This window comes from Odontesthes bonariensis, chromosome 15 (assembly GCF_027942865.1).
Source record: "Odontesthes bonariensis isolate fOdoBon6 chromosome 15, fOdoBon6.hap1, whole genome shotgun sequence".
NCBI lineage: Eukaryota > Metazoa > Chordata > Actinopteri > Atheriniformes > Atherinopsidae > Odontesthes > Odontesthes bonariensis.
The window spans coordinates 16,661,873-16,782,516 of NC_134520.1; the positions used below are offsets into that span (position 1 = coordinate 16,661,873).

Below are 120,644 nucleotides of genomic sequence, written 5' to 3' on the forward strand. Positions count from 1 at the left end.
TGTTTCACCTGAACAGAGGTGGAGTGAGACGACTGGCAGATAATCTCCTCTACGCTCTGGGGCATCAGAAGGGGCCAGGACCGGGTCCTGTGCTGCTGCCGAGAAAGAAGAGGAGCAAGAGAAGAGCTCCCGCCTCGCCACCCAAGGTCCCAGCAAAGGATTCAGCCACAGCAGCCACAGCAGCACCTCCAGCATCTCGAACACAGGATTCAGCAGCTCCACCATTGCCTTCACCAGTCTCAGTCTTAGTTCTGCTGGACCTGAGTGCTGCCTTTGACACAGTTGACCATGCGATCTTATTACAGAGGTTAGAAGACTGGGTGGGAATCTCTGGTCGTGCTTTAAACTGGTTGAAGTCCTATCTCGAGGACAGGAAGTATTTTGTTGAAATCGGTAACTGTGTCTCAGACCAAATGGCTATAACCTGTGGGGTTTCCCAGGGGTCAATCCTGGGACACCTATTGTTCAATATGTACATGCTTCCATTAGGCCAGCTAATATGTAGCTATAATGTGTCCTACCACAACTATGCAGATGACACTCAGATCTACGTGTCACTGACGGCAGGAGAACACGGGCCTGTAGATACATTGTGTCACTGCATGGAACAGATCAGTGTGTGGATGCAAAACAATTTTCTCCAGCTAAACTCATGATATGATACTCAGAAAGTGTTATCAGTCACCTTGAGATTCTCTCTCTAAAACCTAATAATCAAGTTAGAAATCTCGGGGTAATATTGGACTCAGACCTGAACTTTAACAGCCACATTAAATCAGTAACATCAGCAGCTTTTTACCATCTAAAAAACATTGCCAGAATCAAAGGAATAGTGTCTAAACCAGACTTAGAAAGACTAATCCATGCGTTTGTCTCCAGCAGGTTAGACTGCTGTAACGGCCTGCTCAGTGGGCTCTCTAAACGGGCTGTAAGACAGCTGCAGTACATCCAGAATGCTGCTGCTCGAGTCCTGACTAGAACCAGGAAATACGACCATATTAGTCCAGTGCTCAGGTCTCTGCACTGGCTTCCTGTCGCTCAGAGAATAGACTTTAAAACAGCTCTGCTTGTGTACAAGTCTCTTCATGGTCTAGCGCCAAAGTACATCTCTGACACGTTAGAGCCATATGAACCAACTCGGGCTCTGAGAACCTCAGGGAGGGGTCTCCTGCTGGTGCCCACAGTCAGGACTAAACAAGGTGAAGCTGCGTTTCAGTTTTATGCTCCAAAAATCTGGAACAGTCTTCCAGAAGATGTGACAGGCCTCAACTCTGACAATGTTTAAATCCAGGCTGAAAACAGTTCTATTTAGCTGTGCACATGTCACCTGAAAGTATTTTATCTGCACTCTTCACTTTTAAATTAATTAATCAATGATTATTTTTGATGTTTTTTTGGAATGATTTTATTGCCTTCTTGTGATTTTATGTAGCTGTAAAGCACTTTGAATTGCCTTGTGTACGAATTGTGCTCTACAAATAAAATTGCCTTGCCTATTCAGTATAGAACAGTTTGAACCCATCCACCACCAAGAGGACCTACAGAACTGATGTACACCTGTTTGTGATCTCACTAATGAGCAGCTGACCTGATAAATACATTCACTCGCTCTCATGGGTCCCATCATTGCATTTTTCAACTTAACAACTCATTAAATAAAGGTGATGGAAGGATGTCATTTTGAATGGCATTTAGATTATTTAGGCAGCTAAAAACAAAAATGTTGTTTTTCCTTATATGGGTAAACAATAGAATAGCTTGATTTTTCAATACTGATTGCTGCATTCAGCTGTGCTATGATGTAAGAATAAGACTAAATGACAACATAGCACATGAGCCCAGATTTGCTAAATCAGGTAAGTGGTCACAAATCCCAATGCTGCTCACATCAGAAAATCTTGGTACCTTGATAAATAAACTCCCCCATGTGTGTCAAATCTGCTATTGTCTTTTTATGGTTCAGACAGCTTATATAAATAAGGAAGGCTCATTAAAGTCTGACACATAAATAAAATGCATGAATAGACCAAAATAGACACTGAAGCAGTTAATATCTAAAGAGCTGATGTCACAGTATACTCATGTAATTTTTATAGCTGCATAGTGTCCTTTACATGTCTTGCAAAGGTCATGATGTATGAAGTACCCCAAGGGGAGGAATACAGGTCAGCACATCCTCAGATGGATGAAAAATTAGACAGGCAGCATATCCAGTTGTGTCTTTTAGTTTTCCCTTCAGAGGCTCCATATATTACTATGTGGGAGGTAATCCCTGCACTCAGTATCTAAATTCGGTTTGTGGCAGTAAACTCGAGTGAGTGTGAAAGGTGGGAATGTACATCTGTGCATAGAGAAGGAGGCAGAATAATTATGCTGTACTAAAGTTGCCCCACAGCAAATATTTTGATTGCCAAATGAGAAAACGAATGAGCAAACAATGTGTCACCCAGGTGTGAAATGTCCTGCTTACACCTGGACACATGCAGCATGTGTCTGTGCTCTTAACTGCTCTCGGAACAGATGTGAATCCTTAATACCGGAAAATGCTGTGTGCTACGTAGTCACCGGTAAATAGTTTCACACTGCTCATGAAATGTGGCTACACATTATGAATGTCAATCTTTTTTTTCTCTCTCGTACTGAATTTTGCAGTACGTGTGATTTTGTGGGACTTTGCAAGACCACAATCTAGAGGAAATCCTTCTTTCCTGGCTCCAATCTATCTGTGTCTAATAGAAGGAATTTTGTGATGACCAGCAACAACGACAACACCTATTCAATTCATTTTACTGGTTCCAGGTTCACACTTGATTAGTCTGATGGTTTAAATTTGCTTTGTGACTTTTGGATGTGATTCATCCAATCCCCAGTTGCTAAGTAAGCGTTAACATGTAAGAGGAATCCCCAGAGAGCCTGGTTTAAAATCTGATAGTAGCTTTAAAAGCATGAATGTGTTTGTGTGACATCTTTATCGGAAAGAATCATTGTTCACAATATCAAAAAGGTTTGGGGGAAAAAAAATGAAATATTTTATTATCTTCAGCTGCCGTTTACGATCATGACAAATAATAAATCCGCTGTTCGTTATTATTCTAAGGCAAATTAATACTTCACATGAGAAGTAAATTCATGGTTGTGTTCAAAATAGATTTCAAGTTATCAGTCAATACATCACAGTGCAGATAAACTGCCTTTACACAACAGTCATGCCTTTTTATTTTTTTCAGCACGGCGACTAATATTCAGGTGTAACTACCCTAAAAATACCCTCACATGAAACCTTTCAGTTTCATTTAGTTCCACAGTTTACACTTTGCCTTTAGTCAGCCCTTGCATTTTTGCCTTCGTATGCTGTCCAAAATGCTGTCTGGTGCAGACGACAATCATATTTTACAGCATTCAGGAATGCTTATCTGCCTCTCTTCTCAGGACACTGGATTTTGTAGCCAACCCTGTAGGCCTGCAGGTACACACGTGCCTGGTTCATCCTGGAAAAAAACACAACCACAAGGCAGAAAAAGCTATGACATGCTGCATTCTAATTGCACTGTCATGTAACATAAAATTTATTTTGAAAAGCCTTTAAGAATGCTTTTTCTAACTTGCCTAAGTTCTAAGGCAAGATCTTAGAAGTAGGCTCACAGAAAAGTCAAACAATCATTTTATTGACTATTAAGTAAAGGGAAATGCAAAAGGAAAGCAAGTAACCTGTATTTAGTGCAAAGCTGAACGCCCAATGGTCCACAGCGATCGACATAACTCTCCCTGAATGCCTTCCTCACCGCTCGAGCCATACTGACCACCGTGGTGACCACAGGGCACGTTCTAGGACACACATGAACACAAAGATCCACTGCAGAGAGGTGCATACGTTTAATACTTTAATTCAATGAGAATCACTTTTGGGCACCACAGTTTTTCCAGAACAGGTATATAAAGGAATTTAGGAAAGGTTTTTTTTTTTTTTTTAATACAGTGACTGATTAATGGCAAAGAGACTTAACTGCAAATTGGAGTCCGGTCATGAGAAAAGGAATGACAGCAGCTCACGGGGAAGCTATTGTTTCTTAGTTAGATTCTGCTGTTGGTGTTTCATCTACTTACAGTCTCTCGCAGCGCAGCCCTGTAGTGCCCTCTGGACAGGTACAGGTGTTATGAGGGCTGCATGTGGCTCCATGTTGACAGGGTGGGACACAGGGTATGGTCACCGCTGCAGTCACAGCAAACAGCAGGAGTTTTAATGCAAAGCGATGATAAAGGTCTTGTATCCATGTGTATGCACTTATCATTCGACACTCTTGAACCAACCTGTTTCGCAGAGACTTCCCGTAAATCCTTTGGTGCAGCGACACCTGTTGAGGCCCACGCAAACGCCACCGTTCTTACACGGCTTCTGGCACTCAACAGGCTCTGATGGAGACAGGGGAGGATAAAGGGAACGTGGTCTGCAGTAATTCAATTCAACACAACCGATATCTACACCTATTAATGAGAGTCAGTGACCCGTAGACTGGGCTGTGTTTGCTCTGTGGGCCTGAGCGACTTTAAGCACGAAGCACGATATTTTGGGTTTCCTTCAGGTCTGAACTTAAAGAGTGGTTGCCCCTCCTCCATAAAATACACATTTTTATGAAAGAGTACTCATTGCACATTAAGCTTTTGTGTCACACATCTATCACACAGGCTGTAAATCCAGCACCTTTTGTTTTAGTTTTTGGGTAAATTAGCTTGTATGGGGAACAATTGCTTCCAGCTTAGCAATAAAGAATATGTAATCTCACCTATCTGGCATCGAGCGCCTTGCCATCCACCAACACATAGGCATTTGTTAACATCCACGCATCGTCCCCCGCTTTGACAGGAAGGAGTACACAGGGCTGAAAAACACAGAAAGTCACATCATATCCAGACGGAGCTTGATCCACTTTGGTAACATTTCCAGCTCACAGGTTTTAGACCAACCTGTCGCTGAGTTGTTTTTTTCCTTCATGGTCTAAATAATATCTGGCCAAAAGGCTGCAAGCAGGTATGGAATGGAAATGAAAAACCTAGCCCCAAGAAGTATCTGCATGCCTGGGGTAAGAACTGACAAATGTGATATTCTGTTACTCACGCGAGAGGCACTGAGGACCTGTGTAGTCAGAGGGACACTGGCAGGTATTAGGGCCCACGCAGCGACCGCCGTTGGCACAAGGCAACTCACACACAGCTCAAAGAGAAACAGAGACAGAAACACAAAGAAATGTCAAAAATACAGGTCAAGAAAAATGTATAATCTGATATAAAACTTACGTTCAAGCTTACAGTTTTTTTCAAATTAAGGAATAGGAATGATTTAGTGACCACAAGTCTAGCAATCTGCTTTATTTACTAAAAACCTGTCCTAACTGTGTTTATAGACGTCCCCTCCAATTAGAGTAGGGGTGGCCAACCCGCGGCTCCCGAGCCGCATGCGGCTCTTTGTCTGGTTTCATGCCGCTCTTACGTTCATATCAAAATTTGTGTTTGTGTTTTTTTTAATGTTTAATGTCAGACAATATTTTCACGGACCGGCCTTTCAGGTGTGGCAGATAAATACTACAAAATAAAATGATACCAAATTGACCAACACAGACACTGTGGTATTTAGTAAATATAATAAAAAACTTGAACCCACTGTATACTTGTATGTAACTTTATTAGCAGCGTCCTCCTGAGATAACATCCTCTCTGCCTCCTAACGCTCTCTGGTGGGTATGGTAACGCTTAAACATGCCTTCAAAATGCAGCTTTCTTTTTCTTAGTGGTCACAGCCTCTTCTTCTGTCTCCTCACTGGGAAGAAGCTTTCCAAACACTGTATGAAGTGTAAATATGTAATTTCACAGGGTATATTTGGGCTGTTATATTTGGGCTGTTATATTTGGTTATTGTTTGTTGATTGATTTGGATTGCTGTGATTTTGTTTCATACTTTGAGGACGTTATAATAAGTTGTGCTACTTCTTGAATAAAAACCAGTAAAACGCATTTTGATCTCAGGGAATGTTTTTGTTTGTACAGCACGTCGGACAATCAGCAAACCCCTAACCCACAGCCTCTCAGCGACTACTTTGTTTTTTTATATTAGTCGCTACAATCATGTTGGTGTGTGACATTTACAAAAAATTGGCTGAGCAGAGGTGTGTGTGAGAGAGGAAGGGATGGGGTGATGTTCATGTGTACCCATGTGTATCATGTGGCTCTTTGTGGTAACACAGTAAAAAATCCGGCTCTTAGTCTCTGACTGGTTGGGCACCCCTGAATTAGAGCAACTGTTTCATAAACCTTTAGATAAATATACCTGTGTGGCAGCCTTCTCCCTTCCAGCCAGCAGAACACAAACACTTATTCCAACGCATACAGGTACCTCCGTGAGCACAGGGTGGAGAGCACATGGCTGAAACACAACCAGCACAGACTTAATACAGCCAATTTCTCACAGAACTTTCAGATGATACATTTAGCTATTACACTAACCCACAAAACACATGTCAATCATCCAAAAGAAGAGAGAAAAAACAACAACAACTGGAAAAAACAGGTTTTGTCCAATCACCCCGAGAAAAGTATTCAACTCATGAAATAGCAGTGATGTTCTTGCTTTGTTAAAACTTTTTGAATGTCAGACAGGACAACATTGTTTCAAGTGTGGAACATTAAACCTCAGCTGATGTGACCTTGATATCTTCCAACTGAAACTTTCAATTTTATGAAATCATTACTATTCAACCGGGGATTTTATAACTACATTTGAGATGTAGTCTCTTTTGTCATGCACAAAAAGTTAGATGGAAATGAATAAAACATCAAACCAAATGCAAGCCACTGGCGAGAATTCAGTAATCTTAAAAACATGAGGAAAGGAACTAGTCCTACTCCCCACTGTGTAACATTCATGTCGATTTATTATCACAAATATTAAATTATACACTGCCTGGCCACATATAAATAACAAAAATGTTCCCTCCTGGGTTTAATCAAGCAAGTAGGTAAGAGCCTCCAACTGGAATTAGACTGCAGTAATTAATACGTTTCAACTGGCAACAAGTTACTTTACTGTAATTAATGCAGTAAGCGGACACATCCTGTGTTTGTAGAAAAGATGGTGCTCTTGTTTAGCAGGGTCAAACTGATGGTCTGCATGATCTGGATTTGGTTCAGTTGGCCAGGTCTAGGTTCACCTACGACATGTGCCCAATTTCCTCGGCTGACCGCACAAATACACTGAATGACCAGGTTCTTCCATCAAGAGATCTTTTACTTCCCTAAAGGCACAGGCATATTGCAAGATGAAGTCATCAGGCTCAAAATGTAAAAGAAGGACTTAAGGGAGCAAGAGAAATGATTTCCACAGATGGTTTGGCCACCTCAGAGTCCAGATTGTAATCCCATTCAGGATCTTTGGAATGTGAAAAAGATTTTATGCAGTGGTCTCTTCCACTATTAAAACAAGATGAAAATAAATGTTGCAACACAGCATAAGCTTATCTAAACAATGCCACAGCACATGTGTGCTGTGATGAAAGCAAAAGTTGGTCCAACAAAATATTAACAGTGTGACTTATTTGGTGAGGCAATGTTTTAATTGATTAAAACTGTGTCAGTCAGTCCAGCAGCTGACATTTATTTCAACTGAGACAAAAAGAGGTACTTAACATGAACAACATTTTTTTTAAGTTTACAGTTTAAAAAATGAATTGAAATGTCCACACAGCACAAATGTGGGTTAGTTTTAACATAACTTAATGTAATGAATTGATGAAGTTTTTCTGGACACGGATATGACGTAATATAATCGATTCAGGGGAGAAAAATCGATTCTTAAAATCATCCCATAAAAAAATATGTACATGAATCGATTTTTTCGCCCACCCCTAATTATTTCTGCAGCTCATAATGATATAAGTAGTGCACCATCCACGGTAGAGGTTTGTACCTGAGCAGCCCACACCTGGGTACCCTGGAGGACAGTCACAGCTGTTTGGCGCCACACACACTCCGTAGTTCTGACACGGGGGGTCACACACAGCTAAAGAAGTAGAGAAGGTAATTAAAATCAGTTTGTAAGCATTTGTGGAAACTGAAAGTGGGAAGCTTCTCTTAGTAAAAATGTTGCTAGAAAGATTTTTTCTGATCACTGTATGAGATGCAGGATGTCTGACTCACGCCGGCACTTGGTGGGGTCATCTTTTCGAACTTCGTACCCCTCCCTGCAGGTGCAGTTAAACCCACCAGGATGGTTGAGACAGAGCTGCTCGCAGCCTCCGTTAGTGAAGTCTCCGCACTCGTTCACATCTCATGAAAAATGACAAATGGGCAGACGTTTCAAAACGATCCATATGGGAGTCTTTCAATTTTTTGGGGGACTCTTAGTGACAAGACAGACTTGTGTGGGCGCAAATACATATCTTGGAACCAGCTGCATCATTCAGAGTTGACAAGCAATCACATTTCTAAACCTCCTATTTTCCAAGCTGATGTAACTTCTTTTATAAACACTTTTGAAATGGCAAGTGCAAAATGGATAAAAAATAGATAAATGGATAAATGGATAAAAAGTTCTGTCTATGAAAGAGTGAAGAGCGACAGTCAAGTCTCACCCACGCAGCTCCTTGTGTCATCATCCAGCTTCCACCCTGCTCGACAGCTACACTGGACTTGGCCCTCTGCCCTCACGGTACATGCATGGTCACAACCGCCATTTCTGAGCTTACAGGATGTGATATCTGTTGAAGAAAAGAAGAATTTATCTTACGTTTTAAAATTCACAGATTATGACACTTTTGATTTAGGACAGATATTTCCTATTCTCTCACAGAGAAATAAATGCTGCTCCTATCAGCATCATACTACATACAAACTACTAAACAGTCAGACAAACACCACAGTATGAAATAAGCCCTAAAAGAGAGTTAACACAACTCATCCAGTTTTCTAAGTGGAAGGGACCAAGAAACTCTGGGGGGATGCGTTTCTTAAGAAACTTGATAGCAGAACGGATGAAGCTTGTCCTGTCTCTGTTCATTTATATTGATTTAAAGTCATTTTTTGTCTTATTCTGTCTCATCTGACAGAAGACTCAATACTCTTTGGGTTTGGCCGGTTGATTTGAAGAAATGAGACATGTAAAACAAGACATTTACAGTTTAAGTCGTGATTATCATTTTTGTTTGCAATCTTCATAGAAGGGAACTGAGACGTCAAAATGCAGGACCGATGATTATTGACCACATAAGAAGGAATGTTAAACAAATAAAGAAAAAATCAAAACATAAGTCTCAATTTCAATAATCATGTTAAAAGAATAAGTCTCTGAGAAGAAAATAAACTGCAATAAATCCAAATTATTTTTCTGTTTTCTGCTCTAAAATGATGATTTCTTGGTGACAGTCTGATGATAATATGCGTTTTTCATACAGAGAGTAATCTAATGTCAACCGTGTGTTTGGTAACATACTGCTGCAGGTGAGGTTGTCTGTCCCTAACAAGAGGGGAGGTGGGCAGTGGCAAGTGTATCCTCCTGGAGAGTTAGTGCAAGCGTGAGAGCAGCCGCCGTTCTGGAGTTTGCATTCATCAACATCTATGTGCAGAGAAACAAACCAAAACACACAGAAAAACAGAGAGAAAATTAGTCAGATTCCCTTTCGGGCTCATGTATTTCTCTTGTGAATGTCACGCAGTCCAAGCTAAGTCTGGCTTTCTCGTCTCACTAATCCTTTGAAATGTGCCCGCACGACACCCACTCATGTCCGGGTGGAAAACACTCACACGCAGTCACACACACAGACAGACACACGCACGCAAAATAACACGGAGAAATAACATATTCAAGGCGGCTTTTGGCCTGGTGTGCATGCTGGTAAACGGCTGACACTTAGCCAGTTTAAATGACTGAAAATGGGTATGCAAAGTGCAGTAATAAATGAGTGAGCGTCGGTGAGAGACTGACCCACGCAGGTGTGGCCATCAATGTGCAGCTGGAAGCCCGGTCTGCAGGAGCACTGGAAAGAGCCCAGAGTGTTGACGCAAATGTGCTCACAGGTCCCATTTAGAGTCAAACACTCATCCACATCTGTGGGATCAGAGACATTGAGATAACTCTTTTGCCACAAAACTCCATGTAAGAGCTTTTTAGACTTAGTGAAATACTAGTTGCGATTCAATTTAGCATAAATTTCAACAAACTTGGGGCAGCTGAGTGCAGCTTGTTGGAATCAAACCTGGCAACGGTTTTTTATATTAATGCACAGTTAATGCACTGAGGGGGGGGCTTTCTTTGTTGCCCTCTATTGACTCTCCAGTCACTGTTCATTCTGCGAGCAGTTAAATTCGTCCTTGTTCTGCAAGGGTTATTTTAACAGATCACAGTGTCCCTGCTGCACAGTAAAAGTTTAAACTGCTGAGCTATAGTATTCGCTATAGTATTTAACACTTCAGCACCAAAATGCCTCACATAGTTGTTATAGACATAAAGTAGAATGAAGGCATCTACCCAGATGCCTTCATTCAAGCTTATTGTGCTTATACTTTATGGTGGGAGGATGAAAAAAATAATACATCACCGAGCTGCATTCAACAAAATATTATTTGCTGGCTCTTAACTTGCGTACAGGACTGAAGCCACTGTGTGGAATTAAGAAAATGTTCAGGTTTGGAGGTGTCACAGTGAAACCCATGCTAGTTTTCCAAAGCAAAAACTAATGCTACTGGCATAACTCGATAAAAGACGCCTTAAAGGGATAGTCTGTGTACATACATTTATCAAAGAGAATTTAGTTTGACATTATGACTAAGCTGTTTATGTACAAATAAAGAAATCCATAGGTCAGACCACTAAACTTACAAGGCTTAAAAGGGATTAGTTTTACATGGGTTTTTGCTCATTATTTGATTATTAGTCAAAGCATGACAACAGAACTCACATATAAATGTTCCAAAATTTAAAAAATATCTGCCAATCAGCAACTCGTAACTTTTAAAAATCACTCTACGGTAACATTACATTTTTGTCCCTCATCTTTTAAACTCTAAATACAGTCAGACCAGCTGTTTATACCCCCTTTCCCAATCTTTCAGCTTTGCTGTCTGCAGCTTCTAACTAACCCTCGATACACAAACTTTACTTTACTCTTCATCTTCTTGTCAAATCCACAACAAAAAGGGAAATAATTCTATGTCTCAATATGTTCACCTACTTTTATCTGAGGCAAAAACACAACATAAGCTAAGGATTTCTGTTGGTGTGAATGAAACAATGTCCCTTTCCCAAATTGTGTTTTACCTCTGCAGTTTTGTCCCCACTGGTCCAGCTGGTAACCTGAGGCACACTGGCAGCTGTACCCTCCTGGCTCATTGGTGCAGTTGTGCTCACAGTGGCCGTTGTTCACAAGGCACTCATCAATGTCTGTAAACGAGGACAACCCTGAAGTTCGGGTGTGCTCAAGCACTGCTGGCAAATGGCGAGTAATGTTTGCATGACACACGTTGCTGGAGGAAAACATAAACACGAGACCTCACCGAAACAAGAGTGCCCATCTCCATTAAAGCCCTGGTAACACTGGCAGAAATACGAGCCGATGATGTTGCCACACCGAGCGTTGGTGTCACACCCGTGTGCACCGGATGCACACTCATTCTCATCTGGAAAAGAGATGATTATCTATTTAGTTTTTTATTTTCATGTAAAGCTACATCTCAAACTCTGTTCATTTCTATTCCGTTAACATTCTGCCAACTAGGAGGATTTTAATGGAAGGCATGGCAGCAAGCATTAAAACGCACGCACACGAGGAAGCTGACCCCGTCGAAAGTTTTCCAGGGAGATACGTCAGCACTAATTGCTTACCTTCACAGTGCGTGCCGTTTCCCCGGTAACCTGCTCGGCAAACACACTTGTAGCTCCCAAGCGTGTTCTCACACACACCCTGACCAGCACACAACTCAGCACTGTTCATACATTCATCTACATCTAGAACAGGAAAAGGGAATGATACAAACATACAGAATATGAGTTTTTCTTTCGTTAACAGCAGACACAAATCGTCATTTTATTGTGCAAAAAACTTGTGCAAAGCACTGATTTTGTTTGACTGCAAGCAAAAAAGATTTTTTTTAAAAAAAAGTCATGCTCAACTCATAAAAACCCAATCTGGTTCTCATTAGTTACAAGTAGTGTGAAATTTGTCACTTTGGGAATAAATCTTAGAATGAGGACATTTTGGTCTCCAGGATTATTCATTCTCTTTTGTCACAGTCAATACTCAGTGCTATTTGCAACTTTATAAAGAAATTATAACTGCAGCAGAACAAGGATAAAAAAAACATAAATTCCAACTCCTATGTGGATGACTATCGTGACACTCTATGCTTTGCTAACAGAACAATTGTTTCCTTGACGTTAAAAAAAACAAGACAAAAAGCAAGCAGCAGCGTTAAACATGGGAAGCACATCATACCTTGACACACGGTGTAGTCTGGACACACAGGGCCTACAGAGCAGCAATGGAAAGAGGTGCAGAAGCGCCAAAACAAGTCAGAGACATCAAAAAGAAATCAAACAGATGACATAGAGAAAGAATTTTATAGGACAAGAAAAGAGATGCCTCATTACAGGACATAGAAAAGAGGTATAGAGTGACAATAACAAAAGCTAACAAGGCAGGCAAGAAGTGAAGCCGCTCATTGGAGCTCTACATTCCTGCAAAATGTTCCTGACTGTCAGCAGAAGTGAGTAGTGTGTGTAAAAAAGTGAGGATACCAGCTCAGGTCTGAACATCAGACTGATGTGCTGATGCTTTTTGAGAGACTTACCGATACAAGCGGGGGCCTCTGCTCTGAAGCCCGGCAGGCACTGGCACAGAAAGCTGCCAGGAGTGTTCACACACACGTTTCCCAGTTCGCGACGACACTGCTCCTCAAAGCTGCACTCGTCCACATCTAGGAGAGTGATCAGCAAACGGCAAACAGAAGGGTAAATGGCCACATTCATTGTTAATCAGCCAAGTTATCAATGTTGCATTGTATGTCATCAGCTTAACCTTTCTTTAACTACAAAAATGTCTTTCTGTACATTGCTGTTTCATATGTTGTCGGCTTTGCAAGTCTAGTAAACAAATATTTTATTCACAGTATTACATAGAAAACATATAGTGTTGAGAATGAGGCTTTTAACTATTCCGTTAAAAAAATAATAATAATAATTTTCTCATGTTTAATTTGATGGCAGTTACACATCTCGGAAATTTTGGGACAAAAGGTTGCAAAAGTAAGTTGTTTTAAAAACAAAGTGCTACACGAACATGCTGCTACTAATTAGGTGAATTAACAACGGGTCAGTAACATGACTAGGTATAAAAAGAGCACCTTAGAGAGGCAGAGATTCAGGAATCTACAAAAACGACTTTGAATATTCCATTTTCTACAGTACATATCATCATCAACAGATTCAGAAAATCTGGAGACGACTTTGTACACAAGAGGCACGGCTGAATATCAGTACTGGATGCCCGTGATCTTCGGGCAGTCAACACTGCATTAAAAACAGACATGATTCTGTCATTAAAACCACGGCTTGGGCTCTAGAACACTTCCAGGAATCATTGTCTGTGAACGCAGTTCACCGTGCCATCCATAAAGCTCTATCATGCAAAGAAGCTGCTATTTGTAATCATGATCTAAAAACAATGCTGTCCTCTCTGGGCCAAAATTTATTTTTGGAAATCATGGACACTGCATCCTTAAATTAAAGAGGACAGGCACTATCTGGCTTGTTATCAGCACTCAGTTCAAAAGTCTGAATCTCTAATGGTCTGGGGGTGCATTAGTGTCTTTGAAACAAACAACTTGCACATCTTGAAAGGCACCATCAGTGCTGATAGGTACATACTGATTTTAGACATGCTCCCATTCCAACATCTTTTACAGTGAAGGCCCTGCATATTTCAGCAAGACAATGCTAAAACACATACTGCATCTATGAGAAACACCATGGCTTCATAGTAGAGGAGTCCAGGTGCTTGAATGACCTGCATGCAGTCCAGATCTTTCACCAGCTGAAAGAATTTGATGCATCATGAAAAACAATGCAACAAAGACGACGCAGGACTGTTGAGCAGCTGGAATCCTATATTGGGCAAGAAAGGGACAACGATCCTCTGCCAAAGGTCCACCAACTGGTCTCCTTAGTTCTCGGATGTGTATTGACTGTTGTTAAAAGAGGAGGGGATGCAACACAGTGGTAAAGATGGCCGTGCCTCAGCTTTTTTGAGATATATTACTCCCATCAAATTCAGGATGACCTAATATTTGACATGAAACAGTAAAATGTTCTATGTTCTAAAGTATCAGTTCGTGCGGTTTGCAAATCATCGTATTCTGTTTTTTATTTACATTTTACACAACTTCCCAACAATTTTTCAATTGAGGTTGTACATTCTTTACTCTACACTCTTACATTCCAGATGCCAACATCTGCCTTACCTACACAGCTTTGTCCATTTATAGCCTTTACATATCCCACAGGGCACGAGCAAGTGAAGGAGCCGGGGGTGTTTTTGCATTCAGCCAAACCCTGACAGGCCTGCAGGCCTGTCACTGCAGCCAGAGCACACTCATCTACATCTAAAAAAGTCCATAAGGAAAATAAGGAACATTATAGCCATACTATACAAGCTCCGTGTGTAAATTCTGAAACTAGGTTTCCTGCATATTATCTGCCACACATGCAAACAAACACTCAGAGCTTCACAAACCCTGGCACCCTTCAGAGCCCATCAAGTAACCACGGAGACAGCCACATGAGTAAGAGCCAGGCGTATTAGTGCAGCTGGCATGGAGTCCACATGGCCCTGGTCCCTTTCCTTCACACTCATCGACATCTGTTACACAGAGAAAGATCTTAGACTCTAAAATGACACATAGCACAGTAGTAAAATGTTATATGCATAATAAAGAGTAGACTTTAGTACAGTCGACTGGAAGCTTGCCGCAGCCGCTTCTCCAAATAAAGTCCTAAAATCATTTACACAAAGTATATATTTTACTTTCCACCAAAAGCATGACCATGGCAAAAATTATATTTCATTTACCGTTCACCCACCGCACTCACAGCGAGAATGTCTGGACATGTTTTATGATGTGGTGTACTGTATTTCCAGTGAATTTGTGCATTTTAAATATTGCAGTGGCTGACCTTCCACATTTAAGGATTTTTCTGTTGTTTCAACAATACAAACATTATCTTTAACATAGCTTCTTGCTTCTACGTCTGACCGGGACTCACCTTTACACTCAGCTGCTCCCTCCAGAGTGAACCCTGTAGGGCAGGTACAGTTTTCGCCATCCTTCACTGTTCCGGACGGACAGCCACAGCCAGCGCCGCTCTTCTGCATCACCTGGTTTCCTGGACACCCAAAAGCGGGAGTGGAGCTTGTCGCAGCTGCGGCAGTCAATGGAGCTACTAATGTAAAAGAAAAGAAAGGGCAATGTTCAGACCAACTGAAGGGCAGTTCATAAAGGCAAGACAAGAAACAAAAAACTCACGTGTGGTAAATGTGTGGCCCTGCGTCACTTCGCTGATATTTCGGATTGCATTCTCGATCACTTGATTCTAAAAAAAAGTGCAACAAACTGAAGTTTATTTGTGCCATCAGGTGCAAATAGAGCATCTGAAAAAGTTAAATAAGGTAAACTGAGTCATTCGTACGTTAATGGCCTGGCTCTTGGTGAGCTCTGTCTCTGCATCTTTCAGAACTTCATTTTCATCTTCCTCAGGGCTGATCAGAGGTTCGGCCACCGACAAACCCAGCAACAAGGCTGACATGAGAGTCCAGAGGTGAGTCATCACTTCAATCTTCATGAAAAGGAGGAAGAGATGAGGTTACTCAGTCACCGGCAAATTAGTTCATTTAATAATGCACAAATTGCCTGAGAGCATTTGACAGGTAGCACAAGGGTGTTTGGGTTTCTATTGGAAAATACAGACACACAGCCTGAAGAGAACAAGTTTAAGCAGGAAGAGCAACACAGCAAGCACCCTGTCATTAACATCAACTACCCCCCACCCACCTGACTGTCTACACAGAACAAAAGAAACTAACTTCAACTGATGCTGCAGCAGTTGCAGCAACTGTAAGTTGAATTTGACCGGACGAGTGAAAAGTTGGGATGTTATCTTAGAGCAGTTTTGTCTTGGGCAACACCTCCAGAGACATGATCAACACAAATGTGTGACACAAACAGTGTTTTGTGGGTGCTGATGCGATGTGTGTCTGACGCGCTCAGCGACTTACCCCGGTTAGATCAACGCATGTATAGATTATTTTTGGATCACCGGAGGTAGATTTTCAGACGCAAAAACGCGATCCTGTGCCGTCCTCTCCAGATTCTCGCGCAGCTGCACGCCAGTTCCGTGTGTCAGTGTTGGGGGGCTGTACGATGCAGGCGGTGACTCCACATCCTGTCTCTGAGCTCCGCACTTCCCATTCCACAAATCCCAAACCACCACACAAGAGGAGAGGAGTAAAGGAAGGCTGGTCTGCTGGCTGCTTCTAAATGTCCCTGCTATGAACCCTCACACGCAGGTCAGAAAGCAGTCACCGAGCCTCATCCTCTGAACGTCGGAGGTCAAAGAGACAAGTACAGTTTTCAAGAAGATTACAGACCCATTCTCAACAGGAAAATAAAGTAGGCACTGACGATTTTGAGGTCAGTAATCTTAAGAAAATATAGTCTACATTACAGTAAAACAAACAAACAAAAAAGCTTAGTGGAGTACTGAGGAGCATTAAGCTAAAAAGAGGTAGTCTGAGCTCAAGGCCCACTGTTTTTGTCTTAGGGGAGGACTCCAGCTGATCATTTAATCCATTTAAGCAGAACAAAGCCTCAGGTGAAATGCACAAATACAGGTCAAACTTTAATGTCGAGAAATCTAGTGGAAAAATAACAAGGAATATCAGAATAAAGAATTTTCTTAGTTGGACTTCTCTGGTTTATATGAAGCACTTCTTTAAAAAAATGGTTTAACTCCTCACAGATTGATGCTCTTTAATCTTTGGTGTCCACATTGATCAAGAACTCACTGATACTAACCCAGGCAACCCATGCTGTGCAGTCAATTCTTTAAAAAGGTGATGTCAATGCTCCAATCGTCATTTTTAATTGCAGTGCCACATGTTATCTACTGCATGTCAGCAAAGTTTGTTGTGTCTTTATACTGGTTTTGTTTTCCATTTGTTTTCACCCCTTCTTGGTCTGTTAGTTCCTAATCTGTTATGTTGATGAGCTTGTGCCTTGCTCGATCGTACCTTAGCAGTAGTTTCTGGATCAAGGTGCAGTGTCGTCAGTCTCATCACTTTTTCTCATTATCTGGAGTCCTCATTCAGTATTTCTTAAATATTCCCCCACCCCACCAAGCACAGGAAGGATGTCATTTCTATGGAGTGTAAATAATGGAAACCTTCCAAATAATGGGTCTCATGAGTGAGTTATGATAGTTTGAATTGTTTTTTCCTTCTTTTAATGGCTTCACACTCCACAGATTAAACAGGTAATACTATGGTTCTTGGTGGGTTTTTTTCTCACCTTCAGTTTATTACGTTGATTTATTTTAGCGCACAGAAAAAAGGTCTACAGAGTTACTTAGCCTAGAATCAGCATCAACAGGATTCTTTCTTTTTTTCTGCTACAGCAATGTACAGTTTGGGAAAACGGCTTTTTTTCATTTGAACAATAAAGCATGTAAACATTTTCTAGGAGAATGAATTCGTGAACCAGTCAAAAATAAAGATGGAAATATCGATTGATAAAGATGGGGTTCAGTCATTTAAAATGTGTTTTTATTCGAACAAGTTGGCTCCCCGACTCTGAAGCTGTTCGGATGAATAATGTCTCATTGTAAAAATGTCACTGTTTCAGATAACTTCCTGTTTTATTTTTGGAATCATATGCTTTTTATTTGAATCTTTTTCTTTTCTGCTCTATTCTCTTTTTGTCCTTTCAAACCTCCTTTCAGATATAGTTTCATACTGTTTTCAGGTAATAACTTATACTCCCTTATACTTATACCCCTCTTCCCTCTATGTCCCCATCTTATTTTCTGGTTCATAATTGCTTGTGCTCTTGTGTTTTTCAAAATTTTTTTTCAAGTGTCTCCCACTTGACTTTTGCCCAACCCCTACCTGTTTTGTTTTCATCCTTTACTGCCCTCTCAGTTTTGAGCCTTGCCTAACAATAAACCTAAAATCCTTATCTACCTCTGTCCTATCCGTTGCCTCTGTAAATCAGCAACGGATCAAGTTTAGGGCATGGCTTTGAAAAAAAAGAATCCAGTTTCTGAAGTTTTATTCTTTACAAGCAAACCAGTAGTTTTCAAATGTACTTTCAAACTGTTTGAATGTATGACATTGCTACATGAGCGCTCAAGTTACAAACACTAAAAACATTTGTATGTGTATTCAATGTAGTAACAATGAATTTTGTGGCATAAGCTTGAGTCAGCTTATGCTATCTTCGCTTGCTGTGAAAAAATGCTTACACTTGCTGGATCTTGATATTTCACAAGGCAATAAAACATCACAGAACGAGGCCCACGTAAAGCAGCGACACCCAAATGCAACAAGGAGAATAACAATAAAACGACCATCTTACAACAATTACAACATATTCTACATTCAATTGAAGGCAAAGAATGAATGTACTGGTGCAGACCAGGACACCACAATTCTGTGTTACTATGTTGCTTGTAAGTTAATTATATATACAGTATATACCATGCAGTTGAAAGCACTGTATGACATGTTTGCATGTATACTTAAAACTTAATATTATAAAGACATTACCACAAAACAGACTTATTTTTCAGTTGGCAGTGGTGATGCAGAGATTTCATAAGGCATCAAACTCATCACACTGCAACTGGTTTTAAACCTCCCAGTATACAATACATTGTTTTCGTTAAGTGTGCCTTTGAAGTTCAAGAATTTGCAGATTCTCCCTCCAAGCATGACAAAGTTAAATGAATAAAGTTTAGGAGGTCAAGACATTCCAATTGGCAAAAACACAACTTTCTCTGTGTGCGACGACTGATAATGATCAACACACAGACACAGGCGTTATGAAACATAACACTACTGATGTGAAAGTCATTAGCAGAAATTCAGGTGACCGTGAGCTGTGTGTCAGCCTCATGAGCGAAGTCCATGATATCAATCTTTCCACAGTCCATCAAATTTCAATATAAAGTGTCTTACTTGAGCATCTATCTACATAGTGAGCACATAAAAATGCAAATAGTAAAATATGTGTTTTTTTATTTTTATTAAAATCAACACCTGATGCACATTTCAAGTCCTAATTGAGGGCAATGCAAGTGTCAGCCTAAGTTTCCAGCTCAGAAATATTATTATTCATTCGTTTGACAGTTGATGCCTTCAAGGAAATCTAAAATGCTCACCTTCCTTGTGCATATGAGAATTGTCGGAAGCTGCCATGTAGGATGTGTGTATGTAAAATGTCCAGGGATTTAAGAATTACTCTCCTGTTGAAAGGTTGATTTCCTTCCTCCACTCCTGCAGCCAGTCTGTCACAATTTGAAATGACTGAAACACTCAGGCCTCTGATGCATGAACAACAATGATTGTCATTTGTGTGTGCCGTCCAGCCCATTAAAGACGAAGTGCACAGAAGCCACCCACGACGGTCCTACAAGAAGAAGTCAGAATGGTGTGTCCATCTGGCTACCCTTTGCAGCGGGCGACACTACCCCATAACTCCTTTCCTGCCATCTCAGCCACTGCATGTGGACCTCTTTCTGCACCTGTCAAACAAGCACAGACACAACAGCTGATGCTAGAAATCACATATCCCCCACACACGTACGCACAAAAAAAAAACCAAAAAAAACACAGGCGTACACAACCCCAACTCCAAAAAAAGGTTGGGACGCTGGGTACATTTTCAATAAAAACAGAATGCAATAAATTGTTAATCTCATAAGCCTATATTTTTTTGCGAATACAACATAGAAAACATATCAAATGTTTAAAGTGAGATATTTTACTATTTCATCAAAAATGTAACCCATCTTGATTTTGATGGCAGCAACACCTCAAAAAGTTGCAATAGGTTATATAAATGGAATGACTATCTCTTCTTTTCGCAACAGGGTGTGAACATTTGGGAGCTGAGGAGACTAATTGCTGGGCCTTTGGTAGAGGAATGCTGTCCCATTCTTTTTCTTGCATTGGCTTCCTGCTGCTCAACAGTTATAGTGTTTTGCATTTCATGATGCGCCAAATGATTTTAATTGGTGAAGGTGTGAACTCCAGACAGGTCAGTCCAGTACCCGGAGTCCTCATTAATAGTATGCAGCAGGCAGTTGAGTATTGTCTTGCTGAAATGTGCAAGGACCGGATGGGAGCACATGTTGCTGTAAAACCTATATATAACTTTCAGCATTGATGGCATCTTTCCAGATGTGCAAGGTGTCGGTTCTGTTAACCCTAATGTACCCCCATGCACCGCCACAGTCTTTTGCTGCCATCAAATTCAAGAGGAGATGATATTTTTCATGAAACAGTCAACTGTGTCACTTCTGATGTTCTGTTGTGAATAGAATATTGGTTGTTAAGATTTGCAAATCTCAGTCACTCTCAGTTTTAATTTGCATTTTACACAGCGTCCTAACTTTTTTGTGGAATTGGGTTTGCGCATATGGCGTATGTTTCTATAATCTATGTGTCACTATTTTCAAATGAGATGGAAAATTAAAAATGATCCGATCTTACATTTGTACAATGCTGTATTTGTTAACAAAGCAGCAGTTATTGATATAATCAACCTTTTTCTAATCTAGATGAGAAATTACATTTTAGGTATTCTATCGAATATATAGGCAAGGCAAGGCAAGGCATCTTTATTTATATAGCGCATTTCATACCACAGGCAACTCAATGTGCTTTACATAAAGACAAGGCATTTAAAAGAACAGCATAAAGCAGCATAAAAACAAGCAATTTAAAGAGAAAAAAAAAATAGAATAAAAATTAAAGCAATCAAAGAAGAGGGGAAAAAGAAATATATAAACTCAACCATAAGCACACCGAAAGAGAAATGTTTTTAACCTGGATTTAAAAGTGCTTACAGTTGTGGCTGATTTCAGTTCTGCTGGTAGTTTGTTCCAGTTGTGTGCAGCATAACAGCTAAAAGCTGCTTCACCGTGTCTAGTTTGAACTCTGGGCTCCACTATCTGAGCTGAGTCAGTAGATCTCAGAGCTCTACTGGGTTTATACTCTGCTAGCATGTCATTCATGTATTCTGGACCTAAACCATTCCGTGATTTGTAGACGAGCAGTAGAACTTTAAAATCTATTCTGTATCTGACCGGGAGCCAATGTAAAGACTTGAGAACTGGGGTGATGTAATCTGATCTCTTTGTTCTGGTTAAAACTCGGGCTGCAGCGTTCTGAATGAGCTGCAGCTGTTTGAGACTCTTTTGGGGGAGTCCAGTCAGAAGACCGTTACAGTAGTCAAGTCTGCTGGAGATGAAAGCATGAATCAGCTTCTCCTGATCTGTTTGGGACATGAAACCCTTAATTCTAGATATGTTCTTAAGTTGATAAAAGGCTGATTTGGTGACTGATTTGATATGATTGTTGAAGGTCAGGTCTGATATAGCAAAATAAGCAACCAGTGTTTCAAACATCTCAATCTGCAGACCTCTAAACATCCCATTGCAAAGTCTGACGCATTTTTAGAGAGTCCCATGCCAAACTATTGCTTTGCAAAGAGTGACTGGTAGGCCGCATAGTCTTTGCCATGAATTAGCCATGAGCAGCCATGGGCATGCAAACATTAGTCTATTTAGATTCATCTCACAAAATGTCCAACCACTGTACCTTTTTTTTCTTTCTAAAGTGCAATGTACAACCTTAGGAATACAAAACAGTACCAAAAGTGAAATTTAATTTGAAGCTTCTCTGTTTTTAATCCACAAGCGGATACGTGTATACATGTATGTTAAAGTAAGTAATCCATATGGCAGTTATAGACCTTCAGGTATCATCTTTGTGGACCTACTTGACATAAACATGGATTTTGAGTTGCTGCACAGTGAGAGTTAAGCAGACGGGTGTTGCCCTCAGACTGATGGGAAGTTGGCCTCACATTAATCTTGATGGTTACATAAGCGCTCTGGGTCCTTTCCTTACGCAATGAGGTGAAGAGATGTGGGAAATTGTTTTTGCACTTTAAGCCCTGATGACTCAAAACCTTTCCCCTGTCACTGGCATTTGATCCTGCTAAGCAGATTTATTACGCAGCAGAGATCTGTAAATCATCTGTGAGATTTGGTGAATATATTATGGTCAGTGCTTAAGAGTAGTGTGGTTTGTGCTGACCTCTTGATTGAGAAAGCAGTAGAGGACTGCAACAAGAAGCCCCTGTAAAATAGATTATTTCAATTATCATCATTTATATTCATTCAGAAGTTACAAATGTCCAAATAGCTTATGTTGAGGAATGAGAATATGTTTCACTCACACAACCAGTTCACTGCTATTGGAGGTTTTTTTTTGGATTCATATCTTATTAATAAACTGTTGCAAGCCTTTTATGATTGAAAGGCAAAAGCTGTGAACGTTCCTGCTTTTCCTTTTATTGTTATACTACAATATAAAGACTAGTAGATATAGTTTTAGATGTCAAGTTGTTGAATTCCTCTGAAGGAAAGAGCCCAGACAAAAAGATAAATCCAATTTTGTGCTTGACATTAGGCAGAGGACTTCAATCAGATGTTTTTGCAATTGTTTCTCAGGGCGATGAAAACACATCTTACGCCCAGCTTCTTTTACATTACAACCAACACAGCATTGCTAAGCTATACTTTTGCAGACAAAAATTCTATGTAAAACCCTATTGTGCCAAAGTAGAACTCATCCATTTGACTTTTATCAATGCATTAACTATGTATAAAAGTTGTCTGTGTTTGTACCTGGAAGGACCCCATGCAGAGCTCGATACAGAGGCGAAGGTTCACGTTGAAGTAGTCAGGCAGAAAATTAAAGAACATGTAGTGGGTGCCAAACAAAGGGATGAGGAGGAGGGTAGACTTGGTCAGGCGTCTGTGGAACAGAGGCAAAGAAATCAGATGCAGGAGGTGAAGCTACTTGAGGGAGTCAGCTGGTTCCTGTCTAATCTGAATGCTGATGACATGCAGTGACACTGACGATCGGATGTCAGTCATGAGGACACTTGTGTGCGTGTGCTTCAGTCGGCAGATATGGGAGCACTGTAGCTCAGCTAGGTGGTGCAATTAAGTCGAGCATCTTCTAACTTACCTTGATATGTCTTTTATGAGCTTCAGAATACTCGATGTGTTAGAAAACTTTCAGTCAATTAGTGAGCCTATTACAATTACACATTCTGACAAGCCTCCGGTGAGGGAAAAAGTAGACGTGGCCAGACTGAGTAGGCTGTGGTTTAGTGGTGACTGAATGAATTATTCAATGCCATGCTGTGGTCTATTAGCAGTTTATGCACAACCTTCATCTTTTAACATCAGAAAGTCTACTCAGAGTACAAGAGTATTTGAAAAAGTGTCAATCATCACACTGTTAAAGCTTAACAGTTTTTGGTTTCAGAGACCAGACATTCCAGTCTGTATCCGGAAAAGGTGAATCTAAATTTTATGAAAGCAAGTCCGAGACCTGTGGGAGCCTTACAATTGGAAATCTTCAGTCCTCACTGTGTATAAAAATGCAGACATGATTAATAAACGAGAACCTGTATCAAAGCCGAAATCACACTGTCTGCAACTGTGTCTAGAGCTAAAGGAAGACTGTACCTGTATTGTGAGGAGTTATTGAACTGGATCAACCGAGGATTGAGCTTCTGTATCAGGATTCTGATGATATTTATGAAGAGCATGAAATTGACCTGTTGATAGAAAATTTCGGCTTTAATAGGTTCAAGTTTTAAGAGGTATGAAACTGTACAAAATGATTCTTACACCAACATGATTAATGCATGTCATGGCAACCCTGTGTGCAGCCAAGTGTTTAAATGACTTGGACTGGTGTGACACTCTATTCTAACTGCACAAAAGGAATTCTTTTTTTTCAGAGATGTCTTGAAAGTGAAAGTTAAGGTGCACAAATTGTCTACATAGTAGTCTGTAATAGCCTTGGAAAACAATCAACTGTTTATTACTTTTTTTGTTACAGCACAATGGAAGCATTTACCGCTATAGAGACAACAATCGGTCCCTTAATGATCCACCAGTAGGGTGAGTCCTCATTTATATCCCAGCATCTGCATGAGAAGAAATGTTCACTTCAATAATTCTGCAGACATTCCTTCTAGCATCACAAACAATAAGTTAAAGTGGTGTAAAATTAACCTCATAACAGATCACAAGCAGTGTGAGGACAAGTGACAATAAACTATGAAGTAGCTGGAAAGTTAGTGAAGAAAATCTACATACTCATTACTTATTATCTTAAATAGTTTCACTGTGGTTGCAATTCATTAACTGCCTACGTAATAAATAATGGTGACTGTGTAAATTGAAGAGGTAATGGAGGTTAATACAAACTCTGTGTCCTCAAAATACACCCTGGATCCAATCCAGAGGACTATGAAGAAAACAGGCACACCTGTGGAGAGGAAGAATCACAATTAATGTCAGGGAGATGTAATCAAGACACACTGACGTGGTTGAATTGTAATTAGTCAGCTACCGGTGTGGGAAACTGTTGTATTACCTTTCCAAAACTATATCTGCTCTGATTTGAGTAGCAACAACTAAACTAAAAGCAGTTGCATTATTTTTGATGCTTTATCCACTAAACTGTGTGTACTTTTGATTCAAAATATGAACAGGTGTCATCGGTTCTCTGCCTCACACGCTCTCCAACTGGCGGTGACCCCTTTTTTCTAAACCTCCATGCTGAGATCTTGAGAAATCAACTTCAATCAAGTGCATTAGTGGGGACTGCCGTAAGGGATAAACCAAGTTTGATTTGGTTTGTTTTCTGGGGATACCACAGGGGCAAGCAGGGGAGTGTTTGTCTGTTAAAAATAATAACCTGGAGACCTCTTCTTTCAGCTTCTTTATGTCTCTGAGGACTGCTGTGAAATTTCTTTGATGCAAAGAACTATAATAAGCATAAAAATACATTTGAACTGTTCAACTTGATATTTGTGATATTGTTTTGATTAAGGAGGATAAAATAAGTCAAATCTTTAAACTATGAAAGACAAACCGGCATCCATCTGGGGGCGTCATGTGACTTATACAGAGAAATCTTGGGCAAATTCAGAATTTTACTTTTATTCAATAATTAAAAACAATAATCAAGAAACGTGGTGGGTCAGTTGAACTACAGGAAATGATACTTATTGCACAAAGCAGACAGGTTTCAAAGCAGAGTTTTATTCCAAACCACATGCAGGTTTGACAGGCAGGAGCTCTGTAGCGCTGCAATCAGAAACGGTATAATCGTTTCTGGATCATTAAGATCATTAAGAATTTGGAATATTAATTTTAAAAATGTATTTACAGAGATAAAAGGCTATACATGATATACAGCCCTGTTTTGGCCCAAACTAACACAGATTAGAGTGTAAAGATCTAAAAAAAATTTGCATAAAGTAATTTCATGCAGATTTGTTTGATGATTGACCTTTACATGAAACTTCTTTCAACAGGACTTGTCTTTTTATTCAATAAAGGAGATGACCTACTCTTATCAATAACACATAAAATGGCCCTGAAGTTGCCTTACTTTGTAAATAATGCATCAGTTAAATGTAAATTTAGGATCCTGTCCAAAGATTTATTAAATGATTCTCACCCCATCCCAGCAGGCTGAAGCCCCAGAGGCATCGGCGACTGTGATAGAAAGAGGAGAGCAGCAAGGAATTTAGGTAGAGCGCCTCCACCAGGAGCCAAAAGAAATTGGCCATCACACAGTAATGACAGAAGACCACAGCGGCTTTACAGGCAAACTGCTTGGAAAAAACAGGGAGGAAAAAAAGGGACAAAGAGCAGAGCGTAAGGAAGAATGAGGCAGAAATTTGAGATCAGGAAAAAATAAATAAATCGCCCAGTAGGAAATTCTTAAAACGGCCTGTTGTTCTGAGGGGATTTATCTTACGGTGGAGAGGGTGCAGTGATTGGTGTCATCACTGGAGAACAGAGTTGCATCCTTTATGAACACCGCCACAGATTTCAGGATGAAAGTGACAAAGAGCTGGATGTGAATAAAGTTCCTGGCACATCGCAGCCTCCTGTTGAAAACAGGCAAACACACACAGTGCCTTATCACACTGCGCAACGAATACATATATGAAATCTTTCTAGTCACGCATTTATTTCATCTTGGACATACTTCTCTTTGTATTGACACAGTTTTTGATTTACATATTCACCCTTTCATTTGTCCCTCTCTATCAACCCGTATCACCCTTAAGTGCCATTAAAAACAGAACTACGCTCTGTTAATTCCTTTAGTCCTGTGATTGAAAGAGCTGGTTTTTGTAGCTTTTGTAAGGGGGGGGGGGGGGGGCACAGGACCTGCTTTACAGTCACTTATTACAGTAACAGAAATATAATGGCTGGCAGATTTATTTATTTGTTTTTCAATTTTAGGCTAACAAGGCTGCTCAGGCATCTTATTTGGTTTACAAGGATGACCAAAACCGATGAGTAGCAGCAGTTCTTAAAGGCTTTATGGAACACCTGTGAAGGCCTTGGAGAAATGTTGTTTCTTTGTAGAGCAACAATGCCCTTCTATTATTCTTTGAGCCCTCGGTGAGTTGTGTCCTTAGTTAAGTCTGAACAGAAATTGAGTCGGATACTGTTGTGCTTCCCAAAGTTTACCAAAATGTGCTCTGGATGACCGGAGCCCCCCCTTCATCGAATCAGCTCATACCTGAAGAGCAACAGGATCGACACAGCAACGGCCAACACCACCAGAGAGATGCTGTAGCCGATGGTGTATATCAGCTTCACAGTGGCAAAGTAGGACTCCTCAGTCTGAAAGCAGGGCAAAAAGAAAAATGAGGATTTTGCATGCAAGGTCATCATACCCAAATATCAAAGCTTTTCAAAATGCATGTAATGTCTTAAAATGAGACCAAATTACTTGCAAACTTGAGACTGAACTGCAATTTTTTGGCAGATTCAAATGTCTTTTACATCAAAACAAAACGTGCTCTATATAGTACTGACACTAGTGCTCCCCAAAACTACAGCACGATCAAGCACCATTCTCCCTTTGTGAAGCAAGATATTTCCAGCTATTACCCAATGCGTGACATTCCATTCCTCCTTGCAAAAGTACTTTCACATTTACGTCTGAAAGGATCTCCCATTCCTCTCCAGAGAAGCAGGTAATTAGTAGGACAATAAACTTGTGTGATAAAAGACAAATCCACCTCTTGAAACATGTTACTGTTTTCTTTTTGTCCTGGTTTATGGATTTTGTAGTGTTCTCTGTTTCTTTCTTTTAGTTTACCTCGTTTCTGTATTAGCTTGAAATTGATTTTCCCTCTGCACCTTGGTTAGCTTTACTTCCTGTTATATCTTATGTAACTTGTTGCCTTGTGCACCCTGTTTAGTTTTGCCTCTTGTGTATTACTAACAGCCTTTTTTTCTCAGGAACATTATTAATGAAATGACCTTGATCTGAGTAGTCGCCATGATAAGAGCTGTGTGAATTCTCAAGTGACAGTGGTCCATCCTTGAAGAAAGAGCATAGATAATTTTGTCCCACCGTTCCTTAAAACAACAATTTTCAAAGCAACGTTTGAATATCAGCTACCAACTGATTCTGGAAACACTTTCAATAGGTTTTGAACAGTGTTTTCAACGCTGCAGACCCACATCACAGCTGTCCTGTAGGTTACTTAAGGTCAGATTCCTGTTGAAGCACGGGCATCTTTTCCTAAGCCCTGCTTAATCTTAGGAAGGGGCTTAGGAAAAGACAATAGGAGAGGATTATTGACTATTTTCCTATACCCGTAGTTTACTTTAACGCACCTGCCTTGTGTTTGTCCTCCCTAAGTATGCTTGTAGGCACCTTGGATTCTGGTTTTCATTGATCAGATCCTTGTTGTTGACACTCATTGTGTTAATGTGGATGTGTTTGTTTCCGGCTCTTCACTTGTTTCGTTGGGATTCATGTTGCCTTCTGTTTTAATTTTCTAAGATTCATGAAAGACTCCTGAAGTCTTTATCTACCTGCCTCCTGCAGTCCGCCTGCATTTGAGTCCTCCCTCATCTAAAAAAAAACATGACATATTCAGACTGTCTGTGTGTTGATTTTGAAGTTGAGTAAGATGGGTCATCCTGCTTATCGTTTCCCTGTCCCTTTCGAGTTGCTCCCTTTTTTCCTATTGGCTGTCTGCTTGTTCCTGCTCCTCCTGTTTCTAATTTTCTGCCTGACCTCTGTGCTCTCCATCTGGAGCTCCTTTTTCTTCGGTCTGACCTCTTAAGCTGCCTCGCCTCATCGACTCTCACCTCAGGAATGTCATCTTCCACATTACAGGCAATATGGTACGGTGGGAAAGGCCTTGACCAACCTCCATTTGTACAGTTTCGGCTCACTGACCCTACAAAGAGACATGGACAGATCAAGAAGTCAGTTATACCCCAGAGAGGTTGGTTTTCATTGATAATCGAGGTTAGAAAATAACAAAATAAAATAAATCAAACAAATATAACATTATTACATGGAATGTCACACGGTAAAATATAAAATTACTGACATTATGTCCCTTTCAAGATAAACGCTAATCATCTTGGTGACCACCTGACTTCACGTTTAGGCTTCACCTGCACAACTAATGACATTCTGACACAAACCCCAGAATCACCTCTGAATGAGAAACACACAATTCAGAATATATTCAAATGAAATGCATGTAAACCAAGTTTGCATGATAAGAACCTTTTAAATAAATGATCTTAAGTTATTTGACTTGTCATGGAGTGAAATAAAAAACAAAAACATCTGGTTGCAGCATCTGGCAACAACTGACACGTAGTGTGTGTCTAGTAGCTTTTAGAAGCTTCTCTCACTTCTCAAACAGTAGTTTCAGTCACTCTTCAGTCATTTGTGATCAACCATTGTTTTGTGCTGCTTTACGTGTACATTGGAATATTTGCCATGCTGTATTATTTCTGACATGCAAAAACATTTCACTCTGAAAAGCCTGTATGATCTTCTGATTGTATCATTCATTTTATTTATGTTGAAAGAATCATGGACCAGAGGCAGATAAACAAATCCCCAGCATGATAGAATATCTGTAATGTTTAACTTTTGGTAAAATCTTCTTTCCCTTGTGGGCTTTTTTTGAAGCACTGCATTCCCTTAAAGCTCTTCTTTGATGTCCTCTGTCCATAGACTAAAAGTTGCGGCTTATTCATGTGAGTTTTTACAAACAGGTTTCTTGCCTGTCCTCCTTGACCTTTGGTCATGTAGCTCTACTTGAATCAATGTGCAGCAAATGATATGGGCTGAAACAAATTCAAACAACCCTCTGGGAATTCCCTGGTTTTTTTTTTTTTTTTTTTTTTTTTTTTTTCTGCACTGCTTCCTGGACTTCTGGAGAAAGTACTGCTGTCTTTGGAGTTACGGTCTCCTTATTTTGATAATCAAAGTTCTTAGGACAACTCTTTCTGTCTTCACTACTGTGAAAAACAAGTGGAAACACTCAGCCCCTTTTTATGCAGCAAAGCCGTCGTGTACTGGTTAATTCAGCTTTCGTGAACAGTATGTTAACACGTTCATTTCTATATTTTCTTTTTCTTTTTTTACAATACATATATTTTATTGTTGGTTGCACTGTGGTATATTTTTTACTCACTCCTCACTTGACCGGAGCCATTCTTTGGAGGTTTGTGTAGTCAGCCTGTTCCTGAGGTGGTTTTCTATAGTGCTGTTTTCTGCCACAGTCCACAGAATGACCCTTACACCATTTTTAAAAACTGCACACACTTGATTCCTCCACTCAACTTCTCTCCTCTTGCCTTCATCGGAGATGCGAGCGGAAGAGACAAGGACAAACACAAGGATAGAGGAGGCTAGTTGACATGCATTTAACAAAATGAGACATCCTTGCTGAAGGGCGTCATTTTAAACCAATGTCAATTAATAGGACGTGTGACACATCTACACTATCTAACCATTTTATGTTGCAGTTTACCACTTTATTTAATCAAATCTGTCATATGAGCAAGAATCCCATTAGTAACAACGTAGATATCTATTTTTAATTCAAATAAAAGTGTAGGATTAAAGTGCCGTGCCCTCTTCAGATGTCGTGGGTTCCAGCTCCTCCGACACGCCTCTTTCTTCTCTTCTCAAGGTCCATTAAAGGAATTGAGACATCCTTCAGAATATTTGGTTGAGAATAATTTGCAGATCATAGGCAGCAGGACAGAGGAGAGAATAGGTGAAGAGGCTGAAATGATAGAAATGAGATGAGCCTGTAGATGTTAGGTTGATCAGTTTAAAATTGACCGTAGGGGTGAGTGTGGGTGTGATTGGCTTTGTTTGTTAGAAGTGTAATGGACCTGTGGCCTGTCTATGGTGTAACCTGCCCCTGTTCCTGGGACAACTGGGACGAGCTCCAGCCCACTGTGACCCTGATCCATATAAAGCAGGTATAGAAAGAGATACAAAGAACTTTTTGTTGTTTTTCAATGAATTTGGATAATTTATTGAAATTCTTCGTCTTTTTTTTCCCTTTTAATTTAATTTGAAGGTCTTCGGATGTCAGGAATTGTCAAAAGTATATTAGCACGCTGGCATTAAGCTGCTTTCACATCGTATCAGAGTCTCCCTCGTGTAAAATGTCAACATCTAAGTTTAAACAGGAACATCGAAACAGGAAAAAAAAACAGATACTTTCTGAAAATGTGTGCCTAACATCAGCGTGATCCTTTGTTCAATATTAATCATGAATATTATGGATATAATCCACCTCTCATTTTTAAGCCTCACACTAAACAGCCTGCCATCACACAAACCTCAACGCTGTTAAGTGATGCTTTCGAGTCATCCCATTTCGTCCATTCATCCGATATGACATGAACATGGCATGTGCATTTAGCCTGAAGCATCCCTGTGCCTCAGTGTAGCCTCACAGAGCTCAATCACTGTGTTATTCCTTTTGCTCATTTTGCTAAATATCCCACTTTTCACAATCTTTACACACCTTTAAACCTGCTAATCTCTTTGTTAGAAAAGACTTAATTAAGTTGCAGTCTGCTGTGACAATCTGGCAGCCTGCCTAAATCGCAGTACACCCAAGCAACCAGATGAATGGCTGAATGGAAAATAAACAGATAAAACACGCTTAATGTATGAACTCATGAGGTTAAAAAAAATCCTTTGATTTCAGGCAGAAGAGTATTTCAGCTAAATATCCGTCTAATTTGACCACTGTATCAGATCTTATAGTCACCTGTGTTGTTTTTGAAAAGAGAGAAGACTGCAGGACAAGCTCTTTGGACAGTTTCCCCGACAACTGCTTGAGGCCAGCAACTAACTGCATCCCAGAATGGCCGACAACCTTTTTAGAAGAGGTTTAGGAAAGGAAAACAGGTTAAAAATGTCCACATTAGAGTAGTTAGTCAGAGAGAAAAATAACGTAGATCTGAAATCCACATTTGAAATATATACTCATAGAGAATCAGTGTATAAATGGTGTGAACAAGATTTCCAAAACCATTCTTCCAAATCATCATTCTCACTCTTATATTCACTGAAATAGAAAATAAATGATTAACTGTTTTGGCTTACCTTTATCTTAAATTAGATTGGCTGTATAAATCCTTTTGTAACCATGCTTCATGCTTTAATCTGCAGATGAGTCTCTGTGATAGATCACTCAGTGTGTTTTCATTCACCAGTTCGGATGCCATCAATGATCTTCCCAGGAAACAAATTATTCTCTGTGAAGCATTTATTCCAGTATAGGCTCTTTTGTACTTAATGTGACCATCTGCAGTATATTTCATACCACAGTCACAGCCACTCTTGAATTTACATGAGATGCTGCTACAGGCTGGCTGTTTTGAAAATGCAAACACACCTTCTGAGCTTCTGTTTCCCTCCTCAGCAATGTACTGAAGGCAATGGTGCTCCTCTTTCTCCAGCTGAAATATGTATTCACACTCAGGGTGCAGACGTGACGAAGCCTAGAGGTAGGACATACAGCAATAAGGGAAAATGTTTGATTAAACATTTTCAGGGGTATATAGGCAGGTGGATTATGTGGTCACTGACACCATTAAAAAAGGTATTTTATGTGTGTGAAAAAAGTGAATGTCCTCCTAAAGGGGGCAGTGACTCATTTTGCTCTCCCACTGAAACGGTACTTTTTGGCAAAACCCACCTATGGGTGGCATTAAGCACAATAATCTTTCATTACTGTGCACGGGGGGGTTTAGAATGGTCCATCAACAGAGTTTGGCCTTAAGGACACAGATAATTATCCCAGTTCCAACAACACCACCAAACGGATGGAGCTATCTGTGATTCTACAAAAAAAGTAGAAGAACTGGATTTGTATTTTGACATTCATTTCAGATTGACAGAGATGAGTTTTGTTTCTAAGAATGTTATGTGATGATGTAAAGTAGATTAGGGAGTAGAGTAGTGGGAGGACGATGGATGGAGGAAATATAGAAAAGAGTAAATGGGCGTATGATGACTCTAAAAACTATTAATGTTGTTTGTGGAGATTTGTGGTCACAATGTTATATGGTCCAATCTCCCCATTTTGCCCGGTGTTCATATCAATAAATGATGGAGCAGAGAACATACTGTGATTTTGAGCATGGAAAATAATATAACACAGGAAGCTTTAGAGAAGGGACTGTTTTGAACAATAATTGTGAACTAATGATAGTCTCAATGAGGCTTAACAATATAGATATGAACGTAGAACACCTATGCCTGGCAGACTGGATGATTTTCAGTGATGGTGAGGGGTTTCCAGAAGACAGACATCCAAAAGCAAACAATCAAAGTAGTGAGATGAGATGCAATAAAATGAATGCAGATTCTGATGATACTTTGTCAAAGAGCTAAAAATCATTTCATCACTGGGTCTTTTGTATTACTGCTAAGCACTAAGGTACAGAGTAGATTATACAAATTAAGTCTGTCGAAGGACAGAAGGTCAGAAATAAAGCAGGAGTGCTCCCTCCAGCCCGGGGATGAATCTCTGCCTCCTCAAGCAGACGAGCTTTTTGCATCTTGGGATCTTGTTCACAAGCGATTGACAGTTGGAGCGAGAGTTTTACAGACGGATTGGGGCTTTGGTTGACAGGTTTGTTACCCAGTGGAGGTGAACAGAGCCCCCAGGATCTTGCTAAGATTAATCACCTGTGTATCATTTCTAGCTGGAAAAGCTGTAACTGTTAACTATAGTGAGAACAATTATGCTAAAAAAAAGTCTTCATGAGTGCCCTGAGCCTTGTTTTAATGTTATAATGTTGCATAAGCTTGGTGGCAGCCACGAACCACTCCTAATTATAGAAAGCATTTGTATTTTTTGTTTCTTGACTGGACTACTGTGTTGCAAAATTGAATACTAATAATGAAGAAAACTGAAGCTGTCCGGCAAAAATCTTGTTTTATTGTCACCTAGAGTTAATCTGTGATGTTATGACAAGCAGACGAGCTAAAGGGTTTATGTGGCGCTTTTTAGGTTTTTATGTTATTTGCATTTACTGTTTTTATGATTGCAATGTATAGCACTTTGGACAACTGTGGTTGTTGTAAATGTAGTATATAAATGAACTTGACCTTTTATTTATCTTTACCTTGGTCGGACGACCAAACTGAAATGCACTGTTCATATAATCTGTACTTTTCATGGGTTGGAACTTGACATATCTAACCACAAAGTGTACAAAAGCCAGGAAATTATGGAACATTGGTTTAGCTGTTTATATACATTTCAATGCCGAGACGATAACCCTGTAATTCTCTGTGGAAAGAATGGTTAGCGGTGAGAGGGAAAAGGTTGAAGGTGCAACACCTCCGTGGCTTGAACTGAAAAGTCATGTATTTCATCATCTACTCTGCCAGTGAACTTAAGAGGTCTCAATCTAAAGGTCAGAGCAGGGAGCCGGGTGTTGTTGTTGGTTGTGATAGGACACATCAACAGTGTCCTGCCTGATGAAATGTCTCCCTTACTGTGTTTATATGCTCTTTTTAACATTGTCATTATATTTCACGTGTATTTCTGTGTATGCAGCATCATCCTATTTAAGAAACCACACCACACTTTCTTGTGTTAATTACAATAGGATGTCACAAGGAGTGACAGCAGTGTGTCTGTGCCCGATCCAGTCATTATTCATGTTCTAGGGACCTAAATGTCCTTAGGCAGTCACATCATGTGGATATCTCTTGGTTACAGGAACGAAAGCAAGGTCCAAAATGTTAATAATTGAATTCTAAGATTAGGTTTAGGCAAATAGCCATTGCAATGAAAGTGATAGTAAATCTTTAGGAAATAAATGTCAATGTAACGCCCTCCAAAGTCCTGAACACCTGACTGGAAATGTAATCAGACTAGTCAACATTTCATTAAGGGGAACAAAAGATAAATAATTTTTTTTTTTTTTAAAAAGCATATAAATTAAGCAGGAATACCAAAAGGATGTCTCTTAATTTCCAGAATCATTTAAAATATGGAGAATGATATATTTTTTTCCCTATACTGCGCAATTTTTAAGTGTTCCATTTACGTCACTCCTCTCTGCATCCAATTAACAACGGCAGGACAACACAACATGTCACAGGCACGGTGCTGATAAATCCATCACTGTTACTGATATTGTTCAGACTTTGTCCTTGTTTCAGTTCATCTCCGTCTTATTTCAAAGCGCCTGAAGGGAAAACAAAATTTCTTTGTGTCAAATTTCCACTGAACTTTTCATGAAACAAAGCTTCTGAAACCAAATTCCTGCAGGATCACAGAACATTCCTCTGGAGGAGCAAAATTTCCCCGAGCCACCAGCTCTCTGAACGCTATCCCATAGGAAAAGCTGCTGTGTGATATGAATATTTCTATTAAAAAGATCTAAGAGTTTCTCTGCATGGAAAACAACAACAGCTGCACCTACTCACAGCCATTAGAAAGGATTTGATGGCCTTTGAACTGAGTGAGATGTGACATTGTCGGAAAAAAAATGTCATAGGCAGGAAGAGGAAGGGTTCAATCTTACCGATGAAATTTGGGTCTTTGCTAAAGTCCCAAAACACCAGATAAGCATTAATGAACATAGTTAATCAAAAATATAGACACTTTCATCATTGCTACACATAAAAATAAGGAATATCATGAAGTTGAATAATGCAGAATAGAAAAATGTATTCAAATGAACTTACTCCTTTTGACAAACTAACACATTTTAATAAACAATGTTGTGCCTTGAAATTTATATGGATACATTATATATATATATTTTCAATTTTTACAATCACCAATCAACCTCACAATACTTTTCTTTGGATGGTAAGAGGAAGCCGGAGTACTCAGAGAGAAACCCACACACATACAACATCCAGAGCATGCAAACTCCACACAGAATGGTCCCAAATGGGATTCGAACCAGAATCTCATTTGCTGTGACCCAACGGTGATAACAACCACATCACGTTGCATGCTCACACAAATCATTGTGTTTTTTTTTTTATATAAACCAATGATTGTGTTTGTGCACCATAATAAGCCAGTTATGTTAATAATAAAGCGAAGGTGTTAAGAACACTAAACTGCACACATTCCTGCTGAGAGCGTTTTTTTTTTTCCCCCATTTTCTTTCTGAGTGGGAACAAATCTGCACCCGTCTCCTCATCAGCACCACCTCCGCCTTCGCCACTGATGAATGAAGATGCTGAAAAGCTCTGTCACTCCTCTTACTTCTTAAAGCAACACCTATGATATGACGTGAGATGTTACTGTGCAATGTCCCCGGCAGTTACCCTCTCAGTTCAGAGGCTATGAAAAAAAAAAATATATATATTTTTTATATTTTCTCCAGCGGAGACGTTGAAGACAACAGTCATGTGCTGTCGTATGCTTCCAGACAGGACAGTGGTGTAGTTTTCTTTGCTAACCTGTGATTGTGTAAACAGAATTAATTGTTTATTCTTTGAATTATGAAAAGGTTAATTAAGGTGAAGGGCATTTCACTGTTCAACAAGCGTAAATTCAATCACTGTTGGATTATGGTGACATGTAGCCACTTTGCACTGAGACTTATCACTGATGATGGTTATAAAACTCATCACTGTGACTTGCATGCAAAGGTTTGGTGGTCCTCTCTCTTTAACGGGGGTTTACGGCCCTTATCACAACACATTCAAATGGCTGTATTACATTACGGGTGCCAGCTACTTTTAATGAATTTTTAGGGACCGAGCAGTGAAACTGCAAGGACCCTATTGTATCTGTAAGGTTTATTATTCCGTCTTCTTATTCTTTGCAAAAGGTATGCGAAAACTCAGGAAATTTTGCGAGCACCACCTGCCAGTTGACGACATGAAAGAATCTAAAGTTTAAATTTTTGGGAGTCGCTCATTGGCTCTGTAGCGCCCCCTACAATGCTTAAAAATGGTGCCCGCAATGGGGTTAGTTTCGCGTGGGACGACGAAATTCGGTTCACTCATTCATCATGCCCAGACGCACAAAAAAGTCTCATGCCGTCATGGTCCCACGTCCACAGGAAGGCGGCCATTTTGGATGGGAAGTGAGTTTTCGTGCCATTTTTGACCGATTCCATGCCTTGCATAAGATCAAACTTGTCCTACAGATTTAATGCTACAGACTTCAAACTTGGTCAGGTTACTCTTAACACATTGAATACCGGTGGTTTTTACAGAATTATGTCGTAGAATCCCAGCGTTCTAAACCATTTTTTTGACGTTTTTTGTACAGTCACAGCATATTATGTGATAGGGCCACTGAAACATGTTATGGCTTGTTTGAAAGCTGAGACTTTAACCTGGGTCAAAACTGCGTGTCTCTAGGTGCCGCCATTAGCGAGCTATCCTTAGCTAAACCAAGGCGGGTATCCACCAAAATCAACAACAAACTGAGATATCGGGGATTTTGTGAAACGTGCGCTCTTTCAGCCTGTCGCACTTTAGATACATATCCGGGTCAGAGGATTTGCGTCGTGTCGCATGTTGCAAAGCTAACCTGTTCATAAGACCGCCTCCTTAGACTTGTCGCGTGTCTTCTTCTCCTTCTTGTTGTTTGTTTATGTTACTTTACCGTCACCCTCTGGAAACCGACACGTGCGATTGGACAAAATGCGGAAATGCACAACAATCAATGCAGCGTTATCAGCGTTGTTCTTGAGTTGACGCAAAGCCATTGGCGTAATGATCAAAATGTCCAGATGATGACACCAGTTTTTGACTGCCAGCTATGTCAGTTCTGTTCATCACATAATTACAAAAATCACACAGAATGTGCATTAGAATGTATAGGTTCAGAATCCATAAAAAAAACGTAAAAACGTATTTTTACCATGTGGGAGCCAACGCATGGGCAGTAAAAACGTAGTTTTACGTGACTTGGGAGTCAATGTGTTAAGACATGGGGGGGAAAATCATGGGGAAACTTTTTCAAAACTTAAAGGGCGTGGCCGTGCGGACGCCTCAAAGTTTGATGACTCGCCATCACTCGCCACAAAAAATGAAGTCGCTTATAACTCCCACATACATTATCCAATCTGTCCCAAACTTCATACGGTGAATGCTGGACCCAGCCTGAACGCGCACATATAAAATAGTGACATCCACCTATAGCGCCACCTGCTGGTGGTTGGAAACGTCTTTTTTTTTTCCACACCTCGCATTTGATCGAACTCCTCCTACAGATTTAATGCTACAAGCTTCAAATTTGGCCAGATTACTCTTAAGACATGGGGGGAACAAATCATGAAGAAACTTTTTCAAACCTCAAAGGGCGTGGCCGTGGCCAGGCGGTGAAAATCGTGTGATGGCGTTTGTGGTTTGAAAGCCTAATCATCATCGCCAAGTCATGAAACTTGGCACACACGTCCACCCTGACAACCTCGTCCGTATGTAAAGGGTATCGTGTGTGGGCGGAGCAAAATGGCTCAGTGGCGCCCCCTTAAATTTTCAAAAACCCCTCCGCATTGGGGTTATTATGTGCTCATACATACGCAGAGGGTATCGTGCGTGTGGGCAGAGCTGCAGCTGCAGCTCCAGCGTCCAGCACTTGCCCCAATGTACGCACACCTCGGTCCCGCCTACAGCTGCTTGCAGCTTTCTAGTTTTAAATTGGGTTTTATGCGCACGCAACCCAATAACATGACCAATCCAAAGCTTGGTTATTTTTTTCCCCCTCAGGGTCTTTAAATCCATTCATTCATTATTCTGCTTCCAGTGGGTTAGAATTTTAATTTAATTAACTCTTCTTAATGGGTTTATTATTCAAATGGTAACAGGCATTATCTTTTCTTTTTTTTTTTTTAATCCAAGTTTCCTTTTTGCGTGCATGTACATCTTTCTGCATCTTTTAGTTGTTGTTGTTTGTTGCGTTTTTGTCTTGTTTGGTACCTCGGGATCGTTTCAGTCACACTCACTTTGGAAAGCTTCTAAGACAACTCAGAATGTCTGGAAGAAGGTATCAGCCAAATTGAACACTGCACATCAGAGAGGTGGCATCCTCACACGAGGGGATGCTGCGACGACGTCTTAGGCAACATAAAAATGGAGTGCGAGTTTGAGGAAGAGAAAATATCAGGGGGTGAGGAATAAAGAGAGTCAAGGCTGGGTTGTTACAAGCACTGAGGCCACATGACGTGCCCATGTATTTCAACAGCGTGATGTGATGAAGGGCGACACGATGCTGCACTTGAGAGGAAGAAACAGAGGTAGGAAGAAAGGCAAGGAAGAAAGGGAGGAAAGGACTGCACAAGGTAAGTCTGGATAATATAAACCCTGAAACTAAATGCAGAGCTAAAGGGTCTTCACACTGCCAGGTTACTCTGCAGTCTGCAGTAAAAATGTTCCCTGAGAGGTAAAGCCTATTATCCACTAACTACCCAAAAAGGGGGCACAGCATCAGGCTCACTTTGCAGATGTTGCCTTCTATTTTCAACAGCGAATCAGGTGCACTTGTAACCCTCCTGTACTCTGGCACAGAACGGAAATATAAAATTTGTTCTTTCAATCAGACACATAGCACAAACAAGGTCAGCCTCTGAAGTTCTAATTTCGTATACACAAAGGAATATTTTGACATTCTTTGAGAATGAGTTAATTTGCTTTTCTTGCCAAGAGTTTGAGAAGCTGGAGACAGACTGACTGATTAGCTTTTTTTTTGCTTTTTTTTTAAGCAATTAAAAGCTCATTTTACAGAAGAATCATGTTTGTAACCTGTGTTTTTGTGATGTAATTTCTACCTAATGCTTGTGGAATGAATTGAATGAAACTCATAAGAAGATAATTCTCCTGCCCCATTTTTTTTTTTTTTTTTTTGATAATCCTTTTTACCCTTTCCCATTTTATTATCCTATAAGGTCCAAGCTTAAGTGCAACATTTTAATCACATTACAACATTCAGGAGACAAGAGATAAAACCTGCCCCAGTGCATTGCGGTGCATTCGTCTTGTTCACTGGGACTGCGTTTTCATTTCAAACAGAGACTAACAGAGACAGAGGAGGTGCCCAATGATGAGTGTGCGCCCTGCTCCTTTTCTCCCTGCAGCATGCAGATCATCACACCACCAGTTTGTCTGTTTCTCAGATTTCTATGCTGTTAGGAAATTAACTAGGTGGCAGTGTTATAATAGCAGCCCCATAAAGGCTGCTTTGTGTGCATACAAATGGGACATGACAAACTGTGTTAGCGTGACATGTGCACAATTAATTGCCTGATGTGCCTCTTTACAGCTGACAGGACAGAGAAAACAAGGAAACAATGTTGGTATATTTGGGATTGCAAAATAACTGCTGTTGGAAAATAGAGGCCATAAGGTTATTTTGCCTTTACTCATTTCAATAAAGCAAATTCACAAATTGTTGTCTACCCCATTTGTTTCCGTAAGCTCACGCATAAATAAATGTTTCAGAGCATGAACACTATACAAACTGCTGGCATCATACCTGGTATCTTTTTACATATTTGCAATGAAAGCTTCAAGTGCTCGAACGGATGCACACAAGACAAAGCCATCAAATAGCAATGGAGCATTTTGGCTCAGTGCAGATATATTCTTTTTCCTTTCCTCTTTTCTTTTTCCATTTGTCATTTCACTCAGGAAGTGTGGTTATAAAATGTATTTTTTTTTAGAAAAAAAAGGAAGAAAGAAACTTGTCAATCACACTTAGACTCCACGTCAGGGGACTTTTTTGGGGGACCAAAGATGCCATGATGTTATGTTCGCCTTATTTTCACAAGAAACTGCAAACAACATGAAAATAATGTATCATATTTGCAAGCAGAGTAGATGGTACCAGTTTAGCAGCTTAAATTAGCTTTTACTGTCTTCCCATTTACACAAAACAACAGATAAGATACAGACGTCCACCTGCCTTTTTGTATCCAGTTCTTAGTATATGATCCATCCATGTGCGCTCGCACACATACACACGCACACACAGATATCCTGTCTCATTCCACATAAAGAAAATAAATCACACACATTAATGAACAATGTTGGCAAAATATGGACGTACATATACACTAAGACTGGATCCCTAAGCATGACAGGGAATTAACTGGACTGAAATGCCCCCCACCCCCTCACACACAGTCACAAGATCTCAGTCCAAAGGGACACCTTTGGAACATGGTGGAAGCGGTAGAAGTGATGGGAAAATGCTGCAATACGGACCAAAATCTCCTCTGAGGAATCTGTCCATGCTTGCACCTTGTGCCATATGTCATATGCCATATGTCATATGCCACAAAACATATGGCACACTCGTGCTCACATGCACACTTATGTAGAGTTATGTTAATTTGTCCAATTACAAAAAGGGCTTTACATATTAAAAAGCTTTCAATCGCAAATCCTCCCTCCAGTTTGATAGCCTAAAAACTACGCTGAGACCAAGCATTAAGTACACGTTCATTATGAAACTGTAACTTCAAAGTTATTTGAGTGTGAACTGTAACTTTGAAAAACTTTAAAATCATGTGAATTAAACACTATGTCATTGATAGGCTGTTCACATTCAATGGAAGATGCAGTGTCCTAGAAAAGATATTTGTGCAAGCTTGCATGTGTTAAAATGGCACCTCGTGATACTAATGGACACAATTTTCATCTTCTTTTGGGAAGACATTGGTGTTCTCTGCTACGTTATCTTAAGGTGTTGCATTCATTTGACATGCACAGATTCAATAATAAGAAAATGATTTTGAACCCGTGTGAGGAGCCAAACCGTTTCTCTGCATATAGATACAAGAGGGCTCACATTGAGGTCCGTTTGTGTCTTAAAAAAAAAAAAAATCACACCCGTGCCCCCACCAGTTTCACCTGTGTCCTTTTCCTCAGCTTTCAAGCTCCGTTTACCTTATCATCATACTCAAAAAAAAAAAAAAAAAAAAAACCTTTTAAAAATATTTGTTCCAATCAAATTAGGTCTTTCAGCTTACAGTTTCAAGCAGAGTGCGTCAAGTTATTACCTACACTTGCTTTGGTTTAAAAACACAAACAAACATGCAGCTAAAGTAGATTACTCACAGCTTGGGCCAGACAAAGAGTGAGAAAAAGCCCTCTGATGTGGAGACGGGACATGCTGCCGGTTCCTTCTTTACTGTCCAACCGTGGCGCCTTGCTGAGACGCACTCCTGCAGGTCGGGGTGCTGCGCTCCCTCCAGGTGGATAGAAAGTCAAACTTGCAGTACCATAAAAGGGAGGATTCCGGTATTTGTTTCCACAATAAAAGCACACTTTATTTTTTTTAAGTTGTCAATTGGGGATGCTTGCAGCTTAATTACTTTTGTCACGTGCCAAGAGCCATGCAAAGATCCGCAGCCAACAGGCCGATTGAAACGGGATGGATTTACAGGCAGCTAAGTCTGACATGCTGTGCATGTGAAGGAACAAATTATGAATTGTATTTTGAAGGCAAACGTCGTGTCACATTTCTTGCTTTGCGGCTCAAGGACAGTCAGAGGCCCTGCAGCTCGTGCTTTCCGGAGCCACATTGTGTCGCCAAAATACACAAAAGCGAAAAACACATTTCATCAAACAGAAGAGGCGGCCAATTTCTTTCAACACCCCAGAAACCAAATTAAGAGGGACAACAAAATGTACTTAATTAACAGCAACAAAACAGAAAACATAACACACACACACGCACAACTGAAATATTTTGGTTTGTTTTACCTCGCCCCCCCCCCCATATAATTCCTGAGATCTTGTTTTTTTTTATGGAATGTTGAGCTTTTCTTCATCTTTTTCTAATTCTTGGATTTTACTTTTGTGTCTGTTTTCTCAGGTCCCCGTTCACACACTGAACCAAAATAAGATTCAACACCTGACAGTTTGCTTCTCTCTAGAATATCATTTGTGGAGCCCTCGGTCATTGCTGTCATCCCTCAGTGATCTGTTCCCACCTGGCAAACCTGTTTGTTTGCCGATGCTGAGAAAGATGCAGCACGCATGTGTTGTGTCGATCTTGATATTCTGACATTCTAAGCTGTCACACAGTAAAAACCAGACACACATCAGTGGACATCAAAGACATCATCGGTCTCATATTTTATTCATGTTTACTTGGTGTCTCCAATCAGTTACAATCGCCACCATTTGCAATGATTTTGAGCAAGTAGAAAAATATGTCCCTGTGCAAAAAAAAATGTTTTCACAAAGATAATATAAATCCAACTGTTTTTTAACATTTGTTTGCAACAATTAAAAATGTGTATCACAAAGTGAGCAGCTGTCGAGAAAATACGAGGATTTGCATTCAATTTGCACCAACTTACACTCTGCTGAAGTATAAAAGAGGCACGAAGGGAACACGGACCTCGAAAATAGCATACTTGAGACGACGATTGCTTTTCTTATTGCTTTGCTTTGAATAAAAAAAGAAAAAGAAAAAGAAAAAGGTTGAGCTAAACTAATCTCTGAGAGTACAAGAACAGCCAAAGTGTTATCTGAAAGTACGACAGAAACATTTCCAAAAATATCTACGAAACTGTGCACGACGTGATTTCGATGTTACGAGAATCCCGTCTTTACAGAAATGTTCCGGTTCAAACCAAGTGTCGTTGTTTTGTGCAGACAGAGTCAAGCGTACAGTTGCAAAAACAAACGAGTCCCTGGCAATCTGAATTAAAAAAGGCACTTTGAAAAGTACAGAGTGGCCCTTTGGCCGACGTAACAACACACACACACACAGAGTCAGACGAGATTGCATTGATGGATGAAAGCCGGAGTACAGGTCTCCTTACTCAGAGAGTAAGACGTCAAACTTTACCTCTTCATTTTCCAAAAACACTCTCAGTTAGGACATGCTACCACTGCAGGACAAAGGTGCCAGTTTTTCCAGGCTGCCTTGTTTTCCTCCGACAGTTGAGGAAGCCACCACCACCCCTGCTCTTTACTTCCACAGTTTTTCTCTTGGGTGGTCTGAATTAAAAGATTGCACATCTATTTAAAACTGGTCGCGAAATGCGGAAGAGAAAAAAAAGGTTAAAATCCGTTTGGGGTCTTTACGGAAAAACTTTTGCCGATGAATATTCGGTTCCGTCACAATTTCTTTTTAATGCCATTAGTGTTTTTTGCAAGTGACTGGCATGTCCTAATGTTTTAAACATTTCTGGAAAATACCCAAAACAAAACATAACATTTTCTATAAATGAACAGCCTAGATAAACTAAAAATACGCGTCTTTTACTTGGTGAATCCATATCAAATAAAAACATGCTACAATTGCATAGATATTTCTCTAAAAACCTCTTTTCCTCTTTTTGACAACGATGCGCCTAAAACATGAGTGCAAACCTCAAAAAACATAAACGTCTGAATTAAATAATACACAACATTTTCGTAAACGTAAAATACTTGGTTCGCATCCCAAAAGAAGAGAAAACATCTGTGAATCGCCCGTCTTTTTGGGTTTTCCTTCCACCGCCACAGAAACGCCTCTGCGGCAGCCTGCAGAATGAAACTTCAGGGGCCGTCACTTCCGTCGTAAATTACAGGCTTCTCCATGGTCAGATGGTAAAAAACTTTCTTGGAGATAAACCTGTTGAAAAAAAAAAAAAAGGGGTTTTAGATGAAAAGACCCGGAGACACTGAGGTATGACAAATGGAAAGCTTAAAGACCAAATGCTTCGTAAGTGTTTCGTACCGTGAGAAGGAGTTGTCAAAGATGAGCGTGTAGAAGCCGGGGTGTCGGACTTTCAGCTGCCCCTGAATTGTCTCTTTATGGGAACTGCAGCGAGTCAGAGGAATCAGGACCTGAGATCAGAACAGAAAAACGCCGGATTCAGGGAAATCTCGTGTTTATGTGAAAGGCAACATCCCCCTTCTCTGAACTATTTATATTACAGTATGACACAATCTATAATACCCCTTTTTATGACAGTTCATGACTCATTCATCTTTGACAGTAAGAATACACTCACTGTAATTAGGATAAAAGTCATTACATTTCGTGCATTTTGATTAAATCAAATAATCAAAAAAAACGAAAAACTGCAAACCAGGACGGCAAAAGGTGACAGTGGTGAGAGATGGGGGCAAAACTGGACGACCCGACATCAATTATTTACCATCCCTGACATTTTTAGTGCAGGATGCGCACACCTGCAGTGGCTTTTCCTCAGTCTCTCATCTTTGAAAGAGCAAGCAAAGCGTCCCTTCTGTGTGTCAGAGGCACTCCCAGTTTCAGCCTGTTGTTTGTGGTCACAGCTTCTGCTTTTATATCATGATTTGTGAGTTTTTTTGCAGTTTATTCCCAAAGCAACTGAAAAGCATCTTATTCAGCCTTCTGGTGTAGTTCTTGGACTCAGCGACAGTAAAAGATGTTGAGAAAGTTCTGACCTCTGGACTGCAAACTCCAAAGGCCCATGTCAAGTTAAAAGAAAACAAAAAACAAAGAGTGCTTGCACGACGAGTTGCTCTTTATGTATTAAAGCAGCATGAAATAAGCAGCTCTACCTTTGACTGATCCACCTGTGTGTCGCTGGATTCCCGGTAAACCACGCTGAAGGAGATACTCTTGGGTTCAGAGGAAAACATCCAGCTGATAGTTGACCCACAGTCACCCAGAGCTACAGTGATGACACTGTAACAGCTGGACTTGACGAAGAGCTCCCTGGAACCATCACCAAACTGAGAAATATCGTCAGTGGTGAGAGGGACAGCCATCCTGCAATGACAGTTTTAATGTTGAGGTGCGTTCACTCCGAAAGACCTACAGCCCTTTTACAACTGCAGCCATTTCAACCGTGGGTGGCAAAGATTCATTCATTCATTCATGTAGAGACTCATTAACCATACAGGTTTGAAATGTATCAAAGCTGAAACTCACGTGACTTCTCCTGACTGGAGAAGGTTAATCTCTGAATCCTGAATAGTGGGAACCAGCTCTTCATTGAGGGTCACATCTCCTGTGCCTCTACAAAATCCACCATGAGAATATCCACAGAGAGAACAGTGTCCTTATAAAGCACAGATATATGATGAATTACAGCCGTGATTCACTGCAGGATGTAGCCAACACTGGCCTTGGGAATACGTAAGGGATGTCCCGATCAGGTTTTTTTTGTCTCCGAGTCATTTGATTTTGAGTATCTGCCGATAACAAGTCCCGATCCGATACTTCTACAGTACATTAAAAAAAATGAAGAACAGCAAAGAAACAGATCCAGGATGTCCCTGATTTGTTAAAAATACCTCCTCACGCCCCCAGTTTCAAGCTGCAGCCGTGTTCTGCTTCACTTTACGGCACGCTGTGTGATGTCATGCTGCATGCGTTGCTTCTGTGTGGACTTGAGACGGTCTGACTCTGTACCACCACATAGCAGTAAATACTAAGCTGTTTTTTTCCCCATTTGTTTGGAATATTATAGTTCTGATAAAAAAAATAAATAAACGTCCGATTCCAATCGAGTCCACCACTTGTTCGACCCCTGTTTTCCGATCAGGAAAATCGGATCGGGACATCCCTAGAATACGTATAATGACTATGCATTAAAATTGGACGATGACTTTTACCCACAGATCCTGTGCATCTGAATGGACCACTAGAAGCTTTTTGCATATTTCAGTCTTGTTCAGTCCAAATTTACATGAAATATATGCTTGACCTTTATATGTGTCGAGCTAAGCCAGCTAAGCTTTTTTGTCAAGTGTTTTGTTCACTAGAAAAAAGCCTATACTACTAACAAGCTGAAAGGGGGCCATCGCCACCGATTTCGGAGGAGTCTGGCATAGTTTAATCTATAAACTAATTCCCATCACAGCAGTCCAATTAAATGGCCTCGTCAGGCATAACCAAAACTTTACTCGACTGTGCATGTAAATCGTAGGATTTACTGAAATAGCCACACAGACCTGCCTTTATGCAAGAGCTAAGCCTCTGCTGAACCTGCCACTTCCGGAGTGGAGGTATCTAACGGCAATGCCAAAGGATATTCTGACGACCTCGCACACAGATATCTTGACGTCGAGATACTGCGAGTCTGGCTCCCTCAACGCCGACAATTACCTTGATTATCTGTGACGTTGCATCTTTGCTGCATAGATACTATGATTATGGCTCGGGAACCTAAAAATCAATTACCGGTACGCCCCGTTGTAAGTATTCATAATTTGGCATACAATAGTAGGTTACACACAAGGAAATATCTGGAAGCGGGTACTTCCTTGTTGTTACAAGGAAGAGTGGCATGCAAAGTGCAACAATTGTGTAGAGAATACCAGCACTCACGGACATGTGGTCGAGTTTAATAAAGGTCAACATGTACTTTATCTAAGGAACATGACTCAGAAACCACCCAGCTGAACCATGTCTTAAGTGCACCCCTAAGCTCCGATTAAAATACACTCACATTTCCAGCGCTCCTGGTTGCCGGCGGTCCTGTTCTCCCTCCAGGGAGCCTCCTGTGGTCTGAGAAGTGTTATCACTGTCATATACACCATTCACCTCCTCTTCTGTGATGATGTCAAAAGCTCCATCGTCAGATGCGTTACTGGGGTCTGAAACTGGGGGGGGAAAAGGAGAAGTTTACTCAATTAAGCAGAAATACTAATATACATAAATGCAACCAAAAACAATGTTGTAACCTTGTGTAAAATATAAATAAAAAGAGAACCAATCCATAAATGCAGCAACCTTCAGAACAGAACGTGGCAGAATGAACAGGGACCACACAGCAGCTGAGTGTTGCAACATAAATACTGCCATAAGTACAATCTTACTCTATGGGAAACATTGTCAGACATATCCTATTTTCAAGTGAAAAATGTTGTTGTTCTTGAGAGAGAGAGTGCTCCACCTCCCTTTCTGTAGCTAAGTTTTTATTTTCATTGTCGAGCTTTAACTTGGAATTTTGGAAGCAGCAATGACCTGACGAACCGATTTCAGAAGTGTTTCCCAGTCCATGGAGTGATTTCCTCCTTAGAATCATTCTGTTTTTAATGCAGAAACATTCATGCATTCATTTTCCATACCAGCTTAATCTTATTCATGATCGTGGGAGGGCGGCGGAGCTATGAGGCAGCAGTGCTAAGCACCACAACACCGTGCATTCCTGTGCTAAAACGGCCTCTCTGGGATGCTGTTTTCATACCCAGTCAACAGTGCTCTGCATGAACAAGTTGAAATGAGTGCGCTCATGAGAAACATTCATATTTTCTGTCAATCTTGAACTGAACGAGGCAAATATTACCTGATGAACATGAAGTGAGCGCAGCCCTTTCTTGTGAAACCGAACAGTGAATGTGTCCTACTGAACTGAACCTGCACCCCTCTACGGGTGCACAGTCTGGCGGGAACCACAGAACTTCTAACGGTTTCTGCACCGGTGACGTACAATCCAACGACAGTAAATACAACGAATGCCAAATGCACGAGAACGAACACAGTCACGTATAGCTATAGACGTGTAATGTAAGTTGATCTTCTGTTTTGACCTTAGCGCAGACAGCTGCGCATTGACCGAGCTCTCCTCACCTGTGCCCTGTACTTCCACCACACATACTTTTATCTGCTGTGGTGTCCACACAGCTGCCGCTCCGTTCTCCGAGTCTCTTTTAGCCATACGACATTTAACTGGCTGCGTTTGGAAGCTGCATTTTCTTTCACCTTAAGTGCTAAATTGTTAAATATATATAAAAAATAAAAAAAAAAACACATGAAAAACTTCCTCCTTTGGGTGTAAATGTCACTTCTCTTTTCGTAAACTAAAATTAATTTCTACAACAAAGGTTTCAATCCTTGTTCCTTAATGCAACAATGTCAGTCATTTCACTTCTGCTTCAACTTTCTGCAGCAATGCCTCTTTTCCACTTGTGCCTACTCGACTCGGTTAAGGTCATTTTCCATTACAATTGAGTACCACCTCAATGCGAGTGGGGTCCGAAAGTCCCGTGGTGTCATTTGTATGCGACACAAACATGACACAACAACAGAGGTCACTGAGGCGATGGTATACCCACTGCTCGGTCTATGGCTTCGCGTGTAGCCGTTTCCCTCGTCGACGATCACAGAAATACCCGTTACCAGGTGCTACTACCTAATGGATAAGTCTAAAAACCAAATCGAGTCAAGCCAAGTAGGTGCAAGCGGAAAAGGTCCGTGAGAGTATAATTGTGACGTCAGTAAGTAGGTAGTGAGCATGCGCTCTTTTTGTCCCCCAACATGCCCCTCACCTGTTACTCTGGGAGTGGGTTTGTATGGAGCTGGTTCAGAAGTTGGTTGAAAACCAACTCCAGGTGGAGGGGGCTCCACATCAGAAGGACTCAGCTCTGCCTCTGTGAACCTCTCCACCACTGCACTGTGCTGGGTGTAGCATTCCCTGCAGCAGCGCTCCTTCTTCCCACTGTGCTTGGTCATCACAAAGTTGTTGCTGCAGTAGTAGCAGAAGATGCGGCCACAAAGCCTAGCACATCAGAAAAAGAGGATGCATGTTTTTTCTTTTTCAATCCACATCGCACCTTTCATTTGTTGCAAATGTTCATTTTGATGTCAGGACTATTGTGACCACAATGAGCAGTGTGGAAATCAAATCGGGGTAAGTGCAGACTTGGCTGAGTGCAGTCTGGTTACAAGTTGAAGCCCACCTGCAGTGATGCCTGCGCAGCCACCAGGTGAATTGGCCCTGGCAGCCAAGACAGTGCGTGGCCTCCTTATCCACCAGCCACCAACGCTCCTCTGCTCGTAGTTTCTGCTCAAACTCCAAAGCATCCGACTTCTGCCACAGAGCATCTTTGTCCCTATAATTGAGGAAAAGAAAATGCGCTTGTTCTTTTCGAAAAAGTTGGCATGAGTCTTTTTTTTTTTCTTTACATATGAAGGTTTCTTTTAACTTTGCAGCAGTCTTATTCGTGCCCTGTTGGATGATAAAACATTTAAACATTTAATCTCCATAATGAGAAAAAACAGAAACAATATAAAAATGTGTTTTTTTTATTTCCTTGGGGCAAGAATAAAAAGAATCAATGGTAAGAGTCAATCCCAATGTGGTGAAGGTATCAAAATGTGAAAATGTAACGGCACAACACATTCTCATCTTTAGTATTACATATCTAAACTAATGGGTGGAGACGGCTTAAGCAAACTGTCTTCTAAAAAAAATTTGAATAAGATACAGTACAGTCCCCCCCGTTTCATTATATTTCATTTTCAAGGAGTCAGACTTCCGTATTATCTTTTAAAGTGGTCTTGAGCAACAGTTCGTTTGCCTTTCTGAAGCATGTCCTTAAAAAAGAAAGAAATCGAGGAGACGTGGAAGAAGTGGAAAGCCTATCAGCCTACCTACTGCAGATGAGCTGTATCTGAAAAAAAATGTAAAAAGGAACAAATAATGCAAAGATCGGACACAAGACCTGTGAGACAAATCTGGCCCTTCATTCGATCCACCTGCTGTTCACTGAAGCCTCATCAGAAGTAGTCTCTGTGGAAAGGTGACCGTCAAGAAGCCATTCTTAAGGAAGGCAAACTGAGAGAAAATAGTGTGATGAATCCTCCCCAGAGTTTGATCATCTTGAGACACGATGGAACAAAAGGCAGGGGACATCCAAAGAAGAGCTTTGGGATGTCCTTCACAAAAGCCTGGAGAACCATTCCTGAAGACGGCTTAAAGAAGTGGCAAGAAAGCTCATCTGAGAGAGTTCAGGCTGTGTTGAAGGATAAATGTGCTCATGCCAAATATAGACTTTTAAGCTGGTTAGAAATGTACGAGCTATTTTGCCTTACATACTCTATTTTCAATAAATCACCGCACCTATTTCCTTTTTTTCCCTAACAATATACCAATAAATGGGAGGGTGGCTTATGGCTTTTACACAGTACTGTGAATTAAATCATAACTCAAATGCAACATCCAGTGTATAGCTATTCATCAAACATTGCACGCCAAATACTTTGATTGAACTATACTTTGCTGCAAAAATGCTCAATACATTGCACACGGGAACATTGCAAGGTTTCATTTCCCCAACGAAGAAATAGAACAAGGACATTCCCATTACATGAGTGCAAAAGGTTGAAATCACGTCTGCACATCCCACAGGAGGTGACGGAATCGTTGCTTTTGTGTTTCGGCCTAAGGGTATAAGAGCTTCGGAAGCAGAGAGTGATACACACGGTGAGGAATGATGCAGAAAAGGCTGTTATTCGCTTCAGTCGTGGTGCTCCGCCACATTTTGTCTCTCACTTACTTTCACGCCGCATCTCAGTAAATGGTTTCAGTATTTAAAGAAACCTTTTCCCCTCATCCTGCTTCTCAGACCTGCTTTCATCAATCACTGTAGACGTAAGCAACACCAGTGGACTACTTTTAATGGAGGAAACAATTCGCTCTACTCTCCCCAGTAACTATCAGTTACTGCAAGCACCAAAGCAAATGTAAAGGTTGAGTGGCCGAAATCCAAAAAGAAAACAAAGCTGAAACATTTCTTCATTCAAACTCTCTCTGCCCGTTTCACCCGACAGCCCTTCACAGCTGTAATAGAGCGAGGTCTTACTTTATGAGTTCAATGAGCCGTTCTTCAAGGTTGCTCTTGGTTCTGTTCAGGTCATCGATTTCTGCAGTCATCTTCAAATATTGATTTTGCCTGTCAGCTTCTGTTGACTTCAATTTCTGCTTCAGTTCCTCACATGCATTTTGCACCGCCAAGTGTGCCTCCTCAGCTCTGAGGGAGAGAAGACACAGACTCAGTGTATCCTTCCTTAATCAAGACATAAAATGCTAAAGTATTCGTGGTCATGGACGCACCTGGTTGCTGCGTTTTTGAGCTGCTGAATCTCGGAGTCATTCTCACGAATGTTTGCCTCCGTCTTTGTGATGTGGGCGTCTTTCTCACCAATCAGCTGGAAATATTCCTCATTCACGGCCTTTAAAAAACATTCAAAGAAAAAACGTCAAATATCCATCATCGCTGCAATACCTTTTCAGTGTCTGCTTTCTGTTCCTGAATGGTACCATTAGAGGATGCAAAATATGACAATTGGATACATAGAGACATAAATCATAAACATCAATGTTGACTGTGCAGTAAAACAGCTGGACCCCTCAAATAAAATAAAAAATGAACCCCTAAAATTTCCCTTGAAATTCTAACATTTATCATGGAAACTCATAAAGGAAAATGATTGCCTAACGACAGCCCAGTGAGCGAATCATTTGATAAGCACCACAGATATTCTGCATCTATTCGACATTCTGCAATCATCGTGAAAAGAAAAAAAAAAAGCATTTACAATCAATTGTAAATGCCTCATTTGTGCCTCATTTTCTGGGAATGAACAAATAAACAAAGAGACCAAATAATCAGCCTACTTCTCCATAATTACCAAGCACTCCTCCTGCGTACCGAGCAAATACTCAGAATGTTGTTCTGTTCCTTGGGTTTTGTGGCTTCTGTTACATTCATTGTGATTTCTTTTGAAGTTTAAATCCTCCAGCTGTCTCTATGCATAATTTTGTCTCTTACTGCTGTACCTACCATTGAGAAAGAAAATGTCCCAAAAAAAGTCTAGACATCCTTTTTTCCCCCAATTGCTGAATTTCACATCAGTATGTTTCCTGTATGTAACATCAGATCATACACACTTTGCCATCAGCAGCAGTATGTGCTCGTGATGTAACGACAAATAGCAATTTTTAATTCCTGAACAACACGTACCTCTAGTTCAGACACTTTGGCCTGCAGACTTGACACGCTCCTCTGCTCCTCCTGCAGCTGGGCTTTCGTCTTGTCGAACTGTTCGTTCGTGCTCTGAAATGTGAGAGTAAGAGAAGGAAATTACATCTAAATGCTAAACGCTGACACCCAGGCTTGTCCCGGTTATTATCTAATCATCTGATCAACATTATTAAAGCTGACAGCGAGCATTTTGCATAAACAAATCAGAATTATTTCCATTCACCTGTGTAAAAAACAGCTGCACGAAACTAACAGATGTGTTTTTCATCACTCTTTCGACAACAATTTCCACCATTTGAATTCGATTCTTTATTCTTTTTGAACAATAGTTGAATGCCAGTAACTGTCCAATTCAAGCATCTCTAAGTGCATCCATCCATCAATCCCAACCACCCATTTTCTATACCCACTTAATCCAACTCAGGGTTGGTGGGGGGCTGGACCCTATCCCAGCTGTTATTGGGCGAGAGGCAGGGTCACCCTGGCCACACAGAGACAAACGGCCATCCACGCTCGCACTCACTCCTGGGGACAATTTAGAGACACCAATTCACCTGACTTGCATGTTTTTGGATGGTGGGCAACTCAACATGCAAACTCCACACATGAATGGCCCCAGTCGGCATTCCAACCACGGACCCTCTTGCTGTGAGGCGACAGTACTACCCACCACATCCCCGTGGAGCCCAGTAGCAGTTGAATGAAATCAACAATATTTCTATCCATGCACTAAATGACTGAAATTGATTATCACTAGTGTAATAACGGCCATGACCAACAGTAGAACTCACCTTTATCTGGACCTGATAATTCATGTTCTCTGAGCTCATTTGGAACTTGACAGCCTCCACCTCCTCTCGACAGGAGTCCTTGATGCTTTGCATTTGGTTCTTTGTCTTTTCCAGCTGTCCCTGGAGCTCCGTGATCGTCCCTGGAAGGGTCTCCCTCTGCGCTAGCTCCTCCCGTAGACTGCTATTTTCCAGCTGCAAATCCTCTTTGCACTTCCCCAGTCGTTCCACGTCTTTCTCCAACTCTTCAATCGTAGCAGCGTTGCCAGCCCAGTGCTCTCTGGCCTCCTCCTTCTCTGCACTGAGCTTACATATAGTTATTCCCAGCTCTGCCATCTCAGTGTTCGCTCTGTGCAGGCCCTCACGGGTCTCGTTGTGCTCCAAAGCCAGCCTGTTATTTTCTGCCTTAAGCGTGGCCAACTCCTCTCGGATGGCAGCCGCAGATATAGCTAGTTCGGCATGGGCCGCCACTTCTCCATCACGTTGTTCAATGAGCGCCTCTTCTTTCTTTTTGCTCTCCATTAGCTCTGCCACGTGCTTTTGATTCAGTGCCTCCGTTTGGGTTTTAAGTTGCTCGGTAAGAGACCTGAGCTCATCTCTCTGGGCTTCCGTCACCTCAAGTTGTGCTTGGGATTTCAGCTTTTCCTCTTCAGATCTGTGCACTTGAACCTTTAGGTCAAGGATCTCGTCCTGGAGCCTGGACACCTCTTTCATGCTAACCTCCCACTGGCCTTCAATCACGCCTAATTTGGCGGCAACTTCTTTATTCTCCTTGGCTTGGACCGCACTCTGCTCCAGCTGTGATACCTCCATCACCCGTTTCTCATTTGTTATCCTTTCAATTACCTCCGTTTGTCTCGCACACGTTGCCTCTGCATTGGCTTTGGTAATCTCAAGCTCCTTCGCCTTTGCCTCCAATTCTTTTAATGTGGACAGCAACTTAACGAGGTCGTTCTCTTTACTTTCGAACAGGGCCTCTTTGGCTTGGAGCTGCTCTTTAAGACTGGCTTCATTTTTGCGTGCAGCTTCTAACTTCCTCTCCAACTCTTCGATCTGCCCGTGAACACTCCGGTTCTCCTGCTCAAGACGCTTTGTTGTCGTCTCTGACAGCTTCGCGGCCATGGTTACTCGCTGCAGATTCTCATCCAGCTGACGGTTCTCTTCCCGTAGGCGCTTCTCTTTTTCATCCACTGTCATCTTAGTATCATCCAGCTGGCCTCTCAGTTGTTTCTCAGAAGCCCTTAGAGCTGCTAATTCCGTCTCAAGTGTTGTTCTGTTTTCAATCATCTCGTTCTGCAGCTCCTCGTTTCTCTTCACCGTGGTCATCAGCTTCTCTTTTAATTCCATTAGACTTGCACACTGCGTCTTGTAGTCTTCCATCTTTGCGGCCTGTTCTTTGATCTTAACTTCATGCTCTGCATGGCTATTGGTCAGTTTGTCAATCTCTGTGGTCAGGCTGTGATTCTTGGCTTCTAGCTGTTGTAGTGTCTCGCAGCTGGAGCTCTGCTCGGCCTCTTTCCTCTTAAGCTGTTCTTTAAGGGCAGAAACCTCTGCTTCTAAAGTCTCTTTCAAACCGCCAACATTTTTCTGTACCTCATCTATGTCCTCCTGCGCCCTCTTCTTCACCTCTTCCAACTTTTCCTCTTTCTCCTCAATAGAACTCTGGAGGTCTTGCAGCTGCCTCTGTAAGTTGCTCGCCTCTTTCTCTCTCAATGTCAAGCTCCCCTGTAGCTTTTCAAGTGTGCTGCACTGTTCCTCCACTTTTGCCTCCAACTTGGCCTTCTCCTCAGACACAGATGTAACTAACGCTCCCAGTCTCGTTTTACTATCCTTGGCGGCTTCCTCCTTGATCCTTAGCTCCTCTTCTAACCTTTTTGCCTGCCTTCTCCTCTCCTCCATCTCAGCTATAGCCTCCATCTTTTCTTTCTCAGCCTCTTTCAATCTGTCCAACAACTCGTGAATCTTCTGTGCCGAATCAAAATAGCTTGCTGCCTGCTGGCCCTTCTCATCCAGAATCCCATCCAACTTGGCCATGAGCTCTATGTTCTTCCCCTCAGCAGCTTCCAGTTTTTCCTGAAGTAAGGTGTGCTGAGCATTCCTGGATTTTTCACCCGTCCTAAGTACTTGCACTTCTCTGGACAGAGCCTCCTCTCTCCCCTGCAGAGCCTTGAGTTCTCCCAGCGAGCCCTGTTGCTCCTCTTGGGCAGCAAGCGACACATCAAGCTGCCGCTGAAGCTCTCCAATTACTCCCCTGAGCTCAGCAGACTCTTCGCCTAGCTGCTGCACCTTATCGAGAAGCTCTCCCTGCTTGAGCTCTGACTGGTCCAGCTCGAGGCGAAGGGCTTCAACTGCGTTGGTGTCTTCCATGCAGGCAGGCAGAGACTCATTCAGATCATTCAACAGACCATGTCCATAGTCGGGGCTGGAGGGAAACTCGTGGGCTTGCTAGATGGTTGAAATGGAAATTAAATTAGAGAAGAAGGGGGAAGAGTTATGAAAACATTTTAAAATGACATGAAATAGTAATGATATTAGAAGCCAATTACCTGGGAGTAAGTGCTGGCCAGACTGTTAATACTGGAACTGCGACTAGGTGGCTTCCACATGTGGCCAGGTGAACTCGTACTTCCCAGTGTCCTCCTGTTTACCAGAAAAGAAGTCAGATACCGTAATCATTACTTCCACCACGAGGGTTATGGGCTTTGTTCTTTTGGTTTGTTTGCAGAATTACTCAGACAGTAAGAAAGGGATCTGTGACATATCAGTGGTGGAACATGACCAAACTCTGAAGTGGTTAACTTTCATGTCAATTCAGATTGGTCTCCTTAGTTACTTACCTTGCAAACGTTGGCCAAGAGGCATCAAGATCATGGCCTCGAGACGCCACATCAAACTGGACATCGTTGAGCTCGTACATGTGATTGATTATGTCAACACTCAGGTGGGGCTTCAAGAAGGGACTTCTTGCATAGTACCAGTCGCTGTGTGAGGAGGAAAGTACAGAGAAACAACGACATTAGACCGAGACCCCAAACCATTTGGGGGTCTTAGAGGCTTCGGTGAGAAGAATCAATAGGTTTGACCGGAATGAATGTTGGGAGCCAAGGAACGTACTCACAATTACGTGATGATGAAGTAATCTAATGTTACACTTGTTACCATTCATGTAAAAGACAGAAGAGCCACTGCACCTGTTTTTAGGTTATTTTGTAAAACTCGTTATTATTTTGCCAACTCTCTTACAACAGAAGAAGACTCTAAAACCACGAGACCATGGTCCATCAATATCTAGCGGCAGATTTTCAAAAAAAAAAAAAAAATTATAATTTCTAATTCATTTTACGTAGTTGCAGTCAGTAGACTCAGAAAAATGCACGTTTACAGCATCACACACAGTCATTTTGGAAACCCGATGCTTCCTTGAAATCGAACAGCTTTCATTTTCTGCAACTACATCTGACAGAAGCAGCAGTCTCTTTTAACCAGAAGGCAAAATGAAGAAGTAAAACACCTCACCACGCACATCAACATTATTTTCAAAGCACAAATTAGGAAATGAAGCTTAGTTTCCATGCCTGTCCCTGTTCCTAACTTCCTTGTGCATAGAAACAATTCGTGATCTCTGTGAAGGTTTTATAATCTGTTTCATTCAAATCAACCTAACGCACTTCAACGTAAAGTCATCAACTGCTATAGAAAATAAACACATGCTGCAAAGATGCTGAAAGTTTTACCTGGTGACTCTCTGGTTCATCAGGCACTGCTGCAGCGTGTCAGCCAATCGCTGATGAACGAGGGAGTAGCGGATAAATGCTCGTCCTTTCCCCAGAGATGTCTTCAGCTAGTGATGGAAAGCAGATTTTTGTTAGCCATAAAGGGATACTTCATCAGTGAATGCAACAAAAAGCAAATATAGTGTCTTTACTGTTCAACTTTTAAATTCTCTTTTAAAACTTTACTTGAAAAATACGACAACTTTGATCTCAAGACCATAAATGCAACAAAAGGTATTTTCTCCTCTTTTTTTTTCTTCCAATAAATGAGATTAAATGAAGGCGATTAACTAAGGCTCCACACGACACTGTAAATGACAGCAACATGGATGTAAATCGGAATCAAGACAGTATTCATTTCATGGCTGTGTCTTCATTCATCAACAGCACTTATTGCCAAGAAGCAGTGTCAAAGGAATATCGTGGCAAAACAAACCCAGCTACTTGCCAACAATTCAAGAGCTTATCTGAAATGATCTATCATCGTGTACTCAGTAATATGGACTTGTGGTGCCATTATGAACAAAAAAGAAAAATCACACCTCAGTGATGGATTTGACAAAACGGACACCATCATTGGCGCCTTTGATCTTAGCCAGACAGTCACTGAAGTAATCCCAATAGTCCTTCTTGGTACCCAGAAATGTCGTCTTCTCCTTCTGGTCAAACTGAAAGGAAGATAGTTAAAAAAGTCAAATGTTTCAGTTCTTTTCCCCAGAAGCAAAGGACAGAAAGTTTCCATCTGAAGAAGCATGCTTATTCTGTCCTTTACACAATGTTCATTTTCCAATTTTCCAACTAGCCATATTTCATGTGGTTTATTGACATCTTCACCAAACAAAGGGGTCTTGTTAAGTTTAGTGTCGCAATATAGGAATCCCACCTGTAGCAGATACTCCAGTTTGTAGGAGAACTTGTGCAGATTGGTACTGTCATCTGTGATTGGCTCCCCATTTTCCTTGTACTCCTTCGCGAGCTCTGCAACAGCCTCTGAAATTCACAGACACACAGTTCAAAAACAAAGAGCAGCGATAGAAAATGTTCACTTACTGAAGCAGAGAGCATTTAAGCTAACCATGGAACACACACAAATTCACGAAGCACAGCAACATATAGTGTGAACACATTCTATGCTAAACATTTTTAGTAAACACAGAAAAGAGCAATTCTTCATTCAGTTAACATATGACAGCAAGAAGAAAGCATAACAGCAATACATACACAGTTAGACCTGGTGACAAAAGCTACAACTCATTTAAACTTTTCCTACTGCTTCCTCTTTAAGTGCAGCCATCCTGTGCATTAAAAACTTGCCTCGTATCCATCGTAAAAACTGGAAAGACACTTGTGATGGGTGCACCGTCAGCATGCTCTCTCTGTCTCGTTGCATGCTGACAGTGGCTTTCATTACACCCTTACAAAAAAACAAGAGGTCATACGCTTTCCTTCCCAAATGATCCGAATACTATATTTGGACAGAAGCTGTGAAATCCCATCTCTTCTAACTATTCTTTCTCCTCCCTTCAGTCAACAACTGCATGCCACCAATCACACACACAGTCGGGCACAGACACATAAAACTGAGGTACCATGCAGGTCTCGGATAATCCTCTGGAGTTGGCTCTCGCCAACCGTAGCCCCAGCAGCCATGGTCCCACCTTTCGCTCCCTGGCAACCAGGGGTCACAGGGTCACATCCAGTCTGCTGAATCAGAGAATCATAATCAGTCTGGAACAAAAGACTGCCGAGAATGCTTCAAACATGTGCTCTCATGACCGGAGATAGACAGAGCGGGCTCATACAAATGCGTTACAGACTTCAGTAAGAGATCTGATGATGAATGTACTGCCCAAATCTGTGCAAAAAATGTTGATGTTAGACCCAAAAGTCAGTCTAACAGAGGTAAATATGTCATTTGTGCTGTTTATGACAGAATTAGGCAAGCAAACGTTAAATAATCAGGGGATCAATAATGACCAAAGCAATTGTAATTATAGTTTTTGACGTAATCATGAACCCTTTTGACAGGGTCACACCATCAATGAGATAATAATGTCTAACAAATGAAAACAAGAACATTAAATATATCATCCACATAGGAGCAACAAAAAAGGCAAACACTTAGATTCTTCAGTTTGGGCCAGAACGCAGCTACTGGTTCATCTGTTAGGTATTTAGGTTGCTCGCACTTTGCTGAAGCTCCCATAATAAATACAAACAGCCATTATAGGCTGGAAAATGGACTAAAGTCAATGCAAGATCCAGTTATTCTTTATAAGTCGTTTGTTGAGAGAGGTGCTGCTTCAACTCCAAGCAATCTTAGTACACCAGCATAAAAAATGAAGGCAACCATAAAGTTGACTGAACACTTCTCTTAAGGTCACATTACTGAAAAATGTTATTTATGTTTAAGCAAATGACACTGTGGTCATCTACTGCTAATCAGCCAAGTTAATGACATAAAGCATGTATAGGTTTACGGTGTCAAGCAAAATGGAATAATCCAATGTTATATAAACGACATGAACGAAAAACAGACCAACTAGTCGACCTTTCTGATTTTTCATGTTATAGATTTGTTTAGCTAAAAGCTAACTAAGTTAGCGTAAGTCGGGTTTAAACCGTAATCAAAACAAAACACAGTTGAACAAAAAACAGACAGTTGTACAACGGAGGGTGGCGGCTTTTTGGAGTTAACATTACTTTTCGGAGAGCAAAGAACCACAAACAAGAGCACTCCGCTGGAATGTTTAGCTTGTAAAACGTACTTTTACAGCTGTCTCAGTGACGTCAAACGCAGCTTTGACACATTATTCATTTGACAAACATTTGGAAAAAAAACATGACATCGGCAGGACTTTGATAATCTAACATCCTTCTAGACAGTGCTGAATAAGTAAAAAACAAAGAGAAAAGTAATAACTCTGACATACTTTTTAGCTGAGTCAAAAATCCATAACAAGAAACTCCGAGCGTTTAAAGGTGCACACAAACTGCTGAAAGTGTCGTAATTGACAGGAGATTACCCAATCACAGCGAAGCTTTAAGACCTTAGACCAATGGGTTCAAGGCTGGTGGGCTGGAGGCAGGATGTGCGTAGTTTGGTTGCCCTTGCAGAGTAAACAGTGGAGTCATGTGATCAATGACACATAAATGAATGTCCCACTTTTCTTTGTTGAGTAGAAAACAGAATACCGCAAATATTATGGCAGACTTTAAAGCAGGGAAAGGCACGAATGACCTTGTTCGTATTCTGTGACAAATCTTGAAGTATTTTAAAAAACAAAACCCTTTTATGTCATAGGAAATCCCTTTTTTGGATTAAAGTAACAATGATCTGACATTTGTCACAGTCATATATAGATTTTGAAGTAATGTTCACAAACATTTCAAAGTCCTACACCTGTGCTACACAGGACATAACCAGACTTAAACAGTTACCAAAAACCATCATAATTTACGAGCTGTGTCTGTCACTGCTGTGAAAATGTTTAGTTTAATTACGCATGGCCTATGTTGTGTTCACTTGCATCTGACTGTGTAATATTGGTCATTTTTGCATCTCATTTGCATTGACTGTATAAACAAACATCAATAAACAGCCACATCCACTTTAGCAGGTGACCTAAAAACAGGAACAGAAAACTCAAGCTGTCGCATAAGAGCACCTTCAACATCAGTTCCCTGTTAGTACGGGGAGGGTCACGTCAGCAACATATCATTCCCATACAGAGGCATGTAAGTTATTCATCAGTTCATATTAATTTTGCTTTACAGTACTATTGTGAATCCACAATGAACAAATTGTATATTTCTTTAATAGGTCTATCCACTTTATCAGCCATGAATAACTCTTCCAATGAGAGTTTTGAGTACAACGAGGACTATGATGATGAAATCTGTGAAAAAAGCAACGTGGTCAAATTCGGATCTATTGCCACGCCGATCTTCTTTTCTATTGTCATCACACTGAGCCTGACAGGAAACATCCTTGTCCTTGTAATTCTGGCTAAATATGAAAACATTAAATCTCTAACCAACATCTTCATCCTCAACCTGGCCCTCTCTGACCTCGTCTTTACCACCGGACTCCCCTTCTGGGCCATCTACCACGTCAGGGGATGGATTTTTTCAGAGATCATCTGCAAAATTGTGACTTTCGTCTTCTTCACTGGGTTTTACAGCAGCATCCTCTTCCTGACCATCATGACCGTCTACAGGTATTTGGCTGTGGTTCACCCTCTCTCTGATCTGAGCACTCCAAAGCTCAGCACTGGAATTTTTCTGTCTTTCCTGATGTGGCTCATCAGCATCGGAGCAGCCCTGCCCTCCTTGCTCTACAGCTCGCTCATCACAATCCACCAGAAGGATACACAGTCTGTGGGCTGTGAATACGGTGGAGAAGTGTATAAAAGGTTCGGTATCACATCACAGATTGTTTTCTTCTGTTTTGCTTTTGTGGTGATGGCTTTCTGCTACATTCAAATTCTGAGAAGAATCACAGGAGGAAGGTCTCACACAAAGAACAGAGCTGTCAAGTTAGTCTTCTGCATTGTGGCTGTGTTCTTCATCGGTTGGGTGCCGTACAATGCGGTGATACTTTTGAGGATTTTGAGTGACAATATGGTTGCACCGTTTCATGACTGTGAAGTGAGCACCCAGCTTGACTATGCTTTTTATGTGTGCCGGCTCATTGCGTTCTCTCACTGCTGCTTGAACCCTGTCTTTTACGCATTTGTTGGCGTGAAGTTTAGGAGCCACTTAAAGTCAATGCTGCATCACATGTTCAGGCGGCAAAGTCCAGCCGAGGAACAGCAGGTCAGAATGCATAACTTTGTCTCACAAGGATCAATGTACTAGATATCAGGTTCATCTTTTTTCTCTCTTGCATGTGTTGCCACATTACTAATTTTAGAAAACGCTAGAAGTCAATTGTCCCTTTGGTAAAAATTCTGTTCTGTATTTCTGTGACGAATATTACTGTTTTACATTTAACACTTTGATTATATTGTACAGTTTGTGCAGGCTGCACTCAGTTTTCAAGTCTTACTTTTGCTGTTTATCATTGCACGTGTCTGTGTTAAACTGTTATTTGTAAATATCATTGATGTGAAGAAAATGCTTTGAATTTTTCATATTGAATTTAAATTAAATTTTTCAATCTTTGATTATATATATTTTCTTACTGCTGTAATTATCATATTTATGGAAAAGATGAGATAAGAGAATGTTTTAATTCATATCAATATCCGTCTGTTGAGAGGAAATTAGTGTTTTCAAATTCTTGCACAAATTTGATTGTGTTAAAATAAAAAAAACATTCACTTTCATATGCCATCCATCTCTCTGTGTACAATTTGTTAGATTAAACATTTTTCATTGGGGTAGGTTTACAGTGTGTCAATAAAATTGTATTATTTTTGTATTTCTCCAAATGAAATTAAAACTCACATGACAGAGTCACATATTTTGCAGGCACAGTGACAATATGCTTATTTATATCATTTATATATTTTTCCTATGAGCACTACACTGACTATAGCATAACAGCACATGATTTGGACTTTCAGGGTAATATAACCCTAAACCCACGTCACTGTTAATGATAACAGATAATATGACGCAGAAATACACTCCACAATATATCAAGGCACACTAATGCAGGCTGAAAGCACATGGGTGGGTTCAGCCACTCTTCTTAACTTCCTTAATCAGTAAACTGCTGCACTTTTCTCTCGCACACCCTGCATGACTAACTGTCCCGGAAGGAGGATTTATTTTTTCTTAGACTTCTTTTTTTGTTTGTCTTCTTCTATTTCTATTAAATAAGGAAGCAACTTTTCGGTCTCACTGAGAGTCCTATGTTTTAGTGAGGCACCTTTTTTTTTTTCGCCCAGGATTTTCGGTTGAGAGTCTTATCAAGGTAAGAGTTACCTACTAAAATGAAACACTTCTTATCTCAACATTATGTGCATATGCCAAGTAACAAATAAAATCATTTCAAATCTGAGTTAGAATTGGAAATAATGGTAAGAAGTAAAAATGAAAGATTAAAATGCAACTTGAATTTAGGAATTCTTACATTTACATTCTTACATTACTTAAACAGTTTGTGAATTGTAGCTCTGTTGTCGTACTGCATTACAAAGATTGTACATTTTACAGATGTGGTTGTGGATTTTGATTGGCCTTAACATCATCTCAAAGCTGGATGGGTTTCCTAGTGGTGGCATCACTCAGTCATGTGCATCAATGTTACCAAAACATGAGAATAATGTAGGAGGATATTTCCTTCCTCAAACCTCGGATCCCCCTTTTATGGTTACTTACCAACATGGTAGCAGCCCTGGAGACCCTATCACAGGTACACAAACTGTGTGTGTGTGTGTGTGTGTGTGTGTGTGTGTGTGTATGTTGGGAAGCGGGTTATTACAATCATCTCTTCAGAGATCTGTTGTTTTATTTTTTGCATGGCACTTAATATCTCTTTTAATTTTCCATCCCCATATCTTGACTCTGATAAAAATGTATTTTTTCAGTTTCACTTGTGGGCAAAGGAACCAGCATGTTCAGGGGATTCATGTTGCAGGCTCGTAGTAACAGCAGGGAGGGCGATGCAGTCGGAAACTTTTCCCTAATTGACCAGGGTTCATCTCAACTCTTGAACTGTGGTGACTTAATGGTAAGCAATCATGCCACGTCATGTAGATTAGAATGAACTGACAGTTCCAGCATTCATCTTTACAATTTCATTTTTGTTGATTAACTTCAAGGGAAAATACACTTTTGACTTTTATCATTCTTCTCAGAATTCGGCTGTTAGTCATACAAACAATTATCGACAGGCTTCAATAAAATTTCACTGGACTGGACCGGACAACGTCATCTTCAGGTTGCTTTTACACATTTACTCAACTCCCGAAGTCAAGAACAAATCTGAACTATTTCAGATCTATTTGAAATTGTAATGCACTCTGCATTACAATTTCAATAATTCACACCATTATCAGTTGCTATCTAATACTCTATGTTGTAGGGCCACATTTGTTGAGTCTCGTTCAAAATTCTGGGTTGATGTATCTTCAACACAAACTTCTACACCAAGTACTGCAATGCCGACTTCTACACCAAGTACTGCAATGCCGACTTCTACACCAAGTACTGCAATGCCGACTTCTACACCAAGTACTGCAATGCCGACTTCTACACCAAGTACTGCAATGCCGACTTCAGCCCCTTTAAACAAAACAAAACTGTTGGTGAGGTGGTGAATTTGCTCATCATCAAATCCAACAGAAAATGAATCATAAACTTCTGTATTTTTATTTTAAAAAAATTGCTCAGTATTCTCTTTGACTTTCCTTCAGAGAGGAGCCATTACTCTGATGTGTTTGGACAGTTTTTCGGTGGAGGTGAAAAAGGTATGTAGAATATGTAACTGCATATGTACACTCATACAGTATGTCAACCATGCAGTGCAATCCTTTAAGCTTATCTTCTTACTCTCTTTAGGAAACATTCAATATAGTCTTGTTTGCCAGCACACCCAATTTCCTTCATATAAATAAGGTAAGACATGAGTTGGGGGTAATTTTTTGTTAGCATTAACTGTCTCTAGCAAGATTTTTTTCTTTCTTGCTTGCTTGCTTCGTTTCCCCTGAATTCCTTGTGTATCGCTGGTTTGTGTGAATCTAATGCAAGTGCACATTATATGCACTTGCATTATATATTTTGTCTGCAATTGCAATATTTAATGATGTATTCGATAAATACTTTAAAGTATCCCTAGGCTAGGACATTCTGTGCTTATTTGTGACTTTAAAAACATCAAATTAACTCTAATTGTTCAGGCATTAGAAGATAATTTGGAACGTCTTTCATTTCTTGTGTAGGTTGTGATGATTATTTGCAGCTCATTTGGTATATTACTTGATATATCATCCTTGGTCTTGCTTCGTTTGCCTGATTCTTACCAAGTGAGTAATAGATAGCTGTGTAAAACGTTTCCTTATATATACGAGCAAATCTATGAATTATCCAGAGATCACATGTGTGCGTTTAAATATGTGTTTGTGTTCAGGTTACTCTTGTTGCTCTTGTGAGTGTGGTGATAGTGACTACTTCCATAGAGCTGGTAATCACATTGTTGCCAATAGGACCCAGCCATGAACTGTAAGTGAATTCCACTTCCTGTGCCTAAATGTTATTCTTGACTTTCACATGAACACATTAAGCTCAATGGTGTTTGTTCTTCTTCTGCTCTGTTCAAGGAAGACGATCTTTGAACTTGCTCTCAGAGTGTGTTTTGCTTTCAACCACATTTTCACAAGTAAGAACCCTCTTCTGTTTGAACAGTTCTAGCGTGCTGATGTCTCTCTGTGAAAGCGATGTGTTGCTCAAGGTGTTCACAGCAACAATTTGACTCTTTGGGGGAATTTACAAAAAAAGCCTTTACCGCAAATGGATGAAAAGATTGATAACACACACATTGTTTAGTAAATCAATTACTTCAGGACTATTTAGTGTTGATTCAACCAATTTCAGCAACACATGCAGCACAGAAATTGCTTTCATGGAATCAAAATACATCCTATGCCCTTATCATAAGTGCCATTTACTGTGGTAAATATCCTCACTACTTTTAAAACAGTTCAACATGTCATCACTTTAAATAAATAGTCAGACATGCCACTTGGCTTAAGAATAGTTCAAATCCCCATGAAACTGATAGCTGAGTGCTTTCTGAGTGTCTTGTAAAATAGAAGCTGGGGGACAACGCCCCTCAGAAAAAGCCCAGTCTGACCATCCAACATTTTACATAAGCTCCGCTGAAATTCAAATTTTTAATTCAGAATTTTGCTGGATGTAATTTGATGTGTTTGATTTGATTATCACCATTTAGATTTTTTTCCCCCCAGGAAAAGTCAAACTATATTACTTGCAGCAGTCCAACAGTGTGATGTAAACTGCTGCAGTCTGTGACATCAGCAAGATTAATGAGGCCAAATGATACCAAAGTGGAACAAGACGATAACAGAGGAAGCAACATAGCCCGTGTTCAGGACAGCTACCAATATTTAGGGGTCCCACAAGCTAGTGGCAAACATAAATAGGCCAACAAGGAAGTCCACAACAAACAAATACCTTCAAAAAATAAGGCAGGTCATGAAGAGTCAGCAGAATGGAAAAAAACAAGTCAGATGAAAGAGGAAGTCGAGAAGATGTGGGAAGTTGCTATATATGGTTGTAAGAGCACACAGGGCCAATAACAGTGATTCCTGTCCAGGAGAGCTCAGCCCTAGGAAAAGCTGGTTTATTACCGACTACAAGTCAGGAAAAACGTGTCTTCTTTATTTTCTTATTTTGAATTTCTAAAAGATGGAAATAGAGAAGAAATGTGTCGTTCTTAACTTTTGTCAGATTATCAGACAATCGTTGACCTGCTTGGATATTCACAGAAACAAATTGTTGCTCTGCTTGCACGCCTCTGTGCACCTGTATATCCCGTGCATCTCCCAAAATAACTATTGCTCTCCAACAAAATAACTACATTACATTTCTTTCCTTCTCCTCAGATCAGCGCCCTTTTCAATACTCTGACTTTGTTTCCAAATTTCCACACACAGTTGCTGTCATCTTTGCTGGAGTTATCGACTTGAAAGATGACCAGGAAGAGGATCTGAGAAAATCCTGGCTTGGGAGTGTAATGATTGCTTACACAGTGTGGATTTTCCTCGCTGAACTTTGGGATTTTGAGCTCTGCATTAACAGAAGAACAATACTGAGGGGAAATAAAACAGGTGATTGACATGTGACAAATTTCAGAAATACAACAGAAATTCTTAAGACTGACAAAAAAAGTAATGGTAGTTTTTTATGTTACAGAGAGTTCAAAATATCCTCAGAGACGTGATCCACAAAGCAGAAAGGTGAGACACTGTTTACGTTATAAGTATTGCAGTGACAGCTATCTGGGCTACGACACATTGTACATCACAGCAATAATGTGATTTCATGTCTGTGTTTCTCTTTTTCTCTTCTGCCGCTTTGCCTCTGCATTTTAAGTGTGTCGGTGGAGTCAAAACGATTGTTCCAGTTGTCTCAGGGATCCTCGTGGCTGGAACCGCATCTTTTGCTGCTGCCGTCATTGGTTTACTGTATTAACATCAGAAAAATTAGGTGTGTGCAGTTAGATGTAGGATAGAATTAGCAGGGACTGCGAGTCAGAGTGTTATCTTCCAGCTTTACATTCTGCATGCATGTTTTATCTATTCCGGAGTGCATATCTAAACTGTTTCCTTTGTAAATGTGTTCATGGAATGTTTATATATGACAGTGTCTCGCTGGCTCTCTGATATGAGTCCAAGCTGAAAAACAGAAAAAAACGGGGCTGTTGAAACATAGCATCTATACATATATAGTTCACTTCTAGTCTTTGCTTCAAATTTGAACAACAAACCTCGGCACACCTGTTATCCAATTATTGATAGATGTTAAGAGGATGCCAAATGCGTATCATTGATCACAGGTTGGAATTTTACTCTTGTAAAATAAATTAAACATCTGCAACTCATCCAGAACGCTGCTGCTAGAGTTTTAATCTAAGAGATCTGAACACATCACACCAGTTTTAAAATCTTTACTCTGGCTTCCAGTCAGTCACAGAATAGATTTTAAAAGCCTGCAGATTAGATGGTTTATAAATCCCAGAACGGTTTAGGCCCAAAATACATCTGTGATATGTTCAGAGAATATAAACCTCTCATGTTTCTATGTATGACATATGCACGATATCTTTTAATTTATCTAGACTGTTGCTTTTTTTTTAAATTCATTTGAATTATTTTGTTTCTCTTTATATTCCTTTATGTATTTTTGCACTCCCAGCTGCAATGCTTTTATTTTATGTAAAGCACTTTAAATTGTTTTGTACATGAAATGTGCTATACAAATAAATTTGACTTTGACTTTAGTAGTTAAGTATGAAGTCAGAATGTAGAGTTCAGTAGAAATCCTTTAACGAATGATTAATCTCGATGTAATGTCGTTTCTTACTGTAATACCGACAATGTCAAAGCAGCTTTAGTTTTTAAGATCTCCATGGAATTCTTAAGTCATGTTAATGAGTGTTGGGTATTAGAGCAATAAACAAATGGACTTTTCGACTCTTGTGTCCAGTCACTTTAAACCATTAAGTGGAAGTGTAACTAGTAAATAATTAATCTTCCGCTTTGTTGTAAAAGTTGTAACTTCCTTGTTTGACAGTTGGAACCTTAACCTTTTCTCAGCATCAGAAATACCCTTCGCTCTGTTGCACAGGGGGAGGATATTTATGTTCTCCTCAACGTAAGTTATAAACAGACAACAAACTCTCCTGGGTATCAAAATAATCTTTATTCAAAAATATTCAGTGTTTATATGGGCAAGACACTCGCACAAAAGAAAAACCAACAGGAATGAGTGATAACAGTTAAAAGAATATTGTGTTAATTATTAATTCAGGATTCAGATAAATCAAAAAGCAATAAACCTTGTTTGGTTTTTGATGTTGTCACGGTGAAGTATGAGACGATTCGTGGATGTTTTGGTTAGTTACAAAACACAGTCTTACCTTCACAGGTCTAAGGCACATTTCGTGTCGCATTCATTCAGTCAAAATGACAAATTTCCCAAATTTTGATGACTTCACGTGAACCTGCAGGTCTTTCAGCTCACATTTTCAGTATATCTAAGTGGTTTCTTGGCAAGTGCAAATATCAAACCTTTTCAAATCCAATATATATAGATATTACAAAATATTCCAATCTAAGAAACACGTCACAAAATATACATCCTCGGATAAGATTAAAAAAAACAAAGAGAATAAAATACTGATGTCAATAAAAGCCGGTGCTCTGGATAAGATGAATGCTTAAAGCAAAACCAGACATTTTCCTTTGATCAGTGGAAAACTAATCAAAACGTCTATATCGGAATGAACTGAAATGATTTCCAACAGTTTACTCTGAGAATTGTTACAGAAGAAGAAATGTGAACGTCAACCTAAAACAAAAACATCTGTTAATATGAAATTATGGACTCTGTGTAATCCATGCGTGTGAAAAAAGATTATTATACAAGAGTTGTTGATGCAGAAGAAGAACAAAATACCTCAAAAGTATACATTGTAGACAGTATGCTACATCTGCCTGAGAAAAAACCCTTTCATGTCAAAATTTATTCCAGGCAAAATGACGATGTAACACTACTGTTACACCTTCATTTTCACATATAAAACCGGCTGTACATTATCTATGCTCCTAAACTGATATACATAACATTAGACATCAGATTTGATTCGATTCTCATGTCTAATAGAGATCTTTTGAACATTTTAAAATCAAGTCTGCATATGAAATATGAAATGTGGCATGTGAAATATCACACGACACAGATTATACTTCCTTGTTACTCCTGTTACGTCACTCCTTGCACAGCACTAGGAATCAGCTTGGTCCAATGTGGTATTCCCATATCTGGGCAGCCGGCTTGTTTTATGGACATTCGCCGTGCTCTACCTCCACCTCTGACACCACAGGCAGAATAAGATGGGAGATGCGACTCCACAGTCCACCAAACTTGTCAATATCCATTTTATTATAGGCAGCTTCGTTTGTGGATCCCACTAGCTTTTTCACAACGTATTCGTGTACCATCTCCTCCACCTCCTTCAAGCTCAGCTGACCCCTGATTTCATCTTCAGGCAGCAGCACAGTAAACAACAAGAACACCTTCTTGTATGCGGCGTTCTCGTGGTCACAGTAGCGATAAAATATCAGGGTGGAACCAGGAGGCAGCTCTTCGAAGCGATGAATGACCGCTACAGGTTTATCTCCCTCAAAAGCTGCTTGCAGCTGGTTGTCAATGTTTAACTTTACCTCATCGCTGTCCTGGCTAGCTTTACTTACTCCATCCAAGTGGAGGACAGAGGCGTTGAGGGCAGACGAGTATGAGGAGGCCAGGCTCCGAGCCAGGCAGTACAGCGTCCTCTCAGCCCCGAGCCCTGCAGTGAAAATCAGACTGACTGGCTCTGTGGGCTGGGCAGCTTTCAGGTGCTTCTCCAGGTGGATCTTGCTCCTCTTCCACAACTCAGGCCGCTGACTGGGGAACTGAGTCTCAAGAAGAGACAAAAGGTCAGCAAACTTTTCTGGCATCACGTCCCTGGATGGATGCCCTCCACCATCTGCCGTCTTTTGGAGTACAGGGAGGATTTTGTATGCAAGCAAAGTGGCAGAGCTGAGCAGCACCAGGAAAACCAAACGCCATATATACCACATAAATCCTACAAGGGCAAAAGACCACAATCAAATGTATGGCAGCAAATAACCAAGAACTCTGGGTGTAATGATAATGTGATTAAAATATGTACAGCTTACCTCTACAGGGATTTTGGGAGCTTCTTTTGGTAACAGCAGATTTATTTTTTCCTTCTAAAAGTGAACATTTCAGATTAGATTTAAAAATAAGTCGACTACATGAGGTATGCAAAGGTCTGTAATTTCCCGTTGAGGCTGCAGTACCTTGTTTTTTGAGATGAATGGCTGGTTTTTGTGCAGGAATGTTTTTCAGACGCTGTCGTGTTGTGTAGGTTTTCTCCGAAGCTGAATAGGCGCTTGGGACAAAGTGGTTAACTCTGGTTTTATCTAAAAATCAAGGTTTAATTTGTTAATGTAATATTTCACCAAAGATGAGCATCCATTCAACAGAATATCTGCAGCACAATACCTGTGCTCCTTGCTTTAGCCTCCATGGTCCTTTTGTACTCATCCATGGTGGTGATCTGCACATCCCGTCTGATCTCCGGTGGTCCTACGTGCACAGCAGACTTGGTTCTTGATTCTTTTGTTTCTGGTTTTCATGAAAACAAATAAGTCAGTTTATGGTGAGATCGTGAAATTATCCAGCCTAAATCTCAAACTTTACATACGAGATGACGCATGTTGGCAATCAAAGTCTTAATTTTTTTTTTTTATATAATAAAAAAAAAAGAAGAAAAAAAGAAGAAGCTGTAATGTTCTCTTACCTCTTTTAGGTTTCAACCGGTCTGGATTTTCATATACTGAAGGAACTGTCTTGCAGCGTTCACCAAGCACCACACGAGGAGTTAACTTTAAATCTCCAATGGCGTCTGTTTCACACACAGGCAAAACCTTCATTAAAATAAACTGCTAAACTACCACTGATTAGATACTAGTATGATAGTAAATATAAAATGGGCATATTTCAAATGCAACTACAATGCTGCCTTTGTTATTCAAACCAGCTGTGTGCATTAGCCGACACATCATAATAAGACAGTAAAAATGACTGTTGGTGTGTCGAATCTTGGCCAAATCGGATTCCATAGTCATGAGGCACTCACTTGGATTACAGCAAAAAACAATGTAAAAGTTAAGTTGCAGTAAATTTTGTAACCGCCGGAAGACAAAAAAAAAATACAAAATTAAGGCACAGTAGACAGCTACTCCTGCTTCTGGTGATTTTTTTTTTTCCCCCCACTCTACCCATTATAAATACACTGTAATACTCTGTCTATCAAGAAAATAGCTCAAATCGTTACATTGGCTTCTGCTGAGCTGAGCAATTACTGTAACAACTAGTGTGGCAATCAACAGAAAATTGCCAACCACAGTTTAGATACTTTATCAGTCTAATATCATTCTTTTTCAATACTTACTAACTCTGCTGCTTATGGCTCAATCAATAGTAAATTATCATTAGTTGCAGTCCTTACCTTTGCTTATTTTTGGGAGCTTTTTGTCGTGTAAGAAATCTTCTACAATGTCCATTTTCAGGTCCTCATTTTTCTCCGCTTCTTCTGCCACCTCTTGGACATCCATCTCATTTTCATTGACGCTGTCGCCATGTGCTCCTTCAGTGTCGAGCCGGCTCTTCTTTTTGGGGGACTCTGTTAAGAAAAAAAAAACGTTGAAATAAAAAGCGACAGTTGAACTGTGTAATTATTTTATGTAAAGGTAATTTAAATTGTTGTGTCTACGACAATAACGTCAACCGGAGCATCCCACCTTCGTCCTCCAAGCCATTTTCCACATCGCTGGCACCATTGACCACTGCAATGGTAGACGGATCTTGCAATCTGTTTTTGGTCCGCTTAAGAGCAGGCCGAGGGGTTGGTTCAACACTCAGTGCTGGAAAAAGAAATAAAAAACATCAATCAATCTTCAAATCTAGGCTAAAAACCTACTTATTTAAGATTACTTTTAATACCCAGTAGTACGATGGCACTTTTATCTCATTTCATCTTATTCGATTTTGTTATATTTTATTGCTTTCACTGTTCTTTTATTGTTTTTATTTGTTTTTACTCATTCTTCTCTTTATTTATTATCTGATGTAAAGCACTTTGGTACACCGTAAGGATTGTCTGTAAAGGGCTGTATAAATAAAGTACATTTACGTTTAGAATCAATTAAAAAAAGAATTAAAATAGTCCCAATTAAAGCTTGGACTCATCACAAACTCTGGTGGTGTTCAGTGTTATTCTGGCAGTAGATCATTTGAGCTGTTATGGGGGATCTAAGGGAATATATTTTCCCAGCACATACCACAGATGCTCAGATGTGTTCGACTAAAAGCAGTTTGGAGAGCAAGGCAACTCCTACGACTTCTTTTTTTTTTTTGTCACGCTCCTCAAACAAATTCTGAACACTTTTTGAAGCGTGGCAGGGCACATAATCTTTTAAGAAAAAAACCCCACTATGTGCGGGAGGAAATATATTTGCCCACTAACCAAACTGTTAATATGATTTAAAAGAAAAGACCAAGCCAACTTCTTTCGTTGCTTCATGATCCAAGTGCCCACTGTAGGCACTTCTGTTGGTCAACTTGCCTGATCTGCAGCTCTGGCTGCAACAATTTTAGGTCAACAGCTATAACAATGTGACCCTATCTAAGTAAAATGGAACAATGAAAATAGTCAAAATGAAGAATAATACATAATCATAAGAAAACATTTATGACGATGGCATCACTGCTTTTACCCTAAAATATTCGGGTTCCAGAATCCGGTGTTAACAGAAAAGTAAACTGAACAGCAAAGCGACATTTCGACGTCACTCTACTGTTGAAGGGTTGATTAAATGAGTAAAAATTAATTCCAACTGATATCAGTTGAAATTACTGTCAGTTAGCTACAAGGCTAAGCTAGCCTATTGGTCCGTTTGCTCACCTTTCCCCGATGACTGCCTTGTCGACCGTCTAGGATTGGGTAAGACCTTATTCTTAGAATTTGTGGAATCCATTGATGTTCACAAAACGAACAAGCGACAACAAAAACATATATTAAACAGTGCGACGCAACATACTGTCCGCTAACAGACTACGAGCGAGGGACGGACTTTCCCGAAATTATGTGGGGAAACATTTCCAGGTGGAACCACACGGATTTCCGGAAATTAATTTCCTGTATCTAATTCACTTACGGAAACACGGACGCTGCTCAAGGTTCCGCTCGAAAATGGCTAGTCTGTCAGTGTGACTCGCGTAACCAAAGGGAAGCGTTATAATCCACCGACATGCTATCAAAGATACGAGTGCTATGAACTGGTAATATGAAATAACCAATTTCTTATATTTCCTTTTTTTTTATTTACATGAAGGTAATTTTATTACATCGAAATGTGCAGTATTTGAACCGAAGCCACCTATTGCTTTGCTGACTGCTAACTAAATTAGCATGTGAGCCGAAGCGACCTGAGCTGTCTTGTCTACCAGTTAACACGCTGACTGGTTAACAAGGTTTACAAACTGTTTATTTCTGATGTATGCTATTGGAGCCTCATTCTCGGTGAGCTAGCTATTCTGATTACTTCCCTCTCCAGATTTCTTCGACGGGTGCTAATAGCTAATTCGATTGTAAAGTCAGTGAGTATTATTTGTCAAAAACCCGGGAAACACAAATAAGTGAGATTGTTCAAACTGTGAGTTCACAACAGGACGTTTTGATTTTGTCATGACTGCTCCGAATGCTGTAGAGTTTATCTTATATGTGATTTACAACATTAGTTTGGACTTTGAACATGCACTGACACATGTACTCGTGGCTTTGTAATAAGAAACTAATTAATCATCTATATATAAATGTCTTATGCAGACTCGAGCCATCCAGCGAACCATTTTTAGTGAAGTGCACCCATTTAAAGACATGGCAGAGGAACAGCAGCAAAAGGATTTCACCCGCCAGCACACAGAAGGTACTGAAACACCAATGATGAAAGCCTTGTATCACTTCAACTGTTTTCGTGTATTTACAACACATTTACTGCAGTGATTTACACCAGTACTGTTTCTAATAGATCTCAAGGAAGAAAAAACTCAGTCAGGTGATGAGTCCAGACCAGAGGATCCCGCCGCTGATGTAAAGCAGCAACTCTCCGAAGGTAAATTATTCATTATTAAACTCAGCAATTATCCATTCCAAACCAAACACGTTTCTGTGTGAAGGGCTCAAATCAAAAACAGCCTTCATTTCGTCTTCCACGACACAGCTTTGCCATCTACACCTGCAACCAGGGAGGCTCAGGACTCAGTTGAAGGTAGTGATGTGGCGTTTGAAGCGAGGCCTCGGAGCATGTGTCGAGCAAAAAGGGGCGAGCCAAATGAAGCGTTGGTTCGAGGCTTGTATCGTTTCCATAAAAATCACGTGACTGATGACAAACGAGGCCTCGGATTCAGTGTACACGTCACTGATTCATTTTGAGCGTCACTACCGCATAAAAAGGGTTTGAACCTTGCGGCACTTCGAGGGTTTTGAGTTAGCGTTTGGTATTGTTGAGAGGTAGAGTGTGCGTTGGTTGTATCAGAGTTAGTGGTTAAGTTCAGTTATTATATCATCTATTATACTGCATTTAGAATATATCGTAATTAGGTTAGAATAGTGTTAGAATAGTTACATAGGATATGAACCCTCGTTTTTCGCGGGGGTTACGTTCCAAAAAGAACCCGTGATAGGCGAAATCCGTGAAGTAGTAACCTTTATTTTTTTTTTTTTTACAAATAACTACTGTAGGCCTACTGTAACATTATAATTTGAATCATCAATACGAAGTGAAGGCTTCAAATTGCGGAGATCAGCACCTCCCCACTGCGACCCGAGTCATTGGATTAGAATGGGAGAAAATGAAAAATGATTATGAAAACAAAATACAAAAAGGCTACAGTAGGACAAATAGTGACTCACTGCTCTTCTGACTGAGCCGCTGCAGACTCAGCGTTTCTTTTCTTCTAAAGCCCGCGGTGCAGGTGTGTTTTTACGAGAGAAGAACATAGTTATCGGTAGTTGTTGTCGCTCTTTTTTCTTCTGGGCATATTAAACCGCAACGTTATTGACACACATTTTTTTAAATAAAAACCAATAACTTATATTTGTCTTGTTGCCCATATTTCTCTGTTACAGTTTATTCCTGACTCCTGGTCCCATAAGCACTTTCATATTCCCAGTTCCATAAGCACTGTAGTCAGTGTACATCATTGATATATTTCATTTGAGTGATCAACACCATAGCACTCAATAATACTTCCATATATGCAGTTTTCACACATTTATTTTCATTGAGACACAGTGACAACAATTGTTTATTTTATGTTGCAGGATGCTCTAACTCAGGGTTAATTTAGTCTGTCATATATTCCTTTTGCACAGCAAGTGTCACTAGAGAGACCGTTTCAATGAGGCTTCGGGTAATGAACCTTTTGGCGAACCTTTGGGCTGGAAAGCCTCATTGGTTCACAAAGCCTCATTTTGCCATCACTAGTTGAAGGTATGGCTCTAATCATATTTAAAGGGACACTATGTAATTTCATCCCCCATCAAGAGGTGCAATTTTATTTTGCAAAGTCGAATGAATTTGCTCTCTAGCGCCTCGCGTTTTCAAATGTGCGTTGCAACTTCTTGAACTACGGCAGGCGGCATGTGTCAAGATTCAAGAAGCTATGGCTTCAGACTTAAGGTCCATACAAACAAAAATACATCAAGACACACAGTACAAAGGATTACATAACACACATACAATAACACTATAAATACAGATGACAGATAACAGAAGTTGACATAGCCTTTTGTGTGCAAACAATGCAATTAGTCATATTCCGGGAGTTACCGGAAGTGACGTCGACACAGCGTTAGCATTAGCAGCGTTAGCATTAAGCAGCACTGTTGCTGTCTGGAAAGTGTTCTTTTAAATAAACTCCCGGTAAACTTACAAACTTTCTAATGCCTCGTTTTGTGAGTTAAGAGCCTATGTGTACTACGGCAGAAGTTTGGTAACAATCAGTGCATTATTAGTGGGATAATTTACGAGATAAAATCTATTTACCTACCTAATAGATAAAATCTATTTACCAGTAATAAGCCATTCGGTGGATAGCCCTATCTTGACCAGTGTTGACCATTGCTAAAGATGCTTCTGATGGGGTATTTGGCTGGATGTCATGGTGGAAATGACGCTAGGTCATCGCTTTAACGGGACCGGGTTGAAGTGATGTATACACATTATTTTGCTAGGAGTTAGCTCCTTAGCTACCCGACCTAGCAGACCATGCTGTTTAGGCTGAGCATTCTTACGGTGTTAGACACATATATATATATTACCATTCCCCCACACCCCCAACCCCGCTGGGTGTAGTAAGAGGTTAAAAAATAATATTACTACTTCATGGCATGCATAAGACCATCATTTACCACCGTCTAAATGTGAAGTCAAAATGACGCCATTTCCGCTTGCAGGCCTGGCGTTGGGGAAAACGCGATTCAAAGTGCTTTATGTACCTTCGAATCGTCGTTTTTCATAGACCGGAAGGACATGGCAGCCTCCATAGAGCTTACCTGCTCTATGTAGATACAGACAAGTTATTCTTCACTCAGGAGGATAATTGAGATTTTTGACAGAGATCATTTTACACCAATGAGGACTAATTTATGAATGAATATGTTGATTTGAGCTAATAAATGACTTAATATATTACATAGTGTCCCTTTAAGACTGGAACAGAAATGATGACAGGAGTTCAGTCAGTGTATAAACTTACATGGCAGTTCATTTCTATTTTGTTCGCAGATGGCGATTGGGATGAAAACAAGGTGATGCCTCTTACAAAAGGATCATCTTCCTCAGGAGGTGACCGCACAACAAACGCAGAGGACATCAGTCGAGTTGATAATGAAAGTCATGGCGATTACAACAGAGAGTTGCAAAGTAATGAGGCGCTAGATGTGGAAGCTGAGGCAACTTCTGGTGAGTGTTCCTGTCCAAGTCCTACACAACAGGTTCTTTTTTTCTTCATGGCGGTTATGTTTGCTAACTTTGAAGGAACTGGCCATAGACCTCTAATCACTGACATTTTCTAAGTTTTGTTGTGCATGTTCAATGCGATGCTTTTGATTATTTCACAATCCTTTTTTATATAACTTGATCTTGGAATCTTGGCATTTGCTTTCATCCTTGTGTTGAGGAGGATTGTTTCATATAAATAAATATATATTAAAAAAATCTATACATACATATATATTCATAGTCTATATTTGATTTAGTTAACTTCTAAATGTAACTGATGTTGCACCGAACCGCTTTTAAACACAAGAGAAAGTGCTGGGGCTCTCGTGGACTTTCAGTATTTCTTTACTTTAGCAGTGGAAGACGACAGCGAGGCTAACAAAGCACGAGAAGCAAACATGCCAGTGGTACTGGATGACAAAATGGATGAGCAGGTAGATGGACCCAAAGCTTACCTTGAAGAATCGCCGGCCACTAATGACACCAACACTGAAGCTGAAGAAGGTGAGTCAAACCTCTTGAAAAGTTCACTGGCTGTTGAAATTTGGGATTCCAAAAAGGGAGAAGAAGAAGAAGGGGTTAAAGATATTGTGCGCATTTAGCTGCGTGCGTGGCTCACATCATCTGATTTATTTAGTTACTTTTTTCGCACTCTGGTTTTGTTAAACTGACCCCCCCTTTGTGGTCAGATTTGTTGAACGCCTCAGCTCCAGAAGAAGAGACGTACACACAGGAGAACACAATCTCTGAGTCAGATGAACAGAGAAATCATGTGGAAACTATTCACCCTACCTATGAAGAGGTCTCTGAACCAGCTGTTCCAGAGACTACTAGAATTCCTGGAGGTACTGTTAGGATTTTTTACCCTATCTTTTTCTGTTTCGTGATTACGAGCCAAGCAAATAGCTGAATTAAAAAAAAAAAAAAAAAAAAGAAGTCAAATGATTGCAAAGTCCATCGGTGTTGTCATTTAAATGGTATTGTTCCTTATTATTGTATGTTTTTACCTTATAGAAAATGAGGAGGATCTTGTTGAAATAACTCAGGTCTTTTGTCCACAGGGAGTGGAGGATTCTTGATAACCGTGGGTCTAGTGGTACTTGTTGCCATCTTGGTGCAGTATTTCCCCAAACTGGAATCTCCACCTCAGAAAAACGATGTGCGGCAGGTAGACATTTTCCTCAAGCAGTTGGAAAAGGTAAAGACTCGGTTTCCTGGCCAGCGGGCTGAGCTCTGGAACAGGAGCAGAATCCACCTAAAGAGGCACCTCCAGACGGCCCAGCCCACCGAGCCGGTGAGTCTGATCCTGACGGCAGGCCTCGGAGCTGAGAGGACGCTGTTCTGCCTCGCTCAGAGTCTGGCCTCCACCTTTTCCTCCGCCCTCAATGCCTCTGTCCTCCACATCGATGGGGCCAGCAAATCCAGCGTAGACAGCGACCAAGTCAAACTGGACATCGACAGCAAGCTACAGGGAGCTTTTGAAGGAGACAAACCTGTGGCTGTCATTCATCGCTTCGAAGAGCTGCCTCCAGGCTCCACGCTTATTTTCTATCGCTACTGTGACCACGAGAACGCCGCTTATAAGAAGACTTTTCTGATCTTCACAGTTCTGCTTGGTGAGGAAGAGGAGATCCCTGCAGAGATCCACTTGAGCGCCGTGGAGGAGATGGTGGACGACCACCTTAAGAAAAAGTTTCTCTCTCATGACTTACCCGTATCTTTCGACAGGATGGACCTTGATAAGTATGGTGGACTGTGGAGCCGCATTTCTCACCTCATCCTGCCTGTGGCAGCAGAGGAAAGAATTGAGAGCGAAGGATGCTAGAGGACACAACAAGCCACCCTTGTTTGGACTTGAAGTTTAAGCTCTAAACTACCACTTATCTCTCAGATCTCTCAATCGGGGACTTGTTCGTTTTGGGGCTCTTGGCAGTGATTTTAAAGGCTTAAAGGTTTCGGACATTTTATTAAAGCAATGTACACATGAAGACATTAAGTTTTAATAAGATTTATTATGCAGTGGGATATTTGTAAAAAAAAAAAAAAATCATCCATTTATCATAAAAAAGAAACCTTAGACAGAAATTACTGTAGCACTTTATTATTTTATTTAATTGTAATTAAAGATGAGTTACAAAACGAAAAATGAAGTGGGGGAATGTTTGAATTTAGCTAAGTATGTACAGTTTTAATGGTAACGGCTGCATTTTAAAATGATTGTGAACTTTGATTATTCTTTGGGTGATGACAACAGAGCTATTATTTTAGCATCAAAAACACGGGGTTCATTATGTTTGTGACCTCCAAACCAACATGGCACAACATGCCTTAACTGAAAATCACGTGCTTTTTTTTTATATGTACAGGAGATATATATGTGTATATATGTCACACTACAATGAGAACTGCAGTGAATGAAAGACGCAATTGTATAGATGATATGTGCCTTAAAATCCTAAATAAACACTGTTCAATTTTAAATGCTGATTGCTGGCGTGATTACTGGCAACTAGAGGGCATCACAACCCCGGCTGAGACTGTGCCGCCGTGAAGCGACCGAGGAGCATCCCATTGATATGCAACAGGCTGCAGCTTGAACGCAAATTACGTTGACGTATAACAACCTCGCGTATCAGTAGATAAAGGTTCTGAGGATGACTGTCGGCATTCGTTTTCGGCGTGGAAACGAGTACAAAGCTGCACACTATGTTTGAGAAGTCTCCTAAAGCAGGTCAGCTCCTCCTCGCCAGTGTCTCAGGTCCGCCTCCTGTCAGCTCTGCTACTGCTGCAGATGCCCGGCCGATCTCTCACTGGGTGCACGTTTATTCAAGCCTCATTACCCGTCATTCATTGAGACCATGACAGATGACATCGCGGTGTAAAGCTTAATGGTGCCATCTGATGCCACTTTTGGATACGCTTCTCTGGATTACTATAAAAAATTTTTTTTGAGGGGGCAGGATTATAAACTGGCTATGAAATCATCTTGAATGCTAATAAACTGGTGACAGGCTGTGCCTGCTTTGCATACTTGCAGTATTATTATATTTGTTGAGGCTCTGGGAGCTACAGTATGTATAAGTTATGCATTGCCATCATGATGTGCTGCGCGCTTTTCTCACGGGCCTCTGCGGCGCCAAAGTTCTTGGATGCACATCCCAGGTCTCAACCTGAGAGCCCCGTAGAGCAAAATGACGGACTACAAGAGGAGATAGAGGGTCAAGAGAGCATCATCTCAAAGGTACGGGAAGCGCCACTTTACCTCTTTGTGTAGTTTTTTTGTGCGTAAAAGTTCTTACTGATCCAAAACCAAAAAAACAACAACATCCGTCCTCTTCTCTTTGTAGCTGCTGGGTGATTATGACAAAGTGAAAGCCCTCTCGGAAGGCTCTGACTGTCGGTGTAAATGTGTTGTCAGACCCCTGAGCAGGAGCGCCTGCCGGCGGATAGAAGAAGGGAGCGCAACGGCGCAGGATTTCTATACCGTGGAGACTATCACCTCAGGACCAGAGTGCAAGTGCGCCTGCATCGCTCCTCCGTCAGCGGTCAATCCATGTGAAGGCGAATTCAGGCTTAAAAAACTTAGGGAAGCTGGAAAAGAAAATATCAAGGTGAAGTGTCATCCTGTCCATTTCACTCCAGCAGGACCTCCAGTGATCACAAGTTACCATGCTGCTGAGCTTATTGATTTGTGGAGAGGCCTGGATCACGGGAGGCGTGGATATCACATCTGATTATATTCAGTAAAGGGGCTAATAACACCCCATTCTGTAAATCATCAAAAGACTCAATTTGAGCGGGTTGGGGATGGGCTTTTGCTATTTTACGCATGGCATGTCCTGAATGGGTAAACTCTACTCACGGGGTCTTCTTGATCATTGCAGCTGTCCACCATACTTGAGCTGCTGGAGGGCTCCTTCTATGGAATGGATCTGCTGAAGCTGCACTCCATTACCAGTAAGCTTCTGGCACGCGTGGATCACATCGAGAAGGTACAAAAACACTGTGAATTAAAATAGGATGCAACAGCACACAGTCATGGCAACAGGCATGTTTGTGCTGGTGGCGTCTGGATCCAGTGGATTTTACGCAGCTAGTAAGATCAATGCAGAGCGGAAATTAAACTGATGTTTTTAATTGAGTAGTAATCATGTTGAGCTTTGGCCTGTTTTCCAGGTTACATAAAAGCAGATCTTAAAAAAGAAAAAAAGAAAACGTTCTGAAAAGCCTCACTGTGTTTTCAGCTGTGACGGCTGATGACAACTCTTTTCAGTTTAAGGTTGGGTGGAGCTGCTAGGAGTTTTCTGAAGTCGCAAAGCTGTATGTATCATAAATCATAAAGCTGTCCCACCCTAACAGGTGCAGCAAAAGCAACTCGGTGTCACTGCCGAAAGGATCTAAAAAATATTATGTTGGTCCGCTGTGAAAAAAAAAAAGCATGCTGTGAATGGACCAATTGAAGCAACTTGCAAGGACTGATATGGAGGGGAAAAGAGTATTTCTTACCTATAATTACATCAGTATTATAACCCGCTGAGGAGTCAAAACACCAACTACAAAAAGCTCAAATGTGTAATTATTTAGGGTCTTAATCAGTTGGTGAATTAACTGACAATTTTGACTGGGTAAATGAATGTCATTATAATCAGTTTGAATGACTTGTGTTATGCATCAAAACTAATGATATCACGAACAACATGCTGTACCTGGTGATGCTGAGAAAGATGTGATGAACAAACTGCCTGAGAAGTTGCACCTGTACCTTCAGAGGACCAGTTTTACAGGTGCCTCAGCAGGGGAAGCAAAAATGAGCAATGGCAACGGGCAATTCAGTCATATTCATTATTCTTTGTTGGCTTCAGCTGTGACTGTCCTGTTCTGACACGTGAAAGGGATGTTGTTACTTTTCTAGACATTTAGGAAGGCCACCAATGATGAACAAAGATTGGCACTGCATTTTGAAGTGTGTACATGTCAGAGCGGAAAAGCTGCAAATACTGTTTGGTGGCTGAATCCCATTTAGGTGCACTGGTTTCAGGGTCCTCTAAAACAGTTAATATCATAAAGTCACATGTCTGCAGTGAATGTCCCATTAATGACTCTAATTAACAGGGGATGCACGTGCATTTTTTCTCTGACTGCAACTTTTGACATTTATGGCCAATCTCCCTCAGAACCTGCAACACATTTCTGTTCAGATTTTAATTTGTCCCCAACTTCGTTCAGGCGGTGTCTCTGAACCACACTGCGGATGATGTGAAGCCGCAGGAGAGTCCTCCAGTCCAGCTAGAAGGGACGGAGAGCCCGCCTACTCCTCTTCCTCATCAGCATCAGGACGAGAGAACACTCAATGAGTTTGGAAGGGCAGCGGCATATCAAAACCCAGAGGTAAGAGCGACAGATTACCACTGATATCACAGGGTTAACAGATTATGATGATGACTAAATAAACTACTGGAAGATGAAGTAAATATTTGCCTGCAGTCAGAGCCATGAGACACCATCCAGGTATGACAAAATCATTGATTTACTTGTTACTTATTGATGCGATGTGTGAATACTTTTAATGCTAAGTTACAACGAGCACAAGTGTACACTGGTTATTTATGATTCTATTTTTACAAAAAGATGGTTAATACCTTAAAAAAGTAATCCCTAGAAGTCAATTAATAGCTCTAGTACAGCTAGTTAAGTATTTTGAGTTTGAAACTTTGACAAATGGGGTTTTTCACATCTTTTATTGTACATTTTTTGTGGTAATTTATTTTTATTTGTCTTGTAAAAATACTATACCCATATGTTTTCCTTGACATTCAAGAAAGGAGCCATCATTTCTTGTGTAGACCGCGCCTGATTGTGAGACCGATCGACTCACGATAGTAAGGGACAAATACAGAAGAAGTGTTTGGATTCACGTGTTGCTGCTCACACCTCAAGCAATGTTCATGTTTTTTTTCCAGCAAATTCCTTAATGAAATCATTGTCAAGCAAAAAAGAGTGCGTACGAGAGCCTTTGAGATGCTCAAACATTTGGCAGGATCAGGGAACAATAGCAGACCTTAGACCAGCCACAGCCCCGCTGGGCTCTGATCCCTGACATTTTCAAGACAAACTTGAGAGGTGTTCCAGCAGCGCTGCGTGGACCTGGACTCCACATGCAACTGATTCACCAGATTAAAATGTTTCTCTGGGGAACTTGTGAGAATGATCCAAAAAAAGCTTACGCATAAAAATTGAAATGAAAATGAAACAAGATGTTCTGAGTAAGTTTGGCTGAAAAGTTTTCGCTTTATCAAATGATCATTCAGTTTTGTTGGAACTTGTTCAGTTTTGGTTATAATTCCATCTCCAGTGAGAAATAAAATCATCTCCAGTGGAGATAAGAATGACAGGGCGGGCCTCTGGGTTCATAATGACTCATCAAATCCATAACTCTGTATTTTTCTTTGAAGCAACGGTCATCACTCATACCATGAAAACGATGCTGCCGTATTGGTCAGTATTGCCACATATTGGCACAATGTTTAACCAAACAGTTGTTTAGGTCTCACCTTATTGCAAAGTAATGGATTTTCCTGATGGGAGTCATGTGTGTCTGTCTGTTTCTAACAGGAGAAGTATGAGGGGAGGTTTATTGTGGAAAATCCACCCTCCCCCCAGACAGATGGCTCCGGTCAGGTCATTGAGGTCAGACCTCAGGTGACTCCGAAAAACACGGCTAACAAGGAGGCTTCTCAGGTGTCGAAGGCCGGCACAAATGGAATGATCATCAGAGGGATGACTTTTTACAAATCTGAGCCAGATCCCATGGTGGCAGATGATGGAGAGCCTGGAGAGAACTGTAAGTTTAAACAAGCAGTTACCTTTCTGGGAGTAGCTTTAAAGCATCTGTGCGAATACCTACAAAATGTGTTTATCTTTAATGGATAATCACATAACTTGATGTCCAGGGATGGCCGAACAGTAAGGGAAAGTTATGGAGGATTAGCTGCTCATTAGGCCCATCAATGAACAGTGACAGATGGGTGTGATGCTGTGGCTTCTATTATTTATGTGCACAATAAGTTCAGAGTGAATAACAATTCAGGCTAGCAGTTTTGATGGTATTACATAAGTAAAAAAAAAAAATAATAAAGCAAACCTTTAATCTCCTCATGCCATGTTTCCCAACGCTCCTCTTTCCTATTTTTAGTTTTTGAGTATCATGGATTCAGCGGTGATGGTCCGGTCAACCTTTTCATTGAAGAGAATCTCCTTCTGCACAGAGCGCCTCGGCCCAGGACGAAAGCAGGACCGAGATCATTCCGACCAAGAACAGCAGGTTTGATGCATAATTCAAGGAAGGCCGGCCAATCAGAAAAAACAGAAGAAACGGAGTCCATCTCAGAAACCCACAGTGAATATATCAATGACAATGAAACCACGTCAGTGAATGTGTCTACAGATTCAACAACGGACAATTCCTTGACAAAAAGCATCACATTTGGACCAACCAGCGCGGTACGCAACCTGAAGACGACAAACACGACACCTCAGACTACTCAAGGAGTTCCTCCTGGAATTACTATGCGGCCGACTCCAGCGAGTGCTTCTTCAAGCGTCACTCCCGAGGAAAAAGCCCAGACAACAACGAACACGACACGATTGTCTGACAGTAAAGCCACAAAGGAAACGCCACCGGCATTGACAACAAGAAATGCACTCATCACTGAGATGGAAACCTCCACCCTTGAGCTGAGAGACCGAACACAAACCACACCTGGCAGTGCAGCAGCTTATCCAGGCACTCTGACACAACACTCCACTGCTGCAGCTTCAGCTACCAGCTCCCCATCTGCAGCTTCAGCGACCGCAACCAACAGCCCTTCGACTTCAGCCCCTGAACCCGCCACACCTGCTGCATCCACACAGGCCGATGCCACGACACGACAGAAAGAAACCGATTCCACCTATTTTTCAAGTTCGACTTTGTCTCGAGACACTGCTCTGCCCATCGCTACAACTGAAACTCCCTCCTCCTCAACCACCACCGCCGCCGCCGCCGCCGCCAGACGGGCAACTCAGGTCAAACGAAAATACAAAATCAGCTGGGAGGAGGAAGAGAGCGAAGAACACCTGGCTGCTGGCGAACCACCGCAAAGGCAAGAGGAATCAACACCAAAGAAACCTGGTAAATAATAACTCATTTTGTACTCACGGCCACATGCAGCCACCACAGGTGTATCTGAAAAAAACTTCTTAAGAGTTTACCCTCAAATAGAGTGCCAAAAAAAGTATTCAACTAATTCTCCTGTTGCCATATGCGAGGAGCTGAAGTTTTTCATCAAGAGAAAAACAATGGGATATGTTTCTATTCATTCCTAAAGGTTTAACATCAGCACTCCGTCCCCTGTGGCAATCTCACTCTTTATGTGATTCAAGCTGGTTAAAACCGAAGCCTCTAATTATTTTCAGACTCCTTGGCGTAGGTCTGGAGGACGAATAAACTGCCTCTAATCCTCACTCATACCTCTCTGGGTGTTTCTCACAGGGGAGTGCAAGGACACTTTGGCAACCATCTCCGATCCAGTCACTCACAACACCTACGGCAAGACTGAGGGAGCGTGGATGAAGGACCCGAAGGCTGCCGATGACAGAATTTATGTCACAAACTTCTATTATGGAAACAACCTCTTAGAGTTCAGCAACTTGGAGGTTTTCAAACAAGGTAAGAGCAAAGGGTTTTTTTTTGCAACAGACTCGACTTTGTTTCTTTTGATACAACCTCATCCTGTCCAATTTTGATCTTTTCAAGGCCGTTTTACCAACTCCTACAAGCTCCCTTACAACTGGATTGGCACGGGTCACGTTGTCTACGGTGGGGCCTTCTACTACAACCGAGCCTTCTCCCGAGACATCATCAAGTTTGACCTACGACAGCGCTACGTGGCCGCCTGGACGATGCTCCATGACGCCCTGTTTGAGGAGTCATCGTCTCCATGGGAGTGGCGCAGCCACTCGGACATCGACTTTGCCGTGGACGAGAGCGGCCTGTGGATCATCTACCCAGCGCTGGATGATGAGGGCTTCTTACAGGAGGTGGTTGTTCTGAGTCGTCTGAACCCCTCAGACCTCAGCATGCAGAGGGAGACCACTTGGAGAACTGGGCTGAGAAGAAACAGTTTTGGGAATTGCTTCGTTGTATGTGGCGTCCTTTATGCCGTTGACAGCTATAACCGAAAGGACGCCAACCTAGAATATGCCTTCGACACACACACAAACACTCAAATGATTCCCAGAATGCCCTTCATCAATAACTACACCTACACCACTCAGATCGACTACAATCCAAAAGAGGGTGTTTTGTACGCATGGGACAATGGACACCAAGTCACATATAACATCAAGTTTGCCTATGTAGACCCTTAGTGTGAGCTTGACATTCCCTTTGATTTTAATCATTTGAATGGATTGTAGATCAGTCCACAAGGCCCTCAGTATGGAGACAGCTGGGGCCAAATGTACATATATACCTAAGTATAGTGTTTAAATTGTTCCTATTAAGGATTTTTTTCTTTTTTTTTAAATCTATACCTAAAATGAGTAGACAACGAGCCTGATACCACAGTCAACACATCAAGTTTTACTTCATATGCTGAAAGTATCTGAGCAGGTCAGTGGCTTGTGTCAAATAAAACACAACATTCTGGAAAGCGTTTTGTGTGTCCCAAATTCTTGAGGACAAATCTTTGTTTTCTACAAAGAAATCAATATTCTATTTTTCTCTGATCGCAACGTTTGCCAAACGGGTCCTTCGTCTCGTTAAAGCGCTTATTCCCACCATATCAGACTGTTTTTGAGGAGACTGCAATAAATCTCAGAAGCACTAAAGGAGGATCTTGTCTTTGTTTGGATAAACACAGGATTTAAATGCGGCTTTAATTGGGAGCGGCGTCGGATTAACTGTGAGGAAGGAAGGCACTATGTGGCAGGAAGTGATGAGAGTGACAATGAATGTTCAAAACTGTAATTTAGAGCACAGTCCTCTGGATGTAAATTCAGTCATTGAACCTAAACAAAAATTAAAGTGATCCTGTAATCAGATTTCTGCAAACAGATTACCCGGTACACACACACACACACACAGGTATACTTAGAGAAAAGCCAGTGTTTATTTGGTTTAAGCACATAATGGAACATAAAAAACAAACCCCCACAAATGGTCAATTATGCATTTTCTGTAGGCGTATCCAACCTTTTGACAAGTAATGCAATTTTCTTTTACTTTAAAGGAAAACTACACACAAAGAAGGCATCTGAGCTAAGAATTAAAACATCTATACAAACCTGCAGCTAAAACAAAATGCACTTTAAAAACTATACGCCGTTTTATCACCATACAGAAAACTGGCCAGGAACTACACCTGATCGCACTGGTTTTTTTTTAACCACAAATTAGATTAAAGTCATAAATCATGACTCGACACAGAAATTCCAGCAGGTGGTTTAGATGTCGATACAGGCAACAAATAAAAGCACAATTTAGCCTGCGGACGGATAACAATGTTTTCCACTAGTGGTTGTATCAGTTGACCAGCATCGGTTCAAAAGTTTGCTTCAAATGATGGAAGATGAAGACATGATTCTCCAGGATAAAGTCTCAAGATGTCAAACCAGTAAACTGAAACCCTAAAATCTCCATCTACTAACATCGATAACGCACTTCCTCTCTGTTCGTGCTTCAGAATTTTACCTTCAGTGCCTCTGGATTCGACTGGAATGGAAAAAAAAAAATAAATAAATCATCAAATCTTAACAGAACACACACAAATTCCATCAAACCACAGAAATGACCCAGTACATAATAATAAAAAATAAATATGCACAGTATCAAAATCTGATCGCGAATATATATGTGAGATACAGTGCAAAGACCCCAACATCATTTAGAGAAATCCTTCATACAGAACACGTGAAATCTTTACATTAATAGAAACCAGGCAACAGCACAGTGGTTAGCTTGCCGCTTTTTTACAGATCCCCTGACTTCCTGAGTTTATCGAATGCTTTGTTTGCCTTAAGTAATTCATAACAAAAAGGTATTTTTTTTCACAAATAAATCACCTCGTTTAGACGGAAAGAGAAAATTATAGCACTCCATTTTGCAGCGAGGATATAAACAGAGACGGCTGTGCTTCCAAACACTGAAGTAAATGTGTTTTTCAGTCTTTAATTCATTTTGTTGAGTGGGAAAAAAAAACAAAAAAAAAACCTCCTATTAGGAGTTGAAGTATTTGTGCTCTGATGGGGTGACTCAGGGTTCAATGCTCCGCCCCCTGCTGCTAAACAATTACACTTATGCGGAGCGTCTGGGGTTACAGGGAGAAGTCAGTGTTGCCACACGAGGAGCCGGCCTTTGCTCGGACCTTATTACAGACTACCTCCGGATATCGGCCCCGGTAAAGAATGTGGCTCGCCGCATCTGACAGGCTGAGCCTCTTTTTGCACTGTTATGACTTCTGAGTTCTGGTGAGCACGTTCATTCAAATCACACACATATAAAGTTAGTGGGAACACTCGATTTTCAATATTCTTCATCAATCTATCAAAAATAAGTGCGACCTTCTCTTGTTTTTTTTTGCCTTTTATGGGTTTTGTTGAGGAGGTCCAAAAGGTGGCCGGGTGCCGGCGGTGGTCTTACGAAGACCCCATCAGCACACCGACGGGAGGCGCAGCCTTGTTCTCAGTTGGGGAGCGCTGGTAGAATGTGTCTGTGTGGTTGACCCGCAGCAATGGTGGGATGCTGGAGGACCGGATGTGGAGGATCCTGGTGTTTGAAACTTCACAGTCGATCTGCATCATCACCTCGAACTCTTTGTCCCCTATAACGCTGTCTGTAGTGGCAAGAAGGCAAGAGGAAGGTCGTTAGCTCTTGATCCAGGAATCAATGCCTGACCAAATGTTACGGAGTGGATTAACAAACTCAAGACAAAAACTATGCTTGCCAAGCTGCATTCATTTTTCATCACAATTGCTGGAAAGTTATTTTGTCTTGCTTGTGTTAGTGCGGCACGATAAGAGGCTTTTCACTTTGGGAGGGTTTGGAGTAAAGTTTGAGACCGTGTGGAAAGATGTTGTGAGGCTGGGTAACAGATGAGGTCCAGAGGTGAGTCACAATCTGGATTTCTCCATCATGGAGATAAACAAAACAGCTCTAAACAAGAACAGGACATGCAAATTTAAGAAGGGAAAATTAGAAAGGTCTGACAAGAGTGTGGAAGGGAGAAAAGGAGGTATGTGGCGCTCGGAGAAGTTGGCAGGGCTGAAAGACTGACAGTAATCGATGCTTGTGAGTCAGGCTATTGTGTTTGAATAAACCCAGCGGCCGCAGATAGTGTACAGGTTGTCAAAGCTGAATGCTGTATGTTCTCTCAGAGTCACTGTAAGCTACAAACGAGCAATTACTTTGGCTTTCTCTTGAGAAATTCGGCCTGGATTTAATCTTGGTGGTTCATGGTTTGTGGTCTCCCACAGCCAAACTTTACTCAGCCTTGGGAAAGAACATTCTTTTAAGTGGACACTCTCGTAAAATGTTTTGCTAGAATCAGGTAGTAACACCATGTTGAGTGATCCTGTGTGTGTTTACAATAACGGACAAATGAACAACTTGAGGCTTCCATTGTTGGGTCTGCGGAGATGACATTCCTCATCTGGAGCACACCTCACTCAGTTTCAGCGCACTCTTATATGAGCCGGAAATGGAGCTGTAGAAGTCTTTAAAATGCCTGGGCAATGCAAGCTGCATAAAAGCTGTAGTTTTTTTTTCTTTTTTTTCCCACCTAAGACACCTGTGCAAGACATCAGGCTTCTTCTGCTTCAATGTGTGATTTGAAGGGACATATAGGAGCAGGAAGAGCTCATCAGTTTGTACAAAGACCATATGACAGCTGGCAGATTTCATGGATGGTTGTATCATTAGATGGTTAGCCTTTATAATACTGAGTATAACTTCATCCATCAGCTAAGCTTCCACTTTTGCACCTACAATGAAACTGCAACATTTCAGTTGGCGTAAGTGTTTCAACAGACAACTCTGGAAGTCACTGCGCGTGCATTTAACTTTTTGTCACACTCCGTCTATCAGAAAACTTTTTTTTCTGAAGTTGAGCTGGGAAAGTTGTCATCATACAGCTGGATGAGATCACAATAGCCATTTCTCCTCCAGTTCAAAAGGCACAAAAGGGCTTCTATGAGACTGTACTCACACATGAAATCACACACTCTTTGCCTCATAAATAAAAAAAAAAAAAAAGTGGCATTGAGAAGAAAAAAACAAATAAAAAAACTTTAGCATTACTTGGACTTGTATGACCATTAGTTTAAAGGTGGCATAATGTCTCATGTAATTAGAACTGCAAACTCATAATTGATAGCCAAGACTTTCATCCATCTTTCACTACATTGCCAAACTGATATCCAACTCCCCGAGGAAGCCCGAACGCATGCAGCCACAATGTCCACCTTCGAATAGTAACTCTCTGAAGAGGCTGCCAACTCTGCATGGCCTTATTTCCCCCTTTTTACTGGTGCCACCTGGAAATATTCCAGTATGTTTCAGCGACACAGTGAGCTGGTGTGCGCTGATAAGGGCCTAATGTCTGGCAACAACACATTAGAGGAAACCTGAGAGAGCACTTCAGTGGGATGTTGGCTGCCAGTTTGGAACAAACTCTGAGTAAACTTTCATGAAGGAAGCTTCTTCTTCTTTTTTTTTTTCTACCCCCATTTACATTAGGAAGGAAGGAAGGAGGCAAGTCATCAGCAAGTCTAATGACTTCGAAAAAGGAGGTGGACCAACTAACAAACTCATTCCCCCAGCTTGTCCGTTGAATGATTTACCAAAGCAGCACCAAATTACACCACATCCCAACATACGGTCGTGTCCATGTGCCTTTTTGTCCACGGGGACAAACCAGAAGCATCATCCAAGATTTTTTAAAGTTTTCACTAAAAAACATTCTGCCAATATTTGGTTTGAATTCATAAAACTACAAGACTTTTCTACATCCTATAAGCCGACAGTGACCAACGAAGCCCATTTTAACCATAAAAGAAGAAAAAAGTTATTTGGATCATTGTTGTGTCTTAATTGACAGAGATGGGGTGGAGCGAGTGATTTGCCCAGTTGAAGCGTGACCAGCTGCTCAGGGTATAAGCTCTCGTGATGAAGAACTACTTGGATATCCGGTTACCTAGAACCATCAGAAAAATGATGAGAAATCTAAAAATATGCAAAAGAAAAATGTACCTTTTGGGTACCATTCAAGTGAAAACATTACACACAATTCTATATCCAAGTTGTTGAGATTAATTGTATTTTGAAAGAATGGCGTAGGTTAAACATTTGGGCTGGCTAGGGTGTACTCAACGTCAGATTACAGGTGGGGAGGTTCTGTTTAGATTAGAGGGGGAGGAAAGTCTGAACCCCAGATCTGTCAGTGTTCTGGAGCTGCACCTTGAACCCCCAGTGAAAGCTGCCTGTTAGATACAATGTACAAACCCGGGGAAGTAAAAATAGACTGTAGTGCGTTGTTCCCCCAGTTGATCCACCTGTAAATGATGTCACCCCCAAAACATTCCTCTCCTCCATTCACATCCAAACATGTCGCTTTGACTTGATTGAGCCACTTTCAAACTCAGGCCATTAAGTAAACACACCCTTCAGTCCTTATAAGGAGCCAGTGCTTAGCCAGAGGAATTTTCTGAGCGACTCGAAGAGGCAATTTTAACAGGACCTCTGAACCGTGGACATGAGGTAAGACAGACATAGACGAGGGGCTTACATCAAGGTCCATCTCCGATGTTCAGTTATTGAACAAGACGGACCAGATGATCACCGCAGATTAGCCGAGTCTATCCACCCTCTCCAGATGAAAACCATTTAGTGACTGTAGAGGGAAGGCATTCCCAAAGAAGAGCAGCAATAGGGAGCTGGAAAGAATTATCTTCCACTGAGGGGCAATCACGCTTCCTTAAGAATACAGTGCCTCTACTTTTCTAAGGACGTCGACCAGTTGAATATGTACGTTTGCAATTAAATCACTTCAAAGTTTCAAACAAAGACAGCATAAATCTGAAATGCTACTTGAAGGCTGTCATCTGTGCGACACATGGGGCTTTATGCGTAAAAGGAGGGTGCAGTGTGCATGTGTCGTGCTGCAGAGGAATCACAGTCGGCTTCTGCTTCGTCAGCCTCTGCTGGCTTGTTTTTTAAATTTTTTTTTTACAACAATCCTCACTGTCACCTCAAAGAGGAACTACCAGAAGGAGTAGTTGTGTGTTATATTCCAACAAACAGGGCAGCTTACTCGATGCAATCACACCAACATCTGAGATAGGCTGAAAAGAACACAGAGCTTCGAAGTTGTAACTTCCTGCAGGAATCCACGACAGATCATGCAAGTTGGAATTGTCTTTCTGGAGCAGAAGCTCTCCCCGACCTGATATTTCTCCATGAATGCCACCTTTGTTTAGCCATTTCAACAATTAGACGAAAGCAAAGTCTTGGTTTCAGTGTTTACTGCCATTTCAATGGGCCATCTGAGCAGCATGGACCCTAACATTCCTCCCTGACAAGACGAACCAAGAACAATGTTTATCTTCATCAGTCTTTATCCAACATCCCTCTCCCAGAAAAAGGAGAAGAAAAAAAATCTCAACGCTCGAGTCTTCTCTGCTGACTAAACGGCTCATATTGCATGACTCTGTCCTCACAGGGTCAGATAAAACACTAATCTAAACTGTTGTTTGGGCTTTGCCAAAGACAGGCAGGGAGATAACAGAAGAACAAGATTATTCCTGATATTATTGCCAGTTAAACTGCCAATACTAACAGGCTGTCTTCATACCATCTCACATACCCCATTATTACAATCTCTCTGAGCAAGTTGCTTTGTGAAAAACAGGCAACATTAAGTAAATTAAGTCCGAGTACTTTATTACAGAGACCCTCTTTCCACAGACAATTTCCGATGACCCGACTTTCACACGATGTAAGCCATGGAGGAAAAGGTGGATGAGCTCCTGAAAATGAAGAACAAGCTTTTTTTCTTCGACGATTAGCAAAATACCAATTTTGCAATAAAAGCACAAGAGAAAGTCCAGCGAGTGTACAAAGGGACTGTTAAGATGTCTCCGGTGCGTTTGTTTTTGAGGGCAGACGTGCAAGTAAACGGGTGACTGCCTCTCAAATGGACTGGTAAAAAAAAACAAAAAAACACATAGCCCAAAACGGAACCAAGCGCACTCTGATTGCCACCCACTAAGGAAAGCTGTGGACGGTGAGCGAATATGAAGTCAGGTGAGCAGGATCAATGCTCAAAATCTGAAGTAGGCGCAGGAGTCACAAGGGCTACCTTTTACTTTCACGAACAATACTTAATGAGGCCTTCTTAGCTTGTCTGTTTCCATTGGGATGTTTGATGCACAGGACTCACAATGTCACATATTAATACAGTACAGCAGATAACTTCAACAGCCTGGATGAGATTGGCTTTGCTACATTTTGGAAACTCAGAAGCTAAAGGACAAAATCCGAGTTTAACTGTTAGTATTTTTGTTTTCAAACCTACCTCAAAGAGAGGACAGGATCAGTGCCACCTAAATAGGTTTAAAAAGGCAAAATGTTTTCCATTTTAGGCCCAGAAGGTTTTTTTTTTCTCCCCTCCTACAAATGTCTTGGACCACCAGTAATGCATTCTTGTGGGGAGACGTGTTTCTGGATCTCCATCCAGCTCGCCTTTCATCTGTCGCACTGCGTTGAGTGACCTAACTCCCCAACTGTTATGTCTGTGCTGCAGCACTTACCATTTATGTTCATGGCGGGCAACACCAACGACATCTTGGGTCGACTTCCTTTGTTGTGGTTGGTGGCAGGAAGTAGAAGATGATCCTGAGAACAAAGAATACATAATCATCGGGGGAAAATACAGTTGACTTGGAGCCAAACGACAGTACATGTTTCTCAGTTTATAACGTGCATCACCAACTTTGAGCACATCAGCAATGCTTGCAGCCATTTTGGGAAGTCTACAGGCGGAAAATGCCCCTCAAACTTGTGTCGGTTCTGATATAATTGGAATTTCTTAACTGCGTGAAGGAAAAGGACCACACACAGACTTTGAGATTTTCATATATGTCATTTATCAGAAAGCTGAGCCAAAGCCAAACAGTTCAGATCCCATCTGTTACACGTGAACGAAGGCCCCAATAGAAAGCAACAGTTGAACACAAAATTTTCAAGTGTAGCATTTTTTTATTTTTCATACCACTCACTGCAACCTTTTAAAAAACCGATTAATAAACTCAACGTGCCCCATCTTGGAGCAATTATTGTTCTCATTACAGGCCGAGATCAAAATGACATTTAAGTCCCTATGAAAACAAATTTGATATTGAAGTGCTTGAACCATACGTCACCTCCGTGACACTATCTGCTTGAAAAAATAGTTTTGGAGGTACTCATTGAGGCATTTTGAGTTTTACTGGAAAACTGTGATAGAATGTTGGCAACACAAGCAGAGCTGTTGCAGAGTGGCGGGGAGCCCTTCGGGTCAGTGGAGACTGATGTGAGTCGTGGTCCAACATGAGCCCGAATGGATGAGTTTATAACACCTGGGTGATAAGCTGGAAATGTAACGCAGGCTGTCAACAAAGCAGTCATTTAATATGTAATATAAATACCGAGCTTGTTGTTTACTTCAATAATAAGTATGTTTCTGTAATTAACTGTTCTGTGAGTAACTTACGATGGTGCTGCAATTTCAGAGTGAATACATTTTTTTTTAAAAAGAGTTCCTTTTATTGCCTATTGACTTTTATCTAAACACTACTTAAACTGACTAATCGGTGTAAATCCATTCTTAACGTTGTCGCTTTTCTGACAGAAGTGTTAGGTGTCATGCACTCACAGCATTGTAAGGCCAAAAGGATGAGCAATTAGTCACCAAAGACAGGATTAAATGCAAAACAGGGGAGGTTGTCCTTGACCAGAGGACGGAAAGAGGCCGGAAAGCACCGGCCACGCCGGAGCTCATCGTCAGGGGACCGGCCAGCTTGTCAAAATTACACACAAGCTGCAGCTGCCATGACAAAAGTTGAAATTTCCTTGAACCTTATTGGACAGGATCTGTGGTGAAAGCCACCAGTGTTTCCACGACCTCACCTCAATGCACGCTTACATCAGGTCACAGATGCTAAAACAACACGAAAAGTGCAGCAAAACCACAAAATGATGGCAGAACAAGAACAGCAGATTTTTTTTTATTTTTCTTCTTCTTGAAAGTTTTGATTTCCATTCCCTCACTCTGTTCCACCCCGAAACAGAAATACAGGCGGGAAAATTTTAGACCTACGGTGACTTTAGCCTAAATATGCCCGTTAGTCTAACCCGGCCTTAATCCAACATGCTGGAGTGAGTGACAACGACTGCTGGAGAGGGTGAGAACGGGCCACGATTAACTCTGCTAAATATTTTTGCCCCTGGAGGGATAAAAGTGATAATCAGTGGTGATTGGCTTAATCTAAACAAATTCCAAATTTGATCCAGAGCTTTGGCAGTTCTGTGATAACATCATAGGAACTGGAACCAAAAACAGAGGCGCGCGCACACACATTCAGACACACACACACGACTGAAACCCAGGAAACAAAATAAATTGAGAGAGCTAATAAAGTGTTTCTGTGAGGACTTAGGTTAACTCAGAGTGGTACAGTGCTTTTTTTAACATTTCCCAATGATCCAGGACTTTTTTTTTTACCCCAGAGTACATTTAATGCAGCTGTTTCAGCACCTTAAGTTCAAAATGTCTGATGTGTCTTCTTCTTTAAAGGCGCTGGTGTCGTAACTATGCTTGAGCCATCAAATCATTTTGGCAGATGCCGTTGCCCTGGTTACTGGGAAAATAGAAGATGGTGGCGGCATGTGTATCCCCAGTTAAACTCTAGCTCAGATAAGAATGATAAAAATGAACACTGGACACCGTCTGCTGCCAGTAAGCGTTGTGCGTTAATCATGGAATGAGTAGTAAGCATATTGTGAGCCGTGTAGTCAATGTTGATGTATATGCAGCACTTAATTTGACAAGGTGGTGGCATGAAACATTCCCCAGCACCACACCAAAACTTTCCCGAAGCCAAAGAACAACAACAAAAAAAAACATCTGCATGGTTACTTGCCCTCAGGATTTTCTTTTCCCACATAAGCCAGTGCGTTCTCAGTACACCAATCTATCAAAACCAAAGTAAGTCCTATCCATGAATCCATCAATGAGCAGCAGACATGTTAAGATAAAACTTGTCTTGTTTACATGAAATGGAAAAGGTGATGATTATTGACTTTCACAAAGCAGAACAACATGTTGAATCTCTCAAAACAAACAGATGTCACTGCTTGGATCATTGATTAAATAAAAAACAAAAACTTGAGCTTTTTGATGGTTGGTCAAAGAAAACAGAGATTATAGTGATACAGCTTTAAAATTTTCGGTGTCGTGATGTACACCATAACGGTTCAGTTAATGCAGAAAATAAAGAATCAATTTTCAAAGTCATCAGCTTTCCTAAATTTTCAAACCTCTAAAATAATAAGAAAGCTTTGATCAACAACTTGGCAACGATCGAACTTAACTATTTACTAATCAATGTTGAACATGTCGAGGACACAAAAGGAAAAAAAAACAGAGTTTTGTTGTGTAAAGCTTTCAGGTACAAAGTTCGATGCTTATTTAAGTTTAGAGAAACTCGCACTGCTCAGGCAAACACAAAGCTGCTTGACCAGCGGGGGCCTTGGGTACGCCATGGTTACCATTATCCCTGCTGTCGCCATGGCAACTCTTGCCAACCCTTTGTTACCTGCTTGGTGAAAAAGGTTCAAAAAGGAGGATTGAAGAGCTCAACATTGCTCACAGAACACAAAGGCTCTCTGAGTGATAAGAAATACTGTTCTAGATAAACAAGGTCCAGTTTTTTGTGTTCATTGAGAAATTTAACCATTTTCTTTTCATTGTGTGAGGCAGCAAATGATTTCTCATCTGAACTCTGAGTCAAATTCCAGGCGAATTGAGACTCACCCTTCTGAAAGACACCACGTAGAAAGTGTCGGCACGACGATTGAGCTCATCAAAGAAGTCGCTGTAGATGTGTTGAGGTGCGTAGTATACCTGCAGCTCCCTGCCTGGATTCCTGTTGAGGAGAAATTTGAACAACTCTCACAAAAAACAAAAAACAAAATACACAAATAAGGTGACAGCTCCCCCTTGAGCTGTCACCTTACCGTGGTGGGGGGGGTTTGCGTGCCCCAATGAGTCTGGGAGCTATGTTGTCTGGGGCTTTAAGCCCCTGGTAGGGTCACCCATGGCAAACAGATCCTAGATGAGGGACCAGACAAAGAACAGCTCACAAGACCCCTATGATGAGTGATACTTTTGGACGCCGTGTTCCCTTGCCCGGACGCGGGTCACCGGGGCCTCCCCCTGGAGCCAGGCCCAGGGGTGGGGCCCGCCGGCGAGCGCCTGGTGGCCGGGTCTGTGCCCGTGGGGCTCGGTCGGGCACAGCCCGAAGAAACGACACGGGTCCCCCTTCCTACGGGCTCACCACCCGTGGGAGGGGCCATGGGGGTCGGGTGCAATGTGAGCTGGGCGGCAGCCGAAGGCAGGGACCTTGGCGGTCTGATCCTCGGCTACTGAAGCTGGCTCTTGGGACGTGGAACGTCACCTCTCTGCTGGGGAAGGAGCCTGAGCTGGTGCGCGAGGCTGAGCGGTTCCGGCTAGATATAGTCGGACTCACCTAGACACATGGCTTGGGCTCCGGAACCAGCCTCCTCGAGAGGGGTTGGACTCTCTTCCACTCTGGAGTTGCCCGCGGTGAGAGGCGTAGAGCAGGTGTGGGCATACTTATCGCCCCCCGGCTGTGCGCCTGTACATTGGGGTTCACCCCGGTAGACGAGAGGGTAGCCTCCCTCCGCCTTAGGGTGGGGGGACGGGTCCTGACTGTTGTTTGTGCTTATGCACCAAACGGCAGTTCAGAGTACCCACCCTTTTTGGAGTCCCTGGAGGAGGCACTAGAGAGTGCTCCTCCGGGAGACTCCCTCGTCCTGCTGGGGGACTTCAATGCTCACGTGGGCAATGACAGTGAGACCTGGAGGGGCGTGATTGGGAGGAACGGCCCCCCCGATCTGAATCAGAGTGGTGTTTTGTTGTTGGACTTCTGTGCTCGTCACGGATTTTCCATAACGAACACCATGTTCAGGCATAAGGGTGTCCATATGTGCACTTGGCATCAGGACACCCTAGGCCGCAGCTAGATGATCGACTTTGTAGTCGTATCATCGGACTTGCGGCCGTATGTCCTGGACACTCGGGTGAAGAGAGGGGCGGAGCTGTCAACTGATCACCACCTGGTGGTGAGTTGGCTCCGCTGGTGGGGGAGGAAGCCGGTCAGACCTGGCAGGCCCAAGCGTATTGTGAGGGTCTGCTGGGAACGGCTGGCGGAATCCCCTGTAAGGAGGAGTTTCAACTCCCATCTCCGGCAGAGCTTCAACCATGTCCCGGGGGAGGTGGGGGACATTGAGCCCGAATGGGCCATGTTCCGTGCCTCCATTGTTGAGGCGGCCGACCGGAGCTGTGGCCGCAAGGTGGTCGGTGCCTGTCGTGGCAGCAATCCCCGAACCCGCTGGTGGACCCCAGTGGTGAGGGAGGCCGTCAAGCTGAAGAAGGAGTCCTATCGGGCCTTTTTGGCCAGTGGGACTCTGGAAGCAGCTGATGGGTACCGACAGGCCAAGCGGAACGCAGCCTCGGCGGTTGCTGAGGCAAAAACTCGGGCTTGGGAGGAGTTCGGGGAGGCCATGGAGAACGATTTCCGGACGGCCTCGAGGAGATTCTGGTCCACCATCCGGCGGCTCAGGGGGGGGAAGCGGTGCACCGTCAACACCGTGTATGGTGAGGGCGGGGCTCTGCTGACTTCAACTAGGGATGTCGTGAGTCGGTGGGGGGAATACTTCGAGGGCCTCCTCAATCCTACCGACACGCCTTCCGATGAGGAAGCAGAGTTGGGGAGCTCGGACGTGGGACCTCCCATTTCTGGGGCTGAGGTTGCCGAGGTGGTCAAAAAACTCCTCGGTGGCAAGGCCCGGGGGTGGATGAGGTCCGTCCTGAGTTCCTCAAGGCTCTGGATGTTGTGGGGCTGTCTTGGTTGACACGCCTCTGCAGCATCGCGTGGACATCGGGGGCAGTGCCTCTGGACTGGCAGATCGGGGTGGTGGTCCCCCTCTTTAAAAAGGGGGACCGGAGGGTGTGTTCCAACTATAGGGGGATCACACTCCTCAGCCTCCCTGGTAAGGTCTATTCGGGGGTACTGGAGAGGAGGATCCGCCGGATAGTCGAATCTCGGATTCAGGAGGTGCAGTGTGGTTTTCGTCCTGGCCGTGGAACAGTGGACCAGCTCTATACCCTCCGCAGGATCCTGGAGGGAGCATGGGAGTTCGCCCAACCGGTCTACATGTGTTTTGTGGACTTGGAGAAGGCGTTCGACCGTGTCCCTCGGGGACTCTTGTGGGGGGTGCTCCGGGAGTATGGAGTGCCGGACTCCTTGATATGGGCTGTTCGGTCCCTGTATGACCGGTGTCGGAGTTTGGTCCGCATTGCTGGCAGTAAGTCGAACATGTTCCCTGTGAGGGTTGGACTCTGTCAGGGCTGCCCTTTGTCACCGATTCTGTTCATAATTTTTATGGACAGAATTTCTAGGCGCAGCCAGGGCGTTGAGGGGGTCCGGTTTGGCGACCTCAGAATCGGGTCTCTGCTTTTTGCGGACGTTTTGGTTCTGTTGGCGTTGTCAGGCCGTGACCTTCAGCTCTCACTGGAGCGGTTCGCAGCCGAGTGTGAAGCGGCGGGGATGACCATCAGCACCTCCAAATCTGAGACCATGGTCTTCGGCCGTAAAAGGGTGGAATGCCCTCTTCGGGTCGGGAATGAGATCCTTCCCCAAGTGGAGGAGTTCAAGTATCTCGGGGTCTTGTTCACGAGTGAGGGACGAATGGAACAGGAGATTGACAGACGGATTGGTGCGGCGTCTGCAGTGATGCGGGCTCTGCACCGGCCCATCGTGGTGAAGAAGGAGCTGAGCCAGAAGGCGAAGCTCTCGATTTACCAGTCAATCTATGTTCCTACCCTCACCTATGGTCACGAGCTGTGGGTAGTGACCGAAAGAACGAGATCGCGAATACAAGCGGCCGAAATGAGTTTCCTCCGCAGGGTGTCTGGGCTCTCCCTTAGAGATAGGGTGAGAAGCTCGGTCACATCCGGGAGGGGCTCGGAGTAGAACCGCTGCTCCTCCGCATCGAGAGGAGTCAGATGAGGTGGCTCGGGCATCTGGTGAGAATGCCTCCTGGACGCCTCCCCGGTGAGGTGTTCCGGGCCCGTCCCACTGGGAGGAGGCCCCGGGGGAGACCCAGGACACGTTGGAGAGACTATGTCTCTCGGCTGGCCTGGGAACGCCTTGGGGTACCCCCAGAAGAGCTGGAGGAAGTGGCCGGGGACAGGGACGTCTGGGTCTCTTTGCTCAAGCTGCTGCCCCCGCGACCCGATCCCCGGACCAGCGGAAGATAATGGATGGATGGATGGATACACAAATAAAAATATGGAGACAGAAAAAGACAGAACCTGGGAATGAACTGGTATTTGCTCTACAGATCAAGTCTGTTCACTTCTAATTGGGTGCTAACAGTCGCGTGTTACGTTTGGCCTTAAAGTCTTATTCGATAAGTCTTTCTGTCTAGCTCTCCATCCCTTGATGGAAGAAAAATGATTCAATCTTATGAAACAAAAACATGGTTTCACAATTTGATCCAGTAATGCACAGTGGAGGCAAAAAGCTGGCGCACAATCTTTGTCATATGGACACAAAAGTCATGTTATAGTCATTCTGGTCAAAGAAAAAGAAGGATTGAATCCATCTGTCGGAGCTACATTACGCAGTAAAAATTTGACGCCCGAACTTCTGAAGTGGCGTGCAAGCCTTCAATCTTTAAATTCAATCCATCGTAAAATCGTTCTTTGCAAATCAAACAAAAAGGGGTAGGATGAATGTCTTCATGTCTTAGATCTACACAATGCTAAGGAGCTCCTTTCTACAGTATACTAAAAATAAAAATCAATTAAAAAAAACAACAAGATTTATCTGTGTAAACCTGACATAAACGCAACATAACAGGCCTTTACTCACCTTTTCTCAGTGGTTTCTGTGTATTGGACAGAAACTATTTGGGCACTCTCAGCCTCCTTGTTCTCAGTTTTCTCCTGGGGGAAGAACAGACAGAATTAGCTCTAATCTCTGCCATCACAACCAGTAACGGTCTAAGAAAGCAGAACACACTCCTCACAACACAGTTGATACAATAACAGACTGTTGTTTAAACACTTCCAGAGATAAAGACACACACGTCGGTGTCAGAATGTCTCATTTCTAGATGGGATTCATAATAAGGAAGAAGAGAGTGAGAGAAAACCCAAAATAACACATTTCATCAACAGGAGTGAATTGATTTAACCGTCCTCTTCGTACGCCGGGGTGAACGTTGCCGTACACATGGGGGCCACGGATAAGCTTTCAAATGAGCAAGAATACATATAAGAAGCTAATTAATGGCCCTACAACCAAGTCCCAGAATCCCTCACTTAAAACTGCTGTGAGGTTTTAAGGCTGAAAGGTTAAAAAAAAACCTAAACACAAGTGAGAGGTAAAGACATCCATCCGCTGTTTATAGTGGTAGAAAGTACATTAACAATACATTAACTTGTCAGATCTGTGTAGACTGGACCTGTTGTGACAGATCTGGGAGAAAAAAAAAAAAAAAAAAGAGCAGGGGGCACTAATCCTACAGCTCCCCTCAAAGTGTTGTGTTTACTTTCTCATGGCTGCTGATCTAAACTCTGTCCAAGAAAGAGAAATGAGAGGCAGAAAAAGGGAAAGCATGAGTAGAGGTGAACCGGTGGTGAAAAGGAGGCTCTGACTTGCCAAAAAACTTTGATACTGAAATGAATGACTTGAGAAATAAATTAGTACTACAATGTGAATAACAATAAGTATCAGATCAATTTATATGCCTGCTTAAATGCATGTTTTTCCTGTTTTCAACAGTGTGCTTGCTGTGACGTCTTACCAGAATGGTCCTGCCAGCTTTGTGATCGCCGTTATTCATGCGCCTGGATTTGGTCTGCTGCACTTCATGACGATGGACCCAACCCCTCAACTCGTGGGCCAACCTGCCGAATGCACACAATGCACTTTTTTGTTCGTCGCCAAGTAAGAATTGGGGTGATTTTGTGGTTATATGTAAAAAGTGGAAAAACTTCAAATTCATTGCTCACTCGATGCATTTGGTCCTGTTAACGAGAGGCTGGCAGGGGGGAGGTGGTCTGAGCAAGATGGGATCTTTCACCACCATCAAGCCTTTATCTTCAGAGCTAAATCAGAACGAAAGGAGCAGAGAAGCTATGAGATTCATTTTCAAAAGTGTTCACTGGACAAAGCTGTTAAGACACAGATGTATAAGAATTTCAAGGAACAATCTGCTGACATCGTTTCCCACATGTTGAGATTTGCTTTGTATGCAGAGTGAGAGCCAACATGGCTGCACACTTTGTTGTGGGAGAAAGGCCCATGGTGACTTCATTAGGAAGTGGCAAAAAAAAAAAAAAAAAAGCCCTAAGAGAGAATCTGCGTGGCTCGAATGTGATGACAGTCATAATAAATTACATGAATTAGTTTTATTTTTGCTTGGCACGTGCGGAGACGGCAGAGCTTCAGTCAATGAACATGTGCACAGAAACGCTGACCTGCACCACAAAGGGAAGTGGAGAGACACGCAATAAATCCCACACACAATTACCATAACGACGCTGAAGAGACGTGAGTGTTACCACCCAACAGGTCGTATCCAGTCTGACGACGACAGATGAAAACTTCAGCCCGTGAGTCTGAATTGTTATCGGATGCTGGGTACACGGGTTATACCCTTGATTAGGAGCACTCAGCACTGCATGATATTCCTTCTCAGATGCTACCTGACCTTAATTACATCTGTAAAACCTTCCCGAGTGTAAATAATTATGTTCCTTGAGGTGCTGATGTAGACTGTCCACAGTCAGAGCCCACCTGAAAGGAAACGTATGCCATCGACGTAATTCCTCCCATGGGCCTCCTTGATGTGAGCCAACTGGTTGGCCATGCCTCGTGTTCCCGTCTCTAAAATTCTCTGGAAATAGTTCCACGAGACAGCATGTCAGACCACTCAGGCCTGATCATAACTCTAACCGAGGGGCCCACAGTATCCTTCCAGCACACACACACCTTCCTGTTCAGAGGGACCTCGAGATTAGGTTGCATATCTCCCCCCTCCGTCATTCTTCTCCCTGCTGCGTTTGGTACCGTCACCCCTTTTGTAAAGGCTAATGTGTTCCTTCCTGCCTGCTCTGGATAAATGCTGCAGGGAAACCCGATACTACCGATGAATGGTTTGCATTAACGTGTGACACTTACCCCACGCAGAGATCTAACCCACAACACAGGCTAGTAATGCCATGGACCCATTAGATTCTCTGACCACCTTGCAAAACATCATTTTCATGACATAGGGGTCCAGGCAAAGTGCCAAACAGACATGTTATTTATGCAATTTACAAATGACACTGCTGGGCCTCAGGAGTGTGTGTGTGTGTGTGTATATATATATATATATATATATATATATATATATATATATAAAAAAGACAAACATATAAGCCCTTACAAAAATAGACTGTTCCTAACAATATAAAGCTTAATGTCAAACAAGGCCTGGGCCCAGTTTCTCATCTTGTTTCTCAAAGCACAAGCACTGGCCAACATCGTCAGGGGCCTGCAGGCATTCAAAAAGAAGACATTTGGACAAAGTTGTTAATCAGCTGCTGCACATGTTTACACATGTTGAAATGAGCCGCAGCAGTTCAGACCGAGAGCAGGCACAGGTGCATCCTGGTCTCTTGCCATTAGTACTCAAAGAAAAATGATGTGATGGATGTTGGTGTGGTTTCAGCACATTACCTGTCTGGCATCTCAGAGGGCCTGCCGCTGGGCTGGGGACCCGTTGTCAACTCATTTTCTGCCTCTGACGAGAAACCCAACAGGTGTCTGCCGCCGTGCTGCATGGGAGTGACCTCGAGCTTGGAGCCGCCCTGAAACAGACTGGTGAAATGGACAGCAAGGGTGTCAGGGAACAAACAAGGCCAGGTGACACCCTTGGGTGAAAAAGAAGAACAAAAAAAGAAAAGGTGCTGGACTTCGGATGACTGCTGGATTTCACGTGTCCCACATCCTGTGCAAAATGCTGAGGGCGGGATCAGAGCTCTGATCTTGACAGCACAATCAATAGCGCTCTTGCACACACAGAGAAATAGAACTACACCAGGTGGAATGTTGATTTCAAAGCAATCTGATCACAAGGCAGACACTATTTACATGCAAAAGGAAGGCCTAAAAAAAAATAAAAATTGAAAAAATTGAAAAATTGCAGATAGCAGCATATGTACAAGCACAGACCTCAGCCACTGCGAGAACCACTAACGTCACAAAACTTCCTTTGTTTCTTGAGCAGCAAGAATGTATTCATGTTTGAGCTCCAGAAAAGAAATGAACGAGCATTTTCCCAGCACAGAACACAGGCAGACAATCCCGACTAGAGAGCAGATGTTTACATCTCTGTGGAGGACTTTAGGTCAGAATTTGACATGATGATAGAAGAACTGTGATCTTGATTTTGTTGAATTACAGAATACTAGTTGGGTGGAACCAAGCCTTTTTTTTTTACCCACCAGTGCAGTTTCATATGACTAATCAGAAGTTAGTCAGAATTTCTATCATTACAAGCAGAGGTAAGAAAAACGGAGACATGAACATGTTTTATACTTTTGACCTCCTTCTAACTTAACAAGTGTTTACATTTGCAACAAACCCGAAGAGTGTTTTTGAAGCATCTTCACTTATAAGTCAGGGTCTTCTTAAATCTGGCAGCAACATGAAAGAACAGCAGTGCACACATAAAAGTAGTAAGGCATGACCGAGCCACTAATCATCAATCTATTTTCCAGTTAGATCACTTTAAGTCGGGATAGGACGAGACTCCCACCCTTAACTGGACTAAAAAAAAAAAACACTCACTAATGTAATGAATTCACATTATACCAAGTGTGTCAGTGTTAAACTAAACAAATCGAAGCCTTTTGTTTCACCCTGAAAAGACCTTGACACGCAACAAAGTCTCTGAAGCTTGAATTTTTGGATGTAGAAAAAAAAAAAAATCTTAAATGGGAATAGTTATGCACTACGTTCCAGAAAGCTTTTTCTGCATAATGTCTTACATGAAAAAGATTCCCATCATGAGTCATGGGGATTGCCATTTTTATTTTTTTATTTTTTTTCCCAGTAATCAAACACATGTGCATTTGCAGCGCTACACTACAGCTACAGTTTCTGCCATCATCAGCGCTCTCAGTTTTAATTGAAATTGTGCCACCAGACACCAAATCAAGTTACTGTTTTAAGGGCACATGAGGGGAAACACAGACGTTCGCTGTCCTTCACTCACCTCGTTGGTCCAACGTTTAACACCAGGAACACCAGGACCACCATGAGGCACACAGCTCTCCTCTTGGGTGCTGTTGTCTTAAATAGCGTGTTCTGCATAAAGAACGGGAAGAAATGCATGACCAAACATTTGTAAACGTAAACCATGTGTGAAATCATGCTTTTTTCTTCTTCTCCTCTAGTTTCTTGTGTTACTTTGCTGCAAGTCAGCCGTGCACATGCGCCATTGCCTCCACACAAATGTCAGTCGTGTGGAGGCATTAGCAGAGCTGTAGGCGCTCGCCTCTCACCTCACTCAGCAGGCCCTCCAGCTGCCTCTTCAGGTTGCCATTCTCACACTTGAGCACCTCGTTCTCAGACAACGCCATTTTCAGGCGAGCTTCCAGCGAGAGCAGATACTCCTTCTTCTTTTTCCGAGACAGTGATGCGGACTCCCGGTTCTTTATCATACGCTGCTGCCTCTGGGACAACTTTGACTGGTGAGGAAAAACAAGAATTACACGTTTTAAAAGTCACGACTTGCGTTAAGTCACATATTCAATCCTTCAGACACTTATTATCCAAACAGGAAGGAGAGGTAGTTATTGGGACAATGAAATGTCTCTCTGGGCCACCTGTTAGATGTAGATCATAGGTTCCCCTCACTAGAATGGCATGTTTATCTATTTTCTTATGGCATTTGGTTTAAAGATACTGGTTTTATAGTATGATCAAACTGTTGTGAAAGTACACAAAAACTGTCGTGTGACGGACAAGCAAAAGACATCGTTCTTGCTTAAAAGGAACAGCTTAGAGCTTAAGATAAGTATGATTTCATCGTGGTACAAAATAAGGCACATTTTAATAATAATAAATAGAATTAGAGTTAAATGAGAGCAACACACCAAGCTATCAATACATATACCAATAAATTATACTGAGGAAATGAGAATCCAAGCATCATAAATGAATAAAACCTTAAAAAAAGAGCATGTGATACCAACGGTTAATTGTTTTGTAATGACATTTAATAACTCCGAATGCAGCATCACTTGTTACCCACGTCACTGGAATGTGCCCCTGTGTTGTCTCCTGTCATCTCCTGATGTTATGGGATCTAACTGCTTCAGTGATGGTGGTGAGTTGCAGTTATTTCATTTATGGAAGGGGAAATGAGAGCTGTGTGTATATTTTCCAGTGAAATATAAACATAAGCTGCAGAGGTTGAGAAATAATCGTTTCCATAATGCTTTCTGAATCCATATGCCAATTAGCCGTGTGCCAATTGCTTCATGTTGAGCATACTGCATATCTCAAGGTTCTGGTTTTGTGTTTTTTCTGAGAAAAAAAAAACCCAAAAGCAACTACATTAACACAAAGCCTTGCAGTAAATTCTATTGCAGCTATTTGTGCTGTGCAGTAAAGTTGCTTTACTGTTGACATCTGCCTGCGAGTTGTGCTGCTGACATCATCAGGTGATGTCATCAGACATGGAAATGAACCCTTAATAGCTCCAAGCACACCTCCAGCACCGAGTGCTCGTGTTGCCCTGTAACAGGCTTCGGTTGAGATGGAGCCCGAGCAATCAGGGCATCCTTAGTATATTGAAAAACCACTGAGGAACGAACAGCAAATGTCGTGAAAGCAAAGGGAATCCAATTTGTAGATGTCGGCATGAGAAAGAAAACAAATGGAGGAAAGGAAAAGGAATATGACATAAAAGCTAAGAGTGACTTTGTTATTCTCATCGGTGAGTGGCTGCTGGTGCCTCGCGAGACAACGTGGCATATTCGAGATATGTTGCAAGGTTAGCAGCAACTCTGAAACAGATCACAGTCTTAACATTACCCAAAACAGCCCTAAAGTGCACAGGATTTAGCTCCTGTTTGGAAATGTCAACGTTGCAAATCCTCTATGAGATTAAGGGCTTCCTTGTGAGACCTCTGTTCCATGCGGGAGGAAGGATGTGTTTATGGAGTGTGCCGTTCTTTGAAGAATGGGTTCACATCAAAGACACACAAACAAAAGGACACTATGTCTTACATGACGAGTTCAGCCATGACCAGTTCTAATGACTGTAGTAATAAGTGCCTCGAACACTGATTTACTCTGAAAATAAACAGATGATACTGAGCGTTTTTCACTTTTTTCTTTAACAAATTAGCACAAACATTCGATACGCATGTAAAAAAACAAAAGCATAAACGAACAATGACACGGTTAAACACTGCACAATCATTCTTTCCACTTTACGTCAGTGAGTTGAGAACTGAAATCAAAGCCCTGCATGCAAAACCAAACAGCGCATATCTTAACACGACCTCTCCCAAATTAACACAACCCATGGCAGTGAATACCCAAATCCAAACACCTTCATTGTCCACCCACTCCCCATCCACCCCTGCACTGCCCCCTCTTCAAACACAAACACCCTTCTCAGGGGAAGTCTCTAAAATTCAGGGCCAAATAGCCCCGCTGGTGATTAAGTTATTTGGATCCCTGTATTTGTGTTCTGTCTCCTGAGAAACCCCTCTGTCTCCCAGCTCAGATCTGGGAGCCGTGCCACCAGCTTAAGCCTGGGAACACTGCAAGTAAGCAGTTACCAGGGAGTGGAGAGCAGGGGGAACTTCACATTGCCTCCACAATGAGAATGAAGACGAGAATGTGGGACAGAGGGCAAAAAAATGGCAGAGGGGCATTTCTCAGTGAAGCGGGTGAGAGGCTAACCCTGATAGTGGTTCAAACTCTGTTTATGTGTTGGTGGGAAAAGTCAACGAGGAAGGGTACATGCTCCCAGCTGCTCCCATGGAAGCTCACAGTGGACAACTGCAGGCAGCAGGTGGTATACTTAGCGGGGCCACTGATTCTACGGTTGTGCCACGAGGTGATTCTCACAGCAGAATGCATTCTCAACAAACTATGAATGGGATGCAAACACGTGAAGTGAGGGGAAAAGAAGCCAGAGTTGGCAACAGCTCCTAGCTCGCCGGACTTTTGCAGAGCCGCTGAGGAACTGTCAATTCTGAATCTCCGAGGCTTGCGAAGGAAGTGTGCCATTAACCGCTGACCCATCCTATTGGGGAGGCGCTCTATTTAACAGGCGGGTTGAAAATGTGCGGTGATTTTATCGTAGGTCATGAAGAACAATAAGTGTGGAATGTGCTCCACAGGTGAAATAACACTCCGCATGCCCAGTTATTTTGTTTAGCAAATGATGTGTTCAGAACACCGTTTGTTATATATGGAGAAAAAGACAAGGACATGGAAATAAAACACACAAAGTCATACTTTAGAGAGATGAACTGTTCAACAGATTTTCGAAACACTCAATCTGATTAGTGTATTCATTTCAGGGCCTTGGACAGAATAAAAGGTTTACTTTTAAAGGATCTGAACAGAGTGATGCAATGTTTTAGGAAGATGTGATACTTTTAACCAAACTGCCCAGCAGCTATCCAGCTTTGGAAATGTGCAGACAGTGAAGAAATAAAAGCATATACTTCTAGAAGCGGTGTAAAGGATCTCGTTTGCCCCCAAAGAGTCACAACATGCTCAATACCTCCAGGCGTCTCCTTTTGTGAAGCCTCCCGTCCTACTAATAGGAGGATTTCTTGAGGCCTCCAATTTCAAGCTGGATTTCTTCACCGTTTGTCTAGAACACACACAGAGCATCGTAGACACGCTGCTAAACCCCAAGTTGTGCAGGAGCCCATTACAGTACACCGACCCAATCCCCTGATGGCTGTTTACAGCTGTCACAAAACGCTTCATCCCGCGCAACACCTGCCTGCAGCATGTAATCGTTAGCAGCCGTTTTAACACCGAGATTTCTACGCGCTAACTATAGGCCAAAACACAGTACAGGAAAACAGCAACAGTGACAACACATAGGCATACTGGTGATACAACTTGCAGCAACACCTGGCACAAGTATGCCATCTTTAACAGGCATTTTACAAGTCCAACAGCCAGCCAAACCAGAGTGAGTCGAACACAGCTGCAGTGGGTCCGAGCACAAGCATTACGCTCTCACACAGCGTGAATTGGCACCACAGATTCTTTGACAGAAAGTTCACAGACTTTGTGCATAGCTTGTATGGCAGTCACTTGAGTTCTGCAATATAATTCTCTAGCATTATAAAAAGATGAAAAAGCCCGTGTTGTTGGATTCTTAAAAGCAGTTTAAATATATCTTTTTAGACTTCCACTTGTTTCACTGGAGAAATAAGCAGATATATCCAGTCTTACTCACAATTAAAGTGTACAGACCTTCCCCTTTAATAACCTATTGTAAACTTTATTGACTTGGTTAGCTTCACAAATGGCAGTGAGGCGTGTTTGTTTTGGCCTCTGGGGTCTGGAATTCCTTGACACTGCCTTCTTGGTCTGGCACCAAGTGTGCGCCTCCGCACTCGCTTATAGCCAACATAATTGGATGAGCTCCAATGTTGTTAATGTCGAGATTAATTGTCCAGACTAATAAAACAAAATATTGTGACATTAGGTCATAACCAACGTTATTCAATTCCACGTGTATCGCTTTCACGTGTGTGTCATTCCAATTCAGCGGACATGAGGAGAAATGAGGACACATCTCCTGCAGTCGCGTGCGTCGTAAAAAAAAAAAAAAAACGTGACAGGTAGTTCTTGGTAGTTAAAAAGCCACTGCAATGTTTAATTATGTGCTTTAAGTTAATAATGCCAGCGAATGGAACACATTGAATGTTAAAGTTTTGCCAGAGGGAGGGAGAATAAGGTTTCTCAACTCCCTGAAAGTAAGACCAGAAAAAAAGACATCAGAAATTGCTGTGCCAGAGCCGAGGCCGGAAAAAACACAGGGAGAGAGGTTGTTTGTTATGGACGTGTTTGCAGTTAAGTCTTTGAAACCAAGAAAACAGAATCAGACATGCCGACAAACAACCCTTGTGCACTTAAAATAATAAGAGCGACTCCCTCCCAGAATGCACGCACTAAAAGATGCTGTAAGCGACCACAAGAATGCAGAATAAAGGAAACAAACTACGACTGAGTTTTGTTCTTTTTTCTTTTTTACTTTTAATGGGACGGAGCAGTTTCTGCTGCAGTAAACTGCACCTCCATTAAGTGTGTATGTGCTGTCATTACAGCAAATGGAGGGGATTGGAGTGTGTGTTGGGGACATATTGAGTGAATCTTTCTCTTCATTGCAGCTGTCCTGACATCATCCCTGAATACGACACATGCAAGTATCCGACCCACAGATATCCAAACCTAGAGACACGTTTTATGCTCCCACTGCTTCAAAACACACTGTTGAGAGGGTAGAGAGGAATAGGATGCTTACAGAATAGGACAAATAATCAGAATTTCGGCCAACATAAATGTTCATGGGCTGGAGCTCTCCAATTAAAGAAAAACGGTAATTATCACCTATACTGACTGTCATGGTCCATGAATTGTAATAGCCTTTCACTTCAGCGTGGAAAAATATGTTCATCATTTTAGAAAACAGGTATAAATGCTTTGAAATGCTTATTTTTTACCATAACAAAAGGTAATGGTTCATAACATCTAATACTAAAAACAATTACGGTCAGGGAGTTTGGGTTGGATAGGATCCAGACAGAGTGTGACCATGGCAACCGCATTGTCATAGTTACATACTGCATGCATGTCTGCACAGGCAACTCATAATCATAGAAGCCACGTTTCCCACGAAGAGGCTCTGTCTTGTAATATGGTCACTGACACATTGTCAGTAAGCGAAACTTAAAAAAAATAAAGAATAAAAAACAAAAAAAATCAACCTTCGGATCAGCTTGTATGCATAAAATCATACACAGGAAAATAGAAACCAGAGAGATACAATCCTCCACCGACAGCGGATCAATCAGCATGATTTTAACTGGAGCCACACAAATGAACAGACAAAAGGGTTAACAAAAATGTCGAACATATCGCGTCTGGGTTTTTTTGTTTGCGCAATAACATGTCGGTCAGGCCTTGGAGCAGACCTTTGGGGAGCATTGCTTTACTCACATTTGATTTGTAGCTAAACATAAACTCCTATTTAAAAAAATGTGCAACAACGGAGAAAAAGATTGACTTGAGAACACGTCAAGATACTCACAGTTAATCACACTGTGCCATCTTTATACACACAGACAAAAAAAAAAGAAGAAAGGGACAGTGGATCTTTTTTACCTACCAAAATGGCTTAAAGTGACCCAGCTACGCTTGTGAAACCAGGTTAGCATTAGCATCTGTTGAATCCCACAAAAAAATAATAAAGAATAAAGAATAAAAGAATAAAAAAAAATAGGTGCTGACAAATTACATCTAGACATCCACACGCGTTATCTCCCCAAATTAACACTTGAAAAGCAGAAATGATCAAAGGTGTCAAAATGTACAAAGGACACCTGTGACAGGTGGGTATGTGAAAATGAAACATGTGGCACTCAGAAGATTTTGTGAACTGTGCACTCTTGCCTTAAGAGTGGCTTCTGAGCAGATGAATCTTCCTAAGAGTGATCCTGTTAGACTTACGCTGCTATTTGGGACACGCATGCAGAGAGATACCAACTGCACAAAAAGCTATTCCGCCCTGGATTTTTTTCGGCCGCCGGAACTTTCCGACATAAAAAAGGAGACAGATCTGACGTTTCCTAACCACCGCTGAGCTGCATTATGCCACCTGTGTTAGATGCTGCCTTTTCCGTGGCCCCGAAATACCTTCAGTTTGCTTTGGACAGATCAACAAGCCGAGAGAGCTGGCAACGCGTTTGTCACATAGAGTATGCTCTCTGAGTGAATGTCTGATAAATACTGATTTTTTTTTTAATTTTTTTTTTTTGTTCTTACGCACATTGCCAATTCATTAGCAAGACGGAACTTAGAACATTTTCTATGCAACGGTGATAAATGAGGGCCGAGAAGCGCAAGTCTGTATTTCACCGCTGAGTGTTAATAATTCAGAGTTGATTGACTCACATCATCGTCTGACGAAGGGGTCCGAAGTGTAACAGAAACCAGTGGAGGAGCAGCAACGGGGGCAGACTTGTCCTTAAGCATTGGCATGGTAACCATATTGCCTGAGGCGGCCTGTGGTGTTTGGATCTGCAGTAATTGGCTCGTCTGAGACAGCACAATGGGATGACCTGAGTGAGAGACACAGCACACACACACACTCTCAAATTAGAGGTTTAAACTATAACTTAATGGTAAGTTTACAATTTGACCAGCGCTGATTAACACAAACAGTGATTATGTGTATATGTGAATCTGTTCTTGTGTTTGTGTTCTTACTCTTGCCACAAATTCATTTTCTTACAATTTGCAGTGATGATTAAATGTTTGAAAATACTTTAAAATGTCCTACATTTCAACGTTAATGTGACCTAAAGTATCACAATTTCACACAGGTCCTAAAAGTTGATAATGAGAGCCAAACTGGACAAATTAGCAACATAAGAACATTACCCTATATTACATATTTGCAAGTGGAAAGACTATGTAAACCTGTAGGACCGATAGTTGATTGGATGGTGAAATGAGGTTGTAATGAAAAGCATTACATGTGGAGAGAGGAACGCATTTTCTTTTAATAGCTTCAAACAGTATTTGCCACATGGCGATGAAACTGTCTTGCTTTGGGCTCAGCCTACTGGGCGTGAGGTCAGGAAAATATTCTATTATTGACGGAAGAACTCTGAATGATGCCAATAAACTAAAAATAAAAAAAATCTAATCGGCGGCTAAATATAAAGAGTGACGATAATTCAAAATTTGATCAAGTACAGTCAAAGAGAGATAAAGTAGTCGTCAAGGTGTGACCGATATCAAATTCCTGACATTAGACATGTTGAAAGTTAACAAACATCCCACAGTTGAAGCTGTTCTGGAGGAAAGAGTGGTGCCGATATGCAGGATTGATCAACTGTCACAAGAAACATCTGTTGCAGTTGCTGCTGCACAAAGTCATGCCAAACGATGAAAGCAAAGGTTCTCATTCCTATATCGGCCGCATGTATCATGCTGGATTATTCATTTCTTAAAAAACAAATGATCAAGTATAACATCTCACTTGGATTTCTTCCTCCACCAAAAGGGCGGCAAACCCTGAAAGAGGATGTGATTGCTGGTGTTTATTTGTCGGTCTGTTAGCAAGTTTTGCAAAAGCAACTAAGCCAAATTTCTTGAAACTTGGTGGAGGGTTGGAGCAGAGAAAAATGTGTTCTAAATTAGGATAATTTCTGTTAAAATTGCCAAAATACAGCAAAGGCCTCAGTGGTTTCTGCAGGCTGTCGTCTAATAGGGCTCTCTTTATCCTCTCTTGGGCCTTCTGTAAAAAAAATTATTACGAGATGTAATTTTAAGAAGAAGTACAGACAATTCTAAAGGGTTCGCAAACTTTAAAGCATCACCGTGTTATAAAACAGTGTTTAACCTATTTTTCTAAACAAACCGGAAGTTGCATCAGTTTTCCGTTTTTTTAAAGAGCCTCCGGCTACAGATGGTACAGTCCAGTCCCTCCAACCACTCCCCACCTCTGGTGACCTACATTAACCCTGCGTCTTTAACGGGACTCTCTGTGTTTAAAGTACAGGTGGAGAAGATGTTTGACATCTTGACCTGTGGTCTTAAAACTTCCACATTCCAAACTGAGAGGTGTGTGACTTATGAGCCTGAACACACAAACAAAAACGTGCTCCCCACATCCAAGGTACTAAAGAAATACACTAGCAAAACCTTGACAAAATGCCTACGTTCGTTAATGTACGGCCCGTATAGAAGCGCACCCTTTCCGAGTCCAGACAGTGCCAGGAACCGTTCCTCACACTGACCCAGCAACCTTCACCTTTAATGCTAAACAGTCTGTCAATGCTAATCATGCAGAAGTGTTGGCTAGTTCTGCTAATGAATATGTGGGCTTCAAGCACCTTGTCCTATGTCCAAGTTACCCAGCTGTAAGAATTAATGAGGCCGAAAGTCTAAAGGAATTAAAAGCATTGGGTACACCTGCTTGTTTACTTCTAAGAAATAAATGCATGCCCTGGTTTGACTCAAAAAAAAAAGGCACATCTAATTTCTACCATCTCTTTGATGCATAAGACTGTGCTCCACGGCAGTGAATATTGATGAGATTTCAAACCAGCAGGACATGCAACAATAAGCAGGCTTGACTTGACATCCATTTGGGGAGCTTCACTTGGATGCCTTGGCCTTAACAATTGTCCAACTTGGCCAATACTCGGGCAAAAAGCAGAGCCAAGTTCAAACTCCCTATGAGAGAGTTCAGATATTCCACCCACCAAGGTCCCATGCAATGACATAAGTATTTACACTGGCCGAGACACTGCTAATGTAACACACCAAATGAGGCAAACTAAACTAAATCCCAAAACAACACCAAGGATGACTTGAATGTGTGAAACACACACGCACGCACAGCAGCTGTTTTTACATGCGAGTTCTAAATGCAAAATCTTTTGATTGCATGTTTAGAATTGCCGATTCCCCCTCAAAAAACGTTTTTGCAAATAAATGAATAAAAGAATAAAGAGAGAAGAATGTTCACTGTCAAGCAGGTCAACATGTGACCCTGAAGTTCCCAGAGGAGCAAAAAGTAAGTCTAAGGCACCATCTACTGGACAACACAACAAAATGTTTAATTAAATATGAATGCAAAACAAAACTAATAAGTAATAAAAGCTCAATGCAATATCATCCCCAAACTGCAAAAAGAAAAAACTAAATCTGACTCCCATCAAAATGTCCGATGTGCTGGTCTGATACGACACAGAGTTTTTGGAGGCGATGTGTGCAATGTGTTGCAGTGTGAGCTCTGACCTGTAGGGGGAGCTGGCTGGATGTTGACAGGAGCTGGTTTGACCATGGGCAGCACTGTGGTGTGCACTGGCTGGATGATAATCGTCTTGGTCTGCAAGGGAGCTGCAGCTGGAGCCAAGGGTACCGCCGTGATCAGCGGCCTGGGTTGGATGGAGACCTTTGGACCAATCTGGATCGGCCGCTTGGTCGGCTGAATCGGTTTAGCTGGAGAGAGTGTGTAATTAAAAGTTAAGGAGGTGGATGGGATGAGATAAAAAAAAAAAAAAAAATAGCTTTAAAAACTTAAAACAGGATTTTTGTAATTATATATTAATAACTCAGGTAAAGAAATCTACATTTACAGTTACGTAAGTTTTTAAGGGAATCTTGCCCATGAGAACACTGTAACCATTTTCCGATAGGGATTTATTTTTTATTTTTTTCCCCAATCAAAATCTTAAAAATTCCACAAACCCAGACTGTTGCAAAGATTTCCCCAGGTTTATGGACTGAGAGTACAAATGTAGATTAAAGGTGAATGAGCAGACATGTGACGTGGACGTTGCCTCACCTCGTGTCACCTGAGAGGTCCTCTTTGGAGCTTTCTTAGCTGGGGGAGAGATTCCAGAAAAGCCACTGGACTCTGAGCAAACTGAAAGTGGAGAGGGCTGCGACAGTGGGGACAGAGCCTCATCCTGGATGGAGAAAAAGCCACAAATGATCTATGCAATACAAGTGTTTGAGACACAAACTATGAGAATGGATCGTGTGTCCTTGTCAATATTCAAAGACTCACAGTAAACAAATGTGTCCTTGGCTTGTCAGGATGATTAGCAGACAAATGTGGGCCGACTGTGTTGGGCTACAATAAGATGTAACCCGTGTCCTTGTTTGGACGCACTGTGAAAACATCTGCCTGCTAAATTATGCTAATGTGGATAAAGTTGTCAGCACCTTTTTTAACGAGGGGCTGGCACACAACTCAGATTGGCAGTTAATTATTAGTCTGACAAGGTGTGTAAGGCTTTGGTTAATAAGTGTCAAATGTGTTCGTGTGTGTGCGTGTGCGTGTACTAAAAAGCAAAGGGCAGCTGTCATCGTTTGAAAAACCATCTGGTTGAAACTTTTTTTTTCTTCGTTCCAACTGCATTCAAAGATGGATGCAAGTGCTCGCAACCAGGAACAATGGTAGAAACATTTGCACAGGAAGTTCAATTCAGATACAGAAAACTGGGAAGAGCACAGTCGAGTTGAGCAGAGCGTCTTACTTGTGAGGTGTATGGAGACAAGGCTTCCACGGAGGCAGGAGAAGGGACAGAGCTCAGAGTGTGGGCAGGTGACAGAGAGTCTGCACTCAGCTCACCATCTGGATGCACAAGGACAAAGGCAAATGTCTCATATGCTGTATGTTAGCATATTCAGCGTCACCCCAAGCCTTATGCCTCCTACCGTTTGCATCTCATTAATTTCAGTCAAAAAGCAGGAATGAATAATGCGATTCACCAATTTAACACTTTTGTTGCTGTACCTGTGCAGATGCTGCTCGAGTCAATTTCGTTCCATGAGGGAATGTTGATATCAAAATCCAGATGTGGACTTTCGTAGGCCTGAGAAACCAAACACACGTTTTTGTTTTTTTCAAACCACGGACCTTTATTGGAACGTAGATTTGGAGTTAGTGCAATGTATAATCTTCAGTTTACTATCTACTGTTGAACCAGGTGTGTAGACATATTAAGTCAATCCACTGAACATATTTTTGTTACTGCCAACAGTGGTTGAGATCTACACAATCTGGTTTGGGTGATGCCGTTTTCTGCATCACTTTCTTTCGATTACGTCCACATGCAAACACGGATGAGAGCAGTGCATGTGAAGTTCTAACTTCACTGAAATGATGAGATACTCACATAGCCTGCACTCTCGAGGGCCTCAAGCAGCTCATCCGCATCTCCGAGATTATCCAGCTCGTCAAAAAGGCTTATGTCTGCGTAACAAGGAGCACACGGCACAAAAAATGAGTTAAACTGCTCTTAGTCCAAGTGAGGAGGGAAAAGATAGAGTCCTAAATATGAATATTACAACAGGTGTTATTGCATCAATAGTGTTTTTGAATTAAAGCGACCAAGAGGTTCATCTACAGGTCCTGCTTTTATGATTGTTTGACTAGGTTTCTATTAAAAATAATAAGAAAAAGAGCACTTATATTATCATCAGTGTTTCTTGTTGCACAATTTCAGATATAGTCTGTACACAAGACGGACTAGTAGGTTAAAGAATATGCGGAAGCGTTCTTATATAGCTAGATTCATTTCAAATGAATGAGCGAAACGGGCAGCAGAGCATCTGTGAATACCAAAATACAAAAAAGGCTTTTCAAGGTACGTGGAGTCTGTTTCACATTGGGTGCCTTGTTTGTCTGAGAGCACTGTCCTTCAGTCTTATACATGCATTCCTGATTGTGTGCAACATCCCAAGGCCCTGCATCAGCACCAAGTGGTCTGGATCAAGTAATATTTGGATAAGTTGCAAGAGATACTGAAATCTGCCCATAAACTTCATCCCCTGAGTGAGGCACTGTGAAATTCCTATTTATCTCATTTTTATAAAGCTCCTAATGTGTTGCCAGCAAGAGCCTGCAGGATGTGTGCAGAAAATTTGTACAGAACAAGTATAATAATAAGGAAGGATTATGTTGTAAAATGACATGCAACAGCAGCTGTATGTTCAGGGCACAGCCCGACATTATTACCTTTAAGCAGTTGAACAGTTTGATACAACAATCATTTTCATCTACGCGACAAAACGGAATAAGGAAAGAAAAAAATGTCTATTTATTTAAAAGTACTCCCTTTTCAGCACTGGTGTTGAATGCATATTAGACAATGGACAAGACTCTGTGTCCAATGTTCAGTGCTGACTCTTATTTACATGACATGTTACATCATCTCAGCATCCACAGTTGGCTAATGCTAACAGGCTAGCTGTGACTTGAATAGAATCAAAACAAACATGGACCTCAAACTTACGCACGTTTACTTACGTTAGTTTTAAAACGCAATATCTCACCTTGAACCTTTAGTTAAAATATCAATTATCTTACAAAAAGTTTTAGTTTTCCCTGTTTCTTGGTGTTGGTGTTTTTAGAAAGAACTAGCTGCCCTTACCCCACTCTCCTCCTTGGTCGATAGAGATGATGTCTGCCTCGTTCTCCATCTCAGGGTATTGTTGACGGTTTCCGAAGTCTAACATTAGGTCGGATGACATCTTCTTCTGAATTCATTAGTGACTTATCACACGAATCACGACCAAGCAGACACTCGCATCACCATGTTCTGTGTGAAACTTCCTGTTTGAAGCCTAAATACACGTCTGTCTTTACTGTAACTCTACGGGTGCCGCTGAGGGACAGGTGTCTTGAGCTGCCCGTACAGCCAGTGCAGTCAATCTAGCCACTAGAGGGCAAGATAGCACTGCCGGCTCTGCGGCATGGCTTTGTTGACCTCTGTGAAAAGAGTCACTGAGTTCATGACCTGTTGCAGAATAAGTAAAGTGACTCAACAAGACTTTGATGGCTTAAAAGTTTAATTATCTCTTAAAGATTTTAAGAGTGAGGGCCCGAATAGACATGACTTGAACATTCTCAAATTTATGATTCCAAATGATTTTTCATATTTCTCAGGAATGTTTTAAAGTAATATACATCATTACTGTATGTTTTAAATACATACATCAAACAAATGTGTAGACCTTGAGCTGTGATTGTTTCGTTAAATTGCATTTTTTATGCACATGCTTGTCTTGTCGAAGGTGCACAATATGTCCTCTGTACAGTCTGTTCTGAAGTAATGAAGCATGACGATTCATCTCAGGGGAAATTTTAGTGACATATCAGAGCAGAGGGGATACAGTTATTCACGAATCCACTTCAGCCCAAAAGGGCTTCAGTTTTTCAGGAAATATTATGAATTAATTAAAATTATATCTGTGTCTGAAATAGTTCCTTCATCACATCAGTAAAACTTTCGGACAAAATTGGACCATATGTGCAATCAAGGGGCTTCATTAGTCCTTATGGCTGGTTTGAGAGCTCAGGTATTGAAACCTTGTTGGGTCATTTACACCCCAATGAGTCATTAAGGCTACACATGCATGACAATCATGTCAAAGTTGCATAAATCAAGGTGTTAGTTGTTGTTCAAATCGAGTTAAATTCCTTATTTGACTTTGTATTGATGTTAAACCACCTGAAGGGATGCTGTGGTCATAAGCTGTGTAAGTTGGATCGGACAGATCGCAGATTCTTCCATGGGGCTAATTTGCTGCTGACGTATAGCTTCTGGTGTGAACTGTTTGGTGTCACGTCATGGAATCTGAACATGGGATTTTGAATGCCTTTTTAGCCCTGTTTAAAGAAAATTCTGGTTTTATGAGAAAATTTGCAGATCAACTATGTATATGGGTCTATTGAACAACTTTACGATAGTTACATTTAGAATATATAAAACACATAATACTATATACAATATGTTTACATAAATCAAATTTTCTACAATGAACAAGCAGGGAAAAGATTTGGAAAGATATTTTTATTCTTTAGCTAAGCATGTCTGACTCGCAGAGAAAAAAAAACAGCTCTTACAATACATATTCTTTGACTTTGTTCATTATTTTGAAATGCCATGCTTGCAGTAGGAGGAGAGATTGTGTGTTAAAAATTGGCAGCAGGTGTACATCGGGCCTAATCCCTCATGGGCATTTCAGGACGTGGTGAGATTAACCTGAGGTGGTCTGGTTCAGCTCCTTTCAAAAAGAACAAGCCCCTAGTCTGGTTAAGTTATTACTTCAAGGTGACGACTAATATGGAGGTCAACCATCTGCCCA

At 41.5% G+C, this 120,644-nt stretch overlaps 9 protein-coding genes across 18 annotated transcripts; 4 read left to right on the forward strand and 5 right to left on the reverse strand.

Moving 5' to 3' along the window:
• Positions 1 to 3,014: 3,014 nt before the first annotated feature.
• LOC142400389 (uncharacterized) lies at positions 3,015 to 16,550 on the reverse strand. 2 transcript variants are annotated; one of them, XM_075485231.1, is made up of 23 exons: positions 16,308 to 16,550; positions 15,722 to 15,868; positions 15,559 to 15,625; positions 15,299 to 15,475; positions 14,769 to 14,894; positions 14,497 to 14,637; positions 12,829 to 12,954; positions 12,474 to 12,506; positions 11,864 to 11,986; positions 11,536 to 11,658; positions 11,300 to 11,422; positions 9,968 to 10,090; positions 9,476 to 9,598; positions 8,619 to 8,744; positions 8,185 to 8,313; positions 7,955 to 8,047; positions 6,320 to 6,415; positions 5,114 to 5,209; positions 4,782 to 4,877; positions 4,309 to 4,410; positions 4,105 to 4,210; positions 3,709 to 3,825; positions 3,015 to 3,488 (listed from the first exon to the last, which is right to left on the reverse strand). In XM_075485231.1, exons 2-23 carry the CDS (start codon positions 15,857 to 15,859, stop codon positions 3,410 to 3,412), a joined length of 2,463 nt encoding a protein of 820 aa, XP_075341346.1. In that variant the 5' UTR covers positions 15,860 to 15,868; positions 16,308 to 16,550; the 3' UTR covers positions 3,015 to 3,409. The 2 variants fall into 2 exon arrangements, with proteins under 2 accessions (XP_075341346.1, XP_075341347.1); XM_075485232.1 differs by lacking the exon at positions 12,474 to 12,506.
• Positions 16,551 to 18,137: 1,587 nt separating this feature from the next.
• Positions 18,138 to 41,882, reverse strand: ghrhrl (growth hormone releasing hormone receptor, like). Of its 2 annotated transcripts, XM_075485233.1 has the most exons (13): positions 41,781 to 41,882; positions 32,122 to 32,227; positions 31,492 to 31,599; positions 28,538 to 28,629; positions 26,949 to 27,052; positions 26,172 to 26,304; positions 25,869 to 26,022; positions 24,608 to 24,668; positions 24,255 to 24,324; positions 23,858 to 23,949; positions 23,006 to 23,135; positions 22,413 to 22,454; positions 18,138 to 19,831 (listed from the first exon to the last, which is right to left on the reverse strand). In XM_075485233.1, exons 1-13 carry the CDS (start codon positions 41,832 to 41,834, stop codon positions 19,730 to 19,732), a joined length of 1,248 nt encoding a protein of 415 aa, XP_075341348.1. In that variant the 5' UTR covers positions 41,835 to 41,882; the 3' UTR covers positions 18,138 to 19,729. The 2 variants fall into 2 exon arrangements, with proteins under 2 accessions (XP_075341348.1, XP_075341349.1); XM_075485234.1 differs by lacking the exon at positions 22,413 to 22,454.
• Positions 41,883 to 42,773: 891 nt separating this feature from the next.
• fyco1a (FYVE and coiled-coil domain autophagy adaptor 1a) lies at positions 42,774 to 59,993 on the reverse strand. 4 transcript variants are annotated; one of them, XM_075485235.1, is made up of 18 exons: positions 59,922 to 59,993; positions 58,578 to 58,689; positions 57,872 to 57,978; positions 57,531 to 57,656; positions 56,950 to 57,056; positions 56,053 to 56,196; positions 55,762 to 55,855; positions 53,219 to 55,660; positions 52,407 to 52,499; positions 51,497 to 51,615; positions 51,246 to 51,413; positions 49,341 to 49,493; positions 48,930 to 49,159; positions 47,108 to 47,261; positions 45,586 to 45,672; positions 45,213 to 45,423; positions 44,401 to 44,510; positions 42,774 to 44,295 (listed from the first exon to the last, which is right to left on the reverse strand). In XM_075485235.1, exons 2-18 carry the CDS (start codon positions 58,636 to 58,638, stop codon positions 44,220 to 44,222), a joined length of 4,482 nt encoding a protein of 1,493 aa, XP_075341350.1. In that variant the 5' UTR covers positions 58,639 to 58,689; positions 59,922 to 59,993; the 3' UTR covers positions 42,774 to 44,219. The 4 variants fall into 4 exon arrangements, with proteins under 4 accessions (XP_075341350.1, XP_075341351.1, XP_075341352.1 ...); XM_075485236.1 differs by having other exon boundaries at positions 58,578 to 58,692; positions 59,922 to 59,992; XM_075485237.1 differs by lacking the exon at positions 59,922 to 59,993 and adding an exon at positions 59,757 to 59,856.
• A 689-nt stretch (positions 59,994 to 60,682) lies between these two features.
• Positions 60,683 to 62,364, forward strand: xcr1a.1 (chemokine (C motif) receptor 1a, duplicate 1). Its single transcript, XM_075485239.1, has 2 exons — positions 60,683 to 60,726; positions 60,812 to 62,364. The coding sequence occupies exon 2, from the start codon at positions 60,832 to 60,834 to the stop codon at positions 61,846 to 61,848; it is 1,017 nt and encodes a 338-aa protein (XP_075341354.1). The 5' UTR covers positions 60,683 to 60,726; positions 60,812 to 60,831; the 3' UTR covers positions 61,849 to 62,364.
• A 375-nt stretch (positions 62,365 to 62,739) lies between these two features.
• LOC142399798 (uncharacterized) lies at positions 62,740 to 68,115 on the forward strand. 3 transcript variants are annotated; one of them, XM_075484338.1, is made up of 12 exons: positions 62,740 to 62,911; positions 63,154 to 63,352; positions 63,528 to 63,670; positions 63,798 to 64,247; positions 64,356 to 64,409; positions 64,501 to 64,557; positions 64,881 to 64,964; positions 65,069 to 65,160; positions 65,259 to 65,317; positions 66,615 to 66,788; positions 66,874 to 66,917; positions 67,054 to 68,115. In XM_075484338.1, exons 4-12 carry the CDS (start codon positions 64,101 to 64,103, stop codon positions 67,150 to 67,152), a joined length of 810 nt encoding a protein of 269 aa, XP_075340453.1. In that variant the 5' UTR covers positions 62,740 to 62,911; positions 63,154 to 63,352; positions 63,528 to 63,670; positions 63,798 to 64,100; the 3' UTR covers positions 67,153 to 68,115. The 3 variants fall into 3 exon arrangements, with proteins under 3 accessions (XP_075340453.1, XP_075340455.1, XP_075340454.1); XM_075484340.1 differs by having other exon boundaries at positions 63,798 to 64,200; XM_075484339.1 differs by having other exon boundaries at positions 63,528 to 64,247.
• Positions 68,116 to 68,368: 253 nt separating this feature from the next.
• LOC142399799 (torsin-1A-interacting protein 1-like) lies at positions 68,369 to 73,413 on the reverse strand. Its single transcript, XM_075484341.1, has 8 exons — positions 73,217 to 73,413; positions 72,054 to 72,176; positions 71,762 to 71,935; positions 71,051 to 71,155; positions 70,753 to 70,875; positions 70,548 to 70,670; positions 70,404 to 70,457; positions 68,369 to 70,309 (listed from the first exon to the last, which is right to left on the reverse strand). Exons 1-8 carry the CDS (start codon positions 73,287 to 73,289, stop codon positions 69,522 to 69,524), a joined length of 1,563 nt encoding a protein of 520 aa, XP_075340456.1. The 5' UTR covers positions 73,290 to 73,413; the 3' UTR covers positions 68,369 to 69,521.
• Positions 73,414 to 73,477: 64 nt separating this feature from the next.
• LOC142400393 (torsin-1A-interacting protein 2-like) lies at positions 73,478 to 79,799 on the forward strand. 3 transcript variants are annotated; one of them, XM_075485240.1, is made up of 8 exons: positions 73,478 to 73,593; positions 74,141 to 74,240; positions 74,343 to 74,426; positions 74,535 to 74,582; positions 77,103 to 77,279; positions 77,673 to 77,822; positions 78,008 to 78,163; positions 78,380 to 79,799. In XM_075485240.1, the coding sequence occupies exons 2-8, from the start codon at positions 74,192 to 74,194 to the stop codon at positions 79,141 to 79,143; spliced, it is 1,428 nt and encodes a 475-aa protein (XP_075341355.1). In that variant the 5' UTR covers positions 73,478 to 73,593; positions 74,141 to 74,191; the 3' UTR covers positions 79,144 to 79,799. The 3 variants fall into 3 exon arrangements, with proteins under 3 accessions (XP_075341355.1, XP_075341356.1, XP_075341357.1); XM_075485241.1 differs by having other exon boundaries at positions 77,676 to 77,822; XM_075485242.1 differs by lacking the exon at positions 74,535 to 74,582.
• Positions 79,800 to 80,017: 218 nt separating this feature from the next.
• Positions 80,018 to 87,014, forward strand: olfml2ba (olfactomedin-like 2Ba). Its single transcript, XM_075485243.1, has 8 exons — positions 80,018 to 80,559; positions 80,666 to 80,929; positions 81,203 to 81,310; positions 82,545 to 82,706; positions 83,931 to 84,159; positions 84,511 to 85,488; positions 85,849 to 86,025; positions 86,113 to 87,014. Exons 1-8 carry the CDS (start codon positions 80,392 to 80,394, stop codon positions 86,724 to 86,726), a joined length of 2,700 nt encoding a protein of 899 aa, XP_075341358.1. The 5' UTR covers positions 80,018 to 80,391; the 3' UTR covers positions 86,727 to 87,014.
• Positions 87,015 to 87,447: 433 nt separating this feature from the next.
• Positions 87,448 to 119,147, reverse strand: atf6 (activating transcription factor 6). Its single transcript, XM_075485244.1, has 16 exons — positions 118,928 to 119,147; positions 117,671 to 117,747; positions 117,289 to 117,367; positions 117,029 to 117,126; positions 116,332 to 116,455; positions 115,782 to 115,985; positions 112,923 to 113,089; positions 106,262 to 106,447; positions 105,973 to 106,064; positions 104,433 to 104,573; positions 102,719 to 102,814; positions 102,511 to 102,613; positions 101,574 to 101,647; positions 97,427 to 97,538; positions 94,164 to 94,248; positions 87,448 to 89,191 (listed from the first exon to the last, which is right to left on the reverse strand). Exons 1-16 carry the CDS (start codon positions 119,025 to 119,027, stop codon positions 88,995 to 88,997), a joined length of 1,935 nt encoding a protein of 644 aa, XP_075341359.1. The 5' UTR covers positions 119,028 to 119,147; the 3' UTR covers positions 87,448 to 88,994.
• Between the last annotated feature and the right edge of the window lie 1,497 nt (positions 119,148 to 120,644).

What these genes read in the sequence shown, in the direction of transcription:
- LOC142400393 (XM_075485240.1), top strand. Translation starts at nt 74,192, where the DNA reads ATGGCAGAGGAACAGCAGCAAAAGGATTTCACCCGCCAGCACACAGAA. An exon ending in GGCTCAGGACTCAGTTGAAG is followed by an intron (nt 74,583 to 77,102) that starts GTAGTGATGTGG and finishes TTTTGTTCGCAG; the next exon opens with ATGGCGATTGGGATGAAAAC. An exon ending in GACTACTAGAATTCCTGGAG is followed by an intron (nt 78,164 to 78,379) that starts GTACTGTTAGGA and finishes TTTTGTCCACAG; the next exon opens with GGAGTGGAGGATTCTTGATA.
- olfml2ba (XM_075485243.1), top strand. Translation starts at nt 80,392, where the DNA reads ATGTATAAGTTATGCATTGCCATCATGATGTGCTGCGCGCTTTTCTCA. An exon ending in CTGGAAAAGAAAATATCAAG is followed by an intron (nt 80,930 to 81,202) that starts GTGAAGTGTCAT and finishes TGATCATTGCAG; the next exon opens with CTGTCCACCATACTTGAGCT. An exon ending in TGGAGAGCCTGGAGAGAACT is followed by an intron (nt 84,160 to 84,510) that starts GTAAGTTTAAAC and finishes TCCTATTTTTAG; the next exon opens with TTTTTGAGTATCATGGATTC.
- ghrhrl (XM_075485233.1), bottom strand. Translation starts at nt 41,834, where the DNA reads ATGTCCCGTCTCCACATCAGAGGGCTTTTTCTCACTCTTTGTCTGGCC. An exon ending in ATCACTGCACCCTCTCCACC is followed by an intron (nt 26,023 to 26,171) that starts GTAAGATAAATC and finishes TTTTCCAAGCAG; the next exon opens with TTTGCCTGTAAAGCCGCTGT. An exon ending in AATAACTCCTCACAATACAG is followed by an intron (nt 23,136 to 23,857) that starts GTACAGTCTTCC and finishes TCTGTTCCACAG; the next exon opens with ACGCCTGACCAAGTCTACCC.
- LOC142399799 (XM_075484341.1), bottom strand. Translation starts at nt 73,289, where the DNA reads ATGGATTCCACAAATTCTAAGAATAAGGTCTTACCCAATCCTAGACGG. An exon ending in AAATGGCTTGGAGGACGAAG is followed by an intron (nt 71,936 to 72,053) that starts GTGGGATGCTCC and finishes TTTTCTTAACAG; the next exon opens with AGTCCCCCAAAAAGAAGAGC. An exon ending in GGCTAAAGCAAGGAGCACAG is followed by an intron (nt 70,671 to 70,752) that starts GTATTGTGCTGC and finishes CTTGATTTTTAG; the next exon opens with ATAAAACCAGAGTTAACCAC.
- xcr1a.1 (XM_075485239.1), top strand. Translation starts at nt 60,832, where the DNA reads ATGAATAACTCTTCCAATGAGAGTTTTGAGTACAACGAGGACTATGAT.
- LOC142400389 (XM_075485231.1), bottom strand. Translation starts at nt 15,859, where the DNA reads ATGACTCACCTCTGGACTCTCATGTCAGCCTTGTTGCTGGGTTTGTCG. An exon ending in AGACAACCTCACCTGCAGCA is followed by an intron (nt 8,745 to 9,475) that starts GTATGTTACCAA and finishes TTTCTTCAACAG; the next exon opens with ATATCACATCCTGTAAGCTC. An exon ending in AGGTCCTCAGTGCCTCTCGC is followed by an intron (nt 4,878 to 5,113) that starts GTGAGTAACAGA and finishes TGTGTTTTTCAG; the next exon opens with CCCTGTGTACTCCTTCCTGT.
- LOC142399798 (XM_075484339.1), top strand. Translation starts at nt 64,101, where the DNA reads ATGCCGACTTCTACACCAAGTACTGCAATGCCGACTTCTACACCAAGT. An exon ending in TAAACAAAACAAAACTGTTG is followed by an intron (nt 64,248 to 64,355) that starts GTGAGGTGGTGA and finishes ACTTTCCTTCAG; the next exon opens with AGAGGAGCCATTACTCTGAT. An exon ending in TTTCGGTGGAGGTGAAAAAG is followed by an intron (nt 64,410 to 64,500) that starts GTATGTAGAATA and finishes TACTCTCTTTAG; the next exon opens with GAAACATTCAATATAGTCTT.
- atf6 (XM_075485244.1), bottom strand. Translation starts at nt 119,027, where the DNA reads ATGTCATCCGACCTAATGTTAGACTTCGGAAACCGTCAACAATACCCT. An exon ending in CCCTCTGAGATGCCAGACAG is followed by an intron (nt 102,815 to 104,432) that starts GTAATGTGCTGA and finishes GTTCTGATTTAG; the next exon opens with CTCTGAAGATAAAGGCTTGA. An exon ending in AAGCTGGCAGGACCATTCTG is followed by an intron (nt 101,648 to 102,510) that starts GTAAGACGTCAC and finishes TTCTTCCCCCAG; the next exon opens with GAGAAAACTGAGAACAAGGA.
- fyco1a (XM_075485235.1), bottom strand. Translation starts at nt 58,638, where the DNA reads ATGGCTGCTGGGGCTACGGTTGGCGAGAGCCAACTCCAGAGGATTATC. An exon ending in CGGCTCATTGAACTCATAAA is followed by an intron (nt 49,494 to 51,245) that starts GTAAGACCTCGC and finishes CCTCAATTATAG; the next exon opens with GGACAAAGATGCTCTGTGGC. An exon ending in CTGCGCAGGCATCACTGCAG is followed by an intron (nt 49,160 to 49,340) that starts GTGGGCTTCAAC and finishes CTGATGTGCTAG; the next exon opens with GCTTTGTGGCCGCATCTTCT.